At 34.2% G+C, this 118,917-nt stretch overlaps 1 protein-coding gene and 1 long non-coding RNA gene across 2 annotated transcripts; one reads left to right on the top strand and one right to left on the bottom strand.

Annotated features, from left to right (window-relative positions):
- Positions 1–10,532: 10,532 nt before the first annotated feature.
- Positions 10,533–103,113, top strand: LOC142240175 (serine protease filzig-like). The gene is made up of 16 exons (XM_075311876.1): positions 10,533–11,266; positions 26,997–27,384; positions 43,697–43,854; positions 44,237–45,548; positions 45,735–46,322; positions 46,380–46,557; positions 47,569–47,721; positions 47,798–48,069; positions 49,800–49,960; positions 72,748–72,913; positions 96,569–99,997; positions 100,430–100,616; positions 100,701–100,885; positions 100,952–101,067; positions 102,187–102,306; positions 102,373–103,113. Exons 1-16 carry the CDS (start codon positions 11,261–11,263, stop codon positions 102,535–102,537), a joined length of 7,584 nt encoding a protein of 2,527 aa, XP_075167991.1. The 5' UTR covers positions 10,533–11,260; the 3' UTR covers positions 102,538–103,113.
- Positions 103,114–103,536: 423 nt separating this feature from the next.
- On the bottom strand, positions 103,537–112,651 carry LOC142240326 (uncharacterized). The gene is made up of 2 exons (XR_012723233.1): positions 112,439–112,651; positions 103,537–104,421 (listed from the first exon to the last, which is right to left on the bottom strand). It is a non-coding gene; the product is annotated as an uncharacterized LOC142240326 (long non-coding RNA).
- Positions 112,652–118,917: the final 6,266 nt, after the last annotated feature.

Below are 118,917 nucleotides of genomic sequence, written 5' to 3'. Positions count from 1 at the left end.
TTGTCATTTGTTCAAACGTACACATGTTCATCTGATAGCGGAATATGGGGGATACCCCCATAATTCCTGCGCTTTAATAAATAAAGCATAATTATTTACTAGAACCGTACATTTTACCACAAATGCGCCCATCTTGAATTCCTATGGTATGGCACTAAAGATATTTTACAATTTTGTCCAATATATAAATATGTACTTATTTTTGTCATATCGACATGTACAATACAGTTTAGTGAACAATTTCGAAAAATATTATCTATTGTATTTCCTTTTCGGTTGACTTTTTTCATGTATTTACACATATATATCACCTGCCAAGCGCTCGCTGATATAATCAAATCTGATAGCATACTTTTAGGCATATACATTCATCGTTTAATATTCCAACTTTAGCTAATACAACAACCAAATCCAATTCGTTTTAAAATCTTATTTTTGTTTTTCAAATAGTTTTTTGTATTTTTATTTTCGTCAAAAAATTAGGTAAGTAATTAAAAACGTAGAAGTGGTTGAAATTGTATGCTTGACTAAAATACACAGCAAGAAATGGAAATTGTTCTACAAACATTTATTTTCCACTTCCGGTGAAGTTCAATAATTCAAAAATTTCGCCCACGCGAGGATTTGAAGCTGTGCTTATAAACTTTTTACTTCCATGGAAGTTCTTTTGAACAGGTTTTGCAAATTACTAGAATTTTAAATTTTTATTAAGTTTAATAAAAAAAAAATATTTCTCTACAAAAATATACGCCGAAAATAACAAAATAAAACGATATATAAATTAAAAAAAAAATATTTGATAAAAATAAACTCTGGTGAAATTTGAACCTGTATGCTTTATTTTTTCATGCATATGTTACTAATAAAGAACATCTCGAGAAGTAGTCCTATGACAAGTCCATGTAACGCTGGCTATTTTATAGACTGATGTACCGTAGATTTTTGAACTTGCTGATGCGATCTATAATTTATTGACAACTTTCTAGAAGAGAACATAACAAATCGTTACCGTTGTCGCAACTTGTTTTAAATTTACATATGAAATGAGATAGTCATAAGAGGGAGGTAGTGTGACATTTCTGTGTATCGGAGTATAAACTATTTTCGTTTATTTAAATTTACAATCATTTTGTCAACCGACGATCAACATGACAATCCATGATTTATATCCTTCATGTTATAACTCCATACTTTTATTTCCACATTCGACACTCTTTGCTCCATCGAAGGCTGAGAGACGCATGCGTGTACACAACGTAGGGTATGTCATGCCGGCACTTGCTTAGAATGCTGGACACGTACGTATAATCTTATCATCGCGCCAACCAGTAGCAGAGCCGCACATAATGCTGACAGCGAAGTTTTGAACATGTCAGTGGATACCATGGGCATGAATGTGGAACACATCATGAATCTGAATGTAGATGGAATCGAAATCTAACCGGTAACAGTGACGTTTGTAACAAATACCTAAGGGTAGAAGGAGCTAATGTAGTGACATCTCCGAATTACAATTTCACTTCCTTCCTTAATTCTATCTCGATGGCAGTGACGATGACATTAAATATGGATCGTAGAGAACAAACAATGCTAAGAATTGAGCCAATATTGGTGTTGATAGCTGGTAGGTGGCAGTGGTTATTCACTGCATGATTTGTTGTAATTGAGCAACGAACAACATGGGTTTAACTTGTTTTCTCTTCCATACATTTGGCTCAGTTGGTAAGAAACGTCTTCAGTGTCAAGGTCTCAAGTTCATCATCTGCGGGATGAACAAGAAGTGAATGAAGAATAACAAAAATAACATCACCAACAATAACAACAAACAAAAAGACGACGGAAAACATAAACAGCAAAAGAAAAATACCATCAACGTATCCATCCATCCAACCATGTGAATGGAGTTTGCAAGTGAGTGTATCGTAGAAGTGCTAGTAGACCATGGATACTACCAATTTACTGCCAAGAACCAAGAAATAGTGAAGAAAACAAAGAAGAAGAACTTCTATATTTGGCCAGTGATGGCAGGCAGGCAGGTAGGTTGGCATGAAACAAGCAAGCGATAACCATGTGCAAAACTTCAATTCCTTGCCAATCGATCGCCTGTTTCGGCAAGGTTTGTAAGTGCCAGTGTGATCGAGTATTGTCTAAAAATAGATTATGAATTTCATTACACGATAAATACCGATCATTAAACGACTAACTACAAGTAATTTAATTCCCTCCCTAAAAATGTATCAAAAAACAAAAACAAATCATAGCAAAGACAAAACCAATTTTACAATGTAGAAGCTAATCGCCCATGCAGCAACATTCATTCAAACAAAAAAGACAATGATTGAAGTGAGCAAATAAAGACAATATCTTCTGAAGTGTATTGATCTTCCGGGAGTGATGGAGCTTCTCCACAACCGTGTTACGAGTCAAGTAAAACAATTTGTTGACTGTGAGAAATATGTAATTGAGACGTCCCTTATCAACAAACTATATTTGTTTGTGTTGTAAAATGTATGGCGTAGAAGAAGTTGTATACGGGGTTGCCAGATTTTCTTTCTTTGCCACACACCGAAAAAAAAGTGAACAGTTTTATAGAAAGAATGAACTACCACACACGAAAATTGAACTAAATTTTACTCCACATTTTGAGATTTCCACAAAGCGTTGTTAAAACCAGGAAATTGTAATGCCCTGTTGTACTTTTTAACAGCAGTTCACGAAATTACATCATCTCATAGAAGAAAAAATTAACTAAAAGTAAAGAAGAAAATCATTGGCGCCAAATCATGACCATTTTAACCATACAGTAGTTCATTCTTACTATTTTTGGGAATCGTACGAAAATTTTCATTTGTTTTAGTTCATATTGAACTTTATACTCACGTTTAGTTCATACAATTTTTGAGACATAGTTACTTAAAAAAAGTAAGATTTCGTTAAGCTGTAGAAAATTTCGATAAAAATAATAAAATTTAACTACAAGCAAATAATTGTTTTCCAATAAAAATAAGTTAAATTTAGCGTTAGTTTAACTACGGAAATTTTTTCTGTGCATAATAACTATTTATTCCCAAATAATTTGCAGAGGGTGATAGCAATTAGACAAAATTAAGCAATAAATAAATAATCAATGTTTCGGAGCAAACAAACGTTCAAGTCTCAAATTAAAAAAACCTACAAACATTTTATTTGGCCTTCAATAACTTTTGTATTGATTCCAAGCCAAAGAAGCATGTAAGTCAAAATATATTTACAATGCAATAAGTTTACAAAGCTCAGGATTTCCTTTCTAAATACTGAGAAACAAATCTTCAGTTTTTCTTCATTGCAACATTCAAACTTGTCTTCAACTAAAGGGTGATTCTTTTGAGGTTAGGATTTTCATGCATTAGTATTTGACAGATCACGTGGGATTTCAGACATGGTGTCAAAGAGAAAGATGCTCAGTATGCTTTGACATTTCATCATGAATAGACTTACTAACGAGCAACGCTTGCAAATCATTGAATTTTATTACCAAAATCAGTGTTCGGTTCGAAATGTGTTTCGCGCTTTACGTCCGATTTATGGTCTACATAATCGACCAAGTGAGCAAACAATTAATGCGATTGTGACCAAGTTTCGCACTCAGTTTACTTTATTGGACATTAAACCAACCACACGAATGCGTACAGTGCGTACAGAAGAGAATATTGCGTCTGTTTCTGAGAGTGTTGCTGAAGACCGTGAAATGTCGATTCGTCGCCGTTCGCAGCAATTGGGTTTGTGTTATTCGACCACATGGAAGATTTTACGCAAAGATCTTGGTGTAAAACCGTATAAAATACAGCTCGTGCAAGAACTGAAGCCGAACGATCTGCCACAACGTCGAATTTTCAGTGAATGGGCCCTAGAAAAGTTGGCAGAAAATCCGCTTTTTTATCGACAAATTTTGTTCAGCGATGAGGCTCATTTCTGGTTGAATGGCTACGTAAATAAGCAAAATTGCCGCATTTGGAGTGAAGAGCAACCAGAAGCCGTTCAAGAACTGCCCATGCATCCCGAAAAATGCACTGTTTGGTGTGGTTTGTACGCTGGTGGAATCATTGGACCGTATTTTTTCAAAGATGCTGTTGGACGCAACGTTACGGTGAATGGCGATCGCTATCGTTCGATGCTAACAAAATTTTTGTTGCCAAAAATGGAAGAACTGAACTTGGTTGACATGTGGTTTCAACAAGATGGCGCTACATGCCACACAGCTCGCGATTCTATGGCCATTTTGAGGGAAAACTTCGGAGAACAATTCATCTCAAGAAATGGACCGGTAAGTTGGCCACCAAGATCATGCGATTTGACGCCTTTAGACTATTTTTTGTGGGGCTACGTCAAGTCTAAAGTCTACAGAAATAAGCCAGCAACTATTCCAGCTTTGGAAGACAACATTTCCGAAGAAATTCGGGCTATTCCGGCCGAAATGCTCGAAAAAGTTGCCCAAAATTGGACTTTCCGAATGGACCACCTAAGACGCAGCCGCGGTCAACATTTAAATGAAATTATCTTCAAAAAGTAAATGTCATGGACCAATCTAACGTTTCAAATAAAGAACCGATGAGATTTTGCAAATTTTATGCGTTTTTTTTTTTTTTAAAAGTTATCAAGCTCTTAACAAATCACCCTTTACATAGATTTAAAATTTACAATAAAAACGTTTAACTCTAAAAGAATTAGGCCTTCATTAAAAATATCGTTTGTTTGTCAAGTGAAAACCGTTATGCGAAAATTGCATTTATATTTGCAAAAGACAATGCCTTGGAGCTCATGAGTAAAATTGGGATCGATGAATCCAATGGATAAATGGTACAAAATATTTATTTATAATACATTCGGTTTTTATCAAATATAGCTATATTTCTTCCAAATTGCAGCAAATCGAATAAACAGACATAGATATAAATCAAATTTTGAAAATTCCTTTAGAGATCTCTACACCGAAACAAAAGTAAACTGTTTTATAGTAGGAATGAACTACCTACCACGAAAATTGAACTAACTGTTACTCGACATTTTGAGATTTCCACAAAGTGTTCTTAAAACCGGGAAAATTTAATGCACTGTTGTACTTTTTAACTGGAGTTCACGAAATTACATCATCTCATAGAAGAAAAAAATTAACTAAAAACAAGTATATATGGCCGTAAGTTCGGCCAGGCCGAAGCTCCACCATGGATTGCGTAGAAACTTCTACTGAAGAATGTCATCCACAATCGAATTATTTGGGTTGCGGTAACACTTGCCGATGGCAAGGTATCTTAAAACTTCCTAACATTGTAATATATACCACATAGTCCATATGTGGTATATATTAAACTAAAAAAGGCCGATTAAATACGTATATAAATAAGTTTAAAGTTTCTATAGAAATAAAATTTGGACAAAATTTTCTATAGAAATAAAATTTGGACAAAATTTTCTATAGAAATAAAATTTGGACAAAATTTTCTATACAAATAAAATTTTGAAAAAATTTTCTATAGAAATAAAATTTTGACAAAATTTTCTACAGAAATAACATTTTGACAATGTTTTCTATAAAAATTAAATTTTGGTAGATTATTTTTGACTCGAGTGGCAACCACGATCATGAACCGATATGGACCAATTTTTGTGTGATTGGGGATCGGCCATATATAACTATAGACCGATATGGACCAATTTTGACATGGTTATTAGCGGCCTTATACTAACACCACGTTCCAAATTTCAACCGGATCGGATGAATTTTGCTCCTCCAAGAGGCTCCGGAGGACAAATCTGGGGATTGATTTATATGGGGGCTATATATAATTATGGACCGATATGGACCAATTCTTGCATGGTTGTTAGAGACCATATACTAATCCCACGTACCAAATTTCAACCGTATCGGATGAATTTTGCTCCTCTAAGAGGCTCCGGAGGTCAAATCTGGGGATCGGCTTATATGGGGGCTATATATAATTATGGACCGATGTGGACCAATTTTTGCATGGTTGTTAGAGACCATATACTAACACCATGTACCAAATTTCTGCCGGATCGGATGAAATTTGCTTCTCTTAGAGCAATCGCAAGCCAAATTTGGGGGTCCGTTTATATGGGGGCTATACGTAAAAGTGGACCGATATGGACCATTCATGGTTGTTAGAGACCATATACTAAAACCATGTACCAAATTTCAGCCGTATCGGATGAGATTTGCTTCTCTTAGAGCAATCGCAAGCCAAATTTGGGGGTCCGTTTATATGGGGGCTATACGTAAAAGTGGACCGATATGGCCCATTTGCAATACCATCCGACCTACATCAACAACAACTACTTGTGCCAAGTTTCAAGTCGATAGCTTGTTTCGTTCGGAAGTTAGCGTGATTTCAACAGACGGATGGACGGACAGACGGACGGACGGACGAACATGCTCAGATCGACTCAGAATTTTACCACGACCCAGAATATATATACTTTATGGGGTCTTAGAGCAATATTTCGATGTGTTACAAACGGAATGACAAAGTTAATATACCCCCATCCTATGGTGGAGGGTATAAAAATAAAGAAGAAAATTATTGGCGCCAAACCATGACCATTTTAACCATACAGTAGTTCATTCTTACTATTTTTGGGAATCGTACGAAAATCTTATTTTGCTTTAGTTCATATTGAACTTATGTGTACGGTCATTGAACTTTATACCCACGTTTAGTTCATAAAATTTTTGAGACATACTTAAAAATAGTGAAATTTCATGAAGCTGTGGAAAATTTCGAGAAAAAAATAATAAAATTAAACTACTAGCAAATAATTTAGTGTTAGTTTAACTACGGACATTTTTTTCTGTGTACGCTGCAAGAAAATCATATAAAAATATTACGTCTAGATCCCAAGAAATGCAATCGATCTACGAGTATATAATTTCTTTATAATTTGTAATATATCTGCATTCGAATACCGTTCACATGGATATTCCCAAAATGGCATAGAAAATCTCCTCCTACGAAGATAATTCCCATCATCCATATTCCTTCCTTTGGTATTTTCCTTCCTTTTTGGTATTTTCTTTCTATTATTCTCCGCATATTGTTTGATCTAGGGTGTCTTCTCCTGTTCCCGCATTAACATTATTATTATTATTATTAAGACTATAGCGTGATTACAACAAACATGTAGACGCTACATCGTCTTAGAAGTTTATGCTTATCTTTATTCCGATGCCTTAAAAACGAAATGATAAACTCAGAAAAAGTTAATGCCATCCAATATTAACTAAAAATATAAAAGAGTAGATCTTTTTCAAATATTTATTATCGAGTATACCTGATTGACGATAAAAATATTAAATTTGGCAAGGTTGGTAAAAACGCAATAGCTCTATGCCAAGTGTTTTGTCTATAATTCCCCGGAATTGTAAGAGAAACTATTTGAGGCATTGCGACATATACCTAAAACTTTATCTAGAGAAAGTATCAATGTGCACACTCTTCTGAAAGTCTTTGTTTCTCTTCTGCCTAAAGAGCACCGTTTACAAGTTGGCTAAAACTGCTGCGATGCCAACGCAGTCATATGCGTTGACGGTTGGCGCATGCCCATAGAGACATCCATTAGCGACTGGGGTTAATCAGCTGACCGACCACAAAACGGGGTTTTATTTTTCATGAGAAAACGTTTTGAATTAGTCCACTCACAATTCACTACCGTTTGACGTTTAGCTTCTACGTAGGCTCCTCCAAGTGCTGCAAAATACAAACATACACCTTTAGGCCCCCCTAAAATACCAACACATATAAAATGTGAGAGTTTCAGCATGTGTCTGTGCCATGGTGTAGAGAGTGTGTTGGCCTTAATGGGAACCGTTATGCGCGTAAGTCGTTGGCCATAAAACCGAATAAAAGCCAGTATAAGCAGCCAGCAAGAATAACAACAAATGATCATAAAAGAAAAGAAAACTGTGAAAAGATATACCAAAACACAGAAGAAGATGGACAACAAAAGAAAGCAAACTCTAGAAGAGCTCCAAATGCAGAATTCTCTTTCACATGGGATGGACACAATATCAGATAGGGAAACAGAACGAACGAACGGAATAGTGAAGAACAGACAAATAAACAAACAACCCGTCCACACACCTCACCGCACATGCGTTCTGTGATTTGAAAAAGAAAATCTCTTAAAAGAACATTTACTACATGACTGCTACAATGGACGGCACAGTGTTACCTGTTCGAAAAAGTCGATTACTAAAATAACATAGGGAAAACTGTGTAATTCAGATAGAAGTACTGTGGAGTGATAGCAATTATCACGTTCTTAGATTCAATTCACGAACCATTGCGACCAAGTTGTGCAGGTAAAAAAAATATACCACTGAGTAACTTCTACGTAAGATTGATATAATGTCCGTTTCAATCCATTTCCGAATGGACTTGTTAACCATTTCTAAATTTAATTAACTAGTAAAAGTCTTGAACTAATAAATATTATGGAATTTTTACGACGCAAAATTTTATGAGTGCAGCGAAGTTGAGGTTCTTAGCCAATTAGGTCGTGACAAAGCGGAAGATGGATACCGCTAAATCCGCACAATCGCCAGATATAGGGACTTCGAATGTTCCTCGGTCTGGAAAAGATACAGAAACTTGACTTGCAGTAAACAGAGTGAAACACTGCTCTGAAGTAGCCTCACGGTAGCGCTTTTTGGCCAGAGTGAGTCTCCACTTCCCCAATTTGTATAACTTTCACCTGGCACCTGGATATGAACCATTAAAAATCTATATAAGACCCTATTGAAACTCGGTAAACTCATTTTTTATAGTAGCATCCAAAAGCTCGCTGATTTCACTGTGCGATTTATCTTGCAAAAATAAAGAACGAATCACCGAGTAATATTGCAGAGTTTACCATTTTCTGAATCCCTGAGCACTCTCATTTCCACAAGTGGCAAAGAGAAAAAGTTGGATCTGGCTGAAAATTCGACATTAACTATGCAAGAAAAACGTCATCATTCTTTGAGCATAAATACTTCTCATTCCACCCTCGCATTATACAAACAATATTCTATACATTAAACAAAATATTAATTGCACCTATGTCCCCTTATTCATTAAATTCGACATCCACTGTGTCATGTGCTTAAAAGTATGTGCGAGTGTGTGTTTAAATCTTTCAAAGTATACCTCTACTCTATGTGGTGCGGTATTCTTTAGATAGAGTTTTGGCTGGAGTTTCTTCGGATATCGTCATCATAAGCAACAGTGTAGCTGTCTTTTTTGTGTTGTGTGTCTCTGCCTCTTTGTCTTATTTGGCTTTATGGTAAAGCTTGGTATAATTAAACCCATCTCACAAGAGAGCCAATAGAGTTAATTACATGAATAGTGTATTGCAACCAGGGAACTCCCCTACACGAAAAATAGAATTATAGAAGTATGAAAAAGTTAACAGAAGAGCGTGCCAAATCAAGGTCACAACGACCCTCGCGCACGTGATTGAAATTATAAATCGCGGATTTAAGCACATTTTTGTACTAATCTCAATACGACTATTTCCCAGAGAAGGAATAACATCAAATCCTAGAGAAAAATATTATTTTTGGGCGGTGGACATACAACAGGTTTGTCGCCATAATGTTATTTTCTCGGATTTATGTATCTGATTTCAACAACAATTATATGTTTGACGAAAATGTTGTTTTTCAAATAGGGCATAACCTCATTTTCTGAATGTTATCTCCAATATCGTCTGCTGGTTCATCCTGTACATTGTCGTGGTCGTCTCTGATATAATTCTCAATCCGACTCAGCTTCCAGCCATATATATATATAAAGAAGAAATATAAAGAATCTAAAGTTTATTATTATAAGGGGAATCTTTGTCGACTTAAACCAGTCAAAGTCTGTTGATGGTCTCATGATATCTTCCCTTAGTTTATTGTGTACGACTAAACCATGAACAAATAACCTCGCCAGGGAATTTGTATGAAGTTCTACCACACAACGATGGGTTCTCTACTAATCAGTGTCGAAAGATATTTCATTTAGTAAACAACTACTAAACAAATAAACCCACAACCTAAACACCACATCAAAAAATTCACCTAAAAATCTAAGATCGACGATGACTATTTAAACAAACCAAAAAAATAAAAAATTCCGCTTAGGCCAATTAGAGAATGTAAGATACACATGTCGTTAGTTCTAGCCATTATTCTGGAGAAACTTTCAGTGAATTTTGATCATTGTCAGAGACTGATAAAAGAGATGAAATCGTACTGGCTCCCAATGATGAGAATTTTTCTTCATAGTTGTTGATGAAACGACAACGTTGACGTTGTCGTGTTAGTTGACTACATAACGTGGAGGCAGACTGCTAAGCAACAGTGCGGCCTCCATTGGGGTTTCTACATATACACCATGCAAACTGCTCTGCCCATCAAGCTATGGCCTTCTCCAGCCTTTGGCTAATCCTCTGCCCAACCAGGCCATCTGCAGACAATTTCCATCTTCCGTCAAGCAAACAACCAACCAGACGACGTCCAAAGCAAAGCGCAAATGTGTCTTAATGTTAAAGCTTATTACTTTCGGATCTTCAGTTGGTGTTTTACATTTGCCTTTGTCGGACAGGCTTTCTGGAATACGGCCGCAAACAATTCCCGCTTTGTGAGTGTGAAGACAAAGTAATAGAGAAAAACGCCAAGGGAAAATACATAAACAAAAATAAAACCACTCAAAAGAAAGAAAAATTAAAAAATTAAACACGTTCATTTTATGTGAAAAATAAGATTCAAAGTGTTGTTCAATTTGACCAAAAAATCATAACGGTTGCTTCAAAGAAATTATGAAATTAATTTTAACGAAAAGGTGAAAAACGTCAAAAGTGTCTTCGTATACCACTAATCAATCATTCAATTATTTAAAAAAAGTAACAAAAATATGGTGTGAAAGAAAGCCAGTGAAGAAAATCATTTTTAAAAAAAGCAAAGCAAAACAAAATAATCCATAAATATTCAGTGGTTTTGAGAATTAAAAAAAAAAAACAAGAATAGGAAAATCAAAAGACTTAAGACACAAACTTCAAGAGAAACGTTAAAATAAACGCGGTGTTATCCCCCCCCAATCATAATCATCATCGATCAAAACAGTTAAAGAGTCACACAATCGGACACACTCGTACACAACTGGCTTCTGTAGTCAATGTCAAGACACTTGGCCCAAACTCAATTGGATTTTTTGGCAGAAGATATGAGAATTTGCAAATTATGAATGTGAGTGCTGCTCAGGGTGAACATTAAAGTCAAACACTTACTCCTTTGATCCCCGGACATACTTTCTAAAGTTGTTAAGATTTATTATTTCGTACTCTGAAGCAGTTACAGTGGCCCCTTTCTTCACATTAAAATCAGTGGTCCATGCTACTCCAACGTCTTGTCTATCCCAAATTGCCCACAACTACCAGTGCAAGCTTATTGCCATTCTTCCATCTTCCAGGTTTACAAGGCCTATACGCACGAGCACACCTGAAACGAAACAGTGGCTAAATTATTCTTTGCAATCTTTGGCAAAAGGCTTTTGACATCAAATCAAGCCACCACCATCACCACTACCAACAGCACCATTCACTCCGTTGTCTTACACGCAGTTCTGGCCGTTTGTTTGACACATTTGTTGGGTTGGTTCGTGGCCTGGCAGAGTAGAACTTTTTGGTCCAAAAACCACAAGATTTTTTTCTTGCCATTGGCACTCGATATCATCAGCATCATTATCTTCTTCTTCCACTTCTTGGTGTGGCTGCCACGGCATAGCTGTAGCGACAACAGGTTCTCTTCTTCTGCAATACCATCGGTAGATGTGAACAAAGAGGAAAATACCACCGTATAACAGCATTCCTGCCACAAGAATCGGTGAATCAAACCATCGCATGTAGGTACGTGCTTGCATTAGCCAACTTCTTCTTCCTGGCAAGTCGCAGCTGTAGCTGTAACTCGCAATCAGATTCCGTAAGAGCATCTGTAGCAGTGCCAACGAGTAGCAGTGGTGGTAAAGACATTTAACCGCATTCAAAAGAGAACACACATCATTGTCGTTGTCGTTAACGTCGTCTTCTTCATCGTCCACATCCGTCCGACCGACCGACCAGCTTGTATCATTTGGTATTAACATAATTTTGCAACATCTTTGCTCTGCATTACTCCACAACTCCATAGGCCTACATTGGAAGAAGGAATAGAGTGTGCTTCAATTCCGGTCGACAGGCCAACCACTAGGAATCACGGAGTAGGAGGAGAAGAAAATTTTTTTGTGTGTTCGTTCAAGAAGAGTCTTTAGCCATTACAAACGATCAGCATTGGTATTCTTTATTCATTTTTTACGGTAAGTTTACTTCATTTCCTTCTTCTGTAACAAATGACAATGACATAGAGCTTCTTCTATGTCGTCGCTTCAACGTTCTACCCCATAGAGATGTTGTGTTTCTTCATCCTATTCAAATCGCATCAATCCAATGTTACAATTAAACTAAAGAGGGGGCCAATTAAAATCCACTTCATTTCCATTTGCCATCATAAATGTTCTTTATATCTATGTCTAAGAATGACATAAGATATTGTAGCTTTGTCATGTGGAAGAGATTCAATAGAACAACTGGAAAAGTTTAAATTGTTGCTTAGCAAAATGTATGTTTAAAAATGTTTTTACATTTTATATCTGATGTTTGCACGCCTTAGAAATTTTCAGATGAGATTTTCCCAAAGTTAAGTTTATAATTTGCTTACGATTTGCTAATTGTCGTTGAACTACACTTGATCATACTAAATCTGTGTGAGTGTGTGTCTTAAGTCTTTTGTTTGTATTCAATTGGCTTGAGGGGGAAAATTATAAATTTTCAGATTCGCAGCGCAAACAGTAACGACAAATATCCTTAAACAAAAAAATGGAAGGCTTGCAATTATGATCATCCTATAGACAGTTTAGATAAGAGAAGTTTTGATACGAGGAACTAAGCGAAAAATACTTTCCTTTGGAACGAGGAAAAATTCTTTCCTTCGGAACGAAATTTTAGACAAACAATATTCCCCTTTATTCTAAACTATTTTCTTTAAGGGTAATTAAAACCGAATTTATGAAAGCGATTGTCCCTAATCTTTTTTTCTAAAAACAACTTTGTTTGTCTAAACTTTCGTTCCACAGAAAAGAAATGCTAATTTCAGAGTAGATATTACTAAAATTTGATACAATAAAATATTATGAAGTATTTTTATTATTTCTATTTATCTATTTATTTTATCTAGTAAATCTAGTTAAAGCTCCTATTAGCTTTTACATATGTTCAAAAATAAATTATAGAAATTTGAAATTTGCAATGTACATTTTTTTGGTTTACAACAGAGCCAAGTCTCGAACCAATAACAGAGAATACACCATAAAGAATGGAGAAGACCAATGGACAACGAGACATTTGAAAGTGAAACTAATTAAAACGTAACATGCACGTCTGATCGTGCATGTCTGATCGTGATATTCACGTCCAATCTGACAAAATTTCGACAGTAATCATTTACGAAAATGTGGTACATTATAGTTGTTGTTGTTGTAACAGTTGTTAATGTAGTTTCATCCATTTTGTTCTATGTTTGTGTAGTTCAGCTGGTAGCCAGAGCAAGGAACTCTGCGACAAGGATGGGGTGTGTCCAGAGTGATCTGATAGTGAGACGGGTAGGCTTAGCTGGGCAAGCAAAAAAGGTGACGAGTGTCATGTGGCCCTTGATTACAGATAGGACACACGTCAGCTACGCTGCTATCATTCGCTGATAAGTATGAATTAAGGCGGCTGCATAGCCCATAGCACCGCCGCCCGGTGCTATGGGCGGCGGTCGGACTCCGAGAACAGGATTAACCTTGTAGCTTCTCACCGCTTCAGCTACAGTATCCTCATGAATCCTGTTCAGACCTGTCAGGTATGCTGCCTGATCTAGAGGCTCTATTTTGTAACGCTGGATCTCGGGCTCTAGAAAGTGAAGATCAACCCTTACATTGCTGGGTGGAGGTTGTCTATCCACAAGATGGTGATTCGGATGACAACTTCGATGGCAACCCAAGAGGCACTGGTTCTAAGGGCAGCGTTCTGACAGGTCTGTATGTTATTCCACTGCGTATCGTTCGTTTTAGGTGTCCACACTGGCGCTGCATAGTTTACCACTGATCGGCCAATAGCCTTATATGTAGTTAACAAGGTTTCTTTGTCCGCACCACAAGTGCTGCCGGCAAGCGACTTGAGGACCTTGTTTCTACTCCGAATGTGACCCCGAGAATCTTGGGGTAATTTGTTGTCGGAATTGTTTCGCCATCGACTCTGACATTGAACTGTCTGCGTACTTCCGCCGTCCATGTCTTATATGTAGTTAACAAGGTTTCTTTGTCCGCACCACAAGTGCTGCCGGCAAGCGACTTGAGGACCTTGTTTCTACTCCGAATGTGACCCCGAGAATCTTGGGGTAATTTGTTGTCGGAATTGTTTCGCCATCGACTCTGACATTGAACTGTCTGCGTACTTCCGCCGTCCATGTGAATAGTGTGGCAGAGGATTTGGTGGGAGATATCCTCTTGCAGTGAAATAACTGGTAAGATCGGCGAGGTAGACATTCAATCGATCGCAAATGTCATCAACAATGGGCCCGGATGCCATGATTGTGCAATAGTCTGCATACACAGAAAAAAATTTCACGAAAATTTTTCCAATTAAAATTTTAATTGAGTTTTAAAAAATATTCAATTAAAAATTTAATTGATTCAACAAATTTTTTAATTGAAACAAAAATCAATCACAAAAATTAATAGTATCAATTAATTTTTTAATTGATACTATCATTTCTGTGATTGAAGACATTTCAATTAAAAAATTAATTGGATCAATTAATTTCGTGATTGAACCAGAAAAAAAAATTTTTGTGTGTCCACGAGGACCGTCCTGTGACACGGCTTGGGCTGATTAAGTCCCATATTGATATGTGTCGAAATGGCATGTAAGGCTGTCGTCGTACTGTGTACCTTACGGAATCCATGTTGATGGTGGGCAGCTGGAAAATTCTCCACAAGGCTGGGGAGGAGTAGTGCCTCAAGTGTCGTGGCTACTGGCGAGAGAAGGGATATCGGTCTGTACGATTCACCTTTACTCGAATCTTTGCATGGCTTCAATCAAGTGGAATCACTCTTCCCATTCCAGACATCGGGTATAATGGGTGATTCCAAGGACAAATTGAGTAGTCTGGTCAGGTTCTCAACTCCCAGTATTCCCAGATGCATTGAAATTCCGCCGGGGCCCAGCGCCTTGGATGGTTTAGCGCTGTTGATGACATTGGTAACTTCGGCTGCGGTAAATTGTGGTGTGTCGTCGGCTCGGAGACCACGTGTGCGACGAGTGGCTCTCCTTTTCGCTGTATCACTCTCGGGATGCTCGACAAACTGTCGGTTGAAGTATTTGGCGCATCTCTTGGATCAGTCTCATCGCCAAAGGTGACTGAAATCCCATCATCCCTTGTAGCGAGGTTCGAGAGGGCTCTCACTGTAAATTTCCTACAAATAGGAATGATGGGAATATGAGTAGCATCAAAAATAGAGCACGTGTAATCCCTAACCTCATGACAATATAAACAAATTCCATTATAATGAAATCATATTGATCACTTTTACAATACCATATTAGTTTTGTTGAGCTTTTTTATGTATATGGAAAAGTGAAATTCTCAAATGTTAGGTAATAGTTTCACACATGAACAAAGGCGAAGAGGGGGTAGCCCAAAAACCATGAATTGCCAAAAACAAATACCAAAAAGCATCATCGTATTTGGCCAACGTTGACATAATAAATTATGAAATCTATTAAAAAGAAAATATTACACTCATAACTGATGTACTATGCTACTAAAAGAGCAACTGCTGTTACTGTTGCTGCTGCTTTATATTATTTTGTTATTAACAAAAACTCAAATATAAAACTCAAACTATCATAGCACTATTCAACGAATTTCTTTCACTTGCCGTATTGATGATCATTCTTCGAGTCGCACACAATAACGACAAATATGTTGTAATGCTTTGACAAAAAAAGCACCTTGTCCGAATTTATGAGTGTTCAAGTAAAAGTTGTTAAAAATTAAACTTATGTCGTTATAATTTTGCGACTAGATAGTGTGCAGTCAAACAAAATCCCAAAACCTCTCAAAAAGAAAAAAAAACTAACAAGAAAAGAAATTTCTGGCCATTCTTCCAACTTGTTAATCTGTTTTAATAATGAATGCTATAAATATGCCAAAATAAAGCATAACATGAAATGAAAGAAATTTTAACACAATGGAAAACAAAACATAAGTGGGACCGAATAAAATGTGCCCTACACCAGGATGAATTGGTGTAGGTCTAATACTTGACAATATTATGTGTGGAAATATTTGTACATTTTTTATATGAACCAGATTTGAAGGTCGTTTGCATTTCATGTATTTCTTTACTTCAAGGAAAATTTGCTTTACTTTATGGACATACGACGTTAAAGGAGGGACACAAATTTAAAAGATTTGTGTTCTAAATTTAATGAAAACAATTTTTAAAGCAAAGATTATAATCTTTCTTTCGATTAAAATTTATCTATTTTAAAGAAATGTATCTCTATTGCTGGTCCTAAAATTTAGGTGGCATAATCTTTCATATTAGGTCAATATTTTCACGATTACTGTATTATCAATTTTTTCACTGACATACGAATTTAAGGGAACGGCTCACATTTCAATATCATTATCCAAAATTTATTGAGAAATATTTTTAAACAAAGATTAAAAATATTATTTCATTTCAAATTTCTTTACTTTTTATAAATTTTTATTTTGTGCACCTTACATTTTATGGCCTAAAATGTAAGATGTTAAGATTTTGAAACCTTTTAGTCTTTATTCTAATGGAGTCGTGCCTTTGGGTGCCAAATCAACACTTTACTCTTTTTAGCATATTTGAATCAATTAAAGGTTATACCAACGAAATGATAAACTTAATAGATATCCCATTTTATAGTACTATTCTCGCATAACCTCATAGTAGAATAACATAAGCATAAGACAAATTATTATGTATCACTCATTCACTTGTATGGACAAACACATTAACATAATGCGTGGTATATGAGGCGAATATGTTGCTGCTCTCCGATCATTGTCGCATCTTCAGAAGAATCTTTTTTACCTACACTACCATATGATGATGATGATGTCGCGATCAACCAACTTGGCTTTTCACTTTTATTTGACATCCAAGAAAATAATTTACTAACAATTCAAAAAAGGCCAAAGTGTGGGTAAAAGCAGCCATTTATGGTTGGCCCTCTAAAGTCTGAATAAAAAACTTTCGCTTTTTTAACATTCTCGTTGATCAAATAAAAAAGAAATATTTACAAAAAAAAAATAACAACGACAAATGCTTAACACCAGGCAAATGGCAGGCAACCTTTAAGCTGTTCAGCAGAAATAAAACCCGTATATATTTACATTAACACAGCCACTGTGAACATATAAACATTCGGAACTTCCCTAGAAACCGCACATTCACACACAACCATCAATGCGCAGGCGCACACCTAGTCGACTGAAATTTAAACAAAATTAATTTCACTTTTTTATTAGTGCGTTTTTACCACATGACTAATCGCGATTGAAGCTGACTCGAGGAATTGACACCAGAAGTAGCAGTGAAAAAAGCGTACCATGTCCCGATTTCTTCGTTGACGTCTCTGGTATTGATTACACTAAAACCCAATTCATTTATAAATTTAAGTTTAGTATACTTGTTACTAGTACACACGTTCCCTAATTTTAAATGATTTTTAGCTTTATAATCAAGTAACAATTCAATGAAAAATATTACATTGAGGCCAAAGATTTGTAGTCCCTAAAATACGAATGCGAATTTCGCTTGGCATAAAGAACGTATTTATACCCTTCACCACTACTGTACTACAGGCTATAATAAGTTTGTGCATTTGTATGTAACGCCGAGAAGGAGTAGTCATAGACCCACCTTTTAGTATACCGATCGGCTTATAATTAAATTCTGAGTCGATTTAGCGATGTCCGTCCGTCTGTCTGTTGATGTATTTTTGTGTGCAAAGTCCAGCTCGCAGTTTAGGTCCGATCGTCCTCAAATTCGGCATGGGGTCCTTTTTCGGCTCAAAGACGATCCCTATTGATTTTGGAAAAAATCGGTTCAGATTTAGATATAGCTGCCATATATATTTATAACCGATCTGGTCATAAATGACGTCTTTATCAACCAATCTTCTTCCAATTTAGTATAATCGAGTATTTTGCGAATCTCGTAAATTTTGCAAAATCTCAGTGAAATCGGTTCAAATTCAGATATGGCTCTCATACACTCAAAAAAAAACTTTACTTGGGTCTAAAGATTTTGACCTTCCTTTAAGGATTTTGGTATTGATTCCGAGCCAAAGATGCGGCTTCTTTAAAATAAATACATTTTTAGGGACCTCCCTGGCTTTAAATCTAGGATCGATAAAATTAAAATTGGATACAGATCTCATTTATCGAATTTTTATTCTCTGATTGCGATATATTAAAGCTATTAATGTACAAACAAATACCAGTTTCAAAATCCAAATTATACCAAGTACTTCAAAGTAAAAACTGTTTTCTTAATGCTAAAAAAACTTTAAACCAAAGATGCAAATCTTTGAAATAAGTCTTAGCCTATATTTGAAGCATTTATATCTTAAATTTAAAAATTCAATATGTCAGTTGAGTTAAAGACGATTTCTTTAAATTAAAAACGTTTTTCTTTATTTTAAGGAACATTTTCCTTACTTCAAAGATCTACAACTTCAACAGAGTCACGCATAATTTCAAGATTTGTGTCCTAAATTTAATGAAAAAAATTTTGATGCAAGGATTATAAACTTAAATTTCGTAAAGTTCGTAAATTTCGAGTCCTAAAATTTAAGTTGCATAATCTTCCATATTAGGTCAATATTTTTTTCAGTGTATATAGCTTTCGCCCGATTTACACTCCTATGGCCTCAGAGGCCAATCTTTTGTTCCGATTGACGTGAAATTTTGCACAGGGAGTAGAATTAACATACGTACCGAATTTGGTTGAAATCGGTTCAGATTTACACTCAAAAAAAAGTGAACTCTCTATTTCACTAAAGCCAATTTAACTTTATTTTAGTTCATGGAATTATTATGTTTGGAAAAAGTTTCCTTTACTCTAATAATTGTTTGTGTTCGTTAGTTAAATTAACTAAAACCGAGGAAAAAAATATACTCAAATGAAGCATAAAGATTAACTAAATTCGTGTCTTCCACAAAATAGTTCAGTATTTCTTTAAATTTGCAAATTTTACTACAAATGCGTTCATAGTGAACTTCGTATGTCACTAAAGACATTCTTGCAATTTTTAACTCCAAGTTTTTCCTTCAAACTACAAAATTTTCTTTAACAAGTGAAAAAACTTAGTTATGTTTAATAAATTTTCTTGAATTTGTCGAAAAATATTTACTTATTTTAATGCCATCGGGGTGATGCCAACGTTTGTAATCCAGTTTAGTTAAAATTTTCTACAAAAATTCAAACTTTTCTAAAATTAACCGAAAGTTTTCTTTCTAGTGGGTTCACTGTTTTTTCAGTGTAGATATAGCTCCTATATATAGCTTTCGCCCGATTTACACTCCTATGGCCCCAGAGGCCAAAAGCTTACTTCGAGTTAACATAGCAACGTTTTCGTTGAGAATTTCTTGATAATAAAAAAGTAGAAATTAGTGAAATATTTTCTAAATTATACACTGAAAAAAATATTGTCGTGAGGCAAATTTTGCTTATAACAGTCATTTTATTTCCATTTCATCAAAATGCATTCCTTGAAAGTGACATTTCAGGAGAGTAAGTAAGTATCCCAGCAAAAAAAGCGTCGCCAAAAAAGTAATGAAAATGTTCTTTTTGGATCCGGAAGTGGTGCAAAATTTACGCAGAAGCGATGAATTTAACACGTTGCACTGAATTTGCATCACTTCTTTATGTCTGATCCGAATTCAATGTATTGGATGTAAATTAAAAAAATCTGTGATATTATTTATATCGGAAACGTTTGACCTCAAATATTTTCAAAAATTCACAATTTTTTCAGATTGGATTTAGCATTTTTGTCGACAAAATTTAAATGATTTGTACCATTTTATGAATTCTTACTTTGTTTTTAACCTATTTGAAACAAAAAAAGGTAAAATTATCCATTAAAAGTATGGAAAAAACCAAGTTATAACAAGTATATACGGCCGTAAGTTCGGCCAGGCCGAAGCTTATGTACCCTCCACCATGGATTGCGTAGAAACTTCTACTGAAGAATGTCATCCACAATCGAATTATTTGGGTAGCGGTAACGCTTGCCGATGGCAAGGTATATTAAAACTTCCTAACACTGTAATATATACCACATAGTCCATATGTGGTATATATTAAACTAAAAAAGGACGATTAAATACGTATATAAATAAGTTTAAAGTTTCTATAGAAATAAAATTTTGACAAAATTTTCTATAGAAATAAAATTTTGACAAAATTTTCTACAGAAATAACATTTTGACAGTGTTTTCTATAAAAATTAAATTTTGGTAGATTATTTTTGGCTCGAGTGGCTACCACGATTATGAACCGATATGGACCAATTTTTGTGTGATTGGGGATCGGCTATATATAACTATAGACCGATATGGATCAATTTTGACATGGTTATTAGCGGCCCTATACTTACACCACGTTCCAAATTTCAACCGGATCGGATGAATTTTGCTCCTCCAAGAGGCTCTGGAGATCAAATCTGGGGAACGGTTTATATGGGGGCTATATATAATTATGGACCGATATGGACCAATTCTTGCGTGTTTATTAGAGACCACATTCTAACACCATGTTCCAAATTTCAACCGGATCGGATGAATTTTGCTCCTCCAAGAGGCTCCGGAGGACAAATCTAGGGATCGATTTATATGGGGGCTATATATAATTATGGACCGATATGGACCAATTCTTGCATGGTTGTTAGAGACCATATACTAACTCCACGTACCAAATTTCAACCGTATCGGATGAATTTTGCTGATCTAAGAGGCTCCGGAGGTCAAATCTGGGGATCGGCTTATATGGGGGCTATATATAATTATGGACCGATGTGGACCAATTTTATAATGGTTATTAGAGACCATATACTAACACCATGTACCAAATTTCAGCTGGATCGGATGAAATTTGCTTCTCTTAGAGCAATCGCAAGCCAAATTTGGGGGTCCGTTTATATGGGGGCTATACGTAAAAGTGGACCGATATGAACCAATTTTTGCATGGTGGTTAGAGACCATATACTAAAACCATGTACCAAATTTCAGCCGTATCGGATGAGATTTGCTTCTCTTAGAGCAATCGCAAGCCAAATTTGGGGGTCCGTTTATATGGGGGCTATACGTAAAAGTGGACCGATATGGCCCATTTGCAATATCATCCGACCTACATCAACAACAACTACTTGTGCCAAGTTTCAAGTCGATAGCTTGTTTTATTCTGAAGTTAGCGTGATTTCAACAGACGGACGGACGGACGGACATGCTCAGATCGACTCAGAATTTCACCACGACCCAGAATATATATACTTTATGGGTCTTAGAGCAATATTTCGATGTGTTACAAACGGAATGACAAAGTTAATATACCCCCATCCTATGGTGGAAGGTATAAAAAAATTGAATTAAAACAACTTCCTGGGTAGTTAAAATAAATACACCCAGAAAAAAGTGCCTTCGAAACTAAAGGAAAAATTTTTCATCAATATAGTTTATCCATTTTATTTCCATTAAGGTAAATTTTTGTGAGAAATAATAAAATTTACTCGTTTCAGTAAAAAATCCTAAACTGTAAGCAGTTAGGAATAGTTCATTAACTAGAATAAGGCATGGAATTTTACTCATACTATTTTCCTCGCTGGGTATAAGAATTTACTACTGAACAAGAAAATTTTATTTACCGATAACAAAGCATTCGTAAAAATAAACAAAAACCGAACTAAAACCAAGTTTCCTCAAAATTAGTAAAATTTCTTATAAAATGATAATTGCGACTTCCTTTATAATAGAAAGTTTTTCATACATACGAACAACACTTGGCATAGAAAAATATTTTAGTTCATTCGTACTAAGAAGTATGCAATCCTTTCAAAACTTAAGGAAACACACTTGTTAGAATATAGGAAATTTTCCTATATTTCTATTGTCTACCTGCAATCGATACCTGTCATCGCAATCGATGTGTTTGCGCGTGGGTGTAATCGATATGTTTGCGCATGGGTTGTTTTTTAGTTGGAATCGCGTTGTTGTGGTATACGGAAAGATTGTTAAAAAATAATATGGTAAAATAATATAATAAATAACAAATAAAATATATAAAATATTTATTATTTTAAATTAGTGAGAAAAATTTTCTTTTTTTGAAAATAAATCTATCAATGTTCGTGATGGTATATAAAGAAAGAAAACACCAGCAGAATAACAACCCTTTCATTTGTCTTCATATTGGAATCTTCAATTATCAGGTAATATTCAGTGACGCTAACCTTTTGTAACAAAAATGGTTTATGATTTTTTATATTTGTAGGTATTGAAATTGTAAAAGGAGGACAAAATTGTCAGGCAGCAACTTATTAAAAGTGAAAAGTACAAGAAGAAGAAAAAGTGCGTTTTACAGTTGATAATATCACATGGAAATTGGAAACAGCGGAATAATAAACTAATATTTCAAGGAGATTCGATGCTGTTGATTCTTAATAAATATATTCAATATATTAATAAAACATGTCTTTTATTGAAGATAAAATTGCTTATATAAATAAATAAAATTGTATTTAAAAACGAAGGTAAGCAGTTCTAATTATGAAGTAAAAGTTTTACCACAAATGTGTAAGATTTGTCCATGTGAATGAAAAAATTTCAATAAAATCATTCCATATATGAATTCAAATCAGTTAAATTTTTTCATTCTGTAGTATAGTGGTACATAAATATAGGAAAATGTTAACTAATATATGGAATGCATTATACCTAATTTCTACGAAAATCACATCGTTCAAACAAATAAAAATGTCTTTGGCGCTATACGAAGTTCAACTTTCTTCACAATGAGTTCATTTTAACTTAAAGAAGGGGTCACTTTTTTCTGGGTGTACCATCATTGGGAGTACATCTCCTGGAAGGGCTTTTAAAGTTGTGCCTTTGGAAGAACTTCCAAATTTTTTTGCTGGATAGGTAAGTTACTTCACAGAAATTATAAGAAAAGAAAAAAAAATGCTTACAAATATATCACAATATATCTCGATCACATGATCAATTTCTGGGAGGCACATTTTAATTTAATTTAATCAATTAACGGACAAACTATAACATGGCGAAAGGAACTTTGTTATTCCTTGCTTAAACAAGATTAAATTCGAAATAGTTCCACATAAATGTCACTTTTCCTACATAATTTTAAATTATTTTAATCGCAACGATTTTGTCATATGATTTGGTCATTACTGTCACCATTCGTTATTTCAAAGTTTACTTGGACCTCAAATTCATTGTTGAAGGAAGAGTTATTTCTACGAATGAATGTCGATGACTCAAACACGATTTTAACTGGGTTATAGAAATAAATCAAATAAATGCCAATAAACGAAACAAATTTTTAACTTGCAAAACTAAAAGCTACAAAGTTATTGGCTTCTGGCATACCAAGGAAAGACACCGCTACTTATGGCTGGGTAATCGCTTAAATGGCTTTTATGCCAAGTGATTCAATGTCGGGATCACATTTTGCATACAAAAATACTGGCTCTGTCAGCTTTGCAAGTTGGCAACTTTCTCTGAAAAGAATTGTAATGCACTGTGTCCTTTTCAAACGAATCTTGAGAGGAACATTTTGTTAGCCGTAGAAATAGCTGTTGGTATTAGCATACAAAACCATCTTTAATACTTGACCAGTCTGAATGTTCAATGACGTAGATATCTGCTGACACTTAAACGCTTGCCCATTGCTTCTATCTGAGCCTCAATCTGTTTAAGCCATTAACAGGTTCTCAAACACGAGATTTTTGGCCTAATTTCCATACGAAAATCACACCTATTTGGTTGTTACCAGAGAATTTAGGTCACGTTCTTTGTGTTCGATTTGCAAATTATCACAACTTCTGGTTTGTATGGTAGTCAGTATGCCGTAGTATTTTCGAAACAACTATAAAAGCCAACTAGAAAACAATGAAGTGAGATTTGAGAAGAGTTTTATTTTGATTTTTTTTTTTATTTTTATCTTTTGGTGGATTGCCAATAAAATGGAATATTTAAATGTTCAATGCTTCATTTGCAATTTAAATAGGCCACGGTGGCTCAATATTTGTAATGGGTTGAAATAAAAGTGAAATTCATATTCATCGAAAGTTTTCAAACAAAAAAATTAACGACGTAATAACACTTGAAACCGACTACGTTCTTTTAGTATTCACATTAATGAAATGTCAAGCTTTTGTTAAGTAGGTTCAAAATATAATATATTTCGTATATTTAGGCATTATTTAAACCATAAATACCCTATATACAAAATAGAGATTTTAATCAGTATCAAACATTACAAACAACGAGGCAGGATTGGAATGTCCGAAAGAATAATATCAAAATTCAAAAACATTTACCCTACACAGATAAAAATAAGTTTGAGAACCAATAACTTTTGTTGGAAAACCAATAACAAAATTTGTTAATTTTCCTGCAACAAACTAATTTGTACTTTTAATAACCATTATTACAAAAAAGTTGTTAGCAATCGTCACCATCAGAAGGCAACAAATAATTTGTGTTCTCAATAACATAATTTGTAAGTAATTTGTTGAGCATCAAACAGTACAAAATATTTGTTGTTGAACGTTACGTTTAATCGTCAACAAATATTTTTGAATTTGAACGAAAAAATTTGATTGTGGTTTGTTGGAGTTTATCAATGACCTGTAACAAATTTATTGGTGTATTGATAAAAAATTAAATTGAAATTAAAATTGACAGAATTTTGCTATGAATTGCACCAAAATTGCAAAATTGCCGGAACAATTTTGGAGATATTTTGTTAAGTACACACAGAGAAGGAATATGACCAAAATGTTATTTTTGGACGGGGAACATGTAACATTTTTGTGTCGAAAATCCTATACTCAGTTTTGTAAATGTTTGACAATTTTAAATTTGAGTAGTCCCGGGTCTAGCAAGCATTTTGACAACTTTTTTCCCAGTGCTATATATTCTAGTTAATTAGAATTGTAATAACTCTAATCCCGATATTAATATGGTTTTATTATTTATCTCATACAAAAACACATTTAAGAAACTACCATATTGAAAAATATACAAATAATATATAAAATATATAAATATAGCTTTCGGTCATATTCTCAGCGATGTGTGCGTAACCAGTCTTGTATTTTTGTTTTCATATCGATAGCAGTCAACTATTTTCGCAACAAAGCAATTTGTTGAAAATTCAGAATATTTCTATTATTTCCTCTGTGAAGCATCTACAAACACATTTCAACAACAAATGCCTCATGTTCAATAGACAAATTTGTTGAGCATAAGCAGATTCTACATACAAATAAAGTTGTTAATATTTATTTGCAGTTATTTTTTTGTGTGTATACCTGAACATGTTATATTCCTAGGCCAAGAAATCATGTCCTGTGAAGGCATATATGGATCCATCCTAAAAGTTTCAGACTTTTGGGATTTTCCAGGTATATGAAAGAACTTCTACAGTTAAGATAACTCATCAAAAGCAAGTTTTCAATAATCACAAAACTCGAAAAACGATTCCTCAAAAATCAAGAAAATGTAAGCCTACTTTTCCAAATTTCTAACTCGACATGAAAAAAGTCGCAAAATCACTTCTTACACAATGTGACTTTTCACACTATTAAATTTCAAATGTTTGCTACTGATAACAATTGCCTCACATTTAAAAAGTCATATTTCCAACATTTCTATAATTTCTCCTAAATTACCTTGTGGCTTCATTTCTTACATTTCACTTATATTCTTCTTTTTTGCGTTTATTTGCCCGAACAAGTAAACTCTGATTGTCATTTGAGATGATTATGTCAACGACCTGTTACGCAATACTCACTGCTTAAGAATAAGACATAATTCAAGACTTCAAACAGAAGGCAGATGAATGAAGAAACCGGAGACGATAATGCCAATGCCAAAGAATAAGAAAAATGTTCTGACTAAACAAAAAAGGCATATCACACGACAATGTTTGTCTCATTTTTTTTTATATAACCGCATACTAGGCTTTTGTTCTACTTTTAACAAGAAGTTGGAATTCCTAACGAAAGAGAAGATAAAAAATTGATAGCGCTGAAATGGAGAGGTGTTAGAATTACAAATCTTAAAACTGTCAAATAGACATTAAAAAAGCAAATGTTGACTTCTTTTCTCCATATTTCCTAAGAAGTTCTTGTGAAATTGTGGCCAAGCACAGTATTGCGAATTGATAAATTTTTGGAGAGAGCTTTTTCTCAGGTCGACGACTTCTTTTGAAGAAGAAAATGGGGTAATTTACATTGGTAATTGTAAGAAATTATGAGGAACTCACTTAAGGATTATGACAATGACTGTGGTTTTCCAAAACAATCGGTATGTGGAGAGTGTGTCATGGGCATATGCAAGAAATTTGCTTACTCATTGACTAAAAACCATCTCAGACTCCAATGAGTTCTTTTATTTCTGGAAATGTCAACGTATTTAACAGTGACTCATGGTTACATTGACCAATTGATCAAAGTTTTTTTGATAATTTTTATAGAAAATTTGCATATGACTAACTCAAGTTTCTGCATTATACGATTTGGTAATTTTTATTTTGTTTCTCTTCTTGCAGATGGGACCGGACAAAATAACAAATGCGAATAGTTCGCCGCCCATATATTGTGAATATGTGAACACAAACACCGGAAACAATACCCGCCCATCCAAAGAAGCCCCACGACCGCCTTCTTCATCCACATCTGCAGCCATGTTCTGCACCAAATTGAGGAAACATTTCACACAAATCAAAAATCAAGCCAACCATCATACCCATCAACGTCATCAGTATCAGAAGCTCACCAGTGTTCCGCATAGCCCAGTGAAAAAGCAGCCATCGAGCAGCAGAAGTCGTCTCAGCAGTCTAATGAACCTGATCAGCATCACCACATTGATTCTAACGACGTTGATAACAACGGCAGCAACAAATCCAGTATTTGTTGATAATCCCAGCTTAGCACAATGTAAGTAGAAGATAAATTCCATCAAATTGTGTTAAAGAGATAATGGTTGTCAAAATGGGTGGGGTCTAACTTTCCCATGAGGAGTAGCATCGATAAAAATGTGTTCACTGGAAAAAATTAATTTTGTTTTGTTTCCATATGGGTGGCAAACAAAAATGGTTTATATATAGAAAGCCATGATATATTCATGATAAAAACAAAAAATTGCTTGAATACCTCCGATTAGTTTCTATAAATTTAATCAGGAATATATGATTAACAATCAAATTAAAACTGAGTTAACCTAACAAAAATTAAAATTAATTAACTTAAAAGTAAAAATCAATGCCGTCTCTCATTAGTTTAAGAACGATGTAAAATAATTGTTACCAGCTCCAATTACATGGTTCTGATTACATTCATATATACATTTCAAAAATTTTCAATTGAAAAAAACCTAAATTAAAAGTAAATATTTGATCGTTTATGGCTACGTTAACTCTCATAAAAAAATAAGTTTGTGTCTTAAGTCTTTCGTTTTCATGAGCATTGGAAAGTATGTGAAGCATTTATAAAATTCTATGGTAAACAAACAAATCTTAAAAAAAAACTACAAAATTCTTTAGCAGGTCAGCGTAGATGACCAAATCGAATTCAAGTCACACACTTTTGCTCCGCTCAGACCAATATCTCACCATACTTCTCAGCTTAAATAATCATTGGCTTTAGCATAAATTCTTTCTAAAAGCATTGATACCATTTGTTTGTTTTACTAATGAAGAACTAGGCGCACTTGTTCCGACCTGTTTCTTTGCTCCGTTCACTGACTGTGTATATCAAGTTTTAGTTAGAATGAAAAAAACGCACCATTTCATGTAGCATAGTTTAATGCAGTAAAATTTCTTTACAAAATCCAACTTTTGCCATAACAACAAAAAGAAATGAAATGCATCTGGCTTTGTTTGTGCAAAATATTTCATAAAATTCGCATACACTCACCGCATAAAACTCTTATAGTGGGTTTCTAACAGCTTCCAAGGCATGGGTTAAGATGCATTTTCTATTCGTTTGTATATTTTACAAACTGAGGCATCTCAATTGTCCCCATACACACCCACTGACTATGAAAGTCATGTTGGAGTCATCTACAGCAACAACCTGTCTCACATTAATGTTCCACTTTAGAAAATTTTTCGAAATTATACATCTCCATCTCTGTGTGGCCTGTACTGATCTTATAGTCTTCATTATTGTTGTTGTTGCTGTTGTCATATCTCTCTTGTTGTGGTTTTTTGTTTATTTTTATTTCTGTTAAATCAGCGACTGAGGTTTTTTTTTAACTTTCTCTCACGTAATTATCTGATGGATTTCTTATCTTTAGGAACAAACACATTGAAATCTCAGAAAGGTACAAATAAGCGCAGAGATAGCCGTATTTACACTCACCTTAGCATATCGTACACTCGAGAAATATGTGTTAGTTGATTTTGATTGAGCAATTTTCAAATCGGCAAACAAAAAATTGAAATTATTAAAAAGCTTGTTGTATGCTAGACAATTGAATTAGAAGAAATAAATCAAAGATGACTATCATAAATTTAATGGAAAGATTCTTTTATGATGAAATATTGACTTAACAAATATATTTTATGGAAGAAAATTTACACTACATAAGGGATCACTTTCATAGATATAAACATATTTTAATTTTAAAAAATACATACTAAAAATGCATACGATACGATGAAAGTTTTTTAAATCAATCTGTTAATTTTTTTGAGGATTTATCAAAAACAAAAGAATACACACTTGTGTAAATATACTCGTATCTATCTTAATGTTGGATTTTATATTCAATAAATGTTTGGTCAAATTCAATTTATCCACATCCAAGAAATGTGAATTGTATGCTATAAAAAAACCATATACACTGAAAAAAAACAGTGAACCCACCAGGCTTTAATTTTAGAAAATTTCGATTAATTTTAGAAAATTTTAACTAAACAGTATTAAAAACGTTGACATATTGCCGATATCACAAAAATAAGTAAATATTTTTCGACAAATTCAAGAAAATTTATTAGACGTAATTAATTTTTTTTTTTTCACTTGTTAAAGAAAATTTTGTAGTTTGAAGGAGAAAATTGGAGTTCAGGGTTGGCCTGTCACAAACTGTGACTTTTGCGACATACATTTGCGACGGTATAATACGTTTGTCGCAAAAGTCGTAAACCTACCGTAGAAAACCTAAATATTTTTTTGACAGCATTCGCTGTGAGTTTCTGCAGAAATTTGTGAAAGTTTTCCCACGGTCAAGCCTATTTTCTTAGGTGGTATCGAAATTCCCGTTGGTGGGTGTGCAAAATACCTTGGGGTTATATTGGACAGGACTTAAAGCTAAGAAAGGACGAGAAAATCCACGGTTACCCTGTACTCGTGCAAAAGGCAATAGGGAAAATGTGGGGACTAAAGCCTTCTCTTCGCACATACCATCGTCTTGGATATCATCGAATTTGCTGCCTAGCTGACGCGACTAAAGTATTTAGAGTTTGCGACTTTTGTTACTTTTTCTACATTTACGACACGTATGTGACGTTTACAACTTTGCGACAGTCGCAAACCTAAAAAAGTTTGATACAGACCATCTCTGAGTGACATACGAAGTTCAAGATGGGCGCATTATAGGTAAAATTTTAAAAAATTCTGAACAATTTTATGGGAGACACGAATTTAGTTAATCTGTATGCTTCATTTGTGTATAAAATGTTCCTCTGTTTTAGTTAATTTAACTAATGTACGCAAAAAAAATATTAAAGTCATGGAAACTTTCTTAACTTTTTTTGAGTGCATGTAATTTATGAACAAGCTATACTTTTTTTCAATGCACCAATAATATAAAAATTTGTGTGAAAATCCTGGATAGATTATGATTATCGGTACCAATGTCCTAGTGTACATTAAGACGTGGAGTCTATTTCTCTTAAATCATAAGTACAAACGATAGTTATATTTTATTCCATTTGTAGTTCATAAATGTTCACACTTCTCTTGTCGGTAAGATGCTTTAATAATTTAATCTAACATTGCCGACACATTCATGTGAAACAAATTATATTGGTGTACACGTTTCTAAAACCACACTAGTTTGCAATTAGGGATGCCATTCGAGATATCATGAAAAAAAATTTGTTTTATTAATGAAGGAAAGTTTTTTTTTTATGTGCACTGAAAAAACAGTGAACCCACCAGGAAGGAAAACTTTCGATTAATTGTAGAAAATTTTAACTAAACAGTATTACAAACGTTGACATATCGCCGATATCACAAAAATAAGTAAATATTTTTCGACAAATTCAAAAAAATTTATTAGACGTAATTAATTTTTTTCACTTGTTAAAGAAAATTTTGTAGTTTGAAGGAAAAAATTGGAGTTCCAAATTGCAAGAATGTCTTTAGTGACATACGAAGTTCAAGATGGGCGCATTATAGGTAAAATTTTAAAATTTTAAAAAATTCTGAACTATTTTATTAATCTGTATGCTTCATTTGTGTATAAAATGTTCCTCTGTTTTAGTTAATTTAACTAATGTACGCAAAAAATATTAAAGTCATGGAAACTTTCTTAAAAAGTAATAATTCCATGATAGTTAAATCGGTCTTAGCGAAATATATGGTTCACTTTTTTTGAGTGCATGTAATTTATGAACAAGCTATACTTTTTTTCAATGTACCAATAATATAAAAATTTGTGTGAAAATACAGGATAGATTATGATTATCGGTACCAATGTCCTAGTGTAGGGAATAGACAACATTAAGACGTGGAGTCTATTTCTCTTAGATCATAAGTACAAACGATAGTTATATTTTATTCCATTTGTAGTTCATAAATGTTCACACTTCTCTTGTCGGTAAGATGCTTTAATAATTTAATCTAACATTGCCGACACATTCATCTGAAACAAATTATATTGGTGTACACGTTTCTAAAACCACACTAGTTTGCAATTAGGGATGCCATTCGAGATATCATGAAAAACTTTGTTTTATTAATGAAGGAAAGTTTATTTTTATGTTACAGGAAAATCCGATAAATGCAATGAAAAAACAGTGAACCCACCAGGAAGGAAAACTTTCGATTAATTTTAGAAAATTTTTAATATTTTTAGAAAATTCTAACTAAACAGTATTATAAACGCTGGCATCACGCCGATATCACACAAATAAGTAAATATTTTTCGACAAATTTAAGAAAATTTATTAGACATAATTAAGTTTTTTTTTCACTTGTTAAAGAAAATTTGTAGTTTGATGGAAAAAATTGGACTTCAAAATTGCAAGAATATCTTTAGTGACATACGAAGTTCATGATGAACGCATTTCTAGTAAAATTTACAAATTTAAAGAAATAATGAACTATGTTGTGAGAAATACGAATTAAGGAAATCTTTATGCTTAATTTGTGTATAATTTTTTCACGTTTTTTAGTTAATTTAATTAAAGTACGCAAAAAGTTATTATAGTAAAGGAAACTTTCTCCAAACATAATAGTTCCATGAACTACAATAAAGTTAAATTGGCTTTAGTAAAATAGAGAGTTCACTTTTTTTGAGTGTGAATTCATATTCCCAGCTTTAAGTAAAAACACATTGATATAATTACGTCTTTATGAAAATCCAAAAATTTGATTTAAAAATATTACCCATTTATTTCACAAATATAATTTAGTGGAACGATTTATAAAAAAAGAGCCTCTATCAATTTTTTTTCATTTGAAGATATTCACTATACCAAGCATTTGGTAAAGCCGTCTTTGAAAATATTTTCATATAAACTGGTGGTATAATGTAATGTAATAAAACAAACTCGCGATTGACATCCCCTATTCCAATGGACTTACAAGATTACTTTCAGGCGAACTCCATCCACAGTCATTCTCAAAAGCAGTCCATAGCTCATTTATCTTTACTAGCAAATCAATTTCATTCTAACGGAATCTTGACATACATTTGCATAGAATATCCACTGCAATAGAAAAGGCTACAGCATAGCTCCATCAGGAGCATAAAGCAATACAATCTGTGTGCACTTTAATATGACTTTTACTGCCAGCTGGGGCTATATGGTCACTATAGCTATGGATATACTAGAGATGGTCAAGTGCGACGACCACAACTATTTGTAATTCATACACACTTTAATGATTCTGGAGTACAGAAAGACATATTTATCGTAGAATGTATAGATCACTGAAAAACCAGTAAGCCCACCACGAAGGAAAATTTTGCTTAATTCTAGAAACCCAACAAAAACTAATTATAAAATTGGAAGCACTTGAATTATAGTGTCCATACTGTAGGCACTACTATTTCATTTCTGTAAGCAAGAGATTTTTGTGTTTTTTTTTATCACGACTTCCCAGGAACGAACGAATTTTGTGGGAAGAGATATTAGTAAAAATAAATTAGTTAATTTTTTGTGTTTGAAGGATTAAGACGTGTTTTGAGGACGATTATAAAAAATTATATAATTATAAAAAAAGGACGAATGTTAAAAAGTGTGTTCATTTCATAATTTTTATAGGCAGTATTTTACGGCTAGCTCACAGTACTTCAGCGCTGTTATGGTTCCAATATTCGAAACATTCAAAAAATTGAACCCTATGTTTCACTAAAGTTAATTTAACTTTATGTTAGTTCGTGGAATTATTATGTTTGGAGAAAGTTGCATTTACTCTAATAATTTTTGGCATACACACCAAAAAATGTTTTTTATTTTCGGATCGGATTCAATCAGTATCAGTTTCAATTAAAACATTTCTACTATTAATTTTTGTTTCAATTAAAAAATTTGTTGAATCAATAAAATTTTTAATTGAATTTTTTTTACAACTCAATTAAGACTTTAATTGGAAAACTTTTCGTGAAATTTTTTTCTGTTTATGTTAGTTAAATGAAGTGAAAAATGGGACAAATTATACACAAATAAAGCATAAAGATTTACTAAATTTGTACTTCTCACAAAATAGTTCAGTATTTCATTGAATTTGTAAATAGTTCTACAAATACGCCCATCTTGAACTTCGTATGGAACTAAAGACATTCTGTTAAAGGAATTTATTATTAACAACCAACATTCTGATGAAAATTCTAAAAGCTTCTTACTTAGAGCATATTTTTTCATAAATCCTTAAAATGTTTACATTTAAATGACGTATATACGCAAAGTAACTGCATATATGCTCTTTCCAGTCGCATGTTCAAACACACGCACGAGTAGATTGGAGGAACCACAGACCACTTATAGATGCAACCAAGTTTCTCTCATCTTTTTTATAATTTTTTAGGTCTCCCAGGTTTCGAATCCATATTTACGCTACAAATTACTTACTTATTCACAATTTGACTCAATCAAAATGTTTAGATATCGACATATAATATGGTCAATACAACATACCAATGCAAAAAACTAAAGCCAAAATCATGGCTATCATATCTTCCCTCAGGGGTTTCTTCGATTTGCCATTATTTTTAACCCCTCAACTGGAATATTACAATGATGGTCTGTAAAATTTTAAATATAATTCAATATTTATCAAAAAATTAAACAATTCGGAAATAAATCAATACCTTCTTCTATGTATATCAGTTATGCTGATATCAAAATATGTGAAATCCCTTATAAATATATTTAAAGATGGTGTATTCTATTATCAACTTGGGTACGCTCAGAACTTTCATCGAACATATCAAAGTACATTGATTCAGTTATATTGATTTAACCTACATCTTTTTTTCTGTCTGTAAATAAAGAAACCATTGATTCTGGAAGATTTTAAGCAAATCGATGTAGTTTCTTTATTAAAAACCAGAGGAATGGGCAGGTACCCGACCCCATCCAAATATCAAAAATTTTAATTAAGCTGGAAAAACCTCGATAGTTTCTTTCCATATCCAAAAATTAGTAACCCTTTCTACACTATCTGCCTCTGGAACTAAGTAAATCTGATGAGTCAAATTTTCATAAAGTCAAGCTAGGAAGTGACCTCATCAAATATCAAACAATAGTGCTTTATTGCTTGACAATTTCAACAAATCGAGTAGAGACTCCAAACGCACAAGGAAGATATCCTTTTTCTGTTGTTTAAGAAAATTTCATATGGAAAAATTGGATTTAAAAGTTGTTAAAAAGTCTTTAGCGCTGTACGAATTTTAGTCAAAATTAATCATTTGAAAGACTTATGATCTCAATTTAACCAAACTTCTCCCATTTTTAGAAAATATTAACTATTTTAATTTTTAGTAAAATTGATAGTGCACAATTTGGATACAACCGTTTTTCTTATTTTTAGTTCACGTCATTAAAGTTAAGCAAAAAATTATTCAAATAAGGAGTATTTGCTGACATTGAGCAAAATTGAGCTAAAATCAACTAATCTTCACGACCTAACATAAAGTTCAGATGGCATTAGGGCCCCTTGTTTTGAGTGTACCCACATTTTGAACATTAACTTAAGTTTTCCGGTTTACTTGAAAATTGGAAAGAATCTGGTAGGTAGGAGCTAGAGTCACGAAAAACATCGGTATTTATTTTTTTATTTGGATAATGTAGGGTGCCTCAAACTTGTCTTACTTGTTTTAAAGAATTTAGCCCATCCATGTTTGGGTTTTCCACCAAAATAAAATTTTACTTTACTTTTCTACATTATTTTCATAAGATTCAAACCTTGCCTGGAATGGTCTTAAAGCATTGATTGTGTACAATTTCATATTTTGAAATTAATTGTTTCAAAATAGTAAACATACTACTTATCTTAGATATTAATATGGAATAAAAAAATTCTACATATGGCATATGGATGGACCTCACATACCTGAATGGGTTAAGTGAAAACCATCACTTCATCTTATATTGCTATGATGTTAGAGGAACTCCCATTGAAGGTGTATATTGCATTTTTTCTTCACTCGCAGTGAAATGCTTTGAATGTCAAATCACTGCTCTGCAACAAAATCAATTGTAGTTTTTGTTGGTGTTGTTTTTTTTTTTTTCTTATAAGTATTGAGTGTTGAGTGCTGAGTGTTTTAAATACAATTTTCTTTTTTGGGTCAGCCGACACTTAGTCAGACAGCCAAACCATCAACCAGTCAATCGGATGGTTAGTAAAACAAACGATATTCATGCACCGCACTTACCAATAAACCACCACAGAAACTATCAATGGCTGGCTGAATAACAACAAGAACCGCACAGAAGCATTTGCTGGTAGTTTAGAAACAACGAGGCAGTATCGTCAACAGCGCTGTTATGGACTAGCCATTGGGACACTGTACAATTTGTTTGCTTGGCTAAAACACTTGGAACGCTGCCCAAACCAAAACATTCGTGAGCTACACGGCTGCCATAGCTACTTGCGCACATGCGCAGTCGTTTTCTCTGCCCAATAACCGCCTTAGTCAGACTGGCAGTGTTTTTCGTGGGGTCTATGGATCGAATGTTGACGTTGGATTGTGAAGAATGCTTTCTCAGACTTGTTTTCTTTCTTTCTGTTTTTGGAGGAGAATTTGAATATATGGGAATATGGGTTCCTCCTCATCACAAGCCCATAGTAATGAATGGCTTGTTGGTTGTTTGTGGGTGACTGAGTGGCGATGACGGACTGACTACCAAGCGATAAGCTGGCTAGGGGTAATTTCGATGGTGGGCTGTGGTGATGTTGTTAAGTGAATGTTGTAGCCGCCGCAAACGCTGCTGCTGCTGGTTGCTGTCGTAAGGAAAGTAGGTCGCGTGCTGTTTCACTGTCTCACATATTCCGAATATCTTTCGGTGCTTCCTTATAATTCCGCTGCCATTCAATGTTTTGTTTGTATGTCCGTCCGTCTATCTGTCTGTCTTTATGTATGTCTATGGATCTGTGTTCAAGTAGATTTTACGATCGTTTAAGCCTCACCATTAAGCTACGACTTAAATGAAAAAAGAAAACAATGTCCATACCTTGAGTGCAACTTCATTTTTGGTACATTCATTGGTCTCAGTTTCCGTTTCCCTTCCTCCCGCATTGTCAGAGGAAATTATCGCTGTCGTCCATATTGTTTTTTATGTTTCGCATAGATGCTCGGTTTTATTTTCCACCCAAAGAGATGGACGCTATTTTTTATTTCAAATATCTTTTTTTTTGTGGGGGTTTTTGTTTTCTTACTGAAGATCATTGTTAAATCGAAACAATAGCTTAAGGGGCCGATACCGACCTAACTTCATTCTGTTTCCCTTTCACTTGATATTTTTTTTGCTTTGAATGTTAATTTGCTTTCCTGAGATTTATTGTGTATGTGTGCGTGTGTGTTTAACTTTCTGAATGAGATTTTGGGGGAATTCTTCCTCCTATGCCCTTCATCTATTTCTTCAACGAAGGCGTATAAATGTGGCCTTAATTGATGGTAATTAAATTGAAATTATATATTAGAAGTAATAATTTAATGGCTACATTGTTTAGTGAATTTCTATCAATAATCATTACAGGTTTTTTATAATTTAAAAAATAGTCTTAAAAAGTAGATCAATTTATTAATTACTACACTGAAAGAAGAGAAGAAGAGAGCAAAGTTTTCTTGTCTCTTTAAAAAATATTATTTAAAATATAATATATAATTTGTAAGAAATGGGATTTTCGTATTGGGTGCAGGTATTATTTATATGGGTATACTCCGAGTACATTACAAAAAGTGATTTTTTAAAAGCTATCAGAACATATTTCAAAAGAACACATAAAATTAAAAAAATGCATACATGCTTCAATATTGTCTTCTAATGCATCAATTGAAGTAGGCTTGTCTGTATAGACATGAGATTTAATATAGCCCCATAAAAATGATAAAAGCCGTTAAAAAGCACAATCTAGGCGGCCGGTCCCGAACGTTCAATTGGCCGAGTGCTGTCTCTTGCATTTTAGAAAAAAAATTGGATATCATATCTCTCACCAATCACAGTTACGAAATGCATCATCTTTGAAGAAGTACGATCCAATGATAGACCAAACTGTAGATGTTTCACATTGAAAGAAAACACGAAACGTGCATCAGCCGTTTAAACCATTGTTGCCAAAAAGTTAATAGCTAAGAAATCACCCTTTATAGATGTCAATAAAACGTAAACAGAAAAAAATATCACCAAAATATTTCCAATTAAAAAGTTGATTGAATTTGAACAATTTTTCGATTAATAAATTAATTGAGACTATTAACTTTTTAATCAAGATAAAAACATTAAGTTAATTAAGTCAACGATTAATTAATTTTGTAGTTAAACTCGGAAGACTAAGTCAGTTAAAAAATGAAACTTTTTAAATTTTTAATTAAAAAATTCTTCCCAACCACCAATTTTTTAACTAAAACACAAAGTCACTTAAGAAGGTAGTTGAAAATAGTTATGTTTTTAATTAAAATATTAATAGAGTTTTGCAATCAACACCAATTATATTTTTAATTGAATCAAGTAAAAAGTTAACTGAAATTTGGTAACGAATACAATTAAATTTTTAGTCAAGTATTTTTTTATGCCCAATTAAAAGCTGTGATTGATATTCAGTTTAAAAAAATTAATTGGATCCATTAATTTCGAGATTGAGTCTGAAAAAAAAATGTGTGTGTACCAGGGCGGTGGAGTCGAGTCAATTTTGCTTGACTCCGACTCCAGCATTTTTCATCAGCTCGACTCCGACTCCGGAGTCGACTCCGGGTAATATAACTAAATCTCATTTTAATACCACTAATTTGTAGTTCTATTGTGGGGGTACCGTAAGTGGATCGATATAAAGTATCGTATTTATTTATGTGTGCAAAAAAATGTCTTAATTTCACATTAGATGCCAATTAAAATCTATATTTAAAATTTAGGGCAATGTTTAATAAATAAAATAATGCTATAAATACTCATCATAATATGAGAAGATACCAACAGTATATGTATTTGTGGACCAAAATTATTGATACTATCTCAAATCCTTTAAATTTGTTGCGAGCTATATAAAGGTTCATATTCCCTTATGCATGAATTTGAATCTGAATCGATTTAGACAAAATTGTATATACTTCTACAAAATCTATGTACTTTAAATTTAAATCTAACGTTATGGGACATAACACAATTTTAACAAAAAATAAAAATGCAAGGAAAGTCTAAAGTCGGGCGGGCCGATTATAATATACTCTGCACAACTTTGTATTTAGATCTACATTTTGATAAAATCTCAAATCAGACTTCTACAAAATCTCGGGCAATATTTGGGAAATATTTATAACTGTTTAGAAAATTTCGCAAAAATGCATTTATGATTCATTCATTGAAAAATTTGAAAATTTGAGTCATTTCTACAAGTTTTCGACTTAGCAAATAAATTTTGAATAAAATTTTTATAGAAATAAAATTTGGCAAAAATTTTTATAGAAATAAAAGCTTGAAAAAATTATCAATAGAAATACAATTCAAAAAAAAATGTGTAGCAAACAAAATTTTGCAAAATTTTCTATAGAAATAAAATTTTGACTAAATTTTATGTAGAAAAAAATATTTCTATAGTAATAAAATTTCGAATACATTTTTTATAGCAGTGAGCATCAGTAAGAAAAAAAAATTTGAAAAAATTAGCTATGGAAATAAAATTTGACAATTTTTTCTTATAGAAATAAAATTTTGAAAAAAATATCAAATAAAAATACAATTTTAGAAAAATTTTTGTTTAGCAAATAAAATTCTGCAAAATATTCTACAGAAACAAAATTTTGACTAAATTTTCTATAGAAATAAAATTTTGACCAAATTTTCTAATAAAAAATCTATTACAATAAAATTTTGGCAAAATTTTCTATAGAAATAAAATTTTGACTTAAATTTTTATAGAAATAAAGTTATCAATAGAAATAAAATTTAAAAAAATTTATGTAACAAACAAACTTTTGCAAAATTTTCTATAGAAATAAAATTTTGCAAAATATTCTATAGAAACAAAATTTTGACTCAATTTTCTATAGAAATAAAATTTTGACCAAATTTTCTATAGAAAAAATATTTCTATAGTAATAAAATTTTGAATAAATTTTTTATATAAATAACATTTTGACAAAATTTTTTGTATAAATAAAATTTTGACAAAATTTGCTATAGAAATAAAATTTTGACAAAACTTTTTACAGAAATAATATTTTGACAAAATTTTCTATAAAAAACAACTTTGAAAAAATTTTCTGTCAATATTCCACATATGTATATGGCCTTAAAATAAAATTAAAAAAAAATAATTTTGGGCATTAAAATGGATCGATCCAGCCCATCTGCTAGTCTAACATTCTAGGAAACATCAAAAGATAGCCGTAATTGGAAGTTGATTTTCATTTACAATCATGCTGTACATTGATCGAATGAATAACGCAATGGAAACTAATTTGCGTAAAAACTTTCTTAGTTACAAAAATGTGAAGTGTTTTAAAAAATTTGGTTTAGCCGGAGTCGAGCAAAATTTTCACGACTCCGACTCCAGCAAAATCTTCAGACTCCGACTCAAAGACTCCGGCTCCACAGCCCTGGTGTGTACGTATAATTGCCAATAATATGTATGTCTCGTTCGTAGTAAAGCGAGTCTTCTCGGCAAGCTGCATTAGATTCTAATCCCTCAAAAGTCATAGAGTATTTGATATACACCAGAAGAAAATAAAGCAACTACAAAACCCATAAAAATACAACACATATCAATTATTTATTTTAATGGATTTTATTGGCAATTCCCTTGCACCACAATCCATTAAATCGATCCTAATGGATTTATGTCATTTATTGTCGACTTCTCTTCCAGAGTTATATGATAATAAATGATAAGGTACTCAAATTAACAACGGTGAAATTTTATATTCTATAGACTGTGGTTTATCGCGAAAATCCCTGTCCAGTAAAGCTATACAAATATCATAAATTGTGAAAACTTTGAAAGTCAGATTATAACGACACTGGACAATGGAGATGGCCATGTCATTAGTGCTTGGTTCTCTCTTTTTCTATCTCTCACCCTGATGGTGGATAATTCTGCAAAGCACCGACGGATAAGGAAAAACACAAAGACAAAATCAAAATAACTGAAATGATTTGTGGCGCTGGGTAGTTAGTATCGCATTTACACGCTAGCCCCACCAGCCGTATGCCGTTGACTGACCGCATTTCTAAGACCTGCCAGAGCGAGTCAAGCAAAAGCCCGGCTACTGAACCGACTCAACATCACTGTTGAAGCTAGAGGAGGAAGTCATTTAGAATTTATTACGTTAATTATATGAAATTACTACCACCACACCATGGTGCCTGGAGAAGAAAAGAGAAGTAAAGACATCAGCATGATTAGAGATAGTTCCAAAACTAAAAATACTACAACCGAAATAAATGTACAAAAAGAAAAGAGGGATACACGTATGTATCGTTGTAATCGACCAGCTCCATACATGAGATTCGGTCAACCAAATATAATTAAGCATATTTCTCTCTAATAAGCGGCCAGCTTCTCTACACCTGTGGCCTAGAAGTAAGAAAGCACACAGCTGATGCGACCCAAATATTTTTAGTAAAAAGGGAATTAGGAATTATTTAAAAAGAAAATCGAAAGAAAAAAAAACTTTCTTATGTCATGCTATATGAAATTCGAGATGAAAACTTCAACTAATAACAATTATTTTGTATTCTTATTTATAGATTTTAAATGTTAAAATACCTAATAAATTTCCTATAAGCCAAGGAACGATGAATGGGCTTTGAATTTATCTCAAAATCATCTAATCGATTTTGAAGCAAAAAGTAGTAAAAATTCAATAATATCAATACTTGAAAGAGTATAGTTGAGAAAGAAGTTGACTTTACCTGAGTTTTTATACCCTGCGCCACAAGGTGGAACAGGGTATTGTAACCCAGCAAAAAAAGCGTCGCCAAAAAAGTAATGAAAATGTTCTTTTTGGATCCGGAAGTGGTGCCAAATTGACGCAGAAGCGATGAATTTAACATGGGCTTGTAATAGGAAGGAAGTCCTCCATTTCAACAGCGGTTGCACTGAATTTGGATCACTTCTTTAGGTGTGATCCGAATTCAATGGTTTGGATGTAAATTAAAAAATTCTGTGATATTTTGTCTAATAAATAATTTTTAATTTTTTTAAATTACTAATGGATTCTAAAGCTTGTCAGAAACGTTTGACCTCAAATACTTTCAAAAATTCACAATTTTTTCAGATTGGATTTGGCATTTTTTTCGACCAAATTTAAATGATTTGTACCATTTTATGAATTCTTACTCTGTTTTTAACCTATTTGAAACAAAAAAGTTAAAATTATACATTAAAAGTATGAAAAAACCAAGTTATAAACAATTGAATTAAAAGAACTTCGTGGGTAGTTAAAATAAAGAACATCATTGCGAGTGCATCTTCTGGAAGTGCTTTTAAAGTTGTGCCTTTGGAAGAACTTCCAAATTTTTTTGCTGGGAAGTTAGTGCATATGTTTGCAACACACAGAAGGAGACGAGATAGACACATGGTGTCTTTGGCAATAATGCTCAGGGTGGGTCCCTGAGTCGATCTAGCCATGTCCGTCTGTCCGTCCGTCCGTCTGTCTGTGAACACATTTTTGTGATCAAAGTCTAGGTCGCAGTTTAAGTCAAATCGCCTTCAAATTTGACAGAAGTTCCTCTTTTGGATCAGAATAGAACCCTATTGATTTTTGAAGAAATCGGTTCAGATTTAGATATAGCTCCCATATATATCTTTCGCCCGATATGCACTTATATGGCCCCAGGAGCCGGAGTTTTACCCTAATTTGCTTGAAATTTTGCACCAGGAGAACAATAAGTACCATAGTCAGGTGCGCCAAATTTGATTGAAATCGGTTCAGAGTGAGATATAGCTCTCATATATATCTTTCGCCTGAAGTAGACTTATATGGCCCCAGAAGCCAGAGTTTTAGCCCAATTTGGTTGAAATTATGCACCAGGAGTACAATTAGTAGTGTAGTCAAGTGTGCTAAATTTTATTGAAATCGGTTCAGATTTAGATATAGCTCCCATATATCTTTCGCCCGATTTTCCGTCATATGACCACAGAGGTCAAAATTGTACTCCGATTTACGTGAAATTTTGCACAGGGAATTTTGGGCAAAAATGGCCAAATACTCACATTTTCCTAATAAAATCGCCACTACTAAGTCGAAAACTTGTAAAAGTGACTCAAATTTTTCTTTATTTCTAATACATATCTATCGACCGATAAATCATAAATACTCTTTTGCGAAGTTGACTCAAAATTGGTTTAGATTAAAATGTTTCCCATATTTTGTTACTAACATAGTGTACCATCCCAGGGCATTACCCGACTTAAATTTTAACTCCCATATTCATAAAAGTTAACGTACACTTTAAACCTACTATTACAATACAAATTCATTCGATAAACTGTCAGTAAATTATTATGAATATGGGTATAAGTCTATAGATTATAATAAAGTTTGTTCAGATGGAGTCAGATTAAAATGTATCCATTTGGGACAAAAACCTTTATATATAGCACCCAACACATTTGACGGCTTTGATATAGTATCGAAAATGTGGATTTACAAAGTGGTACAGGGTATAATATAGTCGGCCCCGCCCGAATTTAGCCTTTCCTTACTTGTTTCTTCTAAATTAGTACACTAAATTTAAATAATTTTCATTCAATAATTTTGAAAAAGTTAACTCCTGAAAAGACAGCGCATATCTTAGATGGAGTGTGTCTACAACAACGGGCGTTGTAGACACATTGTTAGCCACATCCGATTATTGCAGATGGTACACCTCGCTCTTATCAATGACAACTGCCCCATTCAAAGTTGAGTTCAACAATTACGGGATCATCTTCTACAAATATCAAGAGTGAGATTTAGTCACGAAAATAATCTGTGAACGAATAAAATTGTTGGGAAATCATGGTTGGCCAAAATAAAATCACGCTTACCAGACGCTGAGACTATGGTTCTCAGGATAATATTTGAAGAGAAAAATAATAAGTTTTTTTTTTGTGGCGTCCATGTAACATTCTCATCACAAATATTTTGACAAAATAGTTTAAGATGAAATAGCCATCGTTTGCTAAAAGGACGCCATTTATAAAAAAAATATTTATTAGATATTTTCTTTTTTGTATTTATTATTTCGGGCATGCAAATATACAAAAATGGTTTGTTCACGAAAAACAGATCATGATACTGCAACCATGTAATAGTGTCATGCCTTTTTCAGTTTTCCCAAGTCTCTAATTTTTAATTTCTTTTTCTTTACAGTTCAATCGGGAAGAAATATACGGCATTTGCCTTGTATAGTGAGAAAATCTGGCAGATCCGGTGTATGCATGTTTGCCATTGATTGTATCAAACAGAATGGAACGCATTTGGGAACTTGTATAGACCGCTTCTACTTTGGATCATGTTGTGATATAAAAGTAAGTCCTATATTCAAATTTTACATTACACAATTGAAATATAACTATCGTTCTAACATGTAGTTTTCGTACTATTTTCCGGCACGAAATTTTAGAAAAATGAAATTCCCCTTTCTTTAAGAGGAAATATATCCAAACTTAGCACAATCTCTTATATTTTCTTTATCAATTTTTTATATATATAAACTTTGTTTGGCTAAGTTTAGTTATTAAAGAAACAATTATGTTCTCCTTGATAATTGAAAATTGATAGCAGGTCAAAATTAGTTGTAGTTTACTGGTTTTTCGAGTTTTATTTTTAAATAAGTTTCAACAAATTTTTCATTTACTTGATTAGATCAGCATTCCAAAATTTTAGCTAATTCATCTCATTTTTATTTAGGATGAAAGCTCTCTTTTTACTCCTGAAATTGGCGATAACAGCATAGACCAAAATACCATTTCACATCATTTCACACCCGAAGTCACAACAATGCCCACCAGTGCCCTATTCAAACTTACTACTTTAGGGCCACATTTGGGTAGTAATACAACTTTGGAGCATAAAACGGACACAATACATTCGTCGAATAGTGCAACACCGGGATTGGCATCATCCACACTACAACAAAACACACGACGCCCGATTACGCACCAGCCTGAAACTACCTTAACGTCTACATCAAGAACGCCCACAACGACAACTACTACTACAACCGTAAGACCACCACCATCGACAACACGTAAACAGTCCCATTTTGTGATAAGGACAACTGCTAAACCTACAAAAGGAACCTCAGGATCGAAACCTTCGCATAATACAACGACAAAGAAGAAGAAAATTACCACTAGCACCACCACTACCACAACAACTACAACAACACCAAGACCAATTCTCACCACCAACTCACCCAACAAAGTGATTCCAGACGAATTAATTTATGAAATGACCACTCCACCGACAAAGTTATTCACTTTCCAGACGGTAGAAACCACAGTGGCAACACCCACTGAACCTACAAAACTTATGGACTTCATAACTACGGAACGTGTACAACAAAAACCTACAAAATCTCCCACATTACCTACAGTAGTTACTATGACAGCCACAAATGCTACTCCAGGACCCTTAACAACACATAGGCCCACAACGAAACCAAAGCCTCAACCCAGCCGAAAACCGATCACCACCAAAAAACCTAACCAAAATAAAAGGACGACCATGAAACCCCTAACTACAATTACTGAACAAGTGAAACATCAAAGTCAGAACTCCACATTAGCAAGTACATCGTCCACCTCAACCACAGCTTCAGTTGCACCAATCGCTAATGCAACAATAACCAAATATCCTGGAGGCTACAGGCCAAAGCCAAAACCTACGGCATCGGTGACTAAAGTACCAAAGCCTACGATGACATCAATAAAACCGAAACCTACTGTGGCAACTCTCGAGGCAAATAGCACAACAGAATCAAGTAAACGCCATCAAACTACAACATCGACTTCGACCACTACCACCACCACCAGAAAACCAACAACGACCTCTTCAAAACCTACTACAAGTAAAAATGAGAGTAAACCTGTATCCACCACCTTAAAGCCTGGCCTAGTGACCTGGACCAACATAGATGCCGAACCAGAGGGACCTAATAAAGCATCCGATTGGATTCCAGTAACGACCTCACATCCTTTAATAAGTAATAAAACTGAAGGTGAGTTAAATTGTCCAAACAAATCTTACTCCGAAACGAAATTTTTAGACCAAAAAGCTGCTTATTTGCTCTTAAAACTATTTCTTAAGTGTACCCATCAACAAGTCTGAAAAATTTCGTTTCAGATAAAGTAAATTTGTTTGTGTATATCTCTAAACATTTCCCTTTCAACAAAATTCCCCTCAGGTCCCACAAATATAAATGAACCTGGTGAATATGAAGAAATTGGAGTTTCCGTATCCACTAGTATAAGTGCTGTGGTGAATAATAATACCATTTTTATTTCACCACCACAAAAGCCTATAATTTTCCAAACAATGACCACAACGACGGAAAGGCCTACTACAACAACTACAAGAACTACCGCAGCTAAGCCTGCAACCACCACCACCGCAACAACAACAACAACCTCAACGACAACATCAAAACCAATTACAAAGCCGACCACAACAACCCGTAGACCCACACCAACGACAACGACGTCATCGACGAGTACTACAGCAGCGCCAACTACAACCAAAATTACTTCAACAACGCCCTATCCTGAGCAACAAACAACACCTACAACATATCATCCTACAACAAGCACTCAATCGAGCTCTTCCACTTTAACTACTATATCTGCAGATACTGAAACTCATTCAAGTTCACCCTCAACTGCTTCAGAATCTTCCACCACAGATATACCAACTATGGAAATGTTCACCACAGAGGGTCCTAGCGTAAATACGACCACACCCGTAAACAGTTTGGAAGGTGTGGATTACAGACAAGGTAACAATATTGGAGAATTCTTTATCGCAGATATTTTAGTGAATTTTTTTCTTACAGTATGCGGCCGTAGAATGTTCCCTGAACCTCGTATTGTAGGAGGTTCAAATGCTGCTTTTGGCCGATGGCCTTGGCAAATATCTCTAAGACAGTGGCGAACATCTACCTATCTGCATAAATGTGGAGCGGCATTACTAAACGAAAATTGGGCTATAACAGCAGCGCATTGTGTTGACAAGTGAGTATAAATATTACCAACTAAGTAATTAAGATCTGTCATGTAATGTTGGTCATAAGGCCCACAAAGCACTTATGTGCTTTTAAATATATGTGCCTGAAAGTATGCTATGATTTACTAACATCTACAAAGTTAGTGTGTCACACTACAGTAAGTGTTATTCAAACTGGTACTCTGTAATCTCTACTATCCAATATTATTCATCGGCATTATTCCTATTGCCCTCGATGTGGCCTAGTACAACTGTCAATAGCAATTGATCGATTGATAGATCAATTAATGATTGATTTTTCTGTTTAGTAAATAAATTGGTGATAAATTGTCCGGGGATAACAACTAGCCCATAAAAAATGAATTAATGTATGAGAATGTTATTATGTCAAGCGTCTACAAAAAATTTAAAAAAAATACAAAATTCTTAGAAAATGTACTCAAAACCCCAGAGAAAGTTGTAAAGTTAACAATAGAGCAAATAACAACGATGTAATTTTTAAGAACTAGGAGAATACACAGACGGTAATAGGAATAGATAAAGAGAAGGGTAAAATTAGGTAGTTGAGTTTTTAATCCATATGGTGCAACAATTGACCCTGATATACCAGAATAAAATGTACCAAATATAATCTTTCGATAAAAAAATAAGTTCGTAAACACCTCACTATTCCAAGTGGAATTTTTTTTTTGGAAGAGAGGAAAACAACCAATCAGTGCCCTGGTTTAGCTATCAAGAAGAGTTTTCTTTTCTGAGGAACGAAATTTTTGACAAAGAAAGTTTTCTTCTGACGCTAACAAGTTTTCTTTAACATTACTTACGGAAAAGGAAAAATCTAGAATGAATGGATGGTTTCAAGGGTAAAAAGTGAAATGTCTTCATTTAATAGGTATTTCAGATGAATGTGTTAACACAATAGTTTACTTCTCTGAGCCAAATATACCAAGCTATCACTGCCACCTAAATTGTCCTTGGTCAAATGTACGAAAATAATTTCTCTCTCTCTGCTTTTATTTCAGTGTCCCGCCATCCGATCTTCTCTTACGTTTGGGAGAATATGATCTAGCTGAAGAAGAGGAGCCCTATGGGTACCAGGAAAGACGTGTACAAATAGTTGCCTCGCATCCACAATTCGATCCGAGAACCTTTGAATATGATTTAGCTCTATTGAGGTTAGTTTTTTGATTAGTAAATAATTCATTTTACGTTTGTGTTAAACCCTGTTTTCCTTTTGTTCTATGCTTGAAGATTCTATGAACCTGTGGCATTCCAACCAAACATTATACCCGTTTGCGTACCCGAAAACGATGAAAATTTCATTGGACAAACAGCGTTTGTAACAGGATGGGGTCGTCTCTATGAGGATGGTCCGCTTCCAAGTGTCTTGCAAGAAGTAGCAGTTCCTGTGATCAATAATACCATTTGTGAATCTATGTACAGATCAGCGGGTTATATTGAACACATACCACACATATTTATCTGTGCTGGCTGGAAGAAAGGAGGTTATGATTCATGTGAAGGTAAGTTAATAAAAATCTTTAATTAAGTCTATGTCTAAGAGTTGTAAGATCACATGGTTCGGATTGTAGAATCAATTCCCTATAATAGATTTCATGATGCCATAATAGGGCAAAAGATTTCGCAGACGTAAGAAAATCCTTCAAATCTCGAACTGAAGAAACCGCATTGTATTGTTCGTAGTGTTGTAAAAAGTACCTAATACATATTTATAGTATGGTGATTGCAAACCACCACTCAAATAAATAGGACACTATCGTTTAGACTGTTAATTTCAAGGCCGGTCGGATATTATAGGAATTAAAAAGGAGGAAGGTTTTGACTTTAAAGATCGACGTTATTGAAGTTGAAATTGTCTAGAATATGTGATTGCCTGATAAGAAGCCAACATCTTAACGGAATCAAATATGCTTTGCTCAGTTGATAATAAGAACTCTGAGTTGGATGGTGAAAAAATTGAGCAGTTTTGAAATTGACAACGTAAAAGTTAACGACTAACCCAACATGTCTTAAAAGTTTTCTAACAAAGCTCTCGTTTACAACAAACTTACGAGCACAGTAATCCCTCGATTTACGTCGTGATTGGTTCCGGAGTTTGACGACGTTAATCGAAACGACGTAAACCGAACTAAAAATTTTTCATACATATAACCAAAAAAAATAATAGTTCATTGTTCAAAAATATCAGGGTTTAAAAATTTAGTTCATAAAAAATGAAAAACCGTTACGTTGTATACATATAAAAAATCACCATTTCGACAATTGCGTTATATATGCAATATCAATGACAATTTGAAGAATTTTCGGTAAGAATTTTAGAAATAAATGTTTCGATGTCATCATCGTTGGTACTTATGTCACTTATGGAAGGCGTTTCTGATAAAGTTGGCAAAAAAATTGACGACGTAAATCGATGTTAGATGGAACAAAAAGTTTGACGACGTAAATCGAAACAGCGTAAACCGAGGCGACGTAAATCGAGGGATTGCTGTATTTTATACCAGATGTAATGCTAAAACTTGAAAGATGTAGGCTTTTAAATAGGGTCAAGACAAAGGCTATACCATAAACACATGCACAATCCGCCGAATCTAAATTGAATAGATTTAAGCATTCCAATCTCTAGCCATTCGCCCTAGGTGGGTAGATGCAGGTGGCCTGAAGTTTTTAAGCTGAATACTTTGCACACCTTGGTAGGCCCCAAGATCTGATCACTATAAAAGTTACAATCGAAGAATTCTGGCATAGTCAATTTTTCAACAATGGACACTCATATGCTATGAAAGCAAGAGCCTTTCCAGCTTCGAAAATATGCAAAGGAAAAGCGAAAACTACATTGGAGTCAATCGATGTCTGGGGGATTGACATTTTGGATAATCCAGCCTCCTCACTAGAAATTGGCTATGAGATCCGGTGCTATACTATGAAAGCGTGAATCTCGCCAGCCTAGAAATTATGCAAAGATAAGACGAAAACTACATTGGAGTCAATCGATCTTTGGTTGAATGATATTCTTCATGATTCAACCCAAAATTGGACCGATGTGTGGACCGAGACGGCCTACAGTGTTTTATGCTGAACATTTTTACCACATCGGTAGATGCCATACAAACAGTTATGTTTTTATTTCCAAACGAAAATCTATAGTAGCGATCAGATGAAGGTTTTAATGTCATAGCAAAACAATGGATTTAATTCAACATTAGTAATCAAATACTTTATTATCTTTCAGGTGACTCCGGTGGTCCCATGGTCTTACAACGGGAATCAGACAAGCGTTTCCAACTTGGCGGGGTCATATCTTGGGGCATTGGCTGTGCCGAAGCTAACCAGCCTGGAGTTTACACTCGAATTTCCGAGTTCAGAGACTGGATAAATCAAATTTTACAATTTTAGACCTAATCAGCACAATGTCTGTAGTAAATAATCACTTGTATTTATATGTATGTGTTAGTTAGTAACTATCTGTATTTGTATTGTAAATCATCGATTTAATGTATTAGTTAGTTAGATAGTATTTACTATTATTTAATGTTTTAATTTTCGTTGTAGTTTATCTATTATTAATCTAATTTATTTTATTTTATTTTTTTTTTTTTAATTGTTTAACCCAGATTAACATGGGTAACATTAGTTTCGTTATTATCTAGAAGTGATTATTTTGATGTGATTTGATATTCAATTGCATGATGGCGATAATGTTTGCAAAATGACAACAATGACAAATATAAATAATAAAATCCAATGCAAATCATCTTGTTCCTAGGTTATATATAAATGATTTGCTCCACACAGTATTCAGAGGATTACAACATTAGATATACCGCTTGTGATATAACCTTGGTAACGACTGATTTCATTGGAATTTTTCTTTTTTGTTAGTCTAAATCAAAGTTTTTTTTGTTATAATTTCACTTAAGATTATTCCAAGAAAGGAAAATGTACAAAACTCTTAGGCAACGTATTGGTTTCGATATCGCTAGAAGTAAAATTCAGTAATTGGGACAAAAATGGGGTTATTCAAGGCATTTAGTATTAATACGACTCGAAGCTAATATGAGATTAAATTTCAGTATACAAGTTCAGTTTCAAAGATTAAACAACAATTACATTTGTAATTATAATCGAGTTTTTTTCTAAAATTTGTCAACAACTTTAGATTATAGGAGTCATATAATTAATATCTGCATCTTTCTATTATAATCCAGAGAAAAGCAATATCGTTGAACAAAATGAGCAACATTTATATACTCTAAAAAAAACTCATTGAAAAGTTTATCAACTTTTGGTCAAGTAAAATAAATTTATTGCTAAGCAAAACTCTCAATATTTCGAGGACATCAAATCTTCGTGCTCAAGACATAGCTCTTCAGAGCAGTAGCTTCACAACCTTGAAATATTCACAAGTATCACCAGCATTGCAGAGGGATTTAAGGTAGTTAAACGCGCAATCCTCTGATTGCGCGTACCACGGTGGTTGCCAGTACCACGATACTTGCCAGTATACCATGGTACCGCCGTGGTTACCAGCATTTCTAAGGAATTTAACAGTTGTAGAAAAAATAGTTTTCTTTATTATTAGAGTTGAGGATTGAAATCGCACACTCAGTACTCTTTTGGTTTCAAAGTTTAGTTTAAGTTATAAATTGAATGTGACCAAAACGCAGTGTTCAGGCAACAATCTGAATCTGGCAAATTACTATGGCATCAGCTGTATTGGACTAAATAATTATCGGTTTAAAAAATGTTTTAATTAAAAACACTTTTTGAATTGAATTATCCGTTATAATACTAGATTTTTTTTACATGAATACCTTTATTAATATATCGCAAAAAGGGAATAAAAATGCGTTTATTGAGATCTGCATACTAATTTTATTTTTTTTTTATCCTAAAAGTTAAAAAAATGGATCTTTGGTTGGAAATCAATACCAAAATCCGTAAGAAATGGTCAAATTCTACGGATCCAAGCAAACTTTGGATCCTTGGTTCGGAATCAATACCAAAATTCTTAAGAAAAGGTCAAAATCTTCAGATCCAAGTAAACTTAAAAAGTTTATGTTAATGAAAGTTATGAATAGAATACTGACATCCCATAATTTTTCCCTCTTGAGTACTCGTGGGATATCTAATGATTTGGTATGTTTGTTATGGACATTCTTAGCTAACAAGTCTATTGTAATACCACCGCTTGGTCTATTCAGAATATACTAAGAAATACATATTAAGAGAAGGCGAACTTATCAAAACTTTGAAAGTAGTAAAATGTTCTCCTTTCCTATGAACAATCTCTCACACATACATATAGTAAATTCACCTTTAGATGAATTATCAGCAGACGAAATACCAACTTGAAGTGAATGTTGAAGGCATATGATACACCCAGAAAAGGAATATGATCACCTCAAACATATTTCAAGAGCACCATGCTGCTTTTTCACGACGACCATGTATCGCAAAAATATTCTTTTCTCGTCAAACACAACATGCTTTCCGAAATTAGATACATAATTTACGAGAAAATAACATGGTGTCGACAAACATGTTACATGTTTTCCGTGTAAAAGTAACATTTTGCTCTTGAAACATGGTTGGGGTGATCATATTCCTTCTCTGTGTGTAGGTGAATTAACATGGTTCTATGTTGTTACAGACGACACTCCTAGGCACTATTGTGAATTGTGACTCTGCAGTTGGTGAACTTCTCACTTTTCAATGACTATTGTCCGATTGCATATTTAGCTCAACGATAACCCTTCCACGTTAAACATGACACAACGTTGGCTCTCATGCCGAAGAAAGCATACTGACCCTGTATAACCCACAGTAGAAATTTGTTCAATGTTTAGGTTGAACTCACGGTGTAGTTTAATCTTCGTCTTTTAAGCTGAAACTAGAACAATAATAGCAATCAATCTCTTCTTCGATATAGAAAAGTCTTGAGACATTCACAGATTATACAAAAAACGTGAGATAGAATCGAGCGAAATAGAAACAAATTGTAAATACGAACAAACAGCTTATATACAAAATAAAAATAAATAGTTTTTATATACGGTGACAATTCTCCAAACTTCGTTAAGAGCCTGGGGAAAGCATCGAATCAAGTTCATTTATTTAATTTTATTATTAACAATATATCATTAATAGTATATCATGCAAGACATAAACATAAACATTCATATAACTTCAACACCCTCACATCCAATACAAAACTCACACATTTAGAAACATATAAATAATTAGATATAGAAAACGAAAATAGTTTACAGTTTTTTTTTCTCGTAGTGATAAATATTAGATAATTATGGTTATATAAACTATTTTGATTATTATTAATTTAATATTATTATTATTATTATCATAACAACTACTATTGAAATTTGATTTATTTTATTTAATTTGCTTCATGTGACAATTGGCAATAATAAATTACAACAACAACAATAAAAACACTCTTATATAATACCCACAATGGAAACAGTTTTTCTTTTATTGGCGGCATTGGACAATAGAATTTCACTTATTCAAGATTTGAAATTTCAATGGAACTTACTATTGGATCATAAAGTACTTTCACTTTGTTATAAGTTTTATTGTGACTGAGGCTATCTTCAGTGAATGCAACTCCAGATGTATTTTAGTGGAGAGGTTAGATGAGATATAATAGTCTATCAGTATACTGAACGAAAAGCTTAGCCAATTCCAAAGATTTTGTCTTTACTTTAATGATTTTGGTATTGAATCCATTAAGACGCAATTAATTTTAAAATTTTTGTTTTTCGTACTTGATTCTAGGACCTAAATCTTAATTTATCCGTTCTTTAAACGTGTCCACCGCAACTTCAAACTCCAATCTCGACTTCATACAAAAAAACGTAAACTGTTTTATGAACTATTTCGGGCGAAAATTTAACAAAATTGTATCAGTAATGTGCAGACCAATAAATACGTCATTACACTGAAAAAAATATTGTAATGAGGCCAAAGATTTCATGTCCTTAAAATACGAATGCAAATTTTGCTTAGCATAAAAGACGCATTTCTCTAATATAACCTTTTCAATGAAGTCGTATTGTACCTATAATTAAGTGATTTGACTTAAAAATGGGTATCATAACATGAAAGACAATTTTTTGGGGGGTAAGGTTAACTTGAAAATTCAGAAAAATTCTTTAAAATTAATGAAATTGTCTTTAAATTTGTTGTCTTTTTGTATCTTGACTACAAAGCAAATAATCGTTCAAAAATAGAAATTATGTTTATTTGAAACATAATTTCTGCTGGAAGTCGAGTCTGAATTTGGAAAACAAAGTTGTCGTTAACTCGTTTTTAAAGGACTTTGATAGCATATGAAGAAAACAAAATCTGAAAAAACGAAAAATTAAAATTTGCTTCCAAGAAGCAAGAACACAAAACCTAAATTTAAAAGAGAATTGTGTCTTAAAAGTATCCTTACTTGTATTCTCCGCTTCTTTGGCTCGGAATCAATACCAAAATTTTTAATGTAAAGACAAAATCTTTAGAACCGGGCATGCTTTTTATTTTCAGTGTATATCATTACGAGTACATGTACTACGGTATACTAATTGTACATCGTACAACAACATTCTCGAATACGCAAAATAACTGATATGATAATAGATTACAACTACAATAATTACTTTGTATACCATATAATGTCACCAATTTTGTTATATTTTATGACTGCACTCAACAACCAGTTTACTTCTTTTCCTTAGGGATTTTTGTATTGATTCCAAGCCAAATATGCTTTAAAATAAGGATATTTTTTAGGGACCTCTATATATAAAATTAAAATAAGGTTACATAAAGCAATTCATGTAGAAACAAATTGTAACAAATACTTCCAAGTAAAAAAATGTTTTCTTAATTCCAAAAAATGGTGAAGTTGAACATTTTTTCTACTGTATTTCTTTTTTGGACATGTTGGATTTGTTTAAGCTCGTTATTTGCAATAGAAGAATGACTTACCAACATAGTCTAATAATTGAGATCAGTAGATAGTCCAATAAAGGGAACTGATAACCATAAACAAAAAATAAGCAGAGTAATGATAGGCTAATAAAAAAGCCATTATATCATTACATGTACGATACACTAGGTTAGGTTAGGTTAGGTGGCAACCCGATGTATCAGGCTCACTTAGACTATTCAGTCCATTGTGATACCACATTGGTGAACTTCTCTCTTATCACTGAGTGCTGCCCGATTCCATGTTAAGCTCAATGACAAGGGACCTCCTTTTTATAGCCGAGTCCGAACGGCGTTCCGCATTGCAGTGAAACCACTTAGAGAAGCTTTGAAACCCTCAGAAATGTCACCAGCATTACTGAGGTGGGATAATCCACCGCTGAAAAACTTTTTAGTGTTCGGTCGAAGCAGGAATCGAACCCACGACCTTGTGTATGCAGGGCGGGCATGCTAACCATTGCACCACTGTGGCTCCATGCCACTAGCGGTCACGGTATTCCGTCGCGGATTTTGTGCTTCCCATAAGAAATACACGTAAACAAGTGTTCACCTAACGCTATACGAGTAGTTATATTTACACAATAAATTGTCATATTTATCATTATTTTTGACACAATTTTTTTGGAATGTTAATATCAAAAACATTAGTGGACTATTCTCTAAAGTATGGGAAATGCATTTTTTGCCGAAATCCCCAATACAAAAACAAAAAACTTTAAAATATCATCTTTGAAGTATTTAAAAGCATAAATTTAAATAATTAATATTTTATGGGTGATGCTAGGCGATTTGTTTGGGGTGTTGTCATTAGTGATGTTCACATTAACCCAAAACTTTCATTTTCACAGCGTTCGGTCTCCAATTTAGAGGAATGGACAAAAGTAAATAAATAAATGCCGATATTTGCATAAGTTGTATAATAACCAACTAAAATGTTAACATTTCTAGATGGAGTTGGATTTCAGTTATCGTGTGATTTTTTTATCGTTTGTGAGTTTTAATCGATATTATTAATAGCAAACGTTTAATTACGCGCTTTGAAACACAATCGAACCCCGGTAATAGTTAACATCTTCATAAATTCGTAGATTCGACAGCAGCATAATCATCGTGTTGACCATAAAGACACTGAGCCGCTGTCAATCAAATTCCATCAAAATATCATATTTTAATGATGCTGGGTGTGTGTTAGCGGTGAAATATATAACATAGGGACTATTAGTTGGAATGATGATCAATTTTTAGGAGAAGTTTTCTTTGTCATAGCCCCGAGAAGGGAATAATAACAAAAGATTTACGTTTAATTACACAATAACACTGTGAGAAAAATTAAACTCTCTTAAAAAAACTTACATATTTTCCAGGAACATTCTATGAGGGATAAAAAAAAGCTTCTCTGGTATCAGTGAGTGCAGTCAGTTCCCAGCAAAAAAAAATTGGAAGTTCTTCCAAAGGCACAACTTTAAAAGCACTTCCAGAAGATGCACTCCCAATGATGTTCTTTATTTTAACTACCCAGGAAGTTATTTTAATTCAATTTTTTATAACTTGGTTTTTTCATATTTTTAATGGGTAATTTTAACTTTTTTGTTTCAAATAGGTTAAAAACAGAGTAAGAATTCATAAAATGGTACAAATCATTTAAATTTTGTCGAAAAAAATGCTAAATCCAATCTGAAAAAATTGTGAATTTTTGAAAATATTTGAGGTCAAACGTTTCTGACAAGTGTTAGAAACCATTAAAAATTATAAAAAATTATAAAAATTATTTATTTGACAAAATATCACAGAATTTTTTAATTTACGTCCAAAACATTGAATTCGGATCACACCTAAAGAAGTGATGCAAATTCAGTGCAATGGCTGTTTAAATGGAGGACTTCCGTCCTATGGCAAGCCCATGTTAAATTCAACGCTTCTGCGTCAATTTTGCAACACTTCCGGATCCAAAAAGAACATTTTCATTACTTTTTTTGGCGACGCTTTTTTTGCTGGGTTTCTGTGCTGAACTCATTGGTAACATACATCAATACTATAGTTAAGTCCAACCGAGAGGAAGTGCATTAGTCATGAAATATTGGAACATATATACCGATCATGCAACATAATCACCACGAACCCACCTCCTAGCCAAATTTATTCCAATATGTTGTGAAACTAAAGGGGAATAAGGAGAAAAGATAAACTAACACAGAAACTTTTTGATCTCCTGAGGAAATTGTATGCAAATTCAGGCTAATTGTCGCTTCACAGTAGCTCCGACTTTTTCCGGAGCCTTTTACAAGGTAAAAACTCAAAATCCGTATCTAATACCCTGGAAAGAAAAATTTCATTAAAAGTACGAAGTTTGTCATTGTTTTACAACCAAAGAAACTTTTCATTAAAAGTACGAAATATTTCGTACATTTTACGAAGAAAAGTTCTTCTTCGTAGTTTGTAAGAAAAAAGTCGTACTTTTTATGAAAAAGTTTCCTACTTTTTATGAAACAATTTCGTTCTTTTTATGATAACGTTTCGTACTTTTTATGAAAAACTTTCGTACTTTTTCTATAAAATGTTCAAACTTTTAGAAAAAAATATATAGTCCAAAGTGCATTTGGTTGTAGTAGCAAGTTTCAAAAATATCATCACTAACGGCCATTTTCATGTATCTCCGTTAGACTTTAACTCCCAGTTAGCAGAAAGTAAAATCGAAATATCTTCTCTCCGGTTAACTTTAACTGAAAAATTTTTAGCAGTTAAGTTCCTAACTGGCATATGAAATATATAGACAAGATGAGAGGCATGTCCATAGTACGGTTTAAAAGTTCGTTAGCTAACGTAGCACTAACGGAGCTTCCTGCAAATGGGGGTAAATCTTATGTTTTTATACCCACCACCATAGAATGGTGACGGGGGTATAATAAGTTTGTCATTCCGTTTGTAAAGTATATATAAAGTATATATATTCTTGATCAGGGAGAAATTCTAAGACGATATAACGATGTCCGTCTGTCTGTTGTAATCATGCTACAGTCTTCAATAATGAAGCAATCATGCTGAAATTTTGCACAAACTCGTCTTTTGTCTGCAGGCAGGTCAAGTTCGAAGATGGGCTATATCAGTCCAGGTTTTGATATAGTCCCCATATAAACCGACCTCCCGATTTGGGGTCTTGGGCTTATAGAAATCTAAGTTTTTATTCAATTTGCCTGAAATTTGAAATCTAGAGGTATTTTATGACCATAAAGAGGTGTGCCAAAAATGGTGAGTATCGGTCCATGTTTTGGTACAACCCCCATATAGACCGATCTCCCGATTTTACTTCTTGGGCTTATAGAAAACGCAGTTTTTATTCAATTTACCTGAAATTGGAAATCTAGAGGTATTGTAGGACCACAAATACGTGTGCCAAAAATTGTGAGTATCGGTCCATGTTTAGGTATGGTCCCCGTATAAAACGACCTCCCGATTTGGGGTTTTGGGCTTATAGAAACCGTAGTTTTTATCCAATTTGTCTGAAATTGGAAATCTAGAGGTATTTTAGGACCATAAAGAGGTGTGCCGAAAATGGTGAGTATCGGTCCATATTTTGGTATAGCCCCCATATAGACCGATTTCCCGATTTTACTTCTTGGGCTTCTAGAATCCGAAGTTTTTATCCTATTTGCCTGAAATTGGAAATCTAGAGGTATTTTCGGGCCATATAGAGGTGTGCCGAAAACGGTGAGTATCGGTCCATATTTTAGTATAGCCCCCATAAGAACGATCTCCCGATTCAACTCCTTGGGTTTCTAGAAACCGTAATTTTTATCTGATTTGCCTGAAATTGTAAATATTCTTGTATTTTAGGCTCACAAAAACGTGTATCGGATTAAGTTTTTATCGGTCCATTTGGTAATGCCTCCATATAGACCGACTTCACTTCTTGAGGGTGTAGAAGGCGCACTGATCATGAAAATTGCTTGAAACTCAATGTAAAATTTCCAGATTTTACTTCTACAGATTTAAGATTTCAAATCAAGACGTTATTTTATAATTTTCTTGCACACTTACAAGAGATGTTAATGATTCCTCTAAAACTCAAACAAAAATGGTTCTTTTAAATCCAGAATCAGATATAGTCCTCATAGGTGAAATCTTTAAATTTATCTACGGGAAGTGTCCTCAAGACCTCAAGCCCTCCTGAAATTTCAAAGGAAACCCTAATATTTGGTTCATGGTGGTGGGTATTTAAGATTCGGCCCGGCCGAAATTAGTGCTGTATATACTTGTTGAATAACTTTTAGTTTTATTGCTTCACTTTTATTCATAGCGTGCTATCACCCAAATGAGAAGTAGCATACACTCCAGCACATTATCAAAGACAATTTTATGACGCGAACAGAAATTTTAGAACTTCAATGAAACTTCTTGGTTATTTTAAAGAAACTGTTTCGTACTTTTTATGAAGAAATTTTAACGCAGAATGTTTCGTAATATATTTATAAATTCGTAAAAACTTCTTCACAAAAATTTCGTTAAAAGTATGAACTTTTTACGAAGAAAAATTAATGTAGAATATTTCGTAGAAGTTTCGTATATTCTTAAAATGTTTTTCGTAAAATTTACGGAAATGAATTCTCGTTGTTTTAATGAAGAATTCACAAAGAATAGTCTTTCGGTGTATATAAAAACGAAAACATAGTCGATCACTCGAATTGGAATCAATTTGAGTTTCTGTATTTTATAAATCATAAAAGGAGTATGGCCTCTGAATTCAATCAAACAATGTTTTAACTTTTTCGTTGACACCTATGCTATACGTTCGTTTCCAACTCGACAGTAAAACTTGAAGTGACTTGCCTTTCGACATAGAGAAATCAAAATCAATTTACTTTCGTATTTCAAAAGAAACATATCGATGTCTACATTCCAAACTACGCTAAGTCTAAAAAGTGATTTTTACAGGAAACAAGTTCAAAGTTTTTTTTTTTTTTTGAAATTTCCAAAACCCGTATAAGATAGAAATTCCTTTATTTTCGGTCTTAAAATCATATTTTTTATAATTTTTTTTTAGTATGTACGAACTCAAAAAAGTGAATGGAACATGGCTAAAAATGTCTTAGACAACTTTAGACCGAACAAAGCTTTTTCCCTTTTTGGATTGAAAATTTTTTAAAACTTTAGTCACAGGCTAAGTACAATATTAACCATAACTTTTGATATAAATGTCCAATAAATTCGAACTTTTGACAGGATGCAATTCACATCAATCCGAATAAAAAACAGCGAACTCCATCAAAACATGCTCCATCAAACGAGCGTACTCTGGAATGAGGGCATCGATATGTCGTTCGACATATGTACAGAAGTAGGATAAACAAGAACAAGAACAAAATCATTGGATTCGGGTAGGGTTAGTTTAAGTGTAGAACTTGTCCGGTACATTAGACTTCTATATTCAGTACATTGTGAACTTCTTTCTTATCACTCAGTACTGCCCGATTCCACTCGGCTATATAGCCGGTTCCCTTTGTGGTGAAACCACTTAGAGAATATATAACACAGTCTACTCCGTACCTAGTTACGCTTAGCCCAATGATGATCCTTCCATCCTTTTTAACCCATCTAAATACTACCCTGGAAAAAAATAATGATATTAATGAATATGGTTAAAATGGTAATGATTTAGCTCAAAACTTTTTTCTTTATTTTTAGTTCATTTTTTCTTTTATATAAATTCATAAATTGCAGTTGAAAAGTATACCAGGTCATTAACAACGCTTTGTCAAAATTTCAAAAATATATCAATTTTCAAACGAGATAGTTAATTTTTCTTATGAAAAAATGTTTTTTCTTTGTACGTTTTCTTAAGGCGGCCAATATAGATCCTTATGATAGCCATTACTTGCGACATCGATAGATATTTGTAAGCAGGAATTTGCTTTATTTCAAATTTTGGAAAGAATCCACTCCCGGCAGAATCTGTATAATACGGTTGATGGAACATCATTTCGTAGACCAATTCTGCCTATTTGATCCTGGCGATATGGGATTTGTGAGCAGTTTATTTCATCTCAAGACACCCAGAGAAGGAATATAATCACCTCAAATATGTTTCAAGAGAAAAATGTTACTTTTGGATCGGTGATCATGTAACCTGTTATTTTCTCGGAAATTATATATCTGATTTCGGCAATCATGTTATGTATGGCGAGAAAACAAAATTTTTGCGACAAACATTTTACGTGGTCACCATCGGAAAATAATATTTTTATATCGAAATGAATTTTCTCCAGACTTGTTTGAGAACTCCTATAGTTTTATATCGGTCTTAAAAGTTTTAGTTATATCAAATGTATTATGGTAAAAAGTCTAAGATATACCACCATGTTGATAAGTTCAACGTTAATACCCAATAAAAATTATTCATAATCCGATTAGCGTAAAAAATTAACCTTCATCATTCCAAAACTATCCACGCCCAAAATTTCCTAAAATGTTTCAAACTAAAAATTCAAAAAAAAAAAATATGCAAAAAACATTTAACTGAATATCATCATTTCTGTCTGTCACCAATGAAAATCTGACCTCACCTGTTATTGATGTCGGCTAATTGATCGAAAGAAAGTCTACTGGGAGGGCATAGCAAAATTTGTCTATAAGCCATGGAAGTCATCAAACAGAGAGTTTATTCGGCACTCGTGAATAGATTGTTAAGACGATTGTTATTAGTCAGCTTTGCTAGTCAGCAAATGAGTTAGCATGTGCGAATTCCAATTTGCCACTGGCCCAGAGGGAAAATGGTATTGTTTGGAGATTATTATCACCACCACATCATGGTGATGATGAGGGATCAATGAAAATCCATATAACGATAGGCGAGTAGATTTGTCTGTTCATTCATTCATAGAAGATATACAGCAGACCACAGTATTATCGTCATCTCCATTGAGTATTGAAGACACCCACTTAAAGTTGCTGACTGATTGAGTCTGAGAAAGAAGATTGTTTTCCATTATCATGAAGGCATCGTATATGGCAAAGTGTTTACTCACTAAACGGTTAACTTGAACGGAAAACGAAAGTTGAATACAAGTACCTTTGTTTGGACTTCTCAGAAGTCAGTACTGTGGAACGAATAATGGATATTTAATGGTCAATTGTCACAATGAAGTGGGACTCAATCGATTTTTTTCAAAGTGATTAGAATTTTTTTAATACTCTTCTCCAGATGCCCGCATACCTCACAAATTCTTATGGGTTCTATTTATTCTTGTTTGAGATGAACACAAGAAATTATTCCGTAGTGGTTTATCTCCTCACAGTAAAGTTGAATATTTCCGAGAGCTTTTTGAAATAACTCGACACGCATTCATACATTTTTAAAAAAACTGACTGATCTGGATAATGTTAACTTAAGCAGCTTCAATCTAAAAATGCTAATAACGGGAAGTGCTTCCATGTAATAGGTATTAAACTTATAGTTAATGTAATGTAATGAATTGAAAATGAGCCAGCCCCTAAAAATTTACTGGGACGAACAAATATTTACATTCGCTCACAGTTTTTGGTATTTAATCGGGGCCAAAGGTACGGCCATCTTACTAGAAATCTAGGATTGATAAAATTAAAATTAAAAAATAGAGCAAAAATACCAAATCTTGAAATAGAGCAATAGAGCAAAAATACCAATTTATCTTGAAAGATTATTACGTGAAACCAGAAAAGATTTTATTTGGTTAAGGAAAATTTGGACACTTCAAGAGACCTAATTTGACAAAGTCGAAAGACGAGTATCCTACACATAAAAACGAAAATTTTGGAACGTAATCTTGGCCTTAAAATTTTCTAATTTAGTGGAATTTTTATATTAAGCCAATATTTTTCTTTTTTCACAAGGAGATGGGCCGGAAGTAGTGTTGGCCTTTCGCAATCTAGGATTTTGCGACATACATTTACGACTGTATAATACGTACGTCGCAAAAATCGTAAACCTATTGTGGAAACCCTAATTTTGAATAAAAGAAATTATGAAAAATTTTATATTTTAATTTAATTTCAATTAATTTTAATTTTATCCATAGTTTGGTTCCCCGATGATATTTATTGAAAACTCTGCTAGTTTTACATCTCTCACTCGCAACTTCAAACTATTCTAGGTTTGTACGCTCCATAATGTCCATCCAAGATTTTCTTGCTTCAATGAATGACCAGCTAGAGTTTTGACAATTTTTAATTAATATGGAAATTGACTCTAATAAGTCAAAAAGTGGTTTTTATAAGATTATTTATATAGATAACTTATGCAAGACTTTAGTAGTGGTTTTCCGTCGCTGTTAGACAGGAATTTCAGCGAGTACAGACCATCACGTTTACTGCACCATCGATATAACATAGTAATTTTGGCTTGGAGTCTCCCATTTAAATAAGTCTCTTCTCCAGATTACTTTTTATAAATTCGTTAATAATTTTATGAACATCATCTTAAATATCATCGAATTCGCTGCCTAGCTGACGCGACTGAAGAATTTTGAGTTGACTACGTTTGTTTGTTAAGTTATGATGTCATTCGATATAGGATAACCGGGAAGGTTTCAGGTAGTATGGACTATAACTGAATAATCAAAATGCAAATCATAAGAAAATTCTTGGTTATTGGAGGACACTATGATTACGATAATTTCTTAGCCACGTTGACGAATTTCTTCTCTCCAAACCACTGTGTATTCTATTGATCTCGCCTCCGATATACTTAACATCTTTGTGAAATAATGAACAAAACTATTTCCTTTCTTTTTGGTCAGTAAAATGGATGGATTACAAATCAGTTTCCTCCAATTATGTTTGAAGACCATTTAAACGAAAATGCTGCCACAAACAATACAGCAACTATACAAAACCTTCTCTATAACTCATAACAAAAAATCAAAATCCCAAAATTAAAACGCCACAACGCTTAACAAAAACCACAATGATGATGATAAAATCATTACCAGATAACCGAAAAAATTAAAGAAATTACGAAGAAAATTGATAGCCTACAAAGCCCACTTCAAACCAACAGACTAGGCCAAATCAGACAGTGATGATGGTGGAGTTGGTGGACTGTCAATGGCCCTTTCAACTAATTGTGCGTTCGTCTTCTTTGGAATTTTTCCTTAAATGTGCGTAAATGATGCGGAAGTTTCAACTCCCAGCCGCACAATGACATGTCGTGGCATACGGGTTACAACATCTTTAGCCCAAGAAAAATCCATTGATCACCATCATTTCTTGGCACTACAACACCCAGAGAGTGAAGACAAATACATGGTCGCAGAAAAGTAAAAGAAATCAATATCATCGATTTAAAAGGCATAACAATGGGGATTAATCACTACAAATTGAAGTGACCGAGAGACGGACAGCTCGACCACCTTATAGTGGGCATTGCACATTATACTATGATGTCCAATAGAAGAATAAGATTCCATGAATTCAAATTTGAATGTTTTCAATTGTTTTTTGTATAATTTATCCCACTTTCAATTTAATCTGAAAGTGGGATAAAAATGTATCGATATAAAAATGTGACTACAAAAGTTACGTATTTTGCTGTAATGGAAAATCTTGTTCACAAGATGAAAGTTGCAATATCTATCCGATATTTATGAAATTTAGTTTAGGGCAGCAATTTCTTTTTGCACAAGGACGAATAACGTTGAAAAATTCTAATCGAATGTACATAGAATTTTATAGGATGCTAAGGCTATCAGGCAATATTTGTAACCGAAAAATGCGTATCAACGACATTCTCTTTTCCACCAAATGAGATTTATTTTAAGGATGCAAACGAACTAAATCGCACTGACCCAAATTAGAAGGAACAGTGGGTGGGAGCAGGGAAGGAATATGATCATCCCAAACACGTTTCAAAAGCAAAATTTTATTTTTAGACGGAGAACATGGAACATGTTTGTCGCAAAAATTTTGTTTTCGCGCCAAAAATGTACATGATTGCCGAAATCAGAAACACAATTTCTGAGAAAATTATATGGTTGCGATATATATTCCCTTTAAACAGGTTTAAAGTGATCATATTCCTACTCTGGTGCAGTTCGTAGATAAGTACAACTTTTTCTTTGCTGGTTTTCTTCAAGTTAGCGTAGAATCTGCCCATTATTTCGGCGTAGTACTTCGCTGTAATCATGTTACCATTCTCAAGTAGTCGGCGTGCATCACGCCTTGCAAATCCTTTCCGGCCAGAAGGATAACCCACAGAACCTGTTGCCGTTGCATCTGACTCATAAAACCAACAACGACCGCGTTGATGTTAGCCATTGTAGTCGTAGAGTCAGCTTGTATAACATCCAAACGATCGTTGTTTTCGCTGCGTTATACTCTTTCCAGAATCAACGGACAAAGATATGAGTCCGATTTGGATGAAATTTTGACACCAACCATTTGCAATTTTAATGTGTACACTCAAAAAAAGTTTACTTGGATCCAAAGATTTTGACCTTCCCTTAGGGACTTTGGTATTGATTCCGAGCCAAAGAAGCGGCTTCTTTAAAATAAATACATTTTTTAGCGACCTGTCTGGCTTTAAATCTAGGATCAATAAAATTAAAATTAGGATACAGATGTCATTTATCGAATATTCATTCCCTTTTCGCAATATATTAATAAAGCTAATTATAACGAATTCTTCAAAGCAAAAAATGTTTTCTTAATTCCAAAAAAAAAAGACTTTAAAGCAAAGATGCTAAATCCTCACAAGAAGTCTTAGCCTATATTTGAAGCGTTTTTATCTTAAATCTAAAGATTCAATATACCAGTTAATTTAAGTACGATTTCTCTAAATCAAAAATGTATTTCTTTACTTTAAGGAAAATTTGCCTTAGGTCAACGGAAAATTTGCGACTTCAACGAAAGGACGCAAATTTACAAATGTGAGTCCTAAATTTAATGAAAAACATTTTTGAAAAACATTTCACGAAGAAATATTTGTACTCACAAACGCTATGGTGGCAGGAATTCACGTTCACGCAAATTCACGAAATAAAAAGTTATACTGGCTCACGCACGAACAAAGTTTATGACTCACGTTCCTGCATGATTCACCACAATTTTCGTAATTCACAACAAATCTCGTGACTCAGGAAAATTATCGGAACACGACAAATCTCATGACTCGATGCAGTTACTGATCAGTAAGTAACATTCATAACTCACGACGGAATCATTAGCAAAATTAAAATATGTTTCACAATCAAACAACGGACGCTATTGAAATATTAAGTGTGATAAAATCCGTGAAGGTGATTAAAATCGGTGAGCTTGAATCGTGAACGTGAATTTGTTCGGGAGTGTAATTTTTTCTGTCTCTGTATTAACGTGAATGTGAATTTATCGTGAACGTCAATTTTATCGTGAGCGTGAATTGGATCGTGAACGTGAATTTTAATCGTGAGCGTGATTTTGGAGAAATTTTACTCACGCAAATCACGACACACAATTTGATTTTTCCTCACGCACGACAAATTTTTGTTTAGTCCCGTTCACGCACATTCACGAGATTTAGCTTATACTTCATTCACGGCTTCGCGTGAATCATGCGTGATTCACGAAAATGTTTTTTTTTTTGTTCTGAACCTATGCCAGTTTAACTGGCGGTGTAAAAAAAACAAAGTACAGTAAAGCGCCAATATTCGTGCTAATCAACCAGTATGTTGCCAAGAAGGCTGACATCTACGGCTTCTTCCCTTTTTACGATTCCTTTCAAATTCCTTCTAAGCACTGCAGATATGTCTTCCACATCATTGCCGCATTCCTCGTCACTTGGACATTCCAATCGAAGTTCAAAATTTGTTTAATATCATTATATTTCAAAACTCTTTTCTCTAGTTCCCATGTCCAAAAATATGTAATTTTACTAGCACAATTGCCCATAGGCAACTTTTCAATTTTAAAAATTTCTCACTTGTTGTTTTTTGCAATTCTAAGATTTTACTTCCACGAGTATTTTATATGATACGTACTACAACAGTTTTAATAAAAACTTTCAATACTTTTGTTGTAAATTTTGAAAAAAATCTCATTTATAAAAACCGTTTCCCAAATTCGCAAATATTTTTTTCTTGAGGCACGTGCGTATTAATGAAAATAAATTTGCTAAATGACAACCAAATTAGCTATTTTTTAATTCAACTTAAAGAGAACACTTGTAGCCTTCGATACCGTTACAGTTTTGTCTCAAAATACAAAAAGTTGTCCACAGGCAACTTTAGGGTCGAAAGGGTTAATATCACATTAATATTTTTTTTCAGTGTAACAATGAGTGGGCGCAGCATTTTATTTCACGTGTGAGTTCCTACAAAAATATTGTGCGTGAAAAAAATGTCCACACGCATAGAAGGAATATGACCACCCCAAACATGTTGCAAAATGTTATTTTAGGATGGTGACCATGTAATATTTTTGTCGCAAAAATGTTGTTTTCTCGCCGAAGATGAGAAAACAATATCCGAGAAAATAAAGTGGATGCGACAAACACGTTAAATGGTCACCAACCAAAAATAACATTTTGCTTTTGAAACAGGGTTGAGGCAATCATAGAAGAAATTCTGTGGATGGAACGTAAGCGTGAGCGAAAATTCACTCAGCTACACATCTCTACTATCCATTCATAAATTACCTCACCTATTCTACATTCGAACTACGTTCTCTCCAGTGAATGTCATATAACGACCATAACGAATGGCCAGTTAATTTCTATGCAAGTTGAATAATATTGCATAGGTTCGATATTGGTTTAGGTCGTGTCATGGTCGTGACCATTGTCATTGTATTCTCCCTTGCGACGGCCGGTTCGATGAAACTATGGAAATTGTTTAGTTCGAATACCACTGAGTAGGGAATAATACCGAAAAATACCGTTTGACTAGAAAATGAAAGTAATTTTTGTTCGTCGGTCGTTGTTGTGTGAATAAATCTTTTTTTTTACGAAATTTTCATTTGGTCAAATATTTTAATTAAGCTCTGTCATGGGCTTTTGTGGTAACAATACCAAATCCAATGCGTTGACTACCAGACAGAAGGACGGACAAACAGACGGCCAGCTAACAAACAAAATACAACTAATGACTGTTTACCCTCTTCTGAATAAAATTTAATTTAAGCACTCGCATATTTTGTTAATAATGATAAATAAACATTTTGGACAAAGTATTTTTATTGGTTCACATTGACGGAAACTGAGACCGGCAGTAGTCGTAGAGAAATAGCGATGAGCAGTTGTGTGAGAAATACTATCGTTGCCCATGCGCATTTGCCTTCTCGGTTTCTTTGGTATTTGGCATTTCACTTGTAATCATTATTTTTTTTTAATTTTTATGAAATCTTTATTTATTTTTGCACAATTAATAGAGTTATGATGTCAAGTGTTTTGCGGTATATTAGAGGCCAATTAAATGGCCACCACCTTACAAAAATTGCAATTATAGTTCCATTGTCATGGTGGTGTCCACATTATAAACAAACAAAAGCTTAAATATATTTACTCGCTCATCTAACCCAATGTGCGGTGACAGTAGCTCCATTAGCTGTTGGCCCGGTGATCATTTGGTGCTTGGCAGAAGACAGAGGGGGAGGGGGCAAATACTTTCATTTCACACTCTTGTTTTAGTTCCAGAGCCAGCCATGTCGAGGCAAACAAAACGTTGCAAAAATAAATGAATACATGTTAAAAGTGAAATTGATTGTTGAGTTTCTTGTCCACTGAGTACTTGGACATGTTTTTAGGGTTTGTTACTTAAATTTTAGTGCGTCTGCCAAATATGTAAGCGATGAGCACAAGTGAAACCTACATCATCACCCAGGAAAAATTAAAGACCTGACTTCTTACGGGAAATCCACTTTCTTCAACGATAGATATAGTTCTGCCGAACCATGACTTGAAAAATTAAGATGCTTCCGATGTCTTGTAAAATGAAAAGTCCTAAAAAACATCCTCTCTTTTCATAAAGCTTCTCACAAAACATTTAAAATTTAACCCTTTTGCCAAGGAATTAAACTAACAATACACGACATTTGGTAATACCAACTGAATCATTTCTTCAAAAGAAACTTGCTTAACTTAACTTTTGGTTTGCGTCTAAAATGGCAAAATACAAATCTGAAGGAAAAGGTTTAATGAAGTAGATACGGCAGCCACAGTGTACCCTACTATGACAATACCTCACTTTAATAAGAAATTTAAAAACAGCGATTCCCAAATTCATATACAATCCAATACAATCAAAATTGACTAACAAGAATGCTGCTTCTTTAAAATAAAGGCATTTGTATGGAACTTTCTAGCTTTAGATCTACGTTCTATAAAATTAAAATTAGGACAGAGGTTCCACTTATCTAATTGTCATTCTTGATTTGCAAATATTAACAAAACGAACCATTTACAAATAAATTTCAACATAAAAATTCAAATTATAACGAATACATCAAAGCAAAAAGGGATTTCTTATTACAAAAAAAAAAAAAAACGTTAAACCAATGATAAAAAAATGCTACATATAAGTCTTAGTCTATATTTGAAGATTTTTTTATCTTTAATCCCCAGATTCAATTTCTCAGTTAATTTGAAGACTATATTTTTTTTGATAAAATTCTTTTTCTTTGTTTGACAATAGTTCGAACGCTTGTCATAAATTCGGATTTAAGGTATTTTTCTTTAAAGGCATTTTTTCTTTAAAATTTTATCCAGACATTCCATAATATTCTTCTGATGCGAAATTTTTTTCAAACTAATTTTTCACAGCGAAAGCAAATCTCATACGATATTCGTTTGTCAAACGCTTCGTTTGGGTGGAAAAACATTAATGTATAAGATATTTTAACTTACTAATACTAATATGTTTCCCCAATATAATATTGACAGAAAATGATCTAAATCAAATTACTTTCAAGACTAGTAATTCTGAGAAATTTCCTTTTCAACATTCAAGTTTAAGTGCCTTTGTTTTGAAATTCAGACACCACCACTATTATGTCATATTCCTAAAGTCGCACATAAAATCATTTGTAAGTACGCTTTGATGTTGAATGTCTGGGAATTTGCTTTGAAATTGTTGAGAGCCAAGGAAAAGTGAGTCTTTCGAAATGTTCATCATAAAAACGTCAAAATTTTCCCAAACAAAAGCCCCTGTCAAGAAGCAAAAGAAGACATTGCCTCAAATGGTCATTTTCCCCCTTACAATATTCATTTTAAATATGTAATTAAGTAAACATTGCGAGTGGTGTTATCTAACCGAAATGGTAATATAAAAGCCCTTAAATTATGGACACAACCCCGTTTTGGACCAAACCAAGCGACCAACACTCACAATTGAATTAAAATTTCAATTTGAAAAAGAAGTCATAGACGAAGGCGAAGACGTGGTCGTGGTCTATGGTCATAGAAATAAAAGCTAACACTCTCACTTTTCATAGTTCGGTATCTCGAAACCACCAAATCCCATGTAATCACCATGTTGACAAGTAATTACCACTGCCGGTACTGCCGTATCGCAATCTGCGGTTACTGATGTGCCACAAGTGATTGTGCCATTACCAACCACTACAAAACTGACCATCAGAGCAATGCTGAATAAACATTGCATACACCTTTAGTCCACTCCTAAGGAAAGAAAGTGAAAATACTCCCGTACTTCATCTGTTGTTATTTTGGTCTGTTGTTCATTATTTGGAACTTCTTGAATGACACTTGGACGACAGACAAATCCATCAAATGGCGTTGAGAAAAATACAACAGAGACAAACGATATTCGCCTAAGCCCATGTATGCATACTCCACTTTATTTGCTACCACTTGAAACGGCTTGAAGATTGGTCTTGAAATACAGGAGAGGTGATGGTGTGCACTTGATCGTTTTATTTAGCCTTAGGAATGTTAGAATGATAACCGACATTATACCCGTCAAAAAGAGCAACAATATGACAAGTGTCCAAACACATACACATTTCAACAAATTTAATTTATTGAATTCAAACAAACTAAATCAAATTTGAATAAATAAGTTAAATTGTAGTAAGTTCAGTTAAAGAAAACTGAAAACTTTTTCTGTCTTGGGTATTTCCACAGTTTCACAGTTTTCACTCACAAAACAGCCAAATAAAATCTAATCACATAAATCTTGTTTCACTTTATATGACAATAAAAATAAATTCATGTTTTGACATGAAGATATTTGCAAACGAAAATTGTGTATAAAAATTTCTAAGGTCTATTAACTTTTTGGCAAAGATATTTCAAATAAACCTACTCTAGATTTAATGGTAACATGAATTTGGACTAGGACCCTTACTCATTCAATCACTCTCTCTCTATCTATCTCTCTCTGGCTGCACGCAATTATAGCCATGCATAATTTAATTCAGTTCACGTATGGATCATTGCCTTTTTTAATTGGCAATAGATCTCTCTTGTGGTAAAAAAAATAAACCTGACACATATATGTGACATTCGCACAACAACTGTAGATAATAGTCGGATTTCCGAAAATAAGGAAATGCACATAAAACGAAGCCAGCAGCATCAGTAACACACTACATAGTGTGAGTAATACGGTTTGTTTCAAAATGTAGTAGTGGCCGAGAGAGAGAGTGAAAGAATGCAGAGAAAAGAGAGTTGGTTAGTTAACATAGGAAGTTGAAATAACATAACCGTATGCTGTTAACATGGCTTAGACTCCCAGCTCAAAATATAGTCAATCCCAAGGTAAACGATTCAGTTGAGAAACAGATAGCGTTGAATACGGTCATGTGGGCGCGGCGTTAAGTGTTTTTGAAGTTGCGTGCATTTCCCCCTAATCTACATAAAAACGAACGAACGGTAACCGTTAATTACAATTTCATGATACAATTGAAGAAGAGAAAGAAGAAATAAAAGAACTATCATAAGAAAAATAAAGTGCATCCATTAATGGTAATCGAAGCATATGGAGACACAGTGAAGTGTGTATGACCAATAGGGGAACGAATAAGATTTTGGATTTTATGCGTGTGCCGATTTTGGGACTTTGGAAAAACTCTGCTCCAAAAAAAAAAAACAAAAACAAACGAAACCGGGCATTTTATTGTTGCTACCGTTGAGGGATCTTTGAACAATCAATCGCTGCTACTGCCGCATCTCGAGATGGCCAAAAACAACAATGGCATTCGACACTCAACTTACTGAGTCTCAATAGTCGTGTGCTTGCTGGAGCGCTCCATGTCTAAAGTGAAAGTTTGTTAAGCATAAAATTCGAAGTCCGTTATCTTTTTTACTTTGCTTTGCACACACAAGCGGTGGAGGCAGCAGCAGCGCATACATTGCTCACAAACGGCTCCAAGCACGACAATAGTAACAGTAGACAAGAATGCCTTAATGTTGGTCAACGCTTAGACATTTACTTGCTCAACGTCCAAGCGAATGGACGTCCGAATTAAAATCAACGGTCGGTGGTTCAAAACGTAACTTTAATACAACCATAAGTGCCACACATTGACGACATTGACGTTTTTCGCCGTAGTGTTTTGGTTTTTGATGTACAACAGGTGTATGTAAATTGGACAAACACGAGTTTTTGACAGCGAAAGACGGACAGACAGAGTGTGGTTTATAGCTCACAATATTTTAGTGCGTGTACTTCATTCGTAAAGAATCGTCGGAAATATTGATAAATTTGTTTTCCAGTGTGAAATATTTCTAAAGAATTTAAAAGACAAAAAAATCGAAAATTCATAATTTGTGCGCGTGTGTATCGGTGGCAATAATTAAAAAAGGAAGAAACAAAATAAAATAAAAAGTGCAGAAAAACACAACCAATATTGCAAAAAAAAAAATAAGAAACTAAATGCTTGAATTTTCTTTGAGAATTTCTCTGTCATTAGAAAGAAACAAAAAAAAAAGAAATAAAAATTGCAATGCAACGAATTCTTAAAGAAAACAACAACATGATAATTGTGCGTGTGCTCTGAAAGCATAGCGATACACACACATACATACCGCCATCAAAGAAAAACCAAACAAGTTTATTGCCCAAGTCTTTTGTTTTGCTCGAGCTAATTTCAAGAACATTAACCAACACTAACTGAATTTGCATTGTTGCTAATCTCAATCGAATCAAGGATTAGCAACAATAAATCTTATCGTATTTTTTCACAGATTCATTTCTATTTTAGTTAGTGTCATATTAAGTTAGCCCATAAAAAATAGAAACAAGGATATGTCAAGGATAAACATCAAAAGATCGCCTACGGGGCGATCCTGTCATCTGAACCTGCTGCCTGTGACACATTTAGCAGTTATATTTATTGTGTTGACATCTTTAGCACATAACGTCAATGGATTTAGGACTACCAACGGAGGTGAGTATCAAGAGTTTGACGAGTCTCTGAACGCCGGTTCAACCTGTTGTTCTTGTTGTTCGAAAGCGCTATATCGTTAACATTCTCTCTTCAAATCTGTAAACCAAAAAGAATGCATGACATACAATCCAAAGACCAGAGAGAAGCAACGATATAGTGCCGTATGTGTATCATGGCATAATTTTAATAATAAACTCTTGAAAGAAATTATTCGAAACAACATAAATAACAAAATACAGACCTAGTTGTTAGTTGCTGACAATTGGCAGCCACTGTTGGAAATTTTGTATGCTTAGCTTAGCTCAACTTGGCTCAATTCAATACAGCTTAACTCTCTGTTGTTGGCTGGATGGTAGGTTTGTTCGTTGCTTGTTTGTCTGGTTTCAATATCGCATTGTGCAAATTGTTTATTATTATTTTTTTCTCTTTTTGTTGGCACACAAACCGTTTGTGTGTGTCATTGTTGTCCTCATTGACGGTGATGGTGACGATAATGATGATGATGATCATCGTCGTGATCATCTTCTTGACTAACATGTTGGTAGTGAAAGCTCTTTTGGCCTTTGTTTTCAATGCCTCTCTCCACCAACAATCCCAACTCAAGGCATATATGTCTATAACTCTAATTTCTACCACTTTCCATATACCTTCCAATATGCATGCATGCATGAAACACTTCATTCTCGTTGAATTCCAAAGCTTCTTTGCTAAATAGGATGCAATTGCAAGATAATTAATCTATTTTAAAACAAAAATTAATTTCCTAATTATCAATTTAATAACAAAATAGTGAAATAAGCACTCAAATAAAGTTCTAAGAGACGAGTTTTTTATATATAACATAGAAATATAAAATAATAAAGTACAAATTAATCTTTGCACAGGTCCAGTTTCAACTTTTGCAAGGATCAACTTTTCAGATTTTTTTAAAAAATTGGATCGTATTTTCAATGCCGTTTTTCTACATTATTACTCGATTTTTGACAAGGTAATAGCTCACTTGGCATTATTGTGATTGCTCAAGAAGATTTTTCAAACTAAATTTGGGGTTGCAATGTGAAGTACACTATTAGATTAGCCTTTTCTAGAATATATCGGGTTTCTCATTCCTTCCTCAATCTACAACAAGTATTGTAAGGTATGTACTACATTTGGGGGCAACCAATTTAAGATTTTGGGTGATACATTTGAAAAATTTTTCCTTTATCTAATACTAGGTACTACTTTTACTAGCACTGTCAATATGACGCTCTCTTTTACCACTTTTTTACTAAGTTTTACCAGACATTTTTTCGAGTAGAAGTCGTTTCGTCTATGTATGCCAAAAGATCAATCGATTGACAATATTTTATATTTACAAACAACATTTTTTTCTGAGATAATTTTGTGAAATTTATCAAATTAATTACTTTTACTATGAGTAAAGTAAATGAACGCAATTAATATTTCTTTCGGCTTGGTGTCATAAAAACACTCTCTATATGATTTCTTAAATATAGGTTAAGAATTGCGACTTCTACACACTCCGAAAAAAATATATAGTCGTAAATTTCGGGGCAATTTACACAATGGCAAGGACAAATTTCTTTAAAGTAAATAACTCTATAATCTTTACTTAATTTGGGTCCGTCCATTAAAGTTGCATGACTTTGACGTAAGGTATATTTTTCTTAAAGCAAAGAAACACATTTTTGTTTTAAAGAAATAATCTTACAATTATCAGTGATATTGAATTTTTGGATTAAAGATAAAGAAACTTATATAAAAATAGCCTATATTTATTTTTGGGAATGTTCATATTTGTTTTAAAGTTTTTTTTAACTGTCATTTATTTGTACGTGAATATATCACAAATAGAAAATTGTTTATCCTAATATTAATGTTTTAATCTAATATTTAAACAATATATTAGTCCCTCTAAAATGTCTTTATTTTAAAGAAGCCGAATAATTGGGTCAGAGTCAACACCAAAATCCTTAAGGTAAGGTCAAAATCTTTGGATCGTTGATTGTATCTTGTGAGCACGAAAGAGTTGTTCAGACGGGCTACACCAACACAGGGCTTAATTCGAACACTACATTTATCTGATCAGAGCTCAATACAGTAAACCCTCGATTTACGTCTTGATTGGTTCCGGAATTTGACGACATAAAAAAATAACAATTCATTATTCAAAAATATCGGTTTAAAAATTATGTTCATAAACCAATGAAAAACCGGTAAGTTATACATATATCAAAAAACATCGCCACTACGACAATTGCGTTATATACGCAATATCAATCAGAATTTGACGAATTTTTGGTAAGAATTTCAGAAATAAATGTTCATCATCGTTGGTACTTACAATATTCCCTCGATTTACGTCGTGATTGGTTCCGGAATTTGACGACGTTAATCGAAACGACGTAAACCGAATTAAAAATTGCTCAGTGTGTGTACATAATAAAAAAACTTCAAAAATAAAGGCAATTCAGTAAGAATTTCAGAAAAAAAATGTTTCGATGTCATCATCGTTGATACTTATTGTACTTATGGAAGGCGTTTTTATAATGTGGGCAAAAAAGTCGACGACGTAAATCGAATGGCGACGTAAATCGAAGTTTGAAGGAACAAAAAATTTGACGACGTAAATCGAAACAACGTAAACCGAGACAACGTAAATCGAGGGTTTACTGTATTTCACTTATGGAAGGCGTTTCTGATAAAGTTGGCAAAACAATAGACGACGTAAATCGAATGGCGTCGTAAATCGAAGTTGGATGGAACAAACAATTTGACGACATAAATCGAAACAACGTAAACAGAGGCGACGTAAATTGAGGAATTACTGTATTGACTGATATAATTATATTAAGTTCTATATATTAGATACGTTGTACAATATTGCCATTTACCCTAAAAAAAATCGCTTCTGTAACATATACTCTCACATTCTGCTTCAAGCATATATATTTTCAGGATTGGTCCAAACAAAATATTGTTTGTATTGTTCAAACATATTATATTTCACCTTAGGAATACACTGGTAGAAAAAAAAACTTTTAATGAAATTTCGTTGTGTGTATATATATTTAAGGCCCCAATTAGTTACTTCCATTTTTTTACTTGCGGCAAACTCTCTCGGTCTCTCTTTCTAAACACATATATGTTTATAGCCAATTTCTAAATTATTGCACGCAAAGAAAAAAAACGTTTGGAAAACGTGTACCGAAAACGTTTTTCTTTTGTTAGAGTTTTTTGAATTGCCTCGAAAATTTTAAACTTTTATCACCAAAAAAATTCGTTTGTTACAAAATTTTTATTTTTTCAATAAAAAATAATTTTTGAACCAACAACACAGTTCATTTCGTTTATATCAAGCATTGTTCTTTTCTGACTTTAAGTCTTTAATAAAACACACTTTACAGTTCATAGTAAAAATTTAATATAATAGTATGTAATGTTGAACATCTTTTCGGAATCTTCCGACATATCTGGAATATATGTAAAAAAAAACAACAAAAAAAACTTTTTGGTGTTCTGTCGAAGCAGGGATCGAACCACTGCTCCACGGCGCCCAACTAAATGTATGTTTCTGTTGAATAAAGTTTGTTTAATCGGCTCGTGGGCGCCGCAAGCTATGCTGACAAGCTATTGATGACAATAACAGCTACATATCTCAGTGGATAGTGTGTAGGCTTACAAATTGCATGGGCCGTGGTTCGATTCTCGGTCCAGGCGAAAGGTAAAATGTAAAAAATTTATAAAATCGAATAATATCTTCTACATCGTTTGTATTGCAGAAAAAGGTGCTAAGAACTCAAAAACCTCGTGGAAGTAAGAAAGATGGAAGGGAAAATGCAAATAGCCAGAAAAGGTTTTTTTTTTTTGAGTTAGTCTTTATGAAATTGTTTTTACATCCTTGAAAAGAATAAACGTTTATCACAAAAATTATATACTTTTCTTCCAAATAAATTTCCTTACAGCGAAAAGCAAATGAGAAACAAACTTTATTTGTCTAAAATTTCGTTTGTCAGGAAAGAATTATTTTTTTGCGTGTGGATGTTTGCATCCACACATATAATATATATAAACAAATATAACATATACATATGCCGCAAACATGTTATGCTAGTTTATGAACATTATAGGTTTTCATTTAAAAATAATGTGCTAAAATTTTGAATTCCAAACATATAATTTTTACACCCAAGCATGTGAAAAACAGTCTTTTTCGTCCGTGTATACTCCTGTATCTGGTTATATGTAATTAATACCGTATAATAAGATCCCTCAAATTTTACACGAGTAATTAGCAGAGCTCTTTTTTGATATGTGTCTGATTTCGTCTGACTTTTTGAGCTTAATAGTTTTGTGCGGCTTCATTTGATCAAAAAAGAATATCAAATTATTTTTACTCTACCGGCCCTGTACGAAGTATTGAAGTTCACGATCAACGGCATCGTAAAATGCTATTTATAGTTATTGAAATTTCATTCGTTCGCCATTATTATTAGATGTCAGTTATAGATTCCATCATTGCTTCCAATGCCTTGCGAAAACTCAATAGATGTTAACCAAGGAGAAAACAGCTTACTACAAGTTTTTTTTTTATTTGAGTTCAGCATTAACACTAAACACAAATTTATTTTCCATGAAGGAGCTGGCAAATCGCGATTTATGGAAATTTTTATTTACCAAAATTAGCAAAATATCTCTTGATAACTTATATACAGCACACACAGACACTCTTGACTACTTTGAATAAAAAATGGACACAAACAAAGAAAAATACCGTATCCGGATAATACACAAACATGATCTCCCCCTTGTTTAAAAAATCGCAACTCCCATAGATTCATTTATGGATCAATGGCTTATACACAAAAAGATAGAAAGTAACGTAGAAACTGTCATAGCAATCACATGAATATCTGAAAGTGTTGTAATGTTAAACTTTTTTTGGTGCAAGGACAATTTCTTTTGAATTTCAAAAATATTTGATTAATTTTCGATATGGCTGTACAAACTGTACATACTTCTAGAAAAACTGTGCATATAATATTCGATAAGCTGTACAAGTATGTCCTTATTGTTTTTTATTTAATAATTTAAACAGTCTTTGTACAGACTTATAAAGTAAATCTTATTATCTAGAAAAAGTGTACATTCAATATTTGAGCAAATACATTCATCGGAACAGATAAGTCAACATCAAACCAAAAAAAATCTGATTCAATCACGAAATTAAAATGATAGAATGTTTTAATTGGACATAAAAAAATTCTTGATTAAAAGATTAATTGATTGCATTAGTAAATTTCAATTAATTTTTTATTTGATTCAATTAAAAATTTACTTGATTGCAAAACTCAAATATTTTCAATAACTTTCTTAATTGACTAAGTGTTTTTAGTTTGATTAAAAATTAATTGTTTGAAATAATTTTTTAATTAAAAATTTAAAAAAAAAATCTGGCCTTTTTTAACTGAGTGAGTCTTCCGAGTTTGATTAACAAATTAATTGTATCAATTAATTTATTAATTGAAAAAATCTCAACTTGAATCAACTTTTTAATTGGAAATATTTTGGTGATATTTTTTCGATGTTACGATTAAAACGTATTAAATTAATAACATTAGTAATAGGCGCATTGCATGCAGAATTATTCCAATTAGAAAAATATTCGCGAAGCAAAACAGAACAATCAATATTACCATTTGTTATCCTATTCTCAATTACATACAATTTTAATCTTAGCTTATTTCCTGTTCATCTATATCAAAATTGTCCACTTTGCTCTTAATTATAATTTTACACTATTCAGCTACCTTGTTTGTTCTGATTACGTTCACACTACTTAGACTTTTAATGGTAAATTAACTTCTTTTCACGCTTTCAATGTTTTACGTGAGAGCATAGCACCTCCGTTCATATAAATAGCACTAACACAATATATTGATACCTCGATTTTCAATTTCGAAAAGAAATGAATAGAGTAATGATTTATCATTTTTTTTTTGTCGTTTAAACCAATGATCTTGAATTTGTGGTTTGAAAATGGGGGAACAACTGGCATGATTATTTTATTTCAACACGACCTAACCCAACTTGTGTGAGCTAGTAAAGAATAATGGCCTTGGACCCTATTCAATCATAAAGACTATATGCATATGATCGTTTAGTTTCTATAGAATCTAGAACCCAACTTGTGTGAGCTAGTAAAGACAAATGGCCTTGGACCCTATTCAATCATAAAGACTATATGCATATGATCGTTTAGTTTCTATAGAATCTAGAAAAAAATTACGAGCACTAAATTATTCTAAAGTAGAAGATTGTGTAAAACACATTTGTTTTAAAGAAAATTTGGTTTCTTAAAACACCAATTTTTTTGGTTATATGGATTATACATTTTATGTTGTATGGAGTCGTTCAATTCGTTATTCAATGTAGTAAAGGTGAAGTAGATGGTGATGTCTTCGTAAATCCAATTGTGTGGTGTGCTAGAGATTTGAACAGACATTTACTCTCACTCCATAGAAGAAGATATCATTGAATTTTTACATGGTTCTTACACCTTTTATGTGTCACATTCAATTACACATTGTCAGAGAGCGGGTAGTGTTGTCATTTGCCATGGTATGATTTTTTCTCCACCATTTCATTTCACTTCACTACACTACTTTTCTTTTTGTTTGAATTCTTTAGGGTTTTGTTTTTTTATATATATTTTTTGGCTAATAATTCTTGTCGTGCTAGATGGCTGGAACGTGTGAATATGATTGTTGTGATATGACACTTTTAGCTGTCGTTCATCATTTTCTATTTACTGACAATGTTGATGGTGATGATGATCTTGTTTTCTTCATTCATATCACTTTTGTGGCTTTAATAGCTGTCATAGTTTAGTTCGACCATAGTGTCTTCTTTGGCAGCTTAAACGCAAAAGGGATGATAGCTTACTGGTTTGAGGTGATGAGTGATGAGAACAATGGCAAGTGGTAACGATACAATTAAACAATTTTTGTTAGGAACTACTAGACAACAATAACATGAAAAAATGTTTTTTATGTGCCTACAACAAGTGTATATCTGTGTGATGTATAATGTAATTAAGTGTGTGTGTGTGAGGTGTGTATGTATGGACATAATTCGAGTATGAACTGATGTGCAAGCGAATATAAAGAAAACATTGTTAAGGTGAAAATTTCATTGGTCCCCTATTCAAGCAACTCTCACTATTCTTTTGTACGCCTTTAAATTGTCAACGAAAAAACTTTTAAATATGTGGCTATTATTACTCCTATTGTTGTGATTGTCGGTTTTGTACTGGGCCGTTTCAGTTTAAGTGGCAACTTTGATGTCATCGATTCATAATTGATACAGCGGAAATTATAGTTTTCTGCATATTGGTTTTTCTTTCACTCAATGTCCAAGTGAATTTCTTATAACACATTATTATTTTTTTTATAATATAATTCCGAATAATTCCGAACAAACCAGATTCCTAAAAACAGGTTAAACTAAGATGGCGTTGATACGATAGTGATACGTAAATGTTAGAAGGATTGTTATAAAGGCCCGCCTATGTGTATTCACCAATTTCATTAAAAGCCTAGGTCGCAATTTTTGTAAAACGGCACAAAACGTAAGATGTACATCTTTTGAACATGATGCTGCAACTATGTTGAACCCATCTGAAAACCACATTTTCTCTAAGCTGATATTTTCCCGGCGACGATAACATTCCTCATTTGTGTCATATTTGTGGCCGGAGGATCATTTTTCCAATTTTCGAAACAAGCAAACAATCGCTAGGGACTAATTCTGGAAAATAAGATGGATGGGCCTGATGAATGTTTTTTGTCATTACGGGTAACGAAGTTGAAGTTTGTAAACGTGTTAACTACAACTTAAAACTTCGTGTTAACTACAACTTCAACTTCGGACTCGATTTCAAGAATAATTTTGTAATTTTTGAAGAAATGTCAGTCCAAACGACACTAATGTGCAATTGTTGTTGTGAATTACTTAACACACATTTACCTGAAAGAGTTAGAGAAATTAGTCGGAGCAGGCGCGCCTGGTTCACGCCTGAGATTAGGGCTGCTATTTGGCTTTTAGGGATTTGGCTTATATGGGCATATATGGAGAATAAGACTGCTAGAAATAAGGATATATACAATGGATACAGAGCTGAGGCTCGAAGAATGATTAGACGTGCGAAAAGGGAGTATGGCGAGCGCCTTTTTGGTGGCGTTAACAGTCCTCGAGACTTTTGGTCTAGAATGAGGAATGCTGGTGCTTCCAAATCGGACTCGTATAGCTGTGATATTGATCCTGACGATTTGAATATATGTTTTATTTCCGTGTCGTCTTCTTCTTCTAGTTTCAGTAGTCCTAATTATCCTGACCGTAGTGATGACTTTAATTTTCGATGTGTTGATGAATATGAGATTTTTTGTGCAATATCTAGTATTAAGTCGAATGCGACAGGTCATGGTTCTATACCGGTGAAATGTATTAAATTGATTTATCCATTTATTTCCCGACATCTTCTACATTTTTCAATACGATTATGATGACTGGAATATTCCCTGCGAATTGGAAGATGGCTAAGGTATTTCCTCTACAGAAAAAGGTACTTATGGCAAGGAATGCTCAGACTTTAGACCGATTTGTGTCCTACCTGCTTTGTCTAAGGCGTTTGAAATAATTCTTAAGGATCAGATGTGTGCATATCTTGAATCGCACTCCCACCATAGCACAACTTCTTTAATGATTCACGTCACGGACAAACTAAGACGATCTTTAGACCGTAGGAATCCGGGTATACTTGCAATATTAGATCTAAGTAAGGCGTTTAATTCTGTTGACCACACTATTCTCTTAAATAAGCTTTTTTTCTCAGTTCAGTTTTTCGCACTATTCATGTATGTTAATTTGTTCTTTCTTTTCGGATCGATCGCAGTTTGTGATATCTAATGGTCGATCATCTGGGACTCGTGCAATACACTATGGTGTCCCGCAAGGTTGCATTCTAGGTCCGTTGCTTTTTGTGTTATATGTCAACGACATTTGTGAAAGTGTTCATTTTTCTGAGCTTGGGATCTACGCGGATGACATTCAATTATATAATTCTTGGGATTCTTCTTTGGGTAATTGCATTCGGGAACTTGACGACGATATTGGGCGTATTTCTGTGTGGTGTTGCGCGAATAATATCTGCTTAAATGTGCGGAAAACTAATTTTGTTTTGTTTCATGGGGCGCGTGATCACTCTGCAAGTATTACGGTACTGAATTCTGTTGTATCTTGTTCTACTTCCGTTTCCTGTTTAGTATTTGAGATTGATTCTGGACTGAGTTTCACGGGTCATATTTCCTCTGTCTGCTCGATAGTGAATCTGACTCTAAGGAAGTTATATAATATTGATGTTATTCTACCGATTGATGTACGACACAGACTAGCTCAGGCCCTACTCATGCCGAATATTTTGTATGGACTGGAGGTTTAATGCATCGAACTTACGTAAATTACATTCTTGTTTTCATGGTATTTTAAGATACGTTTATGGCTCACATGCGCGTGATAACTACGTGTTCTACTCTTTTCAGTTTTTGGGTTGTTCATTTGACAACTTTTTAAACTTGAGATGCCTGTATTTTTTTTGTGTGTGGTGAAATTTGGTTCACCACTGTATTTGATGGAGTCAATAACGTTTTTGAATTCGACTAGAAATACACAGGTGCTTTTGGATCATTTTCACCATCTTGTCTTTGAGAGATCGTTTTCTGTACGTGTAGCCAGGGTATGGAACTCGTTGCCTCACCACCTTAAAATGTCTCTATTACTCCTTTTACATTTAAAAGGAATTTGTTAAATTATTTATCTACCCTATAATGCAAATATTTATTTATTCACTGACAATTTCAAACTCCATACGTTTTAATTTCTTGTTTACTATGTATAAAGGGTTGGGCGTTAGGATTTTAATTTTAAGTTTTTTTTTTTTAGTTTCGTTTTAATTATAAGGTTAAGTTTTTATTTGGAATACTAGAGCTCTATTGATTGAATTCTATCAACATGTTGTCCAGAAGGGTGTTGGTTGATTAAATAAATAGATAAATAAATAAATAAATAAACATTTTTAATGTAAAGACTTGAATGATGTCTCCAATTTTTTAATGAGTTTTTCCTTTATAGATATGTTAAAAAAAATCATCGAATTTAATAACGATTTCAATAATATTAAATAATTGTTCTGAGGTCAATTCAAGGCAAATTTACCTCAATAGAGTTATCTATTAAGGTGGATATTAAGTTCGAGTTTAGCCTCTAAAACCGAAATTAAATCAGTAAAAACTGTATAAAACTGTACCTCAAATTGTATGGGGAATTCCCCAAAGCAACTATTCACAAAGTTTATATTCTTTTTAACCCTGGACAGTCATCCTTCGTCAAAATGACGACGCGAAATTTCATTTTCGGTTTAAAATGCATTTTAGTCGATTGGGAAATGATAAATTTAAGTTATACTAATTCAACAATTGTATAAATTTTTGTTTTATACTAATTAAAAATAAATTGAATAAGAAAATAAAGTGAATTTTTGTTGTTATTTTTGCTTACGATGTAAATTATAGCGTCTTGAAATAAGCCGTAGTCAAAATGACGAAGGATGACGTTTGTGTACAAAAAATAAGGATGACTTTCCAGGGTTAATGGAAAAAGAATCGCGAAAAAATGCGATTTTAGCGGCTAAACTCACCTTTAAGGTGGGTATTAAGTTCGAGTTTAGCCGCTAGAAACGTCATTTTTTCACGATAACTTTTCTTTAATAATCCATTTTAAAGAATACAAACTTTGCGAAAATTTGCTTTGGGCTTTTCCCCATGAATGAATAATGAAATTTGCAACAAATATGTATAATTTCAAGCATTTTTCTTACTGATTTAGTTTTCACTTTAGCGATTTTAGCGGCTAAACTCGAACTTAATACTCACCTTATGTAAATATATTTATTTAAGATTCGAATCACCGGATTCTACTCGTAAGAATAAAACCCCTTGTTAGACAAGTTTAGCGACTTTAGGTCTAGTAAATGTGTCATTCGTATTTAAAAGCTAAGAAATCTTTGAGCTCACGACAATATTTATTTCAGTGTAGACTTTCCTACTAATCGACTATTTGTAAAATAATTGAATATTAATATTTGGCCTACTTAGATAATAAAATAAATTACATTTGCCCCAATCACCCAAATATCTCATAGTTACAATCACAAAATAACGAGATGCAAATATAATGCACATATACATTTCCGAAAATTATACAATATTAAATTTACCACAGACTTTAGGCAAAGTAATTTCAAGTTTGACTTGCAACTGAAGGAAACACCACTCATTTGAAAAACATGCAATATGGATAGTTTTTTTGTAAGCAAATCTATTAACACACTTTTACTGAAAAGACATTTTTTACGTTAAACTTGAAATAGTTTCAAACTGGAATCTCCCTATTAGAATGGAGATGTGTGTTTCCACATGCAAATAAAATGGCTGAAACTCACTTCAAAGATTCTCTGGTCTCAAATGGATGGAAGTAAAATATTTATTAAATTTGTTGTAATAGGGTCATTTACTATTATTACATTTTTCGAATACATTATATAACAAATGTTGGGTTAGGTATAGTGGGCGGGTAATTCAGGCTAACTTAGGCTAATCAGTCCATTGTGATACCACACTTCTCCCTTATCACATAGTGCTACCCGATGCCTCCTTTTTATAGTCCGAACGGCGTTTCCCATTGTGGTGAGACCTCTTACGAAAGCTTTGAAACACTCAGAAATGTCATCTTACTGAGAGGAGATAACATAATCCACCGCTAAAAAAAAACATTTTGGGATTAGAAATTAGGATTGAGCCCATTACCCTTTGTATGCAAAGCGGATATACTAGCCATTGCACCATCAAAAACTGTTTGTTTAAATTCCCCACGACTTCAGCTTGGTGCTTCTTCTTTCTAACTTTCAAAGTTTTCGCAAGAGACAGTCGTTTTTACCCAAATTCAGATACATTTGTTTTGGAAGCAAAAGATATTTTTCCTTTTCTCTGCAGTGGAAAATCAATACGTTTTCAATGAAAGCCTTAAATTCTTGTAAAATATATTAAATTCTAACAAATATAATACCTACTGTTGCTTTCACAAATATACATAAAATGAAATCAAAAACTTCATTACACTGCAAAAACTTGTTTGAAAGTTATTATTTTGAAAAGTCCAAGTCATAACCCTTATCTGCGATAATCCATCCTCCATTCACTCATCCACACCGCATTGTAATTACAGACTAAATAGGCAATAAAGTGTTCATTCACCTTGGATTGGAGTTTTAGATGTAACCATCAGACATGAATGGTTGTTGGTAAAGAAATTTCTTAAAAAGTGACGGTAATTACACGATGATGACCTCCGGACAATTCCACAGTGGCAATGGAATATTGGTTGCTGATAGATTTACGAATGTGCATATATGAATCTCGACAGTCCTCAGAGATTAACAAAGCAATGCAAATTGCAATTGCCAGGCACCATAATCATTATGGGTTATAGATTGCTAACTTCTTGGGAGGAAAAAAACTCAATACATACATCCAGTGCTGATGTTGCGCCTGTGCAGCCCTTGGAGACGGACGATGTCTTCCAAAAGAAATTTACATTTTACAGTGAAAGTTATGTTGTGAGTTATTATTTCTCATTTTAATTTTTGCCAAATGCCAGAGTGACGTCATTGAATGCGCCTGCTCCATCGACGTTTCGTTTTTTTATGGAAATTTTACTTGCTATAAGCTGTATGAGGTACTCAACTTATATCGTAAAATTGCAACAGATAAGGCCACAGGTACTACGAATACACACAAGTCCAAAACTATTCCCATCATAAAAATGTTAATGTTCCATGTTAATAGTCTCTCTTTTACTCTACCCAAAGAAAGCAACATTTCATGGTCTTTCAAGTGTCACTACCAATGTGCACAGCCAGGCCAAAGTGTTTTTTCACTTCTGATTGGCCACTCACTTCACGTACAGCGAAAATGTTATCATCGTCATTACCAATCAAGGGGAAAAAGGTGGGTTTTACTTATAATCATAGCCATAGCTTCATGCTATGTAAATTGTCCCTACACGTAAATGCCAATATCGATTGCGATTGTGACAGAGAGTCATGGAATCAATATCATCATGTGCGGCTGAAGAAAATAGTCATCCCCTTGAATGTTAGTGACCGCACTTAAAAGAATACACTTCATGTTTATTTTATGGCCTTTACTTTTCAATTTTACTTTCACTGTTTTAAAGACGAAACAAAATAAACTTTGACAAGAAGTAATAAGGCACAAGCATTAATATTCCACAGCAGTTCAGCAAGGGTCGATGCCAATGTACCTTCCACCATAACATTGGTCCAAAATTCGCTCTAAAATGTTTGGTCTTCCTTGAATAGGATTAGGACAATAAACATCAATTATGTTCTATTTAAACCATATTTGAAGATTCCTTTTTATTTGTGTAATTTTATTCCCTTCAAATACGAATGTTTTGTGTTACATTAAGGACAATTTGCCTTAACATATTTCACAGGTTTTAAGAAAGCGATTCTGGTACCGATAAATATCACACTATAAATTGAATTTAAAGCGGCACTCCCATATAGAATATGTGTTTTTTTTTTCTATTTTGAGAAAATTTAAAATTAAGTATGCAGCTTCCATAAAAATTCTTAGTCTATTTTTAATGATTTTTTTCTTTAATTAAAAGATTCAAAGTATACGGTGATTTCAATTTCTTTTTATACATATGTTTTATTACACAATTATTTTCCTATTATCTAATTTTTACAGTTTGAAAAACTTTTTCGCTCCGACCAGGGGTTAAACATGGGTTTGCTGGCACCATAACAGAACGCCTTAGCACACTCAGCCACAAACGCCATTGAACATAAAGCGTCGAAAAGTCAATTCAAATGTTTGTGATATGATCTTAATACGACACCAAGGAATAACATTCTAATTGCTTCTCGAGATGTTCTTTATTAGTATGAACAAAAAAATAAAAAACGCAGGTTCAAATCTCACCAGCGGCAATTTTTTTTATCAAATATTTTTCTCAAGAATTATTTTTTTATGTCATGCATCGTTTTTATTTTTTATTTTCGGCATATATTTTCGTATAAATATATTTTTTCCATTAAAATCAACAAAAACTTAAAAATTATCTTAATTTGCAAAACCTTCTCAAAAGAACTTCCATGGAAGCGAAAAAGTCAAACGGCACAGGTTCAAATCCCAGCGGGGATGAAATTTATTTTATTTTTTATTTTTTTTTACTTTTTTTATTAATTTCTATTTTTTAGTTTTTTTATTAGTTTTCTATTTTTTTTTTGTAAAATTTAATTGAACAAAATTTGCACTTAAAATAGCCTGATTGCGTTCTTTCTAATACTTGTCCACAAGGACTGCATCGGAAGTAGAAAAAAATCATTGGGGGATCCCAAGATGCGCTTTAGAAGAAATGTTTGTGCACTTGTCCAAAAGGACTGCATCAGAAGTGGAAGAAAAATATTGGGGGATCCCACGATGCGCTTTAAAAGAAATGTTTGTGGACTTGTCCAAAAGGACTGCATCGGAAGTTGAAAAAACTCGATGGGGGATTCTGGGCTGGGCTTTATAAGAAATGTTTGTGGAACAACTTCCAATTTTTTTTTTGCTGGGCTAAGCTAAGGCGAGCATCTTGACAATTTTTTTTCTAATAAGTTTTTACGTAAATTATTTTATCCTTAATATTAATTTGTGTCCAAAATTATAAAGATTTTTTTCAACGCAGGTTCAAATCTCACCAGCGGCAATTTTTTTATCAAATATTTTTCTAAAGAATTATTTTTTTATGTCATGCATCGTTTTTATTTTTTATTTTCGGCATATATTTTCGTATAAATATATTTTTTCCATTAAAAATCAACAAAAAATTAAAAATTATCTTAATTTGCAAAACCTTCTCAAAAGAACTTCCATGGAAGCGAAAAAGTCAAACGGCACAGGTTCAAATCCCAGCGGGGATGAAATTTATTTTATTTTTTTACTTTTTTTATTAATTTCTATTTTTTAGTTTTTTTATTAGTTTTCTATTTTTTTGTAAAATTTAATTGTACAAAATTTGCACTTAAAATAGCCTGATTGCGTTCTTTCTAATACTTGTCCACAAGGACTGCATCGGAAGTAGAAAAAAATCATTGGGGGATCCCAAGATGCGCTTTAGAAGAAATTTTTGTTCACTTGTCCAAAAGGACAGCATCAGAAGTGGAAGAAAAATATTGGGGGATCCCACGATGCGCTTTAAAAGAAATGTTTGTGGACTTGTCCAAAAGGACTGCATCGGAAGTTGAAAAAACTCGATGGGGGATTCTGGGCTGGGCTTTATAAGAAATGTTTGTGGAACAACTTCCAATTTTTTTTGCTGGGCTAAGCTAAGGCGAGCATCTTGACAATTTGTTTTTTCTAATAAGTTTTTACGTAAATTATTTTATCCTTAATATTAATTTGTGTCCAAAATTATAAAGATTTTTTTCAGTGGCTGGTAGAGTGTATAAACTTGCAATCCATACAACGAATTGAACTACAAGATATGGTATTTACAGGTTGGCTGATATTTAATGCAACAAAATAAAGTGCTATATTTTTACAATGTTTTAAATTTGTCGGAAATAACATCAAATTTTAGAATCAGTCCAGATTTGCTCGAATTGGCTATCCTTGGCACGAATTATAGCCTTCAAACGACCTTTATGGCCCATTCCGAAAGAAACGTTGTTTTAAGATGATCGACACTTTGATATTTATACTGCCAATCTTTCTCTCCAAAATGCCCCAAGCCAAAAGTCCAACGGATTGCGTTGTGGGGATTTTGCTGGTATGATGGTAGTGAGTCCTGTTGGAATGCCCATGGTCTGCGAAATTGGTATCACATCTCCACTCTATGTGAGGGTAAATGCCCCAAACCTGTTGAGTATTTGCAAAACGCTATTGTTTGCTACCCCATCTATGCCAGAATTCTCATCGCCCTACAAATTATCGTCTTTTAAACCGTTCTTAATGTACATTTATCTTGACGACTTTTTGGGAATTTTATAAAAACACATGGATCAATGGAAATTATTAGGAGTAGAACAATTACCAGCTTGTTAGAATTAGGCGTTAGAATTAGAACTCTCTACCAGACCTTGTTTGTTGTTGTCCCATTATTTTAAGTTTACCATATCGACCACGCAGTTCATTATGGTACCACAGGGGGCGAATTTCTCACTTATCAATGAGTGTTGCCCGCTTTTATGTTTAACTTAATGACAAGAGACCTTCCTTTTAGAGCCAAGTACGGAGAAATAACTTTGAAACACTTAAAAATGTCATACATAGAAGGGATTATTCACCGCCGAAAAAAAAATATGTTCGTACAATTTGGGCATGCAACCCAAATTGTACTGGGGGATTTTTGGCTAAAAAAATTTGTTAGATTTTTTTGGTGTACTCCAAACGAAAAGAGAATTGTTAAAGCAAAAGATACAAATGACATTAATGATTTCCTATGAAGAAATCTTTTAATTACTTTGTGCAAAAAAGCAAATTGGTCTCATTGCCGAAATCCATAAAATCTGCAAAAAAAACAAGAATCTTTTTTGACTTACAGTTTCAATGTCTACATTATGCATTTCATTCTACTCTGCCAATGGGGGAGCCTGTTGTTATTGTAGGTGCCTGTTCTGTCGAAGATAATTCAGTTGTTGATATCAACCAATCTTCTGTTAAGTTCTGTTGTTATACCGGTCTACGTATGAAATGGCGAGAAATTCTTTTTATTTGGGTTACTGTTACATTTATAACTACCAGACCGTAATACAATTCAAGTATATGCATCCTCCTCGTCCCAAGTTAGCTCCTACCTAAAACTAATCGCTATTTGCCTGGACAGTTTCTTTATAACTACTGTTCTCACATTCAATGAGATGATTTATGATATGTGGACATCGAATCAAAGTATCCCTCACCATTGATCTAAAAACGGAAAATCATTGTAGCTAAGGCAGCAGCCAAGGCAACAGAACTGACAGAACCTGTTTCCGAACAATTAGCGAGTTATGCATATGGAAGCGGCCAGTCTGATGAACTAAATCTAAATGAGTGGAAAAATAAAAAAAATGTGTCCAAAAAATGTAGCGCGTCTGCTTTTATTTGGGTCAGGTAAGAATTCACAAAAAGAGATTTCCAAAAAATGTTGTCCCACAAAATTGATCCAAAATTTCGCGATTTCAGTGATGTTATGTTTCTGTTACGGTTTCAATTATGGCTGATTAATGAAAATTTCTCGTACTCCAGAGGCATTTGTCTTTAACTGGCATAGTTAAAAATTCAATCTTTAATGACGTTTGTATAATCGTAGAAGAAAAATATTATATTAAAGAAAAAATAATAAGTCAACACAATCATCGATAAAGTCAATGTCTAAACACCGGCGAACCATTCTAGGTGTTGATCTTTTTTCTCTATTACCGTCTTGGCTTTTAGCGACGCTACCGGTATCAATATAACAATGTTTAAACTTTGCAACAGTAGGTTATGATTTTCCAGCCAATTATAACGCTATGACACTAATATGCTTGAAGTTTATCACAAATAAATTGAGAGACAAATGCTAATAAAACAAATATTATGTAGCTGCCATTTCTAGTTTGACTGATGTACCAGTTGGTAATACATCATGTCAGCTACCTTGTGGGAAACTCTGCAAAGACATAGATTTATGGAACGGTGATATATCATCACCGCAAAAAAAAAGAGTCGTGAAATTGACGCTACACGCAAAAAAATAATTCTTTCTTCCCAAACGAAATTTTAGACAAACAAAGTTCGTTTCTCATTTGCTTTTCGTTGAAAGGAAGTGTATTTGGAAGAAATGTATATACTTTTTGTGATAAACGTTTAATCTTTTCCAGGATGTAAAAACAATTTCATAAAGACTAACTGAAAAAAAATTTTTCTGGCTAATTGCATTTTCCCTCACATCTTTCTCACTTCCACGAAGTTTTTTAGTTCTTTAGCACATTTTTCTGTAATACAAACAATGTAGAAGAAATTATACGATTTTATAAATTTTTAAAATTTTTTTTACCTTTCGCCTGGACGGAGAATCGAACCGCGGACCATGCAATTTGTAAGCCAACACACTATCCACTGGGCTATGTAGCCGTTATTGTCATCAATAGACAATTACCCATATAAGTTATATTTAAATAGCATAGCTTGAGGCGCCCACGAGCCTATTAAACAAAGTTTATTTCATAGAAAAATACATTTAGTTGGGCACCATGGAGCAGTGGTTGCTACGTCTGACTTGCATGCAAAGGGTCGTGGGTTCGATCCCTGCTTCGACCATTTTTTTTTACATATATTCCAGATATGTTAGGAAGATTCCGAAAAAATGTTCAACATTACATTGTAGAATATTAAATTTTGAACTGTAAAATGTGTCTTATTAAAGACCTAAAGTCAGAAAAGAACAGTGTTTGATATAAACGAAATGGACTGTGTTGTTGGTTCAAAAAAAAAATTTTTTTTTATTAAAAAAATTAACATTTTGTAACAAACGAATTTTTTGGTGATAAAAGTGTATACTTTTCGAAGCAATTCAAAAAACTCTAACAAAAGAGAAACGTTTTCGGTACACGTTTTCCAAACGTTTTTTTTTCTTTGCGTGTATAAAATCCAATGTCCAAGGTATGCACTGTAATCATTGCAAAACGATAACTCTCCCCACAGACATAAGACATCCTTTCATAATTTCAACACCAATTTTTATACATTATCATGTTTACTATTTTGCCCAACGTCTGATTATTAAGATATTATTTATGTTAATCTATTCTTTTTAGAATAACGGTCTGATGCATGGACTCTATCGCTGGTCTTTATCTTATCTATAAAAAGGGTGGTGAATGGTTGGTTGCGCCGCAAACCATTGGTACACTTCCATATAGAAAATTCGCCAACCTGCCAGCATACAAAGTCACTTGCATAGATATGGTACACTTCCATGTAAGGCAATCATCTATGACGGAGCTGCCTCATATATGCTCCATTTATATGCAGCTTTAGTTTTTGCAAAGCACCAATTTGTTCTTCTTTTCTTCGCCCAACCAAATTGGCTTTGACTAGTAAAATTATGTAGCCAACATAAATTTTAAAGAGTTGAGTAGAGTTTCTTTTGCTGTAGATCTAATATATTTCATTGAATTGCTCTATTTAAAAATTGGGGTGACATATACAAAGATTTGCTTATGAATCTCATTTATAATCGATTTGGTGTTAACATCACTTTTGCAGTCACGATAAATTTTTCACGAACATAACAGTAAAAGAACTATAAGATAATATGAGTTAGAGATGATAAATGCATACAAACCAAAATAATTTCCTTCGGATCCTTTAGACAAAATTTCCACATTTGTGATAAACGTTTATTCTTTTCCAGGATGTAAAAACATTTTCATAAAGACTAACTCAAAAAAAAACAATCTTTTGTGGCTAATTGCATTTTCCCTCACATCTTTCTCACTTCCACGAGGTTTTTTAGTTCTTAGCACCTTTTTCTGTAATACAAACAATGTAGAAGAAATTATTCGATTTTATAATTTTTCTTAAATTTTACCTTTCGCCTGGACGGAGAATCGAACCACGGATCATACAATCTGTAACCAACACACTATCCGCTGGGCTACGTAGCAGTCAAACAGTTATAGTTATATAGCATCGTTTTCGGTGCCCACGAGTCGATTAAACAAACTTTATTAAACAGAAACATACATTTAGTTGGGCACCATGGAGCAATGGTTAGTACGTCCGCCTTGCATACCAAGAGTCGTGGGTTCGATCCCTGCTTCGACCATCCTCAATTGGCTTTTTGTACTAACATTTTTAATAAAATTAAATAAAAAAAATAAATTAAACACACACAACAAAAGAACATACCAGTGAACTAAAAAGCAGTTTTAAATGGCTAACATACTTAACTAAAACTTAGTCCAATTCGTTTTATGAAAAAGAAAAACAAAGCATAACGTGAGCACAAAAATAAACTAAAAATCAATTTCATATTGCCATCGTACTGAAGGACTTTAAGGATTTTCTTTATACTGTATATTTTTGTACTCTTGTGTTAATTCTTTTGTACTTCATCATTTTAAGTAACTTCTTAAAAATAGCAAGGCATCCAAAGTTTCATCAGATAAACGCGATATAAGAAGTATTTGAATTTCGAGTGTTAAGTTGCAGTTAACATGATGACAGCAAATAAAAATAAATAAATTAGCATGTACTTCCTAGTATCAAGTACCCTAAACTTAAATTTTAAGTGAATTGTTTTTTAAATATATTATTTGGGTAATTCCCCGCTACTTTGGCTCGAAATCAATCAGTCATTAAAGTAAAGACAAAATCTTTGATAAGTTTTTTTCAGGGTGAATTTATACATTAATTCTTGTGAAGCGAAAAATATGTAAATCTCTTGAAGAATTTCATTTTGGTAGATGTGTCAATATTGCCTATATTTAGTAACTAATTTAGTAAGAGATTTTACACTAATCCTAAATCACAATTTTAAGAAGTTCTGATTTCCCTGCTTAGTGGCCTATATGTTCAACTACAAGTATCTTAACATGTATGAAAGGTACCTCAACATCACTAACTTGAGAATAAAAATGAAAGAAATTTTCATTCATAGATATTGTAATAGTCACCTAACAATTTACCTACACACGTCCAACACATATATGCAAAGTCATTTACCCCTGTGACTCCAGCTGACAGTTGGTTAATATTCAAATGATTACACAATTTTCAAAAACAGCCAGCTAGCAAGAACTTCTGAAGCACATCATGGTATATGTTATCAATTCACTTTCGATTTTAAGAATTCAAAACCAAAAAAAACTTCAAATCTTTTTGAGACAAAGTCAGTAAGCCATCCGTCCGTAACTTCATTTACAATCACATCACACACAAAACAAAGCATGCTTGTGCCACTTTCATGAGCGACAAAAAAAGAAATTCCTTGACAATTGATGTTGTGATCATCGTTCAGTTATGGAGTAAAAGAACACTCTTCAACATGTGCCATCGAAGGCCCATAGGTGCGAGGTCATGGTGTATATCTTGCGATGAGTAATGCGTGAGTTGGGATTTACGCATGCATATAGCAGAGGGTAGATTTTTCTTGAACCACTGTGTCGATATGCCAAATTTCAATTTTATTTCAATTCGATTGAAAAGCGTAATTTCTTTAATATTTTCAGTACAACAAATTTGAAGTCCCAAAGAAAGTGAAACCATTTGAAAAACAAATGAGAAATTATGTAAATGAGAACTTTCATTTTTTGTTGTGCGAACAGCAGTGAATGCTTGGCGTGTTATTGGTTAGGATGGATGGCTGGTTTGGCCGGCGGTGCCGGGTGTTGCGGTCTTGTTTTCGGCTCAATCCAAAAGACATTTTTTGGAATATTGTATGATATGACTTTGCAGAGATAGAGCGAGAGACATGGTTTTTTTGCGGTTAGTGTTGATGTTCGAATTAACAATTGGTGGTGTGCCTTTTTATGGTTTTTTTCTACATCATTTTATAATCTAGTGCCAATGCTTGATTCATATGGTGTTGACTTATACAACAATGGTGAATAATGCGATGACAACGAATAAGAAGGCAATGGGACAATCAATAGATAAATATAGCCCACAAACTGAATCTTTAGATTCCATTAAGCCGGTGAATTTATTCAAATGGTATAAATAAAAACTGTTAAAATTATGATAAATATTATTGCTTCTCTCACAAATATGCTGATTAAATGTTAAAATTACAACAAATTGCCAGTGAAAATTAATAACATATGACTAATGAAATTAATTTAGGTAATTTCCTTTGCCCAAAAATATTGTGACACATTTTACGATTTTTTTTATTTGGAGTATTTGAACAACATATTTCCAATAATAGAGCCCAAAGGTATTATAGGTTTTGTAACAAGCCTTTGACTGAATAGTTGAACCGAACTTCGTACACCCTTTATGGGATATTTGAGTCATAACAATTTAATTTTCTAAAAAAGTCTTATATCTACGACCAAATTGAGCCAAAAATTTATTTTCAGCAACTGTTGAGTGTTTGGATAAAAGATCATTTCAGTGGTTAATTTTTATACATATAGAACAAACATTCTTGATTTAAAGAAATAATATATAAATTAACCGAGATTTATTTTGCATTCTTTATTATACCCTCCGCCATATGAAGTGGCGTTTATTAATTTTGTCCTTCCGTTTGCAACATCGAAGTATTGGTCTCAGACCCCATAAAGTATATATATGAATGTAACTTGGCACAATTAGTTGTTATGATGGACCATATCGGACCACTCTTAGGTATAGTCCCCATATAAACCGGCTTGCTAGCCTCTTGGAGGAGAAAATTTCATCCGAGCCATTTGAAATTTGATAGCCTGTAAAAACCATGCAAAAGTTAGTCCATATCCGATCCATAATTATATATAGCTCTCATATAAAAGCGACCCCATATACCCGGAGATGCAAATTTCATCCGAGCCGTTTGAAATTTGGTACGTGAAGTCAATATATCGGTTCATAATTATCCCATCCCCAGATTTTACTTGTGGAGCCACCTGGAGAAGCAAATTTCATCTAATCCGCCTGAAATTTGATACGCGATGTCAATATATGTCCTCTACCCACCAAGCAAAAATTGGTCCATATGGGTTGATATTAGCCCCCAGATAAACTGACCCCAAATATCAATAAATTGGTTTTTCCAATCTGAGTTCATGGAGGATAATAATGGGCCAATTTTAATATTTAACTGAAATTATAGGACTCTAAAAATCGAATCTGGATATTGGATTATACCTATATATGCTTATCCACAATTACATACTATGAAAAAATAACACGGTCTTATTGATATCCATGGAAACAATTTTTAACCCAGAACTTCGTGAAGCACATGTGGCAAATAGAAGAATAGATTTGAAGATGAAAACGTGACATGATTTAATTTGTTAAACTTTTACTTGTTCCAATAACACATTTTGTCATCTGCATCAATGAGATGAGTGACCTACATTTATTTTCATTTTAAAGAAGGTGTTAATTAAAGATTTTTAGCTGTTAAGAGCTTTCCAATCCATGTTAATAGCGTTTAGTGGCAATATATGTCGTGCAAGTACGAGCATTCTCAAATCACACATATCAATATTTATGTAGATGTACTTAGAATATTTTTCTATGAAAGAAAGGAAATAATAGATATTTGGTGTCGGTGTAATTTAGTTTCTTGTGAGATAGGTTTGATTTAGATTAAGAAAGATCTGTAGAGGCCTTTAGAGAATAAACTTTCTATCTCTGTGTGGGAGAGGAGAGAAGAGCATATTTGGATATTTTGGCGTTTAATTGGACTATGTAAATGTCTGCTGCCATCATTGAGAACAAATTTTTCATTATTTTATAGTGTTTGGTCCCAATTAGTAAACAAGCTCTTTCTTCATTTCAGTGCAGCGAAAATTGTTTGGCGGATATCGCATTACACCCAAGCAATGTCGGGCAACAAAAACTTTACCCTTGACAGATCCAAGGGCCAATGGGCCGACGATATGCATGTTCAATCACGAATGCGCTCAACGCAATGGTGAAGTGGTTGGCGCCTGCATGGACGGTTTCCTCTTTGGTGCATGCTGTCAAATACCCAAGACCCAACAACCCGAAAGTACACTCATCTATGATGCACAAAATGCCTACTACCAACAATACCAACAAAATAAGATACAACAACAGGAGAATGAAACAAATAAGTTAGTCTCCCAAGCCTATGAAACTTTTGCCGAAAATTCAGCTCAGGCCCAATCTCACTCCCAAGAGAATGCTTATGGTTCGACCAATCTTAGTGGAGACATACAACCTGCCAATGACGAAAGTCAACGGTTACAGGACATCTCCGAACAATCCAATAGTTCGAATGGTGAAATCTCAACAGAAAATATACAATCTAGTGCTAGCACAGAAGCCGATTCAAGCTTTGTGTCCAGTATTGAAAACCAGAGCAATGCCCAAAGAGAACCTCCCAAAGTGATCGTGGATAATGATGCGGTTAAAGTATCTTCGCCTTCTTCGTCCACCAGTCCCCAGGCTCCACAGAATGATGATTTTGTACTACAGGCTTTGAATACTCTGCCCCCTGAGGATGAAGTCAATAATCAAATATCGTTTACCACCGAAATACCCACAAAAATAGTCAATAGTCTAACCGAACATATCAGTTCCGAATCGGAGTCATTTGAAGAAGTTCATGGTGCTCCAGCACCAACAGAAGCTACAAGACCCGAGCAACATCAGGAATCGAATGTAAATTCAAATATTGACGAGAACACTAAACCCCAAGCAGCCAACTCTCAATCCCAAGGCACAAATGCAATATACAACAGTGTGACATTTAGTCACAGCGATATAACTCATCCAGGAGCCGATTCTGTTCTAGTCGAAAATGAAAACGATTTACAATTCTCCACTGGCTATGGGCCTGAACCAGTTGTAGTTCCTGCCCCTAATAAGCAAGATGAGAGTTATGAAGCTAATAAAAATCCCCCAAATGTGTATGATGCCACCACTACCTCTTCATCGATAACCACCCATGTGGATTCCATTGAGACCATAATTCAACAATTGAACAACAGTAGTCATGGACCCACGTACAATGTCATAAATCCCCAATCATCCACTTTTGCCTATGAAATTATCAATGCCACTAAATCTCCAATGCTGAACTACAACCCGGAACAGTCCACCATGTACAATGAAATCGAACAGAATGAGAAACAGACACAAACACCATTGTATGGCCTGGCCACGGAGGAATCAACAACAACCTCTTCCACAATTGGTCAATATGCGGATGAACTTGTATTGGAGGATCATACCATGCCAGAAAATAACTACAATGACCAGCAAGCCCCAGCACATCCCACATCGGACTTCAATAAAATGCCAGTCATGGGAATTGCCTATCCAGTTGACATGTCTCACATTGAAGAGGATAATTTGCCCGGAGAGGGTATTAAAAACCAGGGAAGTTCCTACTCACCTATTGGCCAACAACACATACAAACGAATAAGCCTCATCCCGTGGCCACATACATTGGCGTTGTAACATCACAAAGCTATGGTCAACCACAACCTCCTCAGGTACCCCATGAAGTTATAGTATCCTCACATACCACTAAGATAGAGGGTAACCTGGATTCGTCTGTTGAATACAGGCCGATAACCACACATAAAATAACCACAGCTGTGTACCAACCCACAACACTGAAGCCAGTGAAAACTCCGTCGCGACCAAATTTGGTAACCAAAAAACCTAATAACAAGAAACCTCCCAGCAAGTACTCTACCACAAACACAATAGCAACCAGCACTAGTGCCTATTCTACGGCCCCAATTGAAACCAAAACTCCGATAACAGTCGATACCAAATACCAAAACTATAGCCCATCGGCCACTTCCAGCAGTACCAGCTACCAGGAGCTTCAGTACTCCGGTTCCACGCCAAAACCCACAAACACCCGCAAACCTACCAGAAAACAAACATCAAGACCTGCCTCAACCAGTTATGTTACAGGGCCAACATCACCTCGACCTGTTTCCACATTGGACTTCAATTACGGTAACCAGGTTATAGCCACCGATGACAAATTGGATTCCTTTGTACATAGTACGGCAGAAAGTTTGGCCTCGGCAGCTAATGCACAAGAGTCGCCGTTGTATGAGAATTCGCTAATTTTACAAGCAGATACTCCTGTACCTGTTCTAAGACCACAATCCACTTACAACACCCATAAGAAACCAGGGTTCGTCCAAAAACCTGCAACACAGCGTCCGCCTGCACCAACCGTACTTATTACACCAAAACCAGTCAAACAGAATACGATTGGCCCAAGCAGCACTTACGGCGAACAACAACAAACAACACCTGACACAGCTTTGTCTGACTCCTATCTGTATCCAGGCGATTCTGCGGCAACTCGACGTCCAGCATATGGTGGAAATTCTCCTGGAGGCGAATATTTGGGCATTTCAACTGTCATCTCAAATGACTTCGATGATCCAGGATATTATGGTACTCCAGATCGGGTTCATACCCCAGAACCATTGCCTGCCATATATGCACCATCGTCAACTGAAAGTGTATATCCTGTACCCTCTGACGACAAGCCGGCCTTCCCCGGATACTATGGCCCTACTCCAACCTATCCTGCCTTCTCGGTGCCCGGCGAAAAGGTTGGTTCTGCAGGAGAAGAGGAAACCTACACTTCACCCAACGACTTTGTCAACTTCCCTCCAGTGCGTAATCCTAATCTCAACATGTCTGCTGTGTCCAGTGCAGTAACCAGCGATTTGGAGTTGGCAACTCCGGCTTTCGTCGAGGACACCATTCTAAAGAATAAAATGAACACATTGGTGCACAAGATAGTGGAATCGCTGCAGGGCAACTTTGAGGCTTTGGCAGATATTATCGATGAAAGTAATAACACAGCCCCAGTCCATACATACCAAGCTCCGACCACAGCCTCGACAGGCACAACTGTAAGTAAGAAGCCCACACGTAAACCCGCAAAAGGTACTACACCCAAACCCAAAGTGACAACAAAAAAACCGATAACCCGAAATACTACAAAGGCGCCCACCAAAAAAACCCCAACCACAAGGAAACCAGAGGTCACAACTAAAAAGCCAGTAAACCGGCGGACAACTACAACAACGCGTAAACCCACGACGAGAAAGCCAACACGTAGAATTACAACCACCAAGGCTCCAGCCGAAGATGAATTTGTCGACGAAGAAGATGAGGAGGATGTTAATCCCAGTGACAACGAAATTCCGGAAGATGACGAAGCGCAATACGGAGCCGGAGTTGGAGGCCGTAAAATCCGTAAGTTTTTCTTTAGATGACAAAAAACATATGATTTTTTGATTTGAACAAGATGGACAGATCCGAACAATAGAAATTTCTTTTCTTCTTAATTCATTACTCACTCAATGCCCCTCTTCTTCACTCTGGAAAAAATCTTAATGCGTCTAGTACGTCTACTAAGCCACCTGGTAGCAATTCTGTGAATACACTCTCAATAGAATCTTAATCCTAACACGACCGACCCGACCCAATCCGACTTTCTAACCCCCTTAACTCCGTTTGTCGTCCTTAATAAGAGCACCCACACATACCAACACATATACGCACATATTCCTGCCCCCATCCTTACACGCACCCGAACACACATACATGCACAGTTTAAAATCACATCTTTGTTCTTACTATACTTTCCCTTTCTCCTAACCTAAACATTTCACTCCACATCAACAGAGTGCGGCGTCAGACCACACATCAAGTCCGGCAGAATTGTCGGTGGTAAGGGTGCTACGTTTGGAGCATATCCTTGGCAAGTCTTGGTTAGAGAATCGACCTGGTTGGGACTCTTCACCAAGAACAAATGTGGTGGTGTTCTAATAACGAATCGTTATGTGATAACGGCTGCTCATTGTCAACCAGGGTAAGTAATTGATGACATTAATTCGTCCTAGTCTACAGACCTCACCTTTGAATTTGATAACTTCTTGAACCTCTCCCTTTTCAGTTTCTTAGCCTCCTTAGTGGCCGTTATGGGTGAGTTCGACATTTCCGGAGACCTGGAAAGCAAACGAGCTGTAACCAAAAATGTGAAACGTGTTATTGTCCATCGTCAATACGATCCAGCCACATTTGAGAATGATATTGCCCTTTTGGAATTGGAAAGTCCAATACAATTTGATACCCATATTGGTATGTAATCTAAATCATTTATTATCTTCACAATAATAAATCATGTACGTTAATTCACCATTCCAGTTCCGATATGTATGCCACCTGACCATGCCGATTTTACCGGCCGCATGGCTACCGTTACAGGATGGGGACGTCTAAAATATGGCGGTGGAGTGCCCTCTGTTCTTCAAGAAGTTCAAGTAAGTTTTACTGCGCTTATTGTACTTAGTAAACAAAAGTTATGCGGGAACAAAATGTAGAATTGGAAAGTGTCGAATATTGGGAGTCAGCGGTGGATTATCCCACCTCAATAATGCTGGTGACATTTCTGAGGGTTTCAAAACTTCTCTAAGTGGTTTCACTGTAATGTGGAACGCCGTTCGGACTCGGCTATAAAAAGGAGGTCCCTTGTCATTGAGCTTAACATGGAATCGGGCAGCACTCAGTGATAAGAGAGAAGTTCACCAATGTGGTATCACAATGGACTGAATAGTCTATGTGAGCCTGATACATCGGGCTGCCACCTAACCTGACCTATCGCTCAACATTTTTGAAGGATTCGCTGCGTTTCCGCCTCGCTCTTGACCTGTATCTTTATAGCGCTGATATTTGCTATTGTCTCTAATGTGTTTGTGGGCGTAGTCTTTATTACCCCACTTATTCCAGGTGTTCAAGACGAATGGCCTCTTTGCAATATTCTCATATTGCACTTATTCACCATTGATGTCATTAAGACTATAGACGTGTATGTCAAGATCGGCCTAATACTCATACATATATCCAGAATGATATCTTTGGATTCAGGTTCCCAATGAGCCAAATGCTCTGCGGCAATTTGACAATACATCCCCTCTTTGATGAAGCATATAGGTATTTCCGGTTCGATATATTGCCGTATACTCTGCTCCTCAATTTAGCTCGTAGTCATATCCTAAACCGTGGGTCTTTTACTCAATTACTTTCGAAAACGACACCAAAATCTATTTCCCCACATAGATTCAATTTATTTCTCGATGATGTTTTAAAGAGAGATGGTGTTTAATCTAAATAAGCTATAAATATATTCCATACTGGTGAGCAATATGTATACGAAAAATGCGCAATTTTTATTTATAGTTTTTTTTCTTGCACAAATTGAGGTAGATCCTCAAAATTACAATTTTTGTTTCTTCATGCTGTTATTACAAGTAAAACACGCAGAAAAATTTAAGTTTTTAACATTAGGTCTATTTTGGTAGTGAATGGGTTAAGCAATAGTCAGTTTCAGAGACCTATGGGAATTATTACATTACTATAACATATCTCTTTATCTCGTACAGGTACCTGTCATAGAGAATAGCGTCTGCCAAGAAATGTTTAATACGGGCGGACACAATAAGAAAATCCTGAACTCATTCCTATGCGCAGGCTATGCCACCGGATTAAAGGATTCCTGTGAGGTATGTCAATAAATTCCACTAACCACAAAATCAAAATTCTAAATAAATGTATACGCAATTTTATAGGGTGACAGTGGCGGTCCTTTAGTTTTACAACGGCCCGATGGCCGTTACGAATTGGCTGGAACTGTTTCACATGGTATCAAGTGTGCTGCGCCGTATCTACCAGGTGTCTATATGCGTACCACATATTATAAACCCTGGCTGAGAAGTATAACTGGAGTGAAATAAAAATCCAAATTCCCACCTATTCTTCCTGCGATCCATTGTCGTTTCGGTTTCGAAACATCGAGTGTATGCCGTATGTTCGATAGCTGACAACGGCAGAACAAAAACGATGAAGCAACGATCTATTTTTAAGGTGTTTGGTTTTAGCAAAAATTTTAAATGTTATTAAAAAGGGGCATCATCTACTTAAATTAATTTGTATCAATATACACGTATTCGTACTCTTAGAAACGCTAGTTCTTAGCATATAAGTAGTCCACATTTGTTTGGTAACAACTCTTCTACACTTAACTTATAATTATTTATTGATTTATGTATTCATATTAATAATTAATATTGAATAGAACGCAATACGTCGTGTATTTATTTATTTATGATATTAGTTAATTTATTATTTAAATTTAGTAAATTTATTATTTATTTATTTATTTATTTATTCATGTACTATTTAAGATAAGACACTCTATTTAGCTCACTTCTCGTATGTACAAAACAGAGATACCCAAAATCATACGTACATGCTACATAAGATAAAATAAAGTACAGAAATAAATATCAATGATCCAGCTGTAAAATGTTGACAGTGTGTGTTTCACTGGGGCCAAGAAAACTATCTTTGAGTGTAGGTATTATATCGAAAATTTAACCAATATCGTCATAAAGTAAAATCAGGAGACTGGTGTAAAACTTTGATTGTAATCATATTCGGTTATAGTTAAAATATAAAAATAAACTCCTAATTTCAGGACACTAATACTAGAACTGTTATAATTCATATTGCACAAGTTAGAGGGGGGTTTCTTCCAAATCGGCGTTAGCAGGGGAGTGATGAGATCGAGAGCGCAGTGTGCTAGACGTCAACACATGGAACTCCCTATGAGTATTAGTGGACTGTATGACAAGTTAGTTCACCAGATTATTCCTCTCAGGAATGAGGAATAATAAGTTGAATTAATTTCGAGAGGAACACAAAGACAAAATATAAAGAAAACCAAGAATGAGTGTAAGAAGTGATGTACAAATTCAGTTTTATTGAGAAGAGAACAACGATTTGATGCTCACCTTAATGGAGGTAAAAAAAGAGTGGGCAAATGCATGTAAAGTTCTATCCACTAAGCCTATGTTGCTAATTCTTGATTTATAAGTAATTCACAATAAGTTTAATTCGATAACTATTCAGCTAGATACAAAATTCACAATAGGGAAAAGTTACCAAACTGGACATACAAAATAAGTACTTTTCTATTCAATTCATGGATACAAAAAATGTTGATGTACATTTAATAAAATAGAAAGTAAAAAAAGGAAGTTAATTTCAAAAATTAAGGACAAATTCAAATTTGTCCATGCCGCCCGCCGTGCGCACTGTGCGCCGATACGCATAACACCGTGGCCAAGGATTTAATTGCTTCAGACAATATTCTGGGATTTGGCTGTGGGGCATTGTGTGTTCTAGTCGTTGGATTCGATGTGTGTTTTCTTGGTCGTGCAACTGGACGCCTTGCAGCCCGTCGTTTAGTTGAGCGAATCCATTTAGTTCTAGTGTTGGACGTCATTTGGCGTTTATGTTGACTGGCAGTATTTCGCACACGGACTGAATCGAGTCGCTGCAGGATACTGGGCCTCCGATGAATATTATAAACGTTTCTGGGGTGCAACATAGTGTGATGCTCATACCCGCATTTGCGACACCGATCGGACGACTGGCAATTATCAACGGTATGGCTCCTGGCCAAGCAATTCAGACAATAGTTATAACTGCGGACCACACATCTACGTTCAGCAACGGTCATCATCACAAAATTTGGGCAAAACCGCAAGGAGTGTCTTTTTTTGCAAACCATGCACTTATATAGGTCTTGAATGCGCATTTTTGAAATTTATTGTCTGTAATAGAGAAATTGTTATTGATCTGAGTGATAATGAGCCTAGCCAATGAAATTGAAAAAAGAAAGAAAAAAATTAATAAAAAATATAGACGTGATAAATGAGAGGAGATGAAACCTATAACGATGAGTAAATATTGTTAAACTGTGTTATGGAATTTCATCCATTAATGGCAAATAACACAATTTCGCAATTGGTCTCGTAATGACACCTTTTGCTATTTTGACATCAGCAACTCTAATGTTATTATCCGATCCATGATGTGTTTTGACAATTCTTCCCAATCTCCAGTCGCTAGGGGGTAATAAATCATCCATCACGACCACTAAGTCGCCAATTTTCAGGTTACTCGTCAAGTTTTTCCATTTGTATCGCTTATGGAGAGCTTTTAAATAATCTTCCTTCCATCTCGTAGCAAACTGACGATGTATAGCTTTAAGTTTCGTCCATCTGTTCAAAAGTGACAAGTTTTGAGTGACTGGCTCTGGGAAGGCCATTATAGGTGATCCTTTCAAAAAATGGCCCGGGGTAAGCGCCGTTAAGTCTGTTGGATCTTCTGAAACTGATGAAATCGGTCTTGAATTAAGAACTCCTTCAATGCGAGCCAGTACTGTTGCGAATTGTTCAAATGTAAAACGATGAGCTCCTGCAATTCTTTTAAAGTGATGCTTGAAGCTCTTTACGGCCGATTCCCACAAACCTCCCATATGTGGTGCATAAGGAGGTATAAATTGCCATTCAAATCCATGAGACGTGTACTTTTGAGCTATATCACTTGCTGCCCCTATGATAAATGTACGAAATTCTTTGAGCATTTTGCGACTTGCACCAATGAAATTTCTACCGTTGTCTGAAACTACCCTTCTGGGTAGGCCTCGCCTCCCAACGAATCTAGAAAAGGCCGCCTCAAAAGCTGCCGTTGATAGATCAGAACAAGGCTCTAAATGAATTGCCTTTGTGGCAAAACATACAAAAATGCTCACGTATCCTTTCAAAAGTGGAGATTTTCGTAAGCACGAGCTTTTGATTTCAAAGGGTCCTGCAAAATCGACGCCTGTGATATGAAAAGGGGGTGTTATTGTGCACCTCTCTGGTGGTAATGGAGCCATTATTTGAGCACATTGCTTCTTTTTGAAAATTATACACGTTTTACACTTATGTATTATGCTCTTTATTCTGGGCTTGAGACGAGATATATAAAATTCGGTTTGAGACATACGACACATCAGTATGCATTCACCATGAGCAAGAAAGTGGTGCAAATGAACGAGATACAAATGACAGAGACGGGAATTTCCGGGTAATATAATAGGGTAACGTTCATTGTATGGTAAGGATGAGTCAACGAGTCTTCCGTTCACACGAAGGACTCCATTAGAATCAATAAAAGGATTCAAACACTGCAAGGGACTTTTTGCTGGCAAAGGTTTTGATTCGCTCAAATGTTCGAATTCGTCAAAGTAAAATCTCCTCTGCGCGAGAGAAATTAATCGATATTTTGTTGCGTTTACCTCCTTTTGAGTGAGCATCGGGGACAAAAGTCTGGGAACTGAGTGGATTCGACTTCTACAATTATTATAAAATCGGAAAACGTATGACATTACTTTCAATGCCCTAGAGTATGATGAAAATCTACCCAATTCATCGGTATCTTCAACACTCCCATGTAAAACATCAACATGTCTACGCTTTCCTATGTGAGGAGGTTCGAGGGGATTTCTTTTGGGCCAACTTGAAGGAGGATTGGTTAACCAACTTGGGCCGTGAAACCATAATGAGTTACCATTCAAATCCAAAGGTTTACAACCTCTTGTTCCAAGATCTGCGGGATTATCGTATGTAGCAACATGTCTCCAAACACCTTTTGGAACTAAATCGTGTATTTGTGAAGTTCTGTTAGCTATATACGTCTCCCATGTCCACGGCGGTTTGGCGAGCCACCCCAACACAATTGATGAATCAGTCCACATTGTAATCCCACTTATCTTAAAATCGGAAGTCGAAAGAACAAAATTTACCAGACGAGCCAATAAAAAGGCTCCATTAAGCTCCAGACGTGGCAAACAGACGGGTTTTAGGGGGGCCACCTTACTTTTTGCAAGTAAGAGATTGGAATATACAACAGGTTTCGATGTTTTACAACGAACATAAACGCATGCGCAGAAGGCCGACTGAGACGCATCGCAAAACCCGTGAATTTCGATGGTATCTGATGGGCAGTATTGCAACCATCTGGGTATTGAAACCGAATCAATATGATTCAAATCCGAGACGAGATTTTTCCACTTTGCCAGAGAATCAGAACTTAGGACGTCATCCCAATCAAGTCCTTCTAACCAAAGTTGTTGCATTAAAATCTTTGAACGGATTACAATGGGTGCTATCCATCCCGCAGGATCGAATAGCTGAGCCACCGTCGACAGCACTTTTCGCTTGGTAGTATTTTCACAAACTTGAATAGAATTCAGAGTGTAACTGAAAGTGTCAGTGAGAGCATTCCACCTGACTCCAAGAGTCTTTGTGGAGCTAGATTCGTGAAAACGTAGAAAATCGCTGTCATATAAATCCTCTTGTGGGATATTAGAAAGCAGCCTAGGGTCATTAGATGCAATTTTAACGAGTGGGAAACCGGCACTTTTGAGAACCGTTCTTAAATCGTCTCTATTTCGAATCGTATCCTCTATGGAAAACCCTCCAGATAACACGTCGTCAACGTAAGTTTCACGTCTTAAAATACTTGCGACAGTAGGGAAAGATTTCTCAGAGTCAGCCGCAAGTTGTAAAAGAGTGCGGATAGCTAAAAAGGGTGCACAATTGACGCCAAATGTGACAGTGTTTAACTGAAAATCTCGTACCGGACCTTGTGACTCATTTCGGAAAAGTATTCGTTGATAGGCCCTATCGCCAGGATGCAACCAAATTTGCCTATACATTTTCGTAATGTCCCCACAAAACACATATTGATATTTTCGCCAATTCAGAATGACAGACGTCAAATCCGTCTGTAAAGTCGGTCCTGTGTGTAAGACATCATTTAACGAATATCCAGATTTGCTTTTACGAGACGCATTAAATACTACCCGTACTTTGGTAGACTTATGCTCTGGACGAATTACCGCGTGGTGCGGGAGATAAAAAGAATTAAAATTTCCCTCATAATTCATTTCACGAGGGGAAGTCTCCTCAGCGTGGCCTAGAGTAATGTATTCATTTAAAACAGAGTTATATTGACTCTGCAACTCGGGAGTTTTCGAAAGATTTTTTTCCATTCTATGGAATTGAGCCAAGGCGAGAAATCTGGAAGACCCCAAAGACAATGTCCCGGAAAATTCTTTCTTAAAAGGTAACCGCACCATATAACGTCCATCTGGGTTTCGAGTGGTAGTGCGCGTATAAAATTCTTCACAAAATCTATCTGATTCGGAGGCGTGAGATATGTTTGGAATTTCTTCCTGCTCCCAAAACCTCCTTAATAATTCACTGATTAGCACGTCCTCAGATTCAATAACATTTGTTGAAAAGGAGTTCACAAGTTCTGTTCGCATTGGACCACTTAACACCCAGCCGAAAATAGTATTATATGCTGATGCGTTCCCACATAAATTCTTTTTTATGCCGTCAATATTTATAAATCTCTCAGAGTCGTTTCCCAAAATCATGTCGATTTGGGCAGATTTATTAAAATAAGGATCAGCCAATTCTAAATCCTTAAGCTCACAAGGATTGTATATTCCAAATGACTGTGAAGGAAGTTGCTTAGCAATTTTCGGTACCACAATAGCAGACACCTTAAATCTGATGTCATGTTTTTTAGACACAATGACTAGATGGCATTCCTTTTCCGACACTTGTCGCTGATCGCAAATTCCAAAAATTTCGAATCGAGCCTTAGTGGTAGGGATTTCCAAACGCCTCTGAACCTTTTCTGATATAAAAGTTCTCTGAGACCCGGGATCAATTAATGCCCGCACGGTTACCAAACCATCGTAAGTCTCGATTTGAACTAAAGCTGTCCGAAGCAAAATCATGTCGCTATTTGAAGCGAAATTAGCTTGGACTTGAGACGAGCTTGGCGATTCTAATGTGGTGGGCCTTTCAATTTGAGACGAGTTACAAGGTAGTGTTTCAACAACATTTTGTTTCCCTGCCTTAGGGGTGTGATTCACCACCTTTTTCCCATTCCTTCCTTCGGGCTTTGCTCTCAAATGAAGGAGGCTGTGATGTGGCTTATTGCAAATAACACACATATGCTTACTTTTGCAACTCGCTTTGAGATGAGAAGGGGAGAGGCAATTACCGCATATTCTATTTTTATAGACAAAATCAATGCGTTGCTGCACGCCATATTTTCGAAATTCAGGACAATCCCTTATCGTATGTTGGGCATCACAAAGGGAACAAGTTGAGTTCAATTTCTCTTGAGAGTGGTAGGTTTGAACAGTATCGTTCCTTTGTGAAGAGACAGTACTCTTATTTTTTGTCGACTTTATGCTAGATATTCTTTCTACCACTTCAAATCGTTGAACCAGAAACTCATCTAACTGCTTCCATGTTGGAAGGTCACGATGAGATTTGAGAGACTGTTCCCAAAGAGAGAGTGTTTCGTCGGGCAATTTTGTCGAAACTAGATACACTAATATAGGGTCCCAGCTTTCAATTTCCACATCAAGAGTTCGCAATGTACATAGACAATCATTAACCGATGAATGAATTTTTTGTATGGAGTCGCTATTTTCAATAGAAGCCATGGGAATATCGAAAAGAAGTTTCAATTGTTTGTCCACTAGGACGCGCTTGTTTTCATATCGTTCCTTAAGAGCATTCCAGGCGATATCGAAATTTTCGTCACAAAGGGTATAACGTTTCACGATTGCCCCCGCAGGCCCCTTTGTCTTATTCCTGAGGTGATACAGTTTCTGAGCTCTTGTCAATTTGGGATGGTTAACATAAACCGCCGTGAACATGTCACGGAATGACGGCCATTCCTCATATCCTCCTTTGAAAACCTCCGTATCACAAGGCGGAACTTTAATAAAACTGTTCGATGCTTCTTGAGCTGAATCCTGAGGCTGATACGGATTTTGAGGAATATACGAGGGGACTAGACTGTGTCTAGTGCTTTGACGAGTATATCCGCCAGATATTCTCAGAATGTCGAGAATTTGAGCCCTGGCGGTGTAATATGCCTCCGAACTCGCATTAAAGTTTATTTTGGCATTTTCCTTAAAGTCTTTTGAATTTGTAGAAACGGGAGATAACATTAAGCTCTCATACGTAGCTTGCAGTCTTTGCCATCGATTCTCCAAATCCTCCAACTTTACTTCCAGGACAGAGTCGGTCTGATCCGCGACATCTGCCTGTTCGAATGAGGCACAGAAAGTGATTAAATAATCACAGTCAAAGAGAAATTTGTCCTGTGTTGGTGAGCTCTTGGCTGAGTTCTTTCCTGAACCCCCAGCCTCCGACACCTTCGCCCCTGAGTCGGAGGGAGTGACAGTAGGTGCCATCGGACAATGACTTTAAAAGAGGGTACTACTGTTTATATTAGAATAAATATGTACGCTTCCTCCAAATTTCGAAGCGACAAATGTAGTCAGAAAATCTCAACTTGAGGACAACTCGTAACTGAATTTATTATTGAAATCCCAAACTCATATATTTAGTCACAAAGGTCGACGTGAAATTTGTTGACTTGATAAATTCCAAGACAAGTGTATGCGCTACGCATTAAAACAAACTCACACCCAAAACGGAATTAACCAAATTGAGGTTGACTAAAGTACAAGTGGTCTCCACCGATCGTTTCACAATGAATATGAATAGATATGTTGTATGGATATGAATACATATGTTGTACAATCCTAGGTGATGAATGTTGACTGAACCACAAGCTCAATAATGAACTTTCCAAAATTCGTGTTACAGAAATGACAATGACGAAGATTCAGAACCGAATTTGTATCGAGGTCACAGAATTTTCCAATATATAATAATTCATCCAAAAATTACAATAAGGTGCAAAATTGTATTTAGAGAAATGAATTAGTAAGCGGTTCCGAAATTCTGTAAAACTTTCATAATACAAAGACGCATTCTAATCTACGCTCAAGAGGAAAGAACCGTATGGAGACAAATTTTAGAGATATGAATTAGTAAGCGGGTATGCAGAAACTGCCAAAATATAATAATTCATACTCAAATCATAGCCAGAAGCTCAGAAGAAAAAAACGGCTAAATTCCCTGGAGAAATGAATTAGTAAGCAGGTATGCAGAATCTGCCAAAATGTAATAATTCAAACCCCGAGCCAGACTCAACAATAGATTATCAAAATAATTTTCCGAATGCCAATTATTAAGCATTTCCGAAGGAAATAAACTAAATGTATATATAATCAAATCAAAGTCATTTGAAAATTTCCACTTGAACCATCGATCTTTGCAGAACGGAGGACAACTGGTCCACATACAAATGTAATGCAAACTGTTATGAAAATTCACAATTTCTTTCAATTAAAGAGACGAGATTTTCATTTAAGTGAAGATGTAAATTTCACGTAATAAAAATTCTTTCAATTCTTTCAAATTTTAAACAATCGAAGTTTTTCTTTGACAGAACTAAATTTTCTTTAAAGGCAAACCAAAAATATCAGACAATCGTGGTATCGCATGTCATAAACTCGGGTTTATATTAGAGAAAACGCTTTATGAGAAAGGTGAATTTTGTTTGTCTGAAATTTCATTCCGGAAGAGAGTATTTTTTCTTTTTTTCTGAACGAAAACCCAAAAAACACGGATTTCCCAAAATAATATATGATAAACCTCACCGATATTAAGCTTGACACAGGATTCCATATAATTGTGTAGTTTTAGGAACTCGATACGTTGCTGTAATATTGATGTCCAGTGCCATAAAATATTTACTTCAGTTCAGACAAACAATATTTGAAATCATTCACAATACAGAATATTCTCCATAATATTTCAATTAGGGCTCACAACTAATTCGGCTCAATTGCACTGAGCATTAAACTCAACACCAGTATTAATGAAGTTAATAACAATATTTCCATGATTTTCGTATGTTAGTGACACTGTCGGTGCACCCTAATACTTCACTGAATGTAACTCCATTCGTTTTTAACAGAAGCTTACAACTCTCTTTAAACATGTACTCTTTATCTGAGTATTGTTAATCACAAATGAACGAATCAATATGTCAAAATGCAAGGGCCAGTGCCTTAAAGGCCAGCTGAATATCTTAAATAACAACCGTAGTTACAGTAGGTGAGAATGGCTTAGTATAATTGCGAAAGACGCGGAAAACAAAGTAGAGAAATCTTCGTGATCAAAATAAACCCTCGTTAATCCAAATAATTGGACAAACTCCTTAAACTTTTATTATGACAGCGGTGAACAGCACAAAATATAAATTCGATTAGAATACTCATCCAATGAACCAATTTCCAAAATAATTTATCACATGCAATAAATAAATATATCTAATAATTCATATGTTAGTAACAATTTATAAATGCATTATTTATTCACATACATATGCGTAAAAAACCGGTGGGTTTCTTTTGTATGTGCGTGAGCAGCGATCTAGTCTAATTTTCGTATATTTATATAGATTTATGATGACGAAAAAGAGCTATGCCGAATAAATTTTATAATTTTATGAAGAAATCGAAACACTTTATATGTTAATATTCTTCTTCATTCCTTTGTTCTCATGACAATTCTGACAGTCTCACAGCTCCTCGTACATATTTATATGTTTAACATACATTCTGTTCTCTCGCTGTTAACTCTCTGTTGGTAATATCATACGCTCCAATATATAACACCGTAATCTGGCAGGCATTATTTCATATGATGTAAAATAGTGCAATTTGGAAAAAAAATGTTGCGGTGATGGGTTGATTAAACCAAAGTTTTGACATGCACGTATATATGCTATGATATCGAATTCTAATTTCGTCGGATTTTTGTTGGTTTTAAGAAATGAAATTTTTACCTGGAAATTCTTGCCACTTTTCAGGATTGCTCAAAAATCCGTAATAAAATTATTCACTAATATTTTCAACTGTGTTGACACTCAGTTTATATCTTTTTATAGACCTTCACTTTTCATAATTTGACAACTCTCCAAAATTTTTAAGATCGCATTCAGTCAATTATTTTTTCGTTCAACATAACGAGTTCAAGAGAGCCAGTAACTTTTCGGATTAGAAACATGTTTGGTTGATACTATTCGTGTAAGTTATTGCCAACATTTAGGATTTTTTATATTCCCTATTTTTTTTTCTTAATATATATTTATGTATTTTCCCAAAATTTTTGAATTATTTGTTACAAGCAGTTGATTACTGCCTTGAGATTAGTTATCATAATATGTTATGACATCAATTATCATAATACATTCTTAATTCTCCCATTTCAATTCCAGACGTTCCCCATACATTCAACGTATTTCTTTTTTCTTTTGGCTTCACGCCATTTCAACCGATTGGTCGTAATATTTCGTCGTTATGCAATGAAGAATGTAATGCCAAACCCAGAAAATGTGCACAACAAATGTAATTTTACCGCTTGTTAAAAAAAAATATATAGAACAATAAATAACGGTAAATTACCCGTTAGAGCATTTTTTTATGCAACTTTTCGCGGGGATAAGCGGGTTTTCAACAAAGTGGGAAAACCAAATTTGGACAATTAATATGTTATGGAATTTTATATACGATTTGCACGGTCGAACAGTGATTATTTCCAATTTTGGAGCTATTCTATTTTTTTTTTTTCGATTTCCTTTATCGAATACAGATCATTTGATCCTTTGGCGCGTTCCCAATGGATTCATATTTAAATTTTTTATGACTTTCTACGTTAAAATCACTAAATTCCTAACGTGTCGTACAAATACGATTACACGAATAGCAATTTCGCCAATAGGTTTCTCACTATTTTCAAAACTTCCTTAATTGCATATTTTTACACATTATATTTGAACCATATTTGAAGTACACATATATATCCATATAAAATATAGCGTTTCTTTTTGAGATTTTAACGAAACTCTAACTATTTCTCTCGTATTTTATACGAATTTCTAGCAAAAACGCACTACAATATACACGTGTTTTGTTAAGTCTCCTCTTTAAAACGAAATTTGCGGTTTCACTTACCGACACGATAGTAAAATATAGACTGATTAAGACAACGCAGGTGATAAAATGTGTTACCTCACTGCTTCTCAGTGAACGGCTTCGATGGACCATGCACAAGTTAGAGGGGGGTTTCTTCCAAATCGGCGTTAGCAGGGGAGTGATGAGATCGAGAGCGCAGTGTGCTAGACGTCAACACATGGAACTCCCTATGAGTATTAGTGGACTGTATGACAAGTTAGTTCACCAGATTATTCCTCTCAGGAATGAGGAATAATAAGTTGAATTAATTTCGAGAGGAACACAAAGACAAAATATAAAGAAAACCAAGAATGAGTGTAAGAAGTGATGTACAAATTCAGTTTTATTGAGAAGAGAACAACGATTTGATGCTCACCTTAATGGAGGTAAAAAAAGAGTGGGCAAATGCATGTAAAGTTCTATCCACTAAGCCTATGTTGCTAATTCTTGATTTATAAGTAATTCACAATAAGTTTAATTCGATAACTATTCAGCTAGATACAAAATTCACAATAGGGAAAAGTTACCAAACTGGACATACAAAATAAGTACTTTTCTATTCAATTCATGGATACAAAAAATGTTGATGTACATTTAATAAAATAGAAAGTAAAAAAAGGAAGTTAATTTCAAAAATTAAGGACAAATTCAAATTTGTCCACATATATTATAATTTAAATATAAAAAAATAAGTCCGACCAAAACAGCATATCTATTAAAATGATTATGGAACATAATTGGTAATCATATGTTGAATATTTTAAATGGATCAATGGCTACAAGGAAATTTCCTGAAACGTAGAAACTATATTGATAAATAAATAAACATAAATTGTTATCGAAATACCAATCAGGATTCCGTAAAGATCACTCGTGTGAGACTACGGTAAACTATGTCATAAACAGATGGAAAAGTATTGACAAAAATCGAAAAAGAAGAGCCACATTTTTGGACTTTAAAAGAGCTTTTGACAATAAACAATAAACCGTGATATTCTAATACAAAAACTTGAACGATACTGAATAAAAGGCATTGAATTGAATTAGTTTAAACCATACTCAACAAACAGAACACAAACAACAAAAGTTAATAATGTAACATCTGATATTATTGCAAATGGTTTAGGTGTCCGCTAGGCAGTGCTGCCGCTACTACTTCAATCCAAGTATTTTGCTTCATTTTCACAAAATTTACTTCGTCATTCCTTCTGCTTCAAATTTTTAAATTTTTCCCCATATTACCTAATTGTTTTTCCTATTCCTTTAATTACGATGAACATAGCGGTTTTAATCATTGAATTATTAACCGATGTGGACCAATTTTTGCATAGTTGTTAGAGACCATATACTTACACCATGTACCAAATTTCAGCCGGATCGGATGACATTTGGTTCTCTTAGAGGTTCCGCAAGCCAAATCGGGGGATCAGTTTATATGGTGGCTATATATAATTATGGACCGATGTGGACCAATTTTTGCATAGTTGTTAGAGACCATATACTTACACCATGTACCAATTTTCAGCTGGATCGGATGAAATTTGCTTCTCTTAGAGTCCCCGCAAGCCAAATTTGGGGGTCCGTTTATATGAGGGCTATACGTAAAAGTGAACCGATATGCCCCATTTGTAATAACATCCGACCTACATCAATAACAACTACTTGTGCCAAGTTTCAAGTCGATAGCTTCTTTCGTTCGGAAGTTAGCGTGACGGACGGACGAATATGTTTAGATCGATTCAGAATTTCACCACGACCCTGAATATATATACTTTATGGGGTCTTAGAGCAATATTTCGATGTGTTACAAACGGAATGACAAAGTTAATATACCCCCATCCTATGGTGGAGGGTATAATAAAATGAATTCTATTGTTTTGTTTTCAAAAATGTATGCTACTTCAATTTTATTCAATCTACTCCACTTTTTTCCAAAATCTACTTCACTCAATTTTTCACTAGCGGCAGCACTGCCCCTAGGGGTCTTACTATTTTTTATATACATAAATGACGTGCAAAATATATTTAGATACTGTTAAATTATTGTTGAAGACGCCACTACGATACGATATCAGAAATATATAAATTTGTTACGAATGAACAAACTTAAGTAAAATGAAGAAAAATCGAATATATTAGAAATAAATACAACAACTCAAATAAACTTCGAAATAAATTAAAACATTATTGAAAAAGTGCATAAAATTAAATACCTCTGATTCATTATAGATAAAAAATTTATCTTTAAGGATCACTTAGACTAGAATAAAAGAATATTTCAAAGAAAATCGGTTTCTTTGGTATGTATGTATTAGAGGTGTGCGCGTGAGTGAAATTTCACTCACATTCACGAAGCAAAATTTTTATTCACGCACGACATGTGCGTTAGCCACTCACACTCACGAAATGAAAAGCAGTACTCAAGCACGCTTACGCACGAACTACTTTTATAGACTCACGCTCACGCATGATTCACTATAATTCACGTGTCTCACGAAAAATTCACGACCGGGAATGAGCGACGGTAACAAATTTCAAAAATAAAATATAGTTGACAGCTAGCAAGTTGGCTGATAAGTCACCGGTCTAACAAAGAAAAGCACATTTTGTTTTTGTCAAAATTCGTTTTTATTATTCAACATAGTTCCCTTCAAGAGCGATACAACGATTATAACGACCTTCCAATTTTTTGATACCATTTTGGTAGTACTCCTTCGCTTTTGCCTCAAAATAGGCCTCAGTTTCGGCGATCACCTCTTCATTGCAGCCATATTTTTCCCCGCGAGCATCCTTTTGAGGTCTGAGAACAAGGAAAAGTCGCTGGGGGCCAGATCTGGAGAATACGGTGGGTGGGGAAGCAATTCGAAGCAACCAAATTTTTGCATTCGTTCTCAATGACTTGTGGCACAGTGCGTTGTCTTGGTGGAACAACACTTTTTTTCTTCTTCATATGGGGCCGTTTTGCCGCGAGTTCGACCTTCAAACGCTCCAATAACGCCATATAATATTCGCTGTTGATGGTTTTTCCCTTCTCAAGATAATCGATAAAAATTATTCCATGCGCATCCCAAAAAACATGTTTTCTTCGGTAACCACCTCTTTCGGGCGTCCACTGCGTTCACCGTCCTCCGTGCTCATTTCACCACGCTTGAATTTTGCATACCAATCAACTATTGTTGATTTCCCTGGTGCAGAGTCCGGAAACTCATTATCAAGCCAAGTTTTTGCTTCCACCGTATTTTTCCCTTCAGAAAAACAGTATTTTATTAAAAACACGAAATTCCTTTTTTCCATTTTTTCACAATAACAAAAGTTGCTTCACAAAAGACGCTCTATCTCACAAACTAATTGACTTACAGACGTCAAATTTTGACACGAATCATTTGAAGGTTGGTACTATATAAAAATAATATGCATTTAGTACTAGCGACGCCATCTATGTGTCAGACCGGGGACTTATCAGCCAACCTGTTAAATTAATTTCATATATTCAGATAGTAGGCGGGATTAACATACGAGTAACGACTAAATCGTGATTTTTTTTCGTGAGCGTGATTTTGTAGAAATTTTATTCACGTTCATTCACGAATCGATTTTTTTCACGCTCACGAACGACATATTTGTGTAGTCCCATTTACGCACATTCATGATTTTGTTCACGACTCACGTGATTCACGCGTGTCACGAAAATTTCATGTCACGCGCACACCTCTACACCCAAAGAAATTTGTTAGTAGGGACAGCAGAAAAGTCTGCTAAAACTGCAGAAAGTCTGCTGAAAAAGGGACAGCAGTCACTGTTTGCTGAAATAGCAAACATTTCCTGCTATTTTTGAAACTCGATTACACTAAAACGTGTTTTATTTTGGCTAAAACAAATAAAAATGTCAACTTATCCTAACATAATTAACACAATATTTTATGAATATCTATAGTAATTGACCAAAAATCTGAATATTTATCGATTTGAGGCATAACAGCAAACAAAATGTTTGCTGATCGTATTTAGGAGCTTGTAAGTATATTACAGTGCAAAAATATACCCAAAAACTACTTTTGATTCTTAAATAGGCTTTGGGGAAAATTTTATTACCTAAACATTTTATAAATTGTTGTTCATTACGTCCTGAAGTACAAAAATATAACAGCAGACATCGACTGCTGTTTTTAGCAGACTTTTTTCTATGAGTGTAGTATGTGTGCTAGACGCATTAAAATTGTTAAATATAAAACAAAGACGACAACTAAATACATTATCTTTCGTTCATTAAAAAATAGGGTAAATCTCCGGAATATCTACGTGAACAAGTGGAATATGTTCGGGATTCGCAACCACGGTTGCCACAGTTGGTAGAATTTTACCAAAAATTAGATTTTTTACTGTTTGGTAGATTGATAGAATTCTTGATGTCTTGGTAGGTTTTGCGAAACATTCCTCTTCAATTTTCTATAGAAATAAAATTTAAAAAAAAATCTATAGAAATGAAATTCTGGAAAACTTTTCTATAGATATATAATTTTGGAAAATTTTTCTACAGAAATAAAATTTTGGAGACATTTTCTATAGAAATAAAATGTTGATAAAATTTTGTATAGAAATAAAGTTTGGGCAAAATTTTCTATAGAAATAAAATTTTGACAAAATTTTCTATAGAAATAAAATATTGACAAAATTTTCTATAGAAATAAAATTTTTGACAAAATTTTCTATAGAAATAAAAATTTTGTCAAAATTTTCTATAGAAATAAAATTTCTACAAAATTTTCTCTCTCAATCAAAGCAATAAGAAATTAAATTTGGACAAAATTTTCTAGAGAAAAAAAATTTGTATTGTTGTTTTTATTTCAGTTTAAAATCATGCGTTGATTAAAATACAAGAGTAGATTAGCAAATAGAGGAAATGTATTTTTGTCAAATTTATTTGGATTTTTTTTAATTGGTAGATTTGTGCTAAAATTTTCTTCAAATTTTAGTAGATTATTTTTGGCACGAATGGCAACTCTGTTTGCAACCCTATAACCTGCGTACATCAAATAATTTTCGGTTACAGAGAGTAAAAACAATCAACATTCAAAGATCGTTCTTCTATAAAAAGCACCTGCATAATGAACTTTCAAATAACATAGAAAATGAATCAAATAATGTCATTTTTTTTTTTAATTTGTTCAGATTTTTTAAATATTTCAAATTACTTGTGAAAAGGAATATATACTATGTAACATCTTAAAGTATTATATACTAATGAAGAAATAATAATAATAGGATTCAAAATAGTACCTGATAAAACATTTCTGGCAAATTGAATCGATTG

The sequence above is a fragment of the Haematobia irritans genome, chromosome 5, assembly GCF_050003625.1.
Source record: "Haematobia irritans isolate KBUSLIRL chromosome 5, ASM5000362v1, whole genome shotgun sequence".
In the NCBI taxonomy this organism is placed as follows: Eukaryota; Metazoa; Arthropoda; class Insecta; order Diptera; family Muscidae; genus Haematobia; species Haematobia irritans.
The sequence above is the reverse complement of the archived record's forward strand: the minus strand, read 5'-3'. Positions and strand labels throughout refer to the sequence as shown.

Bases quoted from the DNA above. Each gene is read 5' to 3' on its own strand.
- LOC142240175 (XM_075311876.1), top strand. The intron at 47,722-47,797 runs GTTAGTTTTTTG...CTATGCTTGAAG, and splicing joins TATGATTTAGCTCTATTGAG to ATTCTATGAACCTGTGGCAT. The intron at 101,068-102,186 runs GTAAGTTTTACT...TATCTCGTACAG, and splicing joins CTGTTCTTCAAGAAGTTCAA to GTACCTGTCATAGAGAATAG.